This window comes from Taudactylus pleione, unplaced genomic scaffold (assembly GCF_031769625.1).
Source record: "Taudactylus pleione unplaced genomic scaffold, aTauple2 ptg000497l, whole genome shotgun sequence".
NCBI lineage: Eukaryota > Metazoa > Chordata > Amphibia > Anura > Myobatrachidae > Taudactylus > Taudactylus pleione.
The window spans coordinates 84636-200621 of record NW_028284899.1 but is presented as its reverse complement, the minus strand read 5'-3'; the positions used below and the strand labels follow the sequence as shown (position 1 = coordinate 200621).

Sequence of the window (115986 nt, the reverse complement as noted above, 5' to 3'; positions counted from 1 at the left end):
CAGTCATTGGCATTGACATACAGTCAGGTCCATAAATATTGGGACATTGACAGAGTTTTCATATTTTGGCCTCTATTCACCACCACAATGGATTTGAAATGAAATAAACAAGATGTGCTTTAACTGCAGACTTTCAGTTTTAATTTGAGGGTAATTACATCCAAATCAGGTGAACGGTGTAGGAATTACAACGGTTTCTATATGTGCCTCCCACTTTTTAAGGGGCCAAAAGTAATGGGACTATCAACTCAAAAGCTATTTCATGGACAGGTGTGGGCTATTCCCTTGTTATTTCATTATCAATTAAGCAGGTAAAAGGTCTGGAGTTGATTCTAGGTGTGACATTTGCATTTGGAATCAGTTTCTGTTGACTCTCAATATGAGATCCAAAGAGCTGTCACTATCAGTGAAGCAAGCCATCATTAGGCTGAAAAATCAAAACAAACCCATCAGAGAGAGAGCAAAAACATTAGGTGTGGCCAAATCAACTGTTTGGAACATTCTTAAAAAGAAAGAATGCATCGGAGAGCTCAGCAACACCAAAGGACCCGGAAGACCACGGAAAACAACTGTGGTGGATGACAGAAGAATTATTTCCCTGGTGAAGAAAAACCCCTTCACAACAGTTTGTCAAATCAAGAACACTCTCCAGGAGGTAGGTGTATATGTGTCAAAGTCAACAATCAAGAGAAGACTTCACAAGAGTGAATATAGAGGGTTCACCACAAGATGTAAACCATTGGTTCACCACAAAAACAGGAAGACCAGATTAGAGTTTGCAAAACAACATCTAAAAAAGCCATTACAGTTCTGGAACAACATCCTATGGACAGATGAGACAAAGATCAACTTGTACCAGAGTGATGGGAAGAGAAGAGTATGGAGAAGGAAAGGAACTGCTCATGATCCAAAACATACCACCTCATCAGTGAAGCATGGTGGTGGTAGTGTCATGGCATGGGCATGTATGGCTGCCAATGGAACTGGTTCCCTTGTATTTATTGATGATGTGACTGCTGACAAAAGCAGCAGAATGAATTCTGAAGTGTTTCGGGCAATATTATATGCTCATATTCAGTCAAATGCTTCAGAACTCATTGGACGGCGCTTTACAGTGCAGATGGACAATGACCCGAAGCATACTGCAAAAGCAACCAAAGAGTTTTTTAAGGCTAATATGTGGAATGTTATGCAATGGCCAAGTCAGTCCCCTGACCTGAATCCGATTGAGCATGCATTTCACTTGATGAAGACAAAACTGAAGGGAAAATGCCCCAAGAACACGCAGGAACTGAAGACATTTGCAGTAGAGGCCTGGCAGAGCATCACCAGGGATGAAACCCAGCGTCTGGTGATGTCTATGCGTTCCAGACTTCAGGCTGTAATTGCCTGTAAAGGTTTTGCAACAAAGTATTAAAAAGTGAAAGTTAGATTTAGGATTGTTTAGTTTGTTGTCCCATTACTTTTGGCCCCTTAAAAAGTGGGAGGCACATATAGAAACCGTTGTAATTCCTACACCATTCACATGATTTGGATGTAATTACCCTCAAATGAAAACTGAAAGTCTGCAGTTAAAGCACATCTTGTTTCTTTCATTTCAAAGCCATTGTGGTGGTGAATAGAGGCCAAAATATGAAAATTCTGTCAATGTCCCAATATTTATGGACCTGACTGTACCTGATGAGGTTTGCTTTAATGTATTGGAGAGGGTACAAAGGGAAATCACTTCTCCCCCTCCCCAAACCTTCATGTGCTGCTTGTGTTGGTTCAGCAGTCATCAGGTGACCCTCCTGTGTGCTGCTTGTGTTGGTTCAGCAGTCATCAGGTGACCATCCTGTGTGCTGCTTGCGTTGGTTCAGCAGTCATCAGGTGACCCTCCTGTGTGCTGCTTGCGTTGGTTCAGCAGTCATCAGGTGACCCTCCTGTGTGCTGCTTGTGTTGGTTCAGCAGTCATCAGGTGACTCTCCTGTGTGCTGCTTGTGTTGGTACAGCAGTCATCAGGTGACCCTCCTGTGTGCTGCTTGTGTTGGTTCAGCAGTCATCAGGTGACCCTCCTGTGTGCTGCTTGTGTTGGTACAGCAGTCATCAGGTGACCCTCCTGTGTGCTGCTTGTGTTGGTACAGCAGTCATCAGGTGACCCTCCTGTGTGCTGCTTGTGTTGGTACAGCAGTCATCAGGTGACCCTCCTGTGTGCTGCTTGTGTTGGTACAGCAGTCATCAGGTGACCCTCCTGTGTGCTGCTTGTGTTGGTTTTGCAGTCATCAGGTGACCGTGTGCTGCTTGTGTTGGTACAGCAGTCATCAGGTGACCCTCCTGTGTGCTGCTTGTGTTGGTTCAGCAGTCATCAGGTGACCGTGTGCTGCTTGTGTTGGTACAGCAGTCATCAGGTGACCCTCCTGTGTGCTGCTTGCGTTGGTACAGCAGTCATCAGGTGACCCTCCTGTGTGCTGCTTGCGTTGGTTCAGCAGTCATCAGGTGATCCTCCTGTGTGCTGCTTGCGTTGGGTCAGCAGTCATCAGGTGACCCTCCTGTGTGCTGCTTGTGTTGGTTCAGCAGTCATCAGGTGACCCTCCTGTGTGCTGCTTGTGTTGGTTCAGCAGGCATCAGGTGACCCTCCTGTGTGCTGCTTGCGTTGGTTCAGCAGTCATCAGGTGACCCTCCTGTGTGCTGCTTGTGTTGGTACAGCAGTCATCAGGTGATCCTCCTGTGTGCTGCTTGCGTTGGTTCAGCAGTCATCAGGTGACAGTGTGCTGCTTGTGTTGGTTCAGCAGTCATCAGGTGACCCTCCTGTGTGCTGCTTGTGTTGGTTCAGCAGTCATCAGGTGACCCTCCTGTGTGCTGCTTGTGTTGGTTCAGCAGTCATCAGGTGACCCTCCTGTGTGCTGCTTGCGTTGGTTCAGCAGTCATCAGGTGACCCTCCTGTGTGCTGCTTGCGTTGGTTCAGCAGTCATCAGGTGACCATCCTGTGTGCTGCTTGCGTTGGTTCAGCAGTCATCAGGTGACCCTCCTGTGTGCTGCTTGCGTTGGTTCAGCAGTCATCAGGTGACCCTCCTGTGTGCTGCTTGTCTTGGTACAGCAGTCATCAGGTGACCCTCCTGTGTGCTGCTTGCGTTGGTTCAGCAGTCATCAGGTGACCCTCCTGTGTGCTGCTTGTCTTGGTACAGCAGTCATCAGGTGACCCTCCTGTGTGCTGCTTGCGTTGGTACAGCAGTCATCAGGTGACCTGACTTGTCTTATTTGGATTTGTCCGAAAGTCCAGCTCTTCCAAAAGAGTGCCGAGACCTTTACCAAAGCGTTTCATCCTTAGTATAGCAGAGAATATTACAAACTTCAGGAAAATACTTACAGCAGGCAGACTGAGCAAATTGTTACTTGAAAAAGGGAACTGATGCATTTGAAGGAAAATCTGTTGAAAATCATCACTTTCCCCCTATTTATTGTCTGATTGCGCTTCCCGACTTCTCATGATGTTATAGCCTTTATATAAGTGACTTGTACCTACAGCCATGGCCAAAAGCTTGGAGAATGACACAAGTGTTGGTTTTCACAAAGTTTGCTGCTTCAGTGTTTAGACCTGTTTGTCAGATGTTACTATGGTATACTGAAGTAATATTACATGTATTTCATAAGTTTTAAAGGCTTTTATTGACAACTACATTAAGTTTATGCAAAGAGTCAATATTTGCAGTGTTGACCCCTTATTTTTCAAGACCTCTGCAATTCGCCCTGGCATGCTGTCACTCAACTTCTGGGCCACATACTGGCTGATGGCCGCCCATTTGTGCCTAAGATCCGCATAAAGTAGGGCTTCAGGGCTGATCGCGAGTGTCGGGAGCAACTTATCTGCAGCCCACCTGGCACTTAGCACGGGAGAAGACACGTAACGTGGCTAATCCAATGCATTAGGGTGCGGGAAAGTGGCCATCGCGACAAGCGCTCGGCTGGTCCTATAAACAATTGAATTTGCTCCCGGCAACTTTACATTCAAACTAATTTTCTCAAACAATTTAATCGCCCGCATTAGGATCAGGGCCGGCTCTAGGCATGTTCCACCTGAGCGGCCGCACAAGGGCACCACTTACAGTGGGCGTCTATTTTTGCCGCTATTTTTCCCGGCCGGCCTGTCGCTGTCACTGACTGGCTGTGTGCTGTCATGCCGGGCTGCCCACCCACCCCGCTACTGCGTTTTCGCTTTAGACGCAGTTCACATCACTGCTGCGTCTTTGGGATATACGCCAATACAGCAGGAGCCGTCTGGGGAGTAAAGACCGCCTCCTGACAGCATTGCAGAGTGCTGCATCTGAACCACAGATCATCTGCGAGACCATCTGCCATCTGAGTAACCCTGAAGTTACTGAGATTGGCCAGTAAGTCTGTGTTGGAAGACTCAGAAAATGTCACCGCCCCAAACTGGCTCAGCAATGACACAGGAACTGCCCTGCACATACGCAGGTGTCCCGCCATCAGGGATGTATGTAAACCATCTCTATAAGGCCCTTAGATCATTAGAGTACTGTATGAAGTCAGTGCCATCTTTTCACATTACTGAATTGATATTTCATTTGAACTGTTGCAGGGAAAAAAAATATATATTTGTTTTTAAAGGTGAAAACAGCATATATAAGCAATCTAATTTGGATTTTTATATGTAAAATGCTGTTTTAACTACACTGTCTAAACCAGTGGTTCTCAAACTGGGTGCAGCAGGGCACTTAAAGTGGTGCCACGAGTTGGTGGTCCAGGACCAAATAGAAACTATTCATGGTCAATGTGATGGGCTAAACCAGTGCTGGTGGCTGACGATCATAAAACATGTGTACAAACAGAAGGGGAACCCTGATCACCACATAACTGAACCAATTGACTTAATATACTGTAATAATTTTCTCTGAATTTATCAATAAGAAAGCTTTTGGCCTAGGAGTTGCCGTGAAAAAAATGGCATCTACTCTAGGTCGTCGTCATTCAAGTAGGTTTGAGAACCACTGATCTAGACACTATCCTCCAGGGCCGTAACTAGGGTAGTGCTACCAGTGCCATGGCACAGGGCAGGGGGGCACTGTTTGGGCCTGTCAATTTTCCTGTTTATTATCATTCTCTCTTGTAGCTTCCTCTTATTTCATCCCCAGCATCTCCTGACCTCCCCTATCTCTTCCCTGGCCCTTCCCCCATGAGGACATGGCCCTCTTTCGGAAGCATTATCTTCTCTCACTATTTTTAAAAAGATGGGGGTGGGGGCGTCACCAATGCTCTCTCTGGCACAGGGCACCAAAAAGTCTAGTTACGGCTCTGCTATCCTCTCATATATATGACACGTATATTCTATGATCATTATATTATATTGTCTACAAATAGAGTAATGTGACTTTTGCATTTTCCTATTCACACTGTTGAGCCACATGATTAAGCTATTACTATGCTTTCTCTACTCTCTTGCTGTGGGAGAGTATACGGAATGGTTACACCTGGTGCATATGCCAGTGTTGTATATCTTGACGAATCATGCACTGAATCTGACTGAACTGTCTATGCAAACCCATGTTTTGAAATGACTTGTGTCTAGGTGGCACCAACCTAGGTAAAGTACAGTATGTGGTTGCTTACTTGTTGCTGCAAATGATGATCCACGGGCCATGTTCCCTGTAGTTGATCCTCGTCAATACAGTCAATGTGTTTGTGTGTGTTTGTATATATAATCTCATACTCATTGGCATACACTAATAAACATTTACATGCTTACACACACTTAGAAAAAAAACTACGCACATTCAGAATAAGAAACGCTCAGACCGTTCTCTACATTGCTTTTTTGCCTGCTTTAAATAATAATTTTACCCAGATCAATAACCCCTGATAATAAACACGGGAGACAATCACTTAAAGAACATCTTTATAACAGTATCAAAAAATTTACAATGTGCACAATAAAAGCCAAGAGATAAGTACAGTTCTGTCTTAGTGCACAATTGCGACATCTTATAAAGCAAAATATTTTGGGGGAAATAAAAATAAAAAAGAATTTAAAAAAAATAAAATTCTGAATTTCTGAACATTGAAATTGTAACGAGAAATTAGATATATTGAGATGGAATTTTTTTCATCAAACACATCCAGAAATCTCTAAAAAGCTTATTACAGATCTATGGCTTCATACTGTGCGGAGATGTTGGCATTACTTTCTGCCAAAAGTCAATTTAGATTTACAAAAAAAAAAGGCTTTTTCACTTAAATGAAGGCTTTGCCCAGTCGTTATGTGATAACATTTTCTTACATAACAGATATTACTAAGCTATAACCTATATCATGTCTGTCCTTCGTTGATGCCCAAGATCCTGTCGTACTCCCTGCACCTATGGATGATCACCCTGAGCTATTTAGTGAATGCAGCTGAACCGTAAATAGGGCATACATGGGCATAGCATGTCCTAATGTGTTACATCCAGATTCCGCATGGCACCTTCTCTATAGAAATCACTGAATCCTACTTGATGCCATCTCAGTTCAGAATAAAGCTGCCGTGGTTTCAGGGATAGCACCTACGTTCGACTCCTTACTTTAATTAGATAACGTTTCTGATTGGTCTCCTCACTATTTCAAAACTTGAAATCGGTATGTAAAAGCACCTCTCTGGATTTGGCACATACATCAGAATATGATAACAGTCTGACTGAAGTAGAATACAAAAATAAGCATTCGTGAAAACTGTCGCAGATCAAAACGCGTTATTTGTATCTCCGTAAATACAAATATTTAACTATGAAAACAGTAGAGATATATATTGGGATGAGAGTGGCACTTTACCACTGATTAGTAATCCTTAAGCGATCGAGTCCCATCGTGCAGCCATTTTGTGTGGTGCGGACCTCTGTGCAGTCGTCGTTGCTAGTTACGCCTTCTCCTCAAATGGCGTATGCACACCACAGGCTGAAATATGGCACAAAAAGCAAAGGTCACTGAGTAAGCATAACAATGCACACGTTATTGTCCAAAGGTGAGAAGGGAAAAGCAGGCAGACAGACATTTAGTGAAAACAATATGACAGAATATAAGAGCTCTCTGACCACAGGCTCAGGCTGTGGTAAAACGTTTGTGTAAGGCCTAAAAAGTTTACATATTACTAAACCTTTTCTATATCCATTTATATAAAGCACAGGTTCTCAAACTCTGTCCTCAGGACCCCAAACAGTGCATGTTTTCCAGGTTTCCTCATAGAAACACAAGTGAAATAAATATGTCCACCTGTGGCTCTTTTAAAATGTGTCAGTGAGTAATGAATACACCTGTGCACCTGCCAGGAGACCTGGAAAATGTGACCTGTGTGTGGGGTCCTGAGGACTGAGTTTGAGAACCACTGTTATAAAGTAATGTTAGATTTAATGGCCCTTGTAAATCTAGTTAAATATTGTATTTAAATTTTAAACACAATTATTATAATATGATCTGCCTAAGCCCATAAATCAGTCGCCTTTTTCTCATATCCTTGGGCCACCTAATAGGTTCTTTCTTTTCCTCTCTCAGTGTGGGGACAATTCAATTGGTCTTGATGTCTATAGGTTGTTTGCGTTCAGGCTGCTCCCCCCGGGAACTCAAGCCCACCAACATTGCAGGATAAGATGCCCACCAACATTGCAGGATAAGATGAGTCTGCCAGGAATGTCCCGTGTGGATTTACTCTGAAGCTCTCAGTTCCTGCCTGTCCATCCCTCATTGTGCTTACACCACCACTGAGCTATAAGCTCCTTGTATAACAAAGCACTGCTCATCCGCCAAGCACTCACTTGCACTGGTATTGGGGATCTGCACTGTGGGCCGTCAGTATCTCTCTTATGTTTTCTGGAGGCGCTAGTCCCAAATCCTGTGCCCTCTGCCATCGCTGCAATCGGGTGATACCTGAGGGCAAAGCAAAAGTTCCAAAGTTCAAACAAGGAGCATTTCTCGGTTTAAATAGATTTTAAACTGAAACATTAAAACTACTTGCTAAAAACAACTAGAATAGTCTAGCGGTAATACAAAGTACTCAATGTCAGACAAGTTGGCTCGTAAAATGAAGACCTCCATTGCATACAACAGTTTTGCCACTCTATAAATAATTGGTTCTCTGCATATTGACTATGGGGGGGGGGCAATTAAATTAGTGACTATGGCTGCAAGGTGCCGGAGCTACCTGCCAGGGGTGTGCATGGAGGAGGAGCCAGGGCGGAGCTAGAGAGCTCCCGCATGGTAATGAGGTTCTTACCATGTGCCACGTGTGTTACTCTCCACTATTTCATGCACCAAAATCAATGTTTTGCTTTATATGTAATAACTAAAAAACAAAGCAGTGAGCTCTATATTACATTGGTAAATAAGAGTCCTACCTTTCTACTTGCTACATACCTTTTCTATCATAGCCCGAGTCTTTATTATATTATTATACCTCACCTGTACATGGTCCAAAACGCCAGTCCAGGTCAAACTGAATAAGTTCCTGTAAGGCAGATGGTTCTGGGGGTGGAGCGTCTGCATGACAGGAGACATACATTAATAGACAAAGGTAGGATACACTACTTGCTCACACTCACTAAGGAAAGAGTCCTATTGTAATTCGTCAATACAGGTAAGTAACAACAAATTTTGGATGGAGATGTGTAATTGCATTTACTTAACGTTTGCAGTTGTTCCTGCTTTAGGCCCCAGTTCATGTCTGGAAGAGAGCCTTAATAAACTAATAATGGTATATTTCAACTAAACCTTGGTGGCTGGATTTGTTTTGGCTAGGTGTTGGATGGTGCACAATTCCCCCCTTATAAAGCTGGCCACACATCTAAACATTATCTGTCCAACCAGCCAACTAGTTGATTGGTTGGAATGAAAATCTGGTAAGGAATACAATCAGCAATTTGCTCCCAAACGCTGGAAAATGGACCAAAACTGTTAGAACAAATAGTTTAGATCAAACATTTAACAAACTTGTCTGACCGACCATTTTCATCTGTTTTCTGGCATTTAGGAGCAAATTGCTGATCATCAGTTACTCCCATACATTACCAGATTCTCATTCCAACCAATCATCTAGTTGGCTGGTTGGATGTAAGTTGGTCTAGTGTGTGGCAGGCTTAAGGGGTCTATTTACTAAGCCTTGGATGGGGATAAAGTGAACGGCGATAAAGTACCAGCTAATCAGCTTCTGTCATGTCACAGGCTGTGTTTAAAAAATTACAGGACCTGGTTAGCTGGTACTTTATCTCGTTCCAAGGCTTAGTAAATAGACCCCTAAAAGACCGTTATACCTATTGCAAATGTTGCCCATGAATGTCCCCCGAATACATTTCTCGCCCTAAAGCAGATGGTCACTCAATTTATATGCGAAGACAAGAAACCAAGGGGTAAATTTACTAAAGTGAGAGTTTTTAGAAGTGAGTTTTAAAAGTGATGTTGCCCATAGCAACCAATCAAATTCTACTTAACATTTAACTAGCACCTTCTAGAGGATAATAGCTAGAATCTGATTGGTTGCTATGTGCCACACCACTTTTAAAACTCACTTCTAAAAACTCTCACATTAGTAAATTTGCCCCCAAGAGTTAGAGCCCTCAGTGTTCAGCGCTGGCGGATAGGTCCCTGATTTCAAAAAACATTACTATGCTGGCCCAGAGCATGTAATGGCACTTTCCCTGACCTGACATCTCTCTCCTTGGGTAAGACTGCCTCTATTGTTTGGTCCCATTCCGGTTGGCTTCCTCAGACCCGCTGTCACCTGTTATTGTCCTATCTCTTCCATTTTGTAAGGGACTCTATTACTTTGGTTTTGCTCCCTCTCGATTAAAGCAAAGTCTAAAGAGATCCTCCTGTCCCCCTCCTCTCTTTCTCTCCCCTTTTTTATTCTTTCTTTTTAATCCCTAATAGAACTAACATTGTTACTATCCTCAGCGTAGGAATCTCTGTTAGGTTATTGCTGATGTCTGGAATAGAACCTCTGGATCACTAGCCAAATCATGCAACGCCTTGGACTTTGCATTACCTGCCTCCCATGCGGCTCAAAAATAATAAAGAACAAATAAAACCTTTTCTTTTACAACTTACTCCATGTAGCTGGCAGCAAAATTGTGACAAAATCGCTATGATGCCTCCTGACTGGCTCATTACTTTACATAGGTGCAGAATGGACCACAAAACATGGTGCTACATCAAGGCTTGTTACATAAGGATCTACTCATTCACCTTTTCAGTGATGCCTGGGCAATAAGGTTTTCAACGTACCAAAAGACAGTACTGTGATGTTATTTACCTAGGGCACAGGTTCTAAAACTCTGGCCCTGATTCAGAGCCGGACGCTCTGACAGCGCTCGCTCTGAATAAGGGCCGTACCTCTGAATTTAAGACCACCCACCCACAGCTATAGCGAGCGGCCAAAATGATGGTCGCGATGGTCAAGACCATCGCGACCTTTGGGCTTGCGACGAGACCCTTGCGGTAGGGTCTCGTTGCCGCAAGCCCTGGAGTGCTTTCGGCTCTATCAGAGCCAAGAGCATCCCACTGACATCACTTGTGATGTCAGTGGGGCCGGCCCCAGACGGTAGGCGTTCCCATGGGAACGCCTCAGTCTGGGCAGCCACGCCCCCGGCACGCCCATCAAAGGGGGCGTGCTGTCACTCACCATCGACAGCACGCCTCCTTTGGTGCGAGACCCATAACGACGGCTTGGCCGCCTCCGTCGTGCGCATGCGCACTTGGCCAACATCGACCCGCTAGCGAGCGCTCAGCGCTCGCGAGGGGGGCTGAATTAGGCCCTCTGTCCTCAGGACAACAAACAGTGCATGTTTTCCATGTCCCCCACAGAAACACAAGTGAAATAATTAGTTCCACCTGTGGATCTTTTAAAATGTGTCAGTAAGTTATGCGGGCCATACACGGGGCGATTTGAAAATGTACAACACCTCAGTACTTTTTCAAATTCAGCCCGATGCATCGCATGCTGCTGTGAATGGTAAACGATGCATCTTACAAGATGCTTCAGTTACCTATTTAACAGCATGATGGATCGCAGATCTTATGGTATTTTCGTAAGATCTACGATGCCGCTGTATGACGGCGGGGACGCGCATCACCGTCGTACAGCATGCCAAACCACATACGATGTGCACAATTGACCGTTACAATCGATCGAAACCGTGCACATCGGCTAAAAAAAATCTTACCGTGTATGGCCGGCCTAATGACTACACCTGTTGGGTGACCAGTAAAATGTGACCTGAGGGCCGAGTTTGAGAACCACTGACCTAGAGCAAACAGGGCTACCTATTATTTTTACCATGACGGTTGATACCATTCAAGATCAGGTGAAGTAACTAGTGGGATCCCAACAAGCTGCAACATTCTGGGGACATGGGAGACAGACCATGGCACCATCATGGGCTGTCCTTTAAGGCCGGTACACACTAGACGATGTCTAGTGTGTATCGACCTCATAAGCGACATACCCAGCGGGGGTGCCGGCATCGGCAAGTGCATAGACACTTGCCGATGCCTGCAACGATATGGCATCGTGCTAGCGACATCCTCAGATCTTTCTGCATGTACATAAAATTTGAGGATGCGACGGACGACCGGCGGGAGTGCGCATCGGGATCACGATAGTGGGTGCACAATACACATTACACGATTTGAATTTGTCATTCCGATGCGTCGGAATCTGTCAAATCATTCAAAATATTGTCTAGAGTGTCCCCAGCACAAAACTACAGGAGTGATGACAGAGGAGTAACTGCTCAGCACACACACACACACAGGGGGACAGAGGAGTGACTGCTCAGTACACACACACACACACACATGTCATACAGAGGGACAGAGGAGTGACTGCTCAGCAGACACACACACACAGGGGGACAGAGGAGTGACTGCTCAGTACACACACACACACGGGGTACAGAGGAGTGACTGCTCAGTACACACACACACATGGGGATAGAGGAGTGACTGCTCAGTACACACACACACACAGGGGGGACAGAGGAGTGACTGCTCAGTACACACACACACACAGGGGGGACAGAGGAGTGACTGCTCAGTACACACACACAGGGGGACAGAGGAGTGACTGCTCAGTACACACACACACAGGGGGACAGAGGAGTGACTGCTCAGTACACACACAGGGGGACAGAGAAGTGACTGCTCAGTACACACACAGGGGGACAGAGGAGTGACTGCTCAGTACAAACACACACAGAGGGACAGAGGAGTGACTGCTCAGTACAAACACACACAGAGGGACAGAGGAGTGACTGCTCAGTACACACACACGGGGACAGAGGAGTGACTGCTCAGTACACACACAGAGGGACAGAGGAGTGACTGCTCAGTACAAACACACAGGGGGACAGAGGAGTGACTGCTCAGTACAAACACACACAGAGGGACAGAGGAGTGACTGCTCAGCACACACACACGGGGACAGGAGTGACTGCTCAGAACACACATACACACAGGGGGACAGAGGAGTGACTCCTCAGCACATGCACACACGGGGACAGAGGAGTGACTGCTCAGTAGACACACACAGGGGGGACAGAGGAGTAACTGCTCAGTACACACACATATACACACAGGGGGACAGAGGAGTGACTGCTCAGTACACACACACACACGGGGACAGAGGAGTGACTGCTCAGTACACACACACGGGGACAGAGGAGTGACTGCTCAGTACACACACACGGGGACAGAGGAGTGACTGCTCAGTACACACACACGGGGACAGGAGTGACTGCTCAGTACACACACAGGGGGGACAGAGGAGTGACTGCTCAGTACACACACAGACACGGGGGACAGAGGAGTGACAGCTCAGTACACTCACACACACATACGGGGACAGAGGAGGGACTGCTCAGTACACACACACACACAGGGGGACAGAGGAGTGACTGCTCAGTACAAACACACACAGGGGGACAGAGGAGTGACTGCTCAGTACACACAGGGGGACAGAAGAGTGACTGCTCAGTGTACACACACACGGGGACAGAGAAGTGACTGCTCAGTACACACACACACACTGGGACAGAGGAGTGACTGCTCAGCACACACACAAGGGGGACAGGAGTGACTGCTCAGTACAAACACACACAGGGGGACAGAGGAGTGACTGCTCAGTACACACGGGGACAGAAGAGTGACTGCTCAGTACACACACACACGGGGACAGAGAAGTGACTGCTCAGTACACACACACACACTGGGACAGAGGAGTGACTGCTCAGCACACACACAAGGGGGACAGGAGTGACTGCTCAGTATACACACACACACGGGTATAGAGGAGTGACTGCTCAGTAGACACACACACACACACGGGGACAGAGGAGTGACTGCTCAGTACACACACACGGGGACAGAGGAGTGAATGCTCAGTACACACACACAGGGGGACAGGACTGACTGTTCAGTGCGCACACACACAGGGGGACAGAGGAGTGACTGCTCAGTACACACACACACACAGGGGGGACAGAGGAGTGACTGCTCAGTACACACACAGGGGGACAGAGAAGTGACTGCTCAGTACACACACAGGGGGACAGAGGAGTGACTGCTCAGTACAAACACACACAGAGGGACAGAGGAGTGACTGCTCAGTACAAACACACACAGAGGGACAGAGGAGTGACTGCTCAGTACACACACACGGGGACAGAGGAGTGACTGCTCAGTACACACACAGAGGGACAGAGGAGTGACTGCTCAGTACAAACACACAGGGGGACAGAGGAGTGACTGCTCAGTACAAACACACACAGAGGGACAGAGGAGTGACTGCTCAGCACACACACACGGGGACAGGAGTGACTGCTCAGAACACACATACACACAGGGGGACAGAGGAGTGACTCCTCAGCACATGCACACACGGGGACAGAGGAGTGACTGCTCAGTAGACACACACAGGGGGGACAGAGGAGTAACTGCTCAGTACACACACATATACACACAGGGGGACAGAGGAGTGACTGCTCAGTACACACACACACACGGGGACAGAGGAGTGACTGCTCAGTACACACACACGGGGACAGAGGAGTGACTGCTCAGTACACACACACGGGGACAGAGGAGTGACTGCTCAGTACACACACACGGGGACAGGAGTGACTGCTCAGTACACACACAGGGGGGACAGAGGAGTGACTGCTCAGTACACACACAGACACGGGGGACAGAGGAGTGACAGCTCAGTACACTCACACACACATACGGGGACAGAGGAGGGACTGCTCAGTACACACACACACACAGGGGGACAGAGGAGTGACTGCTCAGTACAAACACACACAGGGGGACAGAGGAGTGACTGCTCAGTACACACAGGGGGACAGAAGAGTGACTGCTCAGTACACACACACACGGGGACAGAGAAGTGACTGCTCAGTACACACACACACACTGGGACAGAGGAGTGACTGCTCAGCACACACACAAGGGGGACAGGAGTGACTGCTCAGTACAAACACACACAGGGGGACAGAGGAGTGACTGCTCAGTACACACGGGGACAGAAGAGTGACTGCTCAGTACACACACACACGGGGACAGAGAAGTGACTGCTCAGTACACACACACACACTGGGACAGAGGAGTGACTGCTCAGCACACACACAAGGGGGACAGGAGTGACTGCTCAGTATACACACACACACGGGTATAGAGGAGTGACTGCTCAGTAGACACACACACACACACGGGGACAGAGGAGTGACTGCTCAGTACACACACACGGGGACAGAGGAGTGAATGCTCAGTACACACACACAGGGGGACAGGACTGACTGTTCAGTGCGCACACACACAGGGGGACAGAGGAGTGACTGCTCAGTACACACACACACACAGGGGGGACAGAGGAGTGACTGCTCAGTACACACACAGGGGGACAGAGAAGTGACTGCTCAGTACACACACAGGGGGACAGAGGAGTGACTGCTCAGTACAAACACACACAGAGGGACAGAGGAGTGACTGCTCAGTACACACACACGGGGACAGAGGAGTGACTGCTCAGTACACACACAGAGGGACAGAGGAGTGACTGCTCAGTACAAACACACAGGGGGACAGAGGAGTGACTGCTCAGTACAAACACACACAGAGGGACAGAGGAGTGACTGCTCAGCACACACACACGGGGACAGGAGTGACTGCTCAGAACACACATACACACAGGGGGACAGAGGAGTGACTCCTCAGCACATGCACACACGGGGACAGAGGAGTGACTGCTCAGTAGACACACACAGGGGGGACAGAGGAGTAACTGCTCAGTACACACACATATACACACAGGGGGACAGAGGAGTGACTGCTCAGTACACACACACACACGGGGACAGAGGAGTGACTGCTCAGTACACACACACGGGGACAGAGGAGTGACTGCTCAGTACACACACACGGGGACAGAGGAGTGACTGCTCAGTACACACACACGGGGACAGGAGTGACTGCTCAGTACACACACAGGGGGGACAGAGGAGTGACTGCTCAGTACACACACAGACACGGGGGACAGAGGAGTGACAGCTCAGTACACTCACACACACATACGGGGACAGAGGAGGGACTGCTCAGTACACACACACACACACACAGGGGGACAGAGGAGTGACTGCTCAGTACAAACACACACAGGGGGACAGAGGAGTGACTGCTCAGTACACACAGGGGGACAGAGGAGTGACTGCTCAGTACAAACACACACAGGGGGACAGAGGAGTGACTGCTCAGTACACACACGGGGACAGAGAAGTGACTGCTCAGTACACACACACACACTGGGACAGAGGAGTGACTGCTCAGCACACACACAAGGGGGACAGGAGTGACTGCTCAGTACAAACACACACAGGGGGACAGAGGAGTGACTGCTCAGTACACACGGGGACAGAAGAGTGACTGCTCAGTACACACACACACGGGGACAGAGAAGTGACTGCTCAGTACACACACACACACTGGGACAGAGGAGTGACTGCTCAGCACACACACAAGGGGGACAGGAGTGACTGCTCAGTATACACACACACACGGGTATAGAGGAGTGACTGCTCAGTAGACACACACACACACACGGGGACAGAGGAGTGACTGCTCAGTACACACACACGGGGACAGAGGAGTGAATGCTCAGTACACACACACAGGGGGACAGGACTGACTGTTCAGTGCGCACACACACAGGGGGACAGAGGAGTGACTGCTCAGTACACACACACACACACACACACACACACACACATACGGGGACAGAGGAGGGACTGCTCAGTACACACACACACAGGGGGGACAGAGGAGTGACTGCTCAGTACACACACACACACGGGGGACAGAGGAGTGACTGCTCAGTACACACACACAGGGGGACAGAGGAGTGACTGCTCAGTACACACACACACAGGGGGACAGAGGAGTGACTGCTCAGTACACACACACACACAGGGGGACAGAGGAGAGACTGCTCAGTACACACACACACAGGGGGACAGAGGAGTGACTGCTCAGTACACACACACAGGGGGACAGAAGAGTGACTGCTCAGTACACACACAGGGGGACAGAGAAGTGACTGCTCAGTACACACACACACAGGGGGACAGAGGAGTGACTGCTCAGTACAAACACACACAGAGGGACAGAGGAGTGACTGCTCAGCACACACACACACACGGGGACAGGAGTGACTGCTCAGTACACAGATACACACAGGGGGACAGAGGAGTGACTCCTCAGCACATGCACACATGGGGACAGAGGAGTGACTGCTCAGAAGACACACACAGGGGGGGACAGAGGAGTGACTGCTCAGTACACACACATATACACACAGGGGGACAGAGGAGTGACTGCTCAGTACACACACACAGGGGGACAGGAGTGACTGTTCATTGCGCACACACACAGGGGGACAGAGGAGTGACTGCTCAGTACACACACTCACACAGGGGGGACAGAGGAGTGACTGCTCAGTGCACACACACACACACAGGGGACAGAGGAGGGACTGCTCAGTCCACACACACCCACACAGGGGGGACAGAGGAGTGACTGCTCAGTGCACACGCACACAGGGGGGGACAGAGGAGTGACTGCTTAGTACACACACACACACAGGGGACAGAGGAGTGACTGCTCAGTACACACACACAGGGGGACAGAGGAGTGACTGCTCAGTACACACACACACAGGGGGACAGAGGAGTGACTGCTCAGTACACACACACAGGGGGACAGAGGAGTGACTGCTCAGTGCACACACACACACACACAGGTGGACAGAGGAGTGACTGCTCAGTGCGCACACACACACAGGGGGGACAGAGGAGTGACTGCTCAGTGCGCACACACACACACAGGGGGGACAGAGGAGTGACTGCTCAGTACACACACACACACGGGGACAGAGGAGTGACTGCTCAGTACACACACACAGGGGGACAGGAGTGACTGCTCAGTACACACACACAGGGGGACAGAGGAGTGACTGCTCAGTACACACACACGGGGACAGAGGAGTGACTGCTCAGTACACACACACACACAGGGCGACAGAGGAGTGACTGCTCAGTGCACACACACAGGGGGGACAGAGGAGTGACTGCTCAGTACACACACACACATACACACACTGGGACAGAGGAGTGACTGCTCAGTACACACACACAGGGGGAGAGGAGTGACTGCTCAGTACACACACACAGGGGGACAGAGGAGTGACTGCTCAGTACACACACACAGGGGGACAGAAGAGTGACTGCTCAGTATACACACACACAGGGGGACAGAGGAGTGACTGCTCAGTACACACACACACACACACACACACACACAGGGGGACAGAGGAGTGACTGCTCAGTACACACACAGGTGGACAGAGGAGTAACTGCTCAGTACACACACACACAGGGGGACAGAGGAGTGACTGCTCAGTACACACACACACACTGGGGGACAGAGGAGTGACTGCTCAGTGCACACACACACACACAGGGGGGACAGAGGAGTGACTGCTCAGTACACACACACAGGGGGATAGAGGAGTGACTGCTCAGTGCACACACACACACAGGGGGGACAGAGGAGTGACTGCTCAGTGCACACACACACGGGGACAGGAGTGACTGCTCAGTACACACACAGGGGGACAGGAGTGACTGCTCAGTGCAAACACACACAGGGGGACAGAGGAGTGACTGCTCAGTACACACACACAGGGGGACAGAGGAGTGACTGCTCAGTACACACACACACAGGGGGAGAGAGGAGTGACTGCTCAGTACACACACACAGGGGGACAGAGGAGTGACTGCTCAGTACACACACACAGGGGGACAGAAGAGTGACTGCTCAGTATACACACACACGGGGGGACAGAGGAGTGACTGCTCAGTGCACACACACACACAGGGGGACAGAGGAGTGACTGCTCAGTGCGCACACACACACGGGGGACAGTGGAGTGACTGCTCAGTGCGCACACACACACAGGGGGGACAGAGGAGTGACTGCTCAGTACACACACACACACGGGGACAGAGGAGTGACTGCTCAGTGCAAACACACACACGAGGGACAGAGGAGTGACTGCTCAGTACACACACACAGGGGGACAGAGGAGTGACTGCTCAGTGCACACACACACACACAGGGGGACAGAGGAGTGACTGCTCAGTACACACACACAGGGGGACAGAGGAGTGACTGCTCAGTACACACACACAGGGGGACAGAGGAGTGACTCTGTCCCCGTGTGTGTGTGCTCATTACACACACACAGGGGGGACAGAGGAGTGACTGCTCAGTACACACACATACACACAGGGGGCCAGAGGAGTGACTGCTCAGTACACACACACACACGGGGACAGAGGAGTGACTGCTCAGTACACACACACAGGGGGACAGATCAGTGACTGCTCAGTACACACACACACAGGGGGACAGAGGAGTGACTGCTCAGTACACACACACGGGGACAGAGGAGTGACTGCTCAGTACACACACACACACAGGGCGACAGAGGAGTGACTGCTCAGTGCACACACACACACAGGGGGGACAGAGGAGTGACTGCTCAGTACACACACACACATACACACACTGGGACAGAGGAGTGACTGCTCAGTACACACACACACAGGGGGAGAGAGGAGTGACTGCTCAGTACACACACACAGGGGGACAGAGGAGTGACTGCTCAGTACACACACACAGGGGGACAGAAGAGTGACTGCTCAGTATACACACACACAGGGGGACAGAGGAGTGACTGCTCAGTACACACACACACACACACACACACAGGGGGACAGAGGAGTGACTGCTCAGTACACACACACAGGTGGACAGAGGAGTAACTGCTCAGTACACACACACACAGGGGGACAGAGGAGTGACTGCTCAGTACACACACACACACAGGGGGACAGAGGAGTGACTGCTCAGTGCACACACACACACAGGGGGGACAGAGGAGTGACTGCTCAGTACACACACACAGGGGGATAGAGGAGTGACTGCTCAGTGCACACACACACAGGGGGGGCAGAGGAGTGACTGCTCAGTACACACACACACGGGGACAGAAGTGACTGCTCAGTACACACACAAGGGGACAGGAGTGACTGCTCAGTGCAAACACACACAGGGGGACAGAGGAGTGACTGCTCAGTACACACACACACAGGGGGACAGAGGAGTGACTGCTCAGTACACACACACACAGGGGGACAGAGGAGTGACTGCTCAGTGCAAACACACACACGGGGGACAGAGGAGTGACTGCTCAGTACACACACACAGGGGGACAGAGGAGTGACTGCTCAGTGCACACACACACACACAGGGGGACAGAGGAGTGACTGCTCAGTACACACACACAGGGGGACAGAGGAGTGACTGCTCAGTACACACACACAGGGGGACAGAGGAGTGACTCTGTCCCCGTGTGTGTGTGCTCATTACACACACACAGGGGGACAGAGGAGTGACTGCTCAGTACACACACACACACAGGGGGACAGAGGAGTAACTGCTCAGTACACATACACACAGGGGGACAGAGGAGTGACTGCTCAGTATACACACACACAGGGGGACAGAGGAGTGACTGCTCAGTACACACACACACACACACACACACAGGGGGACAGAGGAGTGACTGCTCAGTGCGCACACACACACAGGGGGGACAGAGGAGTGACTGCTCAGTACACACACACACAGGGGGACAGAGGAGTGACTGCTCAGTACACACACACACACAGGGGGACAGAGGAGAGACTGCTCAGTACACACACACACGGGGGGACAGAGGAGTGACTGCTCAGTACACACACACAGGGGGACAGAAGAGTGACTGCTCAGTACACACACACACAGGGGGACAGAGAAGTGACTGCTCAGTACACACACACACAGGGGGACAGAGGAGTGACTGCTCAGTACAAACACACACAGAGGGACAGAGGAGTGACTGCTCAGCACACACACACACACACACGGGGACAGGAGTGACTGCTCAGTACACAGATACACACAGGGGGACAGAGGAGTGACTCCTCAGCACATGCACACACGGGGACAGAGGAGTGACTGCTCAGAAGACACACACAGGGGGGGACAGAGGAGTGACTGCTCAGTACACACACATATACACACAGGGGGACAGAGGAGTGACTGCTAAGTACACACACACACGGGGACAGAGGAGTGACTGCTCAGTACACACACACAGGGGGACAGGAGTGACTGTTCATTGCGCACACACACAGGGGGACAGAGGAGTGACTGCTCAGTGCACACACACACACACAGGGGACAGAGGAGGGACTGCTCAGTGCACACACACACACACAGGGGACAGAGGAGGGACTGCTCAGTCCACACACACCCACACAGGGGGGACAGAGGAGTGACTGCTCAGTGCACACGCACACAGGGGGGGACAGAGGAGTGACTGCTTAGTACACACACACACACAGGGGACAGAGGAGTGACTGCTCAGTACACACACACAGGGGGACAGCGGAGTGACTGCTCAGTAAACACACACACAGGGGGACAGAGGAGTGACTGCTCAGTACACACACACACAGGGGGAGAGAGGAGTGACTGCTCAGTACACACACACAGGGGGACAGAGGAGTGACTGCTCAGTACACACACACAGGGGGACAGAAGAGTGACTGCTCAGTATACACACACAGAGGGGGACAGAGGAGTGACTGCTCAGTGCACACACACACACACACACAGGGGGACAGAGGAGTGACTGCTCAGTGCGCACACACACACAGGGGGGACAGAGGAGTGACTGCTCAGTGCGCACACACACAAACAGGGGGGACAGAGGAGTGACTGCTCAGTACACACACACACACGGGGACAGAGGAGTGACTGCTCAGTACACACACACAGGGGGACAGGAGTGACTGCTCAGTACACACACACAGGGGGACAGAGGAGTGACTGCTCAGTACACACACACGGGGACAGAGGAGTGACTGCTCAGTACACACACACACACAGGGCGACAGAGGAGTGACTGCTCAGTGCACACACACACACAGGGGGGACAGAGGAGTGACTGCTCAGTACACACACACACATACACACACTGGGACAGAGGAGTGACTGCTCAGTACACACACACACAGGGGGAGAGAGGAGTGACTGCTCAGTACACACACACAGGGGGACAGAGGAGTGACTGCTCAGTACACACACACAGGGGGACAGAAGAGTGACTGCTCAGTATACACACACACAGGGGGACAGAGGAGCGACTGCTCAGTACACACACACACACACACACACACACACGGGGACAGAGGAGTGACTGCTCAGTACACACACAGGTGGACAGAGGAGTAACTGCTCAGTACACACACACACAGGGGGACAGAGGAGTGACTGCTCAGTACACACACACACACTGGGGGACAGAGGAGTGACTGCTCAGTACACACACACACACACACAGGGGGGACAGAGGAGTGACTGCTCAGTACACACACACACGGGGACAGGAGTGACTGCTCAGTACACACACAGGGGGACAGGAGTGACTGCTCACTGCAAACACACACAGGGGGACAGAGGAGTGACTGCTCAGTGCAAACACACACAGGGGGACAGAGGAGTGACTGCTCAGTACACACACACACAGGGGGAGAGAGGAGTGACTGCTCAGTACACACACACAGGGGGACAGAGGAGTGACTGCTCAGTACACACAGGGGGACAGAAGAGTGACTGCTCAGTATACACACACACGGGGGGACAGAGGAGTGACTGCTCAGTGCACACACACACACACACACAGGGGGACAGAGGAGTGACTGCTCAGTGCGCACACACACACAGGGGGGACAGAGGAGTGACTGCTCAGTGCGCACACACACACAGGGGGGACAGAGGAGTGACTGCTCAGTACACACACACACACGGGGACAGAGGAGTGACTGCTCAGTGCAAACACACACACGAGGGACAGAGGAGTGACTGCTCAGTACACACACACAGGGGGACAGAGGAGTGACTGCTCAGTGCACACACACACACACAGGGGGACAGAGGAGTGACTGCTCAGTACACACACACAGGGGGACAGAGGAGTGACTGCTCAGTACACACACACAGGGGGACAGAGGAGTGACTCTGTCACCGTGTGTGTGTGCTCATTACACACACACAGGGGGGACAGAGGAGTGACTGCTCAGTACACACACATACACACAGGGGGCCAGAGGAGTGACTGCTCAGTACACACACATACACACAGGGGGCCAGAGGAGTGACTGCTCAGTACACACACACACATGGGGGACAGAGGAGTGACTGCTCAGTACACACACACAGGGGGACAGATCAGTGACTGCTCAGTACACACACACACAGGGGGACAGAGGAGTGACTGCTCAGTACACACACACGGGGACAGAGGAGTGACTGCTCAGTACACACACACACACAGGGCGACAGAGGAGTGACTACTCAGTACACACACACACATACACACACTGGGACAGAGGAGTGACTGCTCAGTACACACACACACAGGGGGAGAGAGGAGTGACTGCTCAGTACACACACACAGGGGGACAGAGGAGTGACTGCTCAGTACACACACACAGGGGGACAGAAGAGTGACTGCTCAGTATACACACACACAGGGGGACAGAGGAGTGACTGCTCAGTACACACACACACACACACACACAGGGGGACAGAGGAGTGACTGCTCAGTACACACACACAGGTGGACAGAGGAGTAACTGCTCAGTACACACACACACAGGGGGACAGAGGAGTGACTGCTCAGTACACACATACACACAGGGGGACAGAGGAGTGACTGCTCAGTACACACACACACACAGGGGGACAGAGGAGTGACTGCTCAGTGCACACACACACACAGGGGGACAGAGGAGTGACTGCTCAGTGCACACACACACACACACAGGGGGGGACAGAGGAGTGACTGCTCAGTACACACACACAGGGGGATAGAGGAGTGACTGCTCAGTGCACACACACACACACAGGGGGGACAGAGGAGTGACTGCTCAGTATACACACACACGGGGACAGGAGTGACTGCTCAGTACACACACAAGGGGACAGGAGTGACTGCTCAGTGCAAACACACACAGGGGGACAGAGGAGTGACTGCTCAGTGCAAACACACACACGGGGGACAGAGGAGTGACTGCTCAGTGCAAACACACACACGGGGGACAGAGGAGTGACTGCTCAGTACACACACACAGGGGGACAGAGGAGTGACTGCTCAGTGCACACACACACACACAGGGGGACAGAGGAGTGACTGCTCAGTACACACACACAGGGGGACAGAGGAGTGACTGCTCAGTACACACACACAGGGGGACAGAGGAGTGACTCTGTCCCCGTGTGTGTGTGCTCATTACACACACACAGGGGGGACAGAGGAGTGACTGCTCAGTACACACACATACACACAGGGGGCCAGAGGAGTGACTGCTCAGTACACACACCCAGGGACAGAGGAGTGACTGCTTAGTACACACACATACACACAGGGGGCCAGAGGAGTGACTGCTCAGTACACACACACACACACTGGGACAGAGGAGTGACTGCTCAGGACACACACACATAGGGGGGCCAGAGGAGTGACTGCTCAGTACACACACAAACACGGGGACAGAGGAGTGACTGCTCAGTACACACACACACACACGGGGACAGGAGTGACTGCTCAGTACACACACAAAGGTGGACAGAGGAGTGACTGCTCAGTACACACACGGGGACAGAGGAGTGACTGCTCAGCACACACACACGTCCTGCAGAGGGACAGAGGAGTGACTGCTCAGTGCACACACATACACACAGGGGGACAGAGGAGTGACAGCTCAGTACACACACACACGGGGACAGAGGAGTGACTGCTCAGTACACACACACACGGGGACAGAGGAGTGACTGCTCAGTACACACACACGGGGACAGAGGAGTGACTGCTCAGTACACACACACAGGGGGACAGAGGAGTGACTGCTCAGTACACACACACACACACACACGGGGGACAGAGGAGTGACTGCTCAGTACATACACACACAGGGGGGACAGAGGAGTGACTGCTCAGTACACTCACACACACACATATGGGGATAGAGGAGGGACTGCTCAGTACACACACACACAGGGGGACAGAGGAGGGACTGCTCAGTACAAACACACACGGGGACAGAGGAGTGACTGCTCAGTACACACACACAGGGGGACAGAGGAGTGACTGCTCAGTGCACACACACACACACACACAGGCGACAGAGGAGGGACTGCTCAGTGCACACACACCCACACAGGGGGGACAGAGGAGTGACTGCTCAGAGCACACGCACACAGGGTGGTCAGAGGAGTGACTGCTCAGTACACACACACACACACACGGGGGACAGAGGAGTGACTGCTCAGTACACACACACAGGGGGACAGATCAGTGACTGCTCAGTACACACACACACAGGGGGACAGAGGAGTGACTGCTCAGTACACACACACGGGGACAGAGGAGTGACTGCTCAGTACACACACACACACAGGGCGACAGAGGAGTGACTGCTCAGTGCACACACACACACAGGGGGGATAGAGGAGTGACTGCTCAGTACACACACACACATACACACACTGGGACAGAGGAGTGACTGCTCAGTACACACACACACAGGGGGAGAGAGGAGTGACTGCTCAGTACACACACACAGGGGGAAAGAGGAGTGACTGCTCAGTACACACACACAGGGGGACAGAGGAGTGACTGCTCTGTGCACACACACACGGGGGACAGAGGAGTGACTGCTCAGTACACACACACACACACACACACGGGGGACAGAGGAGTGACTGATCAGTACACACACACACAGGGGGACAGAGGAGTGACTGCTCAGTACACACACACAGGTGGACAGAGGAGTAACTGCTCAGTACACACACACACAGGGGGACAGAGGAGTGACTGCTCAGTATACACACACACAGGGGGACAGAGGAGTGACTGCTCAGTACACACACACACACACACACACAGGGGGACAGAGGAGTGACTGCTCAGTGCGCACACTCACACAGGGGGGACAGAGGAGTGACTGCTCAGTACACACACACGGGGGACAGAGGAGTGACTGCTCAGTACACACACACGGGGACAGAGGAGTGACTGCTCAGTACACACACACAGGGGGACAGGAGTGACTGCTCAGTACACACACACAGGGGGACAGAGGAGTGACTGCTCAGTACACACACACAGGGGGACAGAGGAGTGACTGCTCAGTGCACACACACACACAGGGGGGACAGAGGAGTGACTGCTCAGTACACACACACACACACACACACACACAGGGACAGGAGTGACTGCTCAGTACACACACAGGGGGACAGAGGAGTGACTGCTCAGTACACACACACAGGTGGACAGAGGAGTAACTGCTCAGTGCACACAAACACACAGGGGGGACAGAGGAGTGACTGCTCAGTGCACACACACACGGGGGACAGAGGAGTGACTGCTCAGTACACACACACACACACACACACACACACAATGGGGACAGAGGAGTGACTCCTCAGTACACACACACACGGGGACAGGAGTGACTGCTCAGTACACACACAGGGGGACAGGAGTGACTGCTCAGTGCACACACACACAGGGGGACAGAGGAGTGACTGCTCAGTACACACACACAGGGGGACAGAGGAGTGACTGCTCAGTACACACACACACACAGGGGGACAGAGGAGTGACTGCTCAGTGCAAACACACACACGGGGGACAGAGGAGTGACTGCTCAGTACACACACACAGGGGGACAGAGGAGTGACTGCTCAGTGCACACACACACACACAGGGGGACAGAGGAGTGACTGCTCAGTACACACACACAGGGGGACAGAGGAGTGACTGCTCAGTACACACACACAGGGGGACAGAGGAGTGACTCTGTCCCCGTGTGTGTGTGCTCATTACACACACACAGGGGGGACAGAGGAGTGACTGGTCAGTACACACACATACACACAGTGGCCAGAGGAGTGACTGCTCAGTACACACACACACACTGGGACAGAGTGACTGCTCAGTACACACACACAGGGACAGAGGAGTGACTGCTTAGTACACACACATACACACAGGGGGCCAGAGGAGTGACTGCTCAGTACACACACACACACTGGGACAGAGGAGTGACTGCTCAGCACACACACACATAGGGGAGCCAGAGGAGTGACTGCTCAGTACACACACAAACACGGGGACAGAGGAGTGACTGCTCAGCACACACACACACAGGGGGGACAGAGGAGTGACTGCTCAGTACACACACACACACACGGGGACAGGAGTGACTGCTCAGTACACACACAAAGGTGGACAGAGGAGTGACTGCTCAGTACACACACACACACATGGGGACAGAGGAGTGACTGCTCAGCACACACACACGTCCTGCAGAGGGACAGAGGAGTGACTGCTCAGTGCACACACATACACACAGGGGGACAGAGGAGTGACTGCTCAGTACACACACACACACACACACACGGGGACAGAGGAGTGACTGCTCAGTACACACACACACAGGGACAGAGGAGTGACTGCTCAGTACACACACACGGGGACAGAGGAGTGACTGCTCAGTACACACACACAGGGGGACAGAGGAGTGACTGCTCAGTACACACACACACACACACACACACACACACAAACACGGGGGACAGAGGAGTGACTGCTCAGTACATACACACACAGGGGGGACAGAGGAGTGACTGCTCAGTACACTCACACACACACATATGGGGATAGAGGAGGGACTGCTCAGTACACACACACACAGGGGGACAGAGGAGGGACTGCTCAGTACAAACACACACAGGGGGACAGAGGAGTGACTGCTCAGTACACACACACACACAGGGGGACAGAGGAGTGACTGCTCAGTGCACACACACACACACACACACACAGGCGACAGAGGAGGGACTGCTCAGTGCACACACACCCACACAGGGGGGACAGAGGAGTGACTGCTCAGAGCACACGCACACAGGGTGGTCAGAGGAGTGACTGCTCAGTACACACACACACACACACGGGGACAGGAGTGACTGCTCAGTACACACACACAGGGGGACAGATCAGTGACTTCTCAGTACACACACACACAGGGGGACAGAGGAGTGACTGCTCAGTACACACACACGGGGACAGAGGAGTGACTGCTCAGTACACACACACACACAGGGCGACAGAGGAGTGACTGCTCAGTGCACACACACACACACAGGGGGGACAGAGGAGTGACTGCTCAGTACATACACACACTGGGACAGAGGAGTGACTGCTCAGCACACACACACACAAGGGGGACAGGAGTGACTGCTCAGTATACACACACACAGGTATAGAGGAGTGACTGCTCAGTAGACACACACACACAGGGGGACAGAGGAGTGACTGTTCAGTACACACACACACAGGGGGACAGAGGAGTGACTGCTCAGTACACACACACACAGGGGGGACAGAGGAGTGACTGCTCAGTACACTCACACACACATATATGGGGATAGAGGAGGGACTGCTCAGTACACACACACACAGGGGGACAGAGGAGGGACTGCTCAGTACAAACACACACAGGGGGACAGAGGAGTGACTGCTCAGTACACACACACAGGGGGACAGAGGAGTGACTGCTCAGTGCGCACACACACACACACACACACACACAGGCGACAGAGGAGGGACTGCTCAGTGCACACACACCCACACAGGGGGGACAGAGGAGTGACTGCTCAGAGCACACGCACACAGGGTGGTCAGAGGAGTGACTGCTCAGTACACACACACACACGGGGGACAGAGGAGTGACTGCTCAGTACACACACACAGGGGGACAGATCAGTGACTTCTCAGTACACACACACACAGGGGGACAGAGGAGTGACTGCTCAGTACACACACACGGGGACAGAGGAGTGACTGCTCAGTACACACACACACACAGGGCGACAGAGGAGTGACTGCTCAGTGCACACACACACACAGGGGGGACAGAGGAGTGACTGCTCAGTACATACACACACTGGGACAGAGGAGTGACTGCTCAGCACACACACACACACACAAGGGGGACAGGAGTGACTGCTCAGTATACACACACACACACAGGTATAGAGGAGTGACTGCTCAGTAGACACACACACACACGGGGACAGAGGAGTGACTGTTCAGTACACACACACACAGGGGGACAGAGTAGTGACTGCTCAGTACACACACACACAGGGGGACAGAGGAGTGACTGCTCAGTACAAACACACAGGGGGACAGAGGAGTGACTGCTTAGTACACACACACACGGGGACAGAGGAGTGACTGCTCAGCACACACACAGGGACAGGAGTGACTGCTCAGTACACACATACACACAGGGGGAGAGAGGAGTGACTGCTCAGTAGACACACACAGGGGGGACAGAGGAGTGACTGCTCAGTACACACACATACACACAGGGGGACAGAGGAGTGACTGCTCAGTACACACATACACACAGGGGGACAGAGGAGTGACTGCTCAGTGCACACACACACACGGGGGGACAGAGGAGTCACTGCTCAGTACACACACACACGGGGACAGAGGAGTGACTGCGCAGTACACACACACACGGGGACAGAGGAGTGACTGCTTAGTACACACACATACACACAGGGGTACAGAGGAGTGACTGCTCAGCACACACACACGTACGTCATACAGAGGGACAGAGGATTGACTGCTCAGGGCACATACACACACACACACAGGGGGAACAGAGGAGTGACTGCTCAGCACACACACACACAGGGGGGACAGAGGAGTGACTGCTCAGTACACACACACACACACGGGGACAGGAGTGACTGCTCAGTACACACACAAAGGTGGACAGAGGAGTGACTGCTCAGTACACACACACACACATGGGGACAGAGGAGTGACTGCTCAGCACACACACACGTCCTGCAGAGGGACAGAGGAGTGACTGCTCAGTACACACATACACACAGGGGGACAGAGGAGTGACTGCTCAGTAGACACACACAGGGGGGACAGAGGAGTGACTGCTCAGTACACACACATACACACAGGGGGACAAAGGAGTGACTGCTCAGTACACACACACACGGGGACAGAGGAGTGACTGCTCAGCACACACACACACATGTACGTCATACAGAGGGACAGAGGAGTGACTGCTCAGTGCACATACACACACACACACACACACACAGGGGGAACAGAGGAGTGACTGCTCAGCACACACGGGGACAGAGGAGTGACTGCTCAGTACACACACACACACACGGGGACAGAGGAGTGACTGCTTAGTACACACACATGGGGACAGAGGAGTGACTGCTTAGTACACACACACAGGGGGACAGGAGTGACTGCTCAGTACACACACATACACACAGGGGGGATAAAGGAGTGCCTGCTCAGCATACACACACACACAGGGGGGACAGAGGAGTGACTGCTCAGCACACACACACAGGGACAGAGGAGTGAATGCTCAGTACACAAACACACAGGGGGACAGAGAAGTGACTGCTCAGTACACACACACACAGGGGGACAGAGGAGTGACTGCTCAGTACAAACACACAGGGGGACAGAGGAGTGACTGCTTAGTACACACACACACACGGGGACAGAGGAGTGACTGCTCAGCACACACACAGGGACAGGAGTGACTGCTCAGTACACACATACACACGGGGGGACAGAGGAGTGACTGCTCAGTACACACACACTCAGGGGGGACAGAGGAGTGACTGCTCAGTACACACAAACACTGGGACAGAGGAGTGACTGCTCAGTACACAAACACACGGGGACAGAGGAGTGACTGCTCAGTACACACACACGGGGGACAGAGGAGTGACTGCTCAGTACACACACACAGGGGGGACAGAGGAGTGACTGCTCAGTACACACACATACACACAGGCGGCCAGAGGAGTGACTGCTCAACACACGCACACACGGGGACAGAGGAGTGACTGCTCAGTACACACACACAGGGACAGAGGAGTGACTGCTTAGTACACACACATACACACAGGGGGCCAGAGGAGTGACTGCTCAGTACACACACACACACTGGGACAGAGGAGTGACTGCTCAGCACACACACACATAGGGGGGCCAGAGGAGTGACTGCTCAGTACACTCACTCACGGGGACAGAGGAGTGACTGCTCAGCACACACACACACACAGGGGGGACAGAGTGACTGCTCAGTACACACACACACGGGGACAGGAGTGACTGCTCAGTACACACACACACACAGGTGGACAGAGGAGTGACTGTTCAGTACACACACACGGGGACAGAGGAGTGACTGCTCAGTACACACACACACACAGGGCGACAGAGGAGTGACTGCTCCGTGCACACACACACATAGGGGGGACAGAGGAGTGACTGCTCATTACACACACACGTCCTGCAGAGGGACAGAGGAGTGACTGCTCAGTGCACACACATACACACAGGGGGACAGAGGAGTGACTGCTCAGTACACACACACGGGGACAGAGGAGTGACTGCTCAGTACACACACACATGGGAACAGAGGAGTGACTGCTCAGTACACACACACACAGGGGGGACAGAGGAGTGACTGCTCAGTACACACACACACAGGGGGACAGAGGAGTGACTGCTCAGTACAAACACACACGGGGGGACAGAGGAGTGACTGCTCAGTACACACACACACATAGGGGGACAGAGGAGTGACTGCTCAGTGCACACACACACACGGGGGACAGAGGAGTGACTGCTCAGTACACAGACACACAGGGGGACAGAGGAGTGACTGCTCAGCACACACACACGTCCTGCAGAGGGACAGAGGAGTGACTGCTCAGTGCACACACATACACACAGGGGGACAGAGGAGTGACTGCTCAGTACACACACGGGGACAGAGGAGTGACTGCTCAGTACACACACACACACACAGGGGGGACAGAGGAGTGACTGCTCAGTACACACACACACATACGGGGACAGAGGAGGGTCTGCTCAGTACACACACACACATACACACACGGGGACAGAGGAGTGACTGCTCAGTACACACACACACGGGGACAGAGGAGTGACTGCTCAGTACACACACACACGGGGACAGAGGAGTGACTGCTCAGTACACACACACACGGGAACAGAGGAGTGACTGCTCAGTACACTCACACGGGGACAGAGGAGTGACTGCTCAGTACACACACGCACACAGGGGGACAAGAGTGACTGTTCAGTGCGCGCACACACGGGGACAGAGGAGTGACTGCTCAGTACACACACAGGGGGGACAGTGGAGTGACTGCTCAGTACACACACACACACATACGGGGACAGCGGAGGGATTGCTCAGTACACACACACAAAGGGGGACAGAGGAGTGACTGCTCAGTACACACACACACACATAGGGGGACAGAGGAGTGACAGCTCAGTGCACACACACACACACACAGGGGACAGAGGAGGGACTGCTCAGTGCACACACACCCACACAGGGGGGACAGAGGAGTGACTGCTCAGTGCACACGCACACAGGGGGGACAGAGGAGTGACTGCTCAGTACACACACACGGGGGACAGAGGAGTGACTGCTCAGTACACACAAACAGGGGGACAGAGGAGTGACTGCTCAGTACACACACACACAGGGGGACAGAGGAGTGACTGCTCAGTACACACACACAGGGGGACAGAGGAGGGACTGCTCAGTACACAAACACAGGGGGACAGAAGAGTGACTGCTCAGTACACACACACACAGGGGGACAGAGGAGTGACTGCTCAGTACACACACACACACATACACACATTGGGACAGAGGAGTGACTGCTCAGCACACACACACACAAGGGGGACAGGAGTGACTGCTCAGTAGACACACACACACAGGGGGACAGAGGAGTGACTGCTCAGTACACACACACAGGGGGACAGAGGAGTGACTGCTCAGTACACACACACACACACACAGGGGGACAGAGGAGTGACTGCTCAGTACACACACACACGGGGACAGAGGAGTGACTGCTCAGCACACACACACACACACACGGGGACAGGAGTGACTGCTCAGTACACACATACACACAGGGGGACAGAGGAGTGACTGCTCAGTAGACACACACAGGGGGGACAGAGGAGTGACTGCTCAGTGCACACACACACACGGGGGGACAGAGGAGTCACTGCTCAGTACACACACACACGGGTACAGAGGAGTGACTGCTTAGTACACACACACACACGGGGGACAGAGGAGTGACTGCTCAGTACACACACACAGGGGGACAGAGGAGTGACTGCTCAGTACACACACACACAGGGGGACAGAGGAGTGACTGCGCAGTACACACACACGGGGACAGAGGAGTGACTGCTCAGTACACACACACAGGGGGACAGGAGTGACTGTTCAGTGCGCACACACACAGGGGGACAGAGGAGTGACTGCTCAGTACACACACACACAGGGGGGACAGAGGAGTGACTGCTCAGTACACACACACACAGGGGGGACAGAGGAGTGACTGCGCAGTACACTCACACACACACGGGTATAGAGGAGTGACTGCTCAGTAGACACACACACACACACGGGGACAGAGGAGTGACTGCTCAGTACACACACACACAGGGGGATAGAGGAGTGACTGCTCAGTACACACACACACAGGGGGACAGAGGAGTGACTGCTCAGTACAAACACACAGGGGGACAGAGGAGTGACTGCTCAGTACACACACACACGGGGACAGAGGAGTGACTGCTCAGCACACACACACACACGGGGACAAGAGTGACTGCTCAGTACACACATACACACAGGGGGACAGAGGAGTGACTGCTCAGTAGACACACACAGGGGGGACAGAGGAGTGACTGCTCAGTACACACACATACACACAGGGGGACAGAGGAGTGACAGCTCAGTACACACACACACGGGGACAGAGGAGTGACTGCTCAGTGCACACACACACACGGGGGGACAGAGGAGTAACTGCTCAGTACACACACACACGGGGACAGAGGAGTGACTGCGCAGTACACACACACACGGGGACAGAGGAGTGACTGCTTAGTACATACACATACACACAGGGGTACAGAGGAGTGACTGCTCAGCACACACACACAGGGGGGACAGAGGAGTGACTGCTCAGTACACACACACACACACACACACAGGCGGCCAGAGGAGTGACTGCTCAACACACGCACACACGGGGACAGAGGAGTGACTGCTCAGTACACACACACAGGGACAGAGGAGTGACTGCTTAGTACACACACATACACACAGGGGGCCAGAGGAGTGACTGCTCAGTACACACACACACACTGGGACAGAGGAGTGACTGCTCAGCACACACACACATAGGGGGGCCAGAGGAGTGACTGCTCAGTACACTCACTCACGGGGACAGAGGAGTGACTGCTCAGCACACACACACAGGGGGGACAGAGTGACTGCTCAGTGCACACACACACGGGGACAGGAGTGACTGCTCAGTACACACACACACACAGGTGGACAGAGGAGTGACTGTTCAGTACACACACACGGGGACAGAGGAGTGACTGCTCAGTACACACACACACACAGGGCGACAGAGGAGTGACTGCTCCGTGCACACACACACATAGGGGGGACAGAGGAGTGACTGCTCAGTACACACACACGTCCTGCAGAGGGACAGAGGAGTGACTGCTCAGTGCACACACATACACACAGGGGGACAGAGGAGTGACTGCTCAGTACACACACACGGGGACAGAGGAGTGACTGCTCAGTACACACACACATGGGAACAGAGGAGTGACTGCTCAGTACACACACACACACACGGGGGGACAGAGGAGTGACTGCTCAGTACACACACACACAGGGGGACAGAGGAGTGACTGCTCAGTACAAACACACACAGGGGGACAGAGGAGTGACTGCTCAGTACACACACACACATAGGGGGACAGAGGAGTGACTGCTCAGTGCACACACACACACAGGGGGGACAGAGGAGTGACTGCTCAGTACACACACACACAGGGGGACAGAGGAGTGACTGCTCAGCACACACACACGTCCTGCAGAGGGACAGAGGAGTGACTGCTCAGTGCACACACATACACACAGGGGGACAGAGGAGTGACTGCTCAGTACACACACATACACACACGGGGACAGAGGAGTGACTGCTCAGTACACACACACACACACAGGGGGGACAGAGGAGTGACTGCTCAGTACACACACACACATACGGGGACAGAGGAGGGTCTGCTCAGTACACACACACACATACACACACGGGGACAGAGGAGTGACTGCTCAGTACACACACACACGGGGACAGAGGAGTGACTGCTCAGTACACACACACACGGGAACAGAGGAGTGACTGCTCAGTACACTCACACGGGGACAGAGGAGTGACTGCTCAGTACACACACGCACACAGGGGGACAAGAGTGACTGTTCAGTGCGCGCACACACGGGGACAGAGGAGTGACTGCTCAGTACACACACAGGGGGGACAGTGGAGTGACTGCTCAGTACACACACACACACACATACGGGGACAGCGGAGGGATTGCTCAGTACACACACACAAAGGGGGACAGAGGAGTGACTGCTCAGTACACACACACACACATAGGGGGACAGAGGAGTGACAGCTCAGTGCACACACACACACACACACACAGGGGACAGAGGAGGGACTGCTCAGTGCACACACACCCACACAGGGGGGACAGAGGAGTGACTGCTCAGTGCACACGCATACAGGGGGGACAGAGGAGTGACTGCTCAGTACACACACACGGGGGACAGAGGAGTGACTGCTCAGTACACACAAACAGGGGGACAGAGGAGTGACTGCTCAGTACACACACACACAGGGGGACAGAGGAGTGACTGCTCAGTACACACACACAGGGGGACAGAGGAGGGACTGCTCAGTACACACACACAGGGGGACAGAAGAGTGACTGCTCAGTACACACACACACAGGGGGACAGAGGAGTGACTGCTCAGTACACACACATACACACACTGGGACAGAGGAGTGACTGCTCAGCACACACACACACAAGGGGGACAGGAGTGACTGCTCAGTATACACACACACGGGTATAGAGGAGTGACTGCTCAGTAGACACACACACACAGGGGGACAGAGGAGTGACTGCTCAGTACACACACACAGGGGGACAGAGGAGTGACTGCTCAGTACACACACACACACACACAGGGGGACAGAGGAGTGACTGCTCAGTACACACACACACGGGGACAGAGGAGTGACTGCTCAGCACACACACACACACACACGGGGACAGGAGTGACTGCTCAGTACACACATACACACAGGGGGACAGAGGAGTGACTGCTCAGTAGACACACACAGGGGGGACAGAGGAGTGACTGCTCAGTGCACACACACACACGGGGGGACAGAGGAGTCACTGCTCAGTACACACACACACGGGTACAGAGGAGTGACTGCTTAGTACACACACACACACGGGGGACAGAGGAGTGACTGCTCAGTACACACACACAGGGGGACAGAGGAGTGACTGCTCAGTACACACACACACAGGGGGACAGAGGAGTGACTGCGCAGTACACACACACGGGGACAGAGGAGTGACTGCTCAGTACACACACACAGGGGGACAGGAGTGACTGTTCAGTGCGCACACACACAGGGGGACAGAGGAGTGACTGCTCAGTACACACACACACAGGGGGGACAGAGGAGTGACTGCTCAGTACACACACACACAGGGGGGACAGAGGAGTGACTGCGCAGTACACTCACACACACACGGGTATAGAGGAGTGACTGCTCAGTAGACACACACACACACGGGGACAGAGGAGTGACTGCTCAGTACACACACACACAGGGGGATAGAGGAGTGACTGCTCAGTACACACACACACAGGGGGACAGAGGAGTGACTGCTCAGTACAAACACACAGGGGGACAGAGGAGTGACTGCTCAGTACACACACACACGGGGACAGAGGAGTGACTGCTCAGCACACACACACACACGGGGACAAGAGTGACTGCTCAGTACACACATACACACAGGGGGACAGAGGAGTGACTGCTCAGTAGACACACACAGGGGGGACAGAGGAGTGACTGCTCAGTACACACACACACGGGGACAGAGGAGTGACTGCTCAGTGCACACACACACACGGGGGGACAGAGGAGTCACTGCTCAGTACACACACACACGGGGACAGAGGAGTGACTGCGCAGTACACACACACGGGGACAGAGGAGTGACTGCTTAGTACACACACATACACACAGGGGTACAGAGGAGTGACTGCTCAGCACACACACACACGTACGTCATACAGAGGGACAGAGGAGTGACTGCTCAGTGCACATACACACACACACACACACACAGGGGGAACAGAGGAGTGACTGCTCAGCACACACACACACACGGGGACAGGAGTGACTGCTCAGTAGACACACACACAGGGGGACAGAGGAGTGACTGCTCAGTAGACACACACACAGGGGGACAGAGGAGTGACTGCTCAGTAGACACACACACAGGGGGACAGAGGAGTGACTGCTCAGTAGACACACACAGGGGGGACAGAGGAGTGACTGCTCAGTACACACACATACACACAGGGGGACAAAGGAGTGACTGCTCAGTACACACACACACGGGGACAGAGGAGTGACTGCTCAGTGCACACAAACACACGGGGGGACAGAGGAGTCACTGCGCCGTACACACACACGGGGACAGAGGAGTGACAGCTCAGCACACACACACACATGTACGTCATACAGAGGGACAGAGGAGTGACTGCTCAGTGCACATACACACACACACACAGGGGGAACAGAGGAGTGACTGCTCAGCACACACGGGGACAGAGGACTGACTGCTCAGTACACACACACACACGGGGACAGAGGAGTGACTGCTTAGTACACACACATGGGGACAGAGGAGTGACTGCTTAGTACACACACACAGGGGGACAGGAGTGACTGCTCAGTACACACACATACACACAGGGGGGATATAGGAGTGCCTGCTCAGCATACACACTCACACAGGGGGGACAGAGGAGTGACTGCTCAGCACACACACACAGGGACAGAGGAGTGAATGCTCAGTACACACACACACAGGGGGACAGAGAAGTGACTGCTCAGTACACACACACACACTCAGGGGGGACAGAGGAGTGACTGCTCAGTACACACAAACACTGGGACAGAAGAGTGACTGCTCAGTACACAAACACACGGGGACAGAGGAGTGACTGCTCAGTACACACACACGGGGGACAGAGGAGTGACTGCTCAGTACACACACACAGGGGGGACAGAGGAGTGACTGCTCAGTACACACACATACACACAGGGGGCCAGAGGAGTGACTGCTCAGCACACGCACACACAGGGGGGACAGAGGAGTGACAGCTCAGCACACACACACGTCCTGCAGAGGGACAGAGGAGTGACTGCTCAGTGCACACACATACACACAGGGGGACAGAGGAGTGACTGCTCAGTACACACACACACACACACGGGGACAGAGGAGTGACTGCTCAGTACACACACACACGGGAACAGAGGAGTGACTGCTCAGTACACTCACACGGGGACAGAGGAGTGACTGCTCAGTACACACACACACACACAGGGGGGACAGAGGAGTGACTGCTCAGTACACACACACAGGGGGGACAGAGGAGTGACTGCTCAGTACACACATACATACACACAGGGGGCCAGAGGAGTGACTGCTCTGCACACGCACACACTGGGACAGAGGAGTGACTGCTCAGTACACACACACAGGGACAGAGGAGTGACTGCTTAGTACACACACATACACACAGGGGGCCAGAGGAGTGACTGCTCAGTACACACACACACACGGGGACAGAGGAGTGACTGCTTAGTACACACACATGGGGACAGAGGAGTGACTGCTTAGTACACACACACAGGGGGACAAGAGTGACTGCTCAGTACACACAGGGGGGATATAGGAGTGCCTGCTCAGCACACACACACAGGGACAGAGGAGTGAATGCTCAGTACACACACACACAAGGGGACAGAGAAGTGACTGCTCAGTACACACACACACACTCAGGGGGGACAGAGGAGTGACTGCTCAGTACACACAAACACTGGGACAGAGGAGTGACTGCTCAGTACACAAACACACGGGGACAGAGGAGTGACTGCTCAGTACACACACACGGGGGACAGAGGAGTGACTGCTCAGTACACACACACAGGGGGGACAGAGGAGTGACTGCTCAGTACACACACATACACACAGGGGGCCAGAGGAGTGACTGCTCAGCACACGCACACACAGGGGGGACAGAGGAGTGACTGCTCAGTACACACACACACACGGGGACAGAGGAGTGACTGCTCAGTACACACACACACGGGAACAGAGGAGTGACTGCTCAGTACACTCACACGGGGACAGAGGAGTGACTGCTCAGTACACACACACACACACAGGGGGGACAGAGGAGTGACTGCTCCGTACACACACACAGGGGGGACAGAGGAGTGACTGCTCAGTACACACATACATACACACAGGGGGCCAGAGGAGTGACTGCTCTGCACACGCACACACTGGGACAGAGGAGTGACTGCTCAGTACACACACACAGGGACAGAGGAGTGACTGCTTAGTACACACACATACACACAGGGGGCCAGAGGAGTGACTGCTCAGTACACACACTGGGACAGAGGAGTGACTGCTCAGCACACACACACATAGGGGGGCCAGAGGAGTGACTGCTCAGTACACACACTCACGGGGACAGAGGAGTGACTGCTCAGCACACACACACAGGGGGGACAGAGGAGTGACTGCTCAGTACACACACACACACGGGGACAGGAGTGACTGCTCAGTACACACACACACACAGGTGGACACAGGAGTGACTGCTCAGTACACATACACAGGGACAGAGGAGTGACTGCTCAGTACACACACACACAGGGCGACAGAGGAGTGACTGCTCAGTGCACACACACACACAGGGGGGACAGAGGAGTGACTGCTCAGTACACACACACACAGGGGGGACAGAGGAGTGACTGCTCAGCACACACACACGTCCTGCAGAGGGACAGAGGAGTGACTGCTCAGTGCACACACATACACACAGGGGGACAGAGGAGTGACTGCTCAGTACACACACACACACACACGGGGACAGAGGAGTGACTGCTCAGTACACACACACGGGAACAGAGGAGTGACTGCTCAGTACACTCACACGGGGACAGAGGAGTGACTGCTCAGTACACACACACACACACACAGGGGGGACAGAGGAGTGACTGCTGAGTACACACACACACAGTGGGGACAGAGGAGTGACTGCTCAGCACACACACACGTCCTGCAGAGGGACAGAGGAGTGACTGCTCAGTGCACAAACATACACACAGGGGGACAGAGGAGTGACTGCTCAGTACACACACACACACACACACGGGGACAGAGGAGTGACTGCTCAGTACACACACACAGGGGGGACAGAGGAGTGACTGCTCAGTACACACATACATACACACAGGGGGCCAGAGGAGTGACTGCTCTGCACACGCACACACTGGGACAGAGGAGTGACTGCTCAGTACACACACACAGGGACAGAGGAGTGACTGCTTAGTATACACACAGGGGGCCAGAGGAGTGACTGCTCAGTACACACACACACAGGGGGGAGAGAGGAGTGACTGCTCAGCACACACACACGTCCTGCAGAGGGACAGAGGAGTGACTGCTCAGTGCACACACATACACACAGGGGGACAGAGGAGTGACTGCTCAGTACACACACACACACACAAACGGGGACAGAGGAGTGACTGCTCAGTACACACACACACGGGAACAGAGGAGTGACTGCTCAGTACACTCACACGGGGACAGAGGAGTGACTGCTCAGTACACACACACACACACACACAGGGGGGACAGAGGAGTGACTGCTCAGTACACACACACAGGGGGGACAGAGGAGTGACTGCTCAGTACACACATACATACACACAGGGGGCCAGAGGAGTGACTGCTCTGCACATGCACACACTGGGACAGAGGAGTGACTGCTCAGTACACACACACAGGGACAGAGGAGTGACTGCTTAGTACACACACATACACACAGGGGGCCAGAGGAGTGACTGCTCAGTACACACACACACACTGGGACAGAGGAGTGACTGCTCAGCACACACACACATAGGGGGGCCAGAGGAGTGACTGCTCAGTACACACACTCACGGGGACAGAGGAGTGACTGCTCAGCACACACACACAGGGGGGACAGAGGAGTGACTGCTCAGTACACACACACACACGGGGACAGGAGTGACTGCTCATTACACACACACACACAGGTGGACACAGGAGTGACTGTTCAGTACACACACACGGGGACAGAGGAGTGACTGCTCAGTACACACACACACACAGGGCGACAGAGGAGTGACTGCTCAGTGCACACACACACACAGGGGGGACAGAGGAGTGACTGCTCAGTACACACACACACACACATACGGGGACAGAGGAGGGACTGCTCAGTACACACACACACAGGGGGACAGAGGAGTGACTGCTCAGTACAAACACACACAGGGGGGACAGAGGAGTGACTGCTCAGTACACACACACAGGGGGATAGAGGAGTGACTGCTCAGTGCACACACACACACAGGGGGGACAGAGGAGTGACTGCTCAGTATACACACACACGGGGACAGGAGTGACTGCTCAGTACACACACACAGGGGGACAGGAGTGACTGTTCAGTGCGCACACACACAGGGGGACAGAGGAGTGACTGCTCAGTACACACACACACACACACACACACAGGGGGACAGAGGAGTGACTGCTCAGTACAAACACACACAGGGGGACAGAGGAGTGACTGCTCAGTACACACACACATATAGGGGGACAGAGGAGTGACTGCTCAGTGCACACACACACACACACAGGGGGGACAGAGGAGTGACTGCTCAGTACACACACACACAGGGGGACAGAGGAGTGACTGCTCAGCACACACACACGTCCTGCAGAGGGACAGAGGAGTGACTGCTCAGTGCACACACATACACACAGGGGGACAGAGGAGCGACTGCTCAGTACACACACATACACACACGGGGACAGAGGAGTGACTGCTCAGTACACACACACACGGGAACAGAAGAGTGACTGCTCAGTACACTCACACGGGGACAGAAGAGTGACTGCTCAGTACACACACACAGGGGGACAGGAGTGACTGTTCAGTGCGCACACACACAGGGGGACAGAGGAGTGACTGCTCAGTACACACACACACACACACACACAGGGGGGACAGAGGAGTGACAGCTCAGTACACACACACACAGGGGGGACAGAGGAGTGACAGCTCAGTACACTCACACACACACATACGGGGACAGAGGAGGGACTGCTCAGTACAAACACACACAGGGGGACAGAGGAGTGACTGCTCAGTACACACACAGGGGGACAGAGGAGTGACTGCTCAGTACACACACACACAGGGGGGACAGAGGAGTGACTGCTCAGTGCACACACACACACACACAGGGGGGACAGAGGAGTGACTGCTCAGTGCACACGCACACAGGGGGGACAGAGGAGTGACTGCTCAGTACACACACACGGGGGACAGAGGAGTGACTGCTCAGTACACACAAACAGGGGGACAGAGGAGTGACTGCTCAGTACACACACACACAGGGGGACAGAGGAGTGACTGCTCAGTACACACACACAGGGGGACAGAGGAGGGACTGCTCAGTACACAAACACAGGGGGACAGAAGAGTGACTGCTCAGTACACACACACACAGGGGGACAGAGGAGTGACTGCTCAGTACACACACACACACATACACACACTGGGACAGAGGAGTGACTGCTCAGCACACACACACACAAGGGGGACAGGAGTGACTGCTCAGTAGACACACACACACAGGGGGACAGAGGAGTGACTGCTCAGTACACACACACAGGGGGACAGAGGAGTGACTGCTCAGTACACACACACACACACACACAGGGGGACAGAGGAGTGACTGCTCAGTACACACACACACGGGGACAGAGGAGTGACTGCTCAGCACACACACACACACACACGGGGACAGGAGTGACTGCTCAGTACACACATACACACAGGGGGACAGAGGAGTGACTGCTCAGTAGACACACACAGGGGGGACAGAGGAGTGACTGCTCAGTGCACACACACACACGGGGGGACAGAGGAGTCACTGCTCAGTACACACACACACGGGTACAGAGGAGTGACTGCTTAGTACACACACACACACGGGGGACAGAGGAGTGACTGCTCAGTACACACACACAGGGGGACAGAGGAGTGACTGCTCAGTACACACACACACAGGGGGACAGAGGAGTGACTGCGCAGTACACACACACGGGGACAGAGGAGTGACTGCTCAGTACACACACACAGGGGGACAGGAGTGACTGTTCAGTGCGCACACACACAGGGGGACAGAGGAGTGACTGCTCAGTACACACACACACAGGGGGGACAGAGGAGTGACTGCTCAGTACACACACACACAGGGGGGACAGAGGAGTGACTGCGCAGTACACTCACACACACACGGGTATAGAGGAGTGACTGCTCAGTAGACACACACACACACACGGGGACAGAGGAGTGACTGCTCAGTACACACACACACAGGGGGATAGAGGAGTGACTGCTCAGTACACACACACACAGGGGGACAGAGGAGTGACTGCTCAGTACAAACACACAGGGGGACAGAGGAGTGACTGCTCAGTACACACACACACGGGGACAGAGGAGTGACTGCTCAGCACACACACACACACGGGGACAAGAGTGACTGCTCAGTACACACATACACACAGGGGGACAGAGGAGTGACTGCTCAGTAGACACACACAGGGGGGACAGAGGAGTGACTGCTCAGTACACACACATACACACAGGGGGACAGAGGAGTGACAGCTCAGTACACACACACACGGGGACAGAGGAGTGACTGCTCAGTGCACACACACACACGGGGGGACAGAGGAGTCACTGCTCAGTACACACACACACGGGGACAGAGGAGTGACTGCGCAGTACACACACACACGGGGACAGAGGAGTGACTGCTTAGTACACACACATACACACAGGGGTACAGAGGAGTGACTGCTCAGCACACACACACAGGGGGGACAGAGGAGTGACTGCTCAGTACACACACATACACACAGGCGGCCAGAGGAGTGACTGCTCAACACACGCACACACGGGGACAGAGGAGTGACTGCTCAGTACACACACACAGGGACAGAGGAGTGACTGCTTAGTACACACACATACACACAGGGGGCCAGAGGAGTGACTGCTCAGTACACACACACACACTGGGACAGAGGAGTGACTGCTCAGCACACACACACATAGGGGGGCCAGAGGAGTGACTGCTCAGTACACTCACTCACGGGGACAGAGGAGTGACTGCTCAGCACACACACACACACAGGGGGGACAGAGTGACTGCTCAGTACACACACACACGGGGACAGGAGTGACTGCTCAGTACACACACACACACAGGTGGACAGAGGAGTGACTGTTCAGTACACACACACGGGGACAGAGGAGTGACTGCTCAGTACACACACACACACAGGGCGACAGAGGAGTGACTGCTCCGTGCACACACACACATAGGGGGGACAGAGGAGTGACTGCTCAGTACACACACACGTCCTGCAGAGGGACAGAGGAGTGACTGCTCAGTGCACACACATACACACAGGGGGACAGAGGAGTGACTGCTCAGTACACACACACGGGGACAGAGGAGTGACTGCTCAGTACACACACACATGGGAACAGAGGAGTGACTGCTCAGTACACACACACACACACACGGGGGGACAGAGGAGTGACTGCTCAGTACACACACACACAGGGGGACAGAGGAGTGACTGCTCAGTACAAACACACACAGGGGGACAGAGGAGTGACTGCTCAGTACACACACACACATAGGGGGACAGAGGAGTGACTGCTCAGTGCACACACACACACAGGGGGGACAGAGGAGTGACTGCTCAGTACACACACACACAGGGGGACAGAGGAGTGACTGCTCAGCACACACACACGTCCTGCAGAGGGACAGAGGAGTGACTGCTCAGTGCACACACATACACACAGGGGGACAGAGGAGTGACTGCTCAGTACACACACATACACACACGGGGACAGAGGAGTGACTGCTCAGTACACACACACACACACAGGGGGGACAGAGGAGTGACTGCTCAGTACACACACACACATACGGGGACAGAGGAGGGTCTGCTCAGTACACACACACACATACACACACGGGGACAGAGGAGTGACTGCTCAGTACACACACACACGGGGACAGAGGAGTGACTGCTCAGTACACACACACACGGGAACAGAGGAGTGACTGCTCAGTACACTCACACGGGGACAGAGGAGTGACTGCTCAGTACACACACGCACACAGGGGGACAAGAGTGACTGTTCAGTGCGCGCACACACGGGGACAGAGGAGTGACTGCTCAGTACACACACAGGGGGGACAGTGGAGTGACTGCTCAGTACACACACACACACACATACGGGGACAGCGGAGGGATTGCTCAGTACACACACACAAAGGGGGACAGAGGAGTGACTGCTCAGTACACACACACACACATAGGGGGACAGAGGAGTGACAGCTCAGTGCACACACACACACACACAGGGGACAGAGGAGGGACTGCTCAGTGCACACACACCCACACAGGGGGGACAGAGGAGTGACTGCTCAGTGCACACGCACACAGGGGGGACAGAGGAGTGACTGCTCAGTACACACACACGGGGGACAGAGGAGTGACTGCTCAGTACACACAAACAGGGGGACAGAGGAGTGACTGCTCAGTACACACACACACAGGGGGACAGAGGAGTGACTGCTCAGTACACACACACAGGGGGACAGAGGAGGGACTGCTCAGTACACACACACAGGGGGACAGAAGAGTGACTGCTCAGTACACACACACACAGGGGGACAGAGGAGTGACTGCTCAGTACACACACACACACACATACACACACTGGGACAGAGGAGTGACTGCTCAGCACACACACACACAAGGGGGACAGGAGTGACTGCTCAGTATACACACACACACACGGGTATAGAGGAGTGACTGCTCAGTAGACACACACACACAGGGGGACAGAGGAGTGACTGCTCAGTACACACACACAGGGGGACAGAGGAGTGACTGCTCAGTACACACACACACACACAGGGGGACAGAGGAGTGACTGCTCAGTACACACACACACGGGGACAGAGGAGTGACTGCTCAGCACACACACACACACACACGGGGACAGGAGTGACTGCTCAGTACACACATACACACAGGGGGACAGAGGAGTGACTGCTCAGTAGACACACACAGGGGGGACAGAGGAGTGACTGCTCAGTGCACACACACACACGGGGGGACAGAGGAGTCACTGCTCAGTACACACACACACGGGTACAGAGGAGTGACTGCTTAGTACACACACACACACGGGGGACAGAGGAGTGACTGCTCAGTACACACACACAGGGGGACAGAGGAGTGACTGCTCAGTACACACACACACAGGGGGACAGAGGAGTGACTGCGCAGTACACACACACGGGGACAGAGGAGTGACTGCTCAGTACACACACACAGGGGGACAGGAGTGACTGTTCAGTGCGCACACACACAGGGGGACAGAGGAGTGACTGCTCAGTACACACACACACAGGGGGGACAGAGGAGTGACTGCTCAGTACACACACACACAGGGGGGACAGAGGAGTGACTGCGCAGTACACTCACACACACACGGGTATAGAGGAGTGACTGCTCAGTAGACACACACACACACGGGGACAGAGGAGTGACTGCTCAGTACACACACACACAGGGGGATAGAGGAGTGACTGCTCAGTACACACACACACAGGGGGACAGAGGAGTGACTGCTCAGTACAAACACACAGGGGGACAGAGGAGTGACTGCTCAGTACACACACACACGGGGACAGAGGAGTGACTGCTCAGCACACACACACACACGGGGACAAGAGTGACTGCTCAGTACACACATACACACAGGGGGACAGAGGAGTGACTGCTCAGTAGACACACACAGGGGGGACAGAGGAGTGACTGCTCAGTACACACACACACGGGGACAGAGGAGTGACTGCTCAGTGCACACACACACACGGGGGGACAGAGGAGTCACTGCTCAGTACACACACACACGGGGACAGAGGAGTGACTGCGCAGTACACACACACACGGGGACAGAGGAGTGACTGCTTAGTACACACACATACACACAGGGGTACAGAGGAGTGACTGCTCAGCACACACACACACGTACGTCATACAGAGGGACAGAGGAGTGACTGCTCAGTGCACATACACACACACACACACACAGGGGGAACAGAGGAGTGACTGCTCAGCACACACACACACACGGGGACAGGAGTGACTGCTCAGTACACACACACACAGGGGGACAGAGGAGTGACTGCTCAGTAGACACACACACAGGGGGACAGAGGAGTGACTGCTCAGTAGACACACACACAGGGGGACAGAGGAGTGACTGCTCAGTAGACACACACAGGGGGGACAGAGGAGTGACTGCTCAGTACACACACATACACACAGGGGGACAAAGGAGTGACTGCTCAGTACACACACACACGGGGACAGAGGAGTGACTGCTCAGTGCACACAAACACACGGGGGGACAGAGGAGTCACTGCGCCGTACACACACACGGGGACAGAGGAGTGACAGCTCAGCACACACACACACATGTACGTCATACAGAGGGACAGAGGAGTGACTGCTCAGTGCACATACACACACACACACAGGGGGAACAGAGGAGTGACTGCTCAGCACACACGGGGACAGAGGACTGACTGCTCAGTACACACACACACACGGGGACAGAGGAGTGACTGCTTAGTACACACACATGGGGACAGAGGAGTGACTGCTTAGTACACACACACAGGGGGACAGGAGTGACTGCTCAGTACACACACATACACACAGGGGGGATATAGGAGTGCCTGCTCAGCATACACACTCACACAGGGGGGACAGAGGAGTGACTGCTCAGCACACACACACAGGGACAGAGGAGTGAATGCTCAGTACACACACACACAGGGGGACAGAGAAGTGACTGCTCAGTACACACACACACACTCAGGGGGGACAGAGGAGTGACTGCTCAGTACACACAAACACTGGGACAGAAGAGTGACTGCTCAGTACACAAACACACGGGGACAGAGGAGTGACTGCTCAGTACACACACACGGGGGACAGAGGAGTGACTGCTCAGTACACACACACAGGGGGGACAGAGGAGTGACTGCTCAGTACACACACATACACACAGGGGGCCAGAGGAGTGACTGCTCAGCACACGCACACACAGGGGGGACAGAGGAGTGACAGCTCAGCACACACACACGTCCTGCAGAGGGACAGAGGAGTGACTGCTCAGTGCACACACATACACACAGGGGGACAGAGGAGTGACTGCTCAGTACACACACACACACACATGGGGACAGAGGAGTGACTGCTCAGTACACACACACACGGGAACAGAGGAGTGACTGCTCAGTACACTCACACGGGGACAGAGGAGTGACTGCTCAGTACACACACACACACACAGGGGGGACAGAGGAGTGACTGCTCAGTACACACACACAGGGGGGACAGAGGAGTGACTGCTCAGTACACACATACATACACACAGGGGGCCAGAGGAGTGACTGCTCTGCACACGCACACACTGGGACAGAGGAGTGACTGCTCAGTACACACACACAGGGACAGAGGAGTGACTGCTTAGTACACACACATACACACAGGGGGCCAGAGGAGTGACTGCTCAGTACACACACACACACGGGGACAGAGGAGTGACTGCTTAGTACACACACATGGGGACAGAGGAGTGACTGCTTAGTACACACACACAGGGGGACAAGAGTGACTGCTCAGTACACACAGGGGGGATATAGGAGTGCCTGCTCAGCACACACACACAGGGACAGAGGAGTGAATGCTCAGTACACACACACACAAGGGGACAGAGAAGTGACTGCTCAGTACACACACACACACTCAGGGGGGACAGAGGAGTGACTGCTCAGTACACAAACACACGGGGACAGAGGAGTGACTGCTCAGTACACACACACGGGGGACAGAGGAGTGACTGCTCAGTACACACACACAGGGGGGACAGAGGAGTGACTGCTCAGTACACACACATACACACAGGGGGCCAGAGGAGTGACTGCTCAGCACATGCACACACAGGGGGGACAGAGGAGTGACTGCTCAGTACACACACACACACGGGGACAGAGGAGTGACTGCTCAGTACACACACACACGGGAACAGAGGAGTGACTGCTCAGTACACTCACACGGGGACAGAGGAGTGACTGCTCAGTACACACACACACACACAGGGGGGACAGAGGAGTGACTGCTCCGTACACACACACAGGGGGGACAGAGGAGTGACTGCTCAGTACACACATACATACACACAGGGGGCCAGAGGAGTGACTGCTCTGCACACGCACACACTGGGACAGAGGAGTGACTGCTCAGTACACACACACAGGGACAGAGGAGTGACTGCTTAGTACACACACATACACACAGGGGGCCAGAGGAGTGACTGCTCAGTACACACACTGGGACAGAGGAGTGACTGCTCAGCACACACACACATAGGGGGGCCAGAGGAGTGACTGCTCAGTACACACACTCACGGGGACAGAGGAGTGACTGCTCAGCACACACACACAGGGGGGACAGAGGAGTGACTGCTCAGTACACACACACACACGGGGACAGGAGTGACTGCTCAGTACACACACACACACAGGTGGACACAGGAGTGACTGCTCAGTACACATACACAGGGACAGAGGAGTGACTGCTCAGTACACACACACACAGGGCGACAGAGGAGTGACTGCTCAGTGCACACACACACACAGGGGGGACAGAGGAGTGACTGCTCAGTACACACACACACAGGGGGGACAGAGGAGTGACTGCTCAGCACACACACACGTCCTGCAGAGGGACAGAGGAGTGACTGCTCAGTGCACACACATACACACAGGGGGACAGAGGAGTGACTGCTCAGTACACACACACACACGGGGACAGAGGAGTGACTGCTCAGTACACACACACGGGAACAGAGGAGTGACTGCTCAGTACACTCACACGGGGACAGAGGAGTGACTGCTCAGTACACACACACACACACACACACACAGGGGGGACAGAGGAGTGACTGCTGAGTACACACACACACAGTGGGGACAGAGGAGTGACTGCTCAGCACACACACACGTCCTGCAGAGGGACAGAGGAGTGACTGCTCAGTGCACAAACATACACACAGGGGGACAGAGGAGTGACTGCTCAGTACACACACACACACACACACGGGGACAGAGGAGTGACTGCTCAGTACACACACACAGGGGGGACAGAGGAGTGACTGCTCAGTACACACATACATACACACAGGGGGCCAGAGGAGTGACTGCTCTGCACACGCACACACTGGGACAGAGGAGTGACTGCTCAGTACACACACACAGGGACAGAGGAGTGACTGCTTAGTATACACACAGGGGGCCAGAGGAGTGACTGCTCAGTACACACACACACAGGGGGGAGAGAGGAGTGACTGCTCAGCACACACACACGTCCTGCAGAGGGACAGAGGAGTGACTGCTCAGTGCACACACATACACACAGGGGGACAGAGGAGTGACTGCTCAGTACACACACACACACACAAACGGGGACAGAGGAGTGACTGCTCAGTACACACACACACGGGAACAGAGGAGTGACTGCTCAGTACACTCACACGGGGACAGAGGAGTGACTGCTCAGTACACACACACACACAGGGGGGACAGAGGAGTGACTGCTCAGTACACACACACAGGGGGGACAGAGGAGTGACTGCTCAGTACACACATACATACACACAGGGGGCCAGAGGAGTGACTGCTCTGCACACGCACACACTGGGACAGAGGAGTGACTGCTCAGTACACACACACAGGGACAGAGGAGTGACTGCTTAGTACACACACATACACACAGGGGGCCAGAGGAGTGACTGCTCAGTACACACACACACACTGGGACAGAGGAGTGACTGCTCAGCACACACACACATAGGGGGGCCAGAGGAGTGACTGCTCAGTACACACACTCACGGGGACAGAGGAGTGACTGCTCAGCACACACACACAGGGGGGACAGAGGAGTGACTGCTCAGTACACACACACACACGGGGACAGGAGTGACTGCTCATTACACACACACACACAGGTGGACACAGGAGTGACTGTTCAGTACACACACACGGGGACAGAGGAGTGACTGCTCAGTACACACACACACACAGGGCGACAGAGGAGTGACTGCTCAGTGCACACACACACACAGGGGGGACAGAGGAGTGACTGCTCAGTACACACACACACACACATACGGGGACAGAGGAGGGACTGCTCAGTACACACACACACAGGGGGACAGAGGAGTGACTGCTCAGTACAAACACACACAGGGGGGACAGAGGAGTGACTGCTCAGTACACACACACAGGGGGATAGAGGAGTGACTGCTCAGTGCACACACACACACAGGGGGGACAGAGGAGTGACTGCTCAGTATACACACACACGGGGACAGGAGTGACTGCTCAGTACACACACACAGGGGGACAGGAGTGACTGTTCAGTGCGCACACACACAGGGGGACAGAGGAGTGACTGCTCAGTACACACACACACACACACACAGGGGGACAGAGGAGTGACTGCTCAGTACAAACACACACAGGGGGACAGAGGAGTGACTGCTCAGTACACACACACATATAGGGGGACAGAGGAGTGACTGCTCAGTGCACACACACACACACACAGGGGGGACAGAGGAGTGACTGCTCAGTACACACACACACAGGGGGACAGAGGAGTGACTGCTCAGCACACACACACGTCCTGCAGAGGGACAGAGGAGTGACTGCTCAGTGCACACACATACACACAGGGGGACAGAGGAGCGACTGCTCAGTACACACACATACACACACGGGGACAGAGGAGTGACTGCTCAGTACACACACACACGGGAACAGAAGAGTGACTGCTCAGTACACTCACACGGGGACAGAAGAGTGACTGCTCAGTACACACACACAGGGGGACAGGAGTGACTGTTCAGTGCGCACACACACAGGGGGACAGAGGAGTGACTGCTCAGTACACACACACACACACACACACAGGGGGGACAGAGGAGTGACAGCTCAGTACACACACACACAGGGGGGACAGAGGAGTGACAGCTCAGTACACTCACACACACACATACGGGGACAGAGGAGGGACTGCTCAGTACAAACACACACAGGGGGACAGAGGAGTGACTGCTCAGTACACACACAGGGGGACAGAGGAGTGACTGCTCAGTACACACACACACAGGGGGGACAGAGGAGTGACTGCCCAGTGCACACACACACACACACAGGGGGGACAGAGGAGTGACTGCTCAGTGCACACGCACACAGGGGGGACAGAGGAGTGACTGCTTAGTACACACACACACACGGGGGACAGAGGAGTGACTGCTCAGTACACACACACAGGGGGACAGAGGAGTGACTGCTCAGTACACACACACACAGGGGGACAGAGGAGTGACTGCTCAGTTCACACGCACAGGGGGACAGAGGAGTGACTGCTCAGTACACACACACAGGGGGACAGAAGAGTGACTGCTCAGTACACACACACACAGGGGGACAGAGGAGTGACTGCTCAGTACACACACACAGGGGGACAGAAGAGTGACTGCTCAGTACACACACACACGGGAACAGAGGAGTGACTGCTCAGTACACTCACACGGGGACAGAGGAGTGACTGCTCAGTACTCACACACACACAGGGGGGACAGAGGAGTGACTGCTCAGTACACACACACACAGTGGGGACAGAGGAGTGACTGCTCAGCACACACACACGTCCTGCAGAGGGACAGAGGAGTGACTGCTCAGTGCACAAACATACACACAGGGGGACAGAGGAGTGACTGCTCAGTACACACACACACACATACGGGGACAGAGGAGTGACTGCTCAGTACACACACACACGGGAACAGAGGAGTGACTGCTCAGTACACTCACACGGGGACAGAGGAGTGACTGCTCAGTACACACACACACACAAGGGGGACAGAGGAGTGACTGCTCAGTACACACACACAGGGGGGACAGAGGAGTGACTGCTCAGTACACACATACATACACACAGGGGGCCAGAGGAGTGACTGCTCTGCACACGCACACACTGGGACAGAGGAGTGACTGCTCAGTACAAACACACAGGGACAGAGGAGTGACTGCTTAGTACACACACATACACACAGGGGGCCAGAGGAGTGACTGCTCAGTACACACACACACAGGGGGGACAGAGGAGTGACTGCTCAGCACACACACACGTCCTGCAGAGGGACAGAGGAGTGACTGCTCAGTGCACACACATACACACAGGGGGACAGAGGAGTGACTGCTCAGTACACACACACACACACACGGGGACAGAGGAGTGACTGCTCAGTACACACACACACGGGAACAGAGGAGTGACTGCTCAGTACACTCACACGGGGACAGAGGAGTGACTGCTCAGTACACACACACACACAGGGGGGACAGAGGAGTGACTGCTCAGTACACACACACACACACATACGGGGACAGAGGAGGGACTGCTCAGTACACACACACACAGGGGGACAGAGGAGTGACTGCTCAGTACAAACACACACAGGGGGGACTGAGGAGTGACTGCTCAGTACACACACACAGGGGGATAGAGGAGTGACTGCTCAGTGCACACACACACACAGGGGGGACAGAGGAGTGACTGCTCAGTATACACACACACGGGGACAGGAGTGACTGCTCAGTACACACACACAGGGGGACAGGAGTGACTGTTCAGTGCGCACACACACAGGGGGACAGAGGAGTGACTGCTCAGTACACACACACACACACACACACAGGGGGACAGAGGAGTGACTGCTCAGTACAAACACACACAGGGGGACAGAGGAGTGACTGCTCAGTACACACACACATATAGGGGGACAGAGGAGTGACTGCTCAGTGCACACACACACACACACAGGGGGGACAGAGGAGTGACTGCTCAGTACACACACACACAGGGGGACAGAGGAGTGACTGCTCAGCACACACACACGTCCTGCAGAGGGACAGAGGAGTGACTGCTCAGTGCACACACATACACACAGGGGGACAGAGGAGCGACTGCTCAGTACACACACATACACACACGGGGACAGAGGAGTGACTGCTCAGTACACACACACACGGGAACAGAAGAGTGACTGCTCAGTACACTCACACGGGGACAGAGGAGTGACTGCTCAGTACACACACACAGGGGGAGAGGAGTGACTGTTCAGTGCGCACACACACAGGGGGACAGAGGAGTGACTGCTCAGTACACACACACACACACACAGGGGGGACAGAGGAGTGACAGCTCAGTACACACACACACAGGGGGGACAGAGGAGTGACAGCTCAGTACACTCACACACACACATACGGGGACAGAGGAGGGACTGCTCAGTACAAACACACACAGGGGGACAGAGGAGTGACTGCTCAGTACACACACAGGGGGACAGAGGAGTGACTGCTCAGTACACACACACACAGGGGGGACAGAGGAGTGACTGCTCAGTGCACACACACACACACACAGGAGGGACAGAGGAGTGACTGCTCAGTGCACACGCACACAGGGGGGACAGAGGAGTGACTGCTTAGTACACACACACACGGGGGACAGAGGAGTGACTGCTCAGTACACACACACAGGGGGACAGAGGAGTGACTGCTCAGTACACACACAGGGGGACAGAGGAGTGACTGCTCAGTTCACACGCACAGGGGGACAGAGGAGTGACTGCTCAGTACACACACACAGGGGGACAGAAGAGTGACTGCTCAGTACACACACACACAGGGGGACAGAGGAGTGACTGCTCAGTACACACACACAGGGGGACAGAAGAGTGACTGCTCAGTACACACACACACGGGAACAGAGGAGTGACTGCTCAGTACACTCACACGGGGACAGAGGAGTGACTGCTCAGTACTCACACACACACAGGGGGGACAGAGGAGTGACTGCTCAGTACACACACACACAGTGGGGACAGAGGAGTGACTGCTCAGCACACACACACGTCCTGCAGAGGGACAGAGGAGTGACTGCTCAGTGCACAAACATACACACAGGGGGACAGAGGAGTGACTGCTCAGTACACACACACACACATACGGGGACAGAGGAGTGACTGCTCAGTACACACACACACGGGAACAGAGGAGTGACTGCTCAGTACACTCACACGGGGACAGAGGAGTGACTGCTCAGTACACACACACACACAAGGGGGACAGAGGAGTGACTGCTCAGTACACACACACAGGGGGGACAGAGGAGTGACTGCTCAGTACACACATACATACACACAGGGGGCCAGAGGAGTGACTGCTCTGCACACGCACACACTGGGACAGAGGAGTGACTGCTCAGTACACACACACAGGGACAGAGGAGTGACTGCTTAGTACACACACATACACACAGGGGGCCACAGGAGTGACTGCTCAGTACACACACACACAGGGGGGACAGAGGAGTGACTGCTCAGCACACACACACGTCCTGCAGAGGGACAGAGGAGTGACTGCTCAGTGCACACACATACACACAGGGGGACAGAGGAGTGACTGCTCAGTACACACACACACACACACACGGGGACAGAGGAGTGACTGCTCAGTACACACACACACGGGAACAGAGGAGTGACTGCTCAGTACACTCACACGGGGACAGAGGAGTGACTGCTCAGTACACACACACACACACACAGGGGGGACAGAGGAGTGACTGCTCAGTACACACACACAGGGGGGACAGAGGAGTGACTGCTCAGTACACACATACATACACACAGGGGGCCAGAGGAGTGACTGCTCTGCACACGCACACACTGGGACAGAGGAGTGACTGCTCAGTACACACACACAGGGACAGAGGAGTGACTGCTTAGTACACACACATACACACAGGGGGCCAGAGGAGTGACTGCTCAGTACACACACACACACTGGGACAGAGGAGTGACTGCTCAGCACACACACACATAGGGGGGCCAGAGGAGTGACTGCTCAGTACAGACACTCACGGGGACAGAGGAGTGACTGCTCAGCACACACACACAGGGGGGACAGAGGAGTGACTGCTCAGTACACACACACACACGGGGACAGGAGTGACTGCTCAGTACACACACACACACAGGTGGACACAGGAGTGACTGCTCAGTACACACACACGGGGACAGAGGAGTGACTGCTCAGTACACACACACACACAGGGCGACAGAGGAGTGACTGCTCAGTGCACACACACACACAGGGGGGACAGAGGAGTGACTGCTCAGTACACACACACACAGGGGGGACAGAGGAGTGACTGCTCAGCACACACACACGTCCTGCAGAGGGACAGAGGAGTGACTGCTCAGTGCACACACATACACACAGGGGGACAGAGGAGTGACTGCTCAGTACACACACACACACGGGGACAGAGGAGTGACTGCTCAGTACACACACACACGGGGACAGAGGAGTGACTGCTCAGTACACTCACACGGGGACAGAGGAGTGACTGCTCAGTACACACACACACACACAGGGGGGACAGAGGAGTGACTGCTCAGTACACACACACACACACACATACGGGGACAGAGGAGGGACTGCTCAGTACACACACACACAGGGGGACAGAGGAGTGACTGCTCAGTACAAACACACACAGGGGGACAGAGGAGTGACTGTTCAGTGCGCACACACACGGGGACAGAGGAGTGACTGCTCAGTACACACACACACACAGGGGGGACAGAGGAGTGACTGCTCAGTACACACACACACAGGGGGGACAGAGGAGTGACAGCTCAGTACACTCACACACACACATACGGGGACAGAGGAGGGACTGCTCAGTACAAACACACACAGGGGGACAGAGGAGTGACTGCTCAGTACACACACAGGGGGACAGAGGAGTGACTGCTCAGTACACACACACACAGGGGGGACAGAGGAGTGACTGCTCAGTGCACACACACACACACACAGGGGGGACAGAGGAGTGACTGCTCAGTGCACACGCACACAGGGGGGACAGAGGAGTGACTGCTTAGTACATACACACACACGGGGGACAGAGGAGTGACTGCTCAGTACACACACACAGGGGGACAGAGGAGTGACTGCTCAGTACACACACACACGGGGACAGAGGAGTGACTGCTCAGTTCACACGCACAGGGGGACAGAGGAGTGACTGCTCAGTTCACACGCACAGGGGGACAGAGGAGTGACTGCTCAGTACACACACACAGGGGGACAGAAGAGTGACTGCTCAGTACACACACACACAGGGGGACAGAGGAGTGACTGCTCAGTACACACACAGGGGGACAGAAGAGTGACTGCTCAGTACACACACACACGGGAACAGAGGAGTGACTGCTCAGTACACTCACACGGGGACAGAGGAGTGACTGCTCAGTACACACACACACACAGGGGGGACAGAGGAGTGACTGCTCAGTACACACACACACAGTGGGGACAGAGGAGTGACTGCTCAGCACACACACACGTCCTGCAGAGGGACAGAGGAGTGACTGCTCAGTGCACAAACATACACACAGGGGGACAGAGGAGTGACTGCTCAGTACACACACACACACATACGGGGACAGAGGAGTGACTGCTCAGTACACACACACACGGGAACAGAGGAGTGACTGCTCAGTACACTCACACGGGGACAGAGGAGTGACTGCTCAGTACACACACACACACAGGGGGGACAGAGGAGTGACTGCTCAGTACACACACACAGGGGGGACAGAGGAGTGACTGCTCAGTACACACATACATACACACAGGGGGCCAGAGGAGTGACTGCTCTGCACACGCACACACTGGGACAGAGGAGTGACTGCTCAGTACACACACACAGGGACAGAGGAGTGACTGCTTAGTACACACACATACACACAGGGGGCCAGAGGAGTGACTGCTCAGTACACACACACACAGGGGGGACAGAGGAGTGACTGCTCAGCACACACACACGTCCTGCAGAGGGACAGAGGAGTGACTGCTCAGTGCACACACATACACACAGGGGGACAGAGGAGTGACTGCTCAGTACACACACACACGGGGACAGAGGAGTGACTGCTCAGTACACACACACGGGAACAGAGGAGTGACTGCTCAGTACACTCACACGGGGACAGAGGAGTGACTGCTCAGTACACACACACACACACACACAGGGGGGACAGAGGAGTGACTGCTCAGTACACACACACAGGGGGGACAGAGGAGTGACTGCACAGTACACACATACATACACACAGGGGGCCAGAGGAGTGACTGCTCTGCACACGCACACACTGGGACAGAGGAGTGACTGCTCAGTACACACACACAGGGACAGAGGAGTGACTGCTTAGTACACACACATACACACAGGGGGCCAGAGGAGTGACTGCTCAGTACACACACACACACTGGGACAGAGGAGAGACTGCTCAGCACACATACACATAGGGGGGCCAGAGGAGTGACTGCTCAGTACACACACTCACGGGGACAGAGGAGTGCCTGCTCAGCACACACACACAGGGGGGACAGAGGAGTGACTGCTCAGTACACACACACACACGGGGACAGGAGTGACTGCTCAGTACACACACACACACAGGTGGACACAGGAGTGACTGCTCAGTACACACACACGGGGACAGAGGAGTGACTGCTCAGTACACACACACACAGAGGGCGACAGAGGAGTGACTGCTCAGTGCACACACACACACACACACACACAGGGGGGACAGAGGAGTGACTGCTCAGTACACACACACACACACATACGGGGACAGAGGAGGGACTGCTCAGTACACACACACACAGGGGGACAGAGGAGTGACTGCTCAGTACAAACACACACAGGGGGACAGAGGAGTGACTGCTCAGTACACACACACATATAGGGGGACAGAGGAGTGACTGCTCAGTGCACACACACACACACACAGGGGGGACAGAGGAGTGACTGCTCAGTACACACACACACAGGGGGACAGAGGAGTGACTGCTCAGCACACACACACGTCCTGCAGAGGGACAGAGGAGTGACTGCTCAGTGCACACACATAAACACAGGGGGACAGAGGAGCGACTGCTCAGTACACACACATACACACACGGGGACAGAGGAGTGACTGCTCAGTACACACACACACGGGAACAGAGGAGTGACTGCTCAGTACACTCACACGGGGACAGAGGAGTGACTGCTCAGTACACACACACAGGGGGACAGGAGTGACTATTCAGTGCGCACACACACAGGGGGACAGAGGAGTGACTGCTCAGTACACACACACACACACACAGGGGGGACAGAGGAGTGACTGCTCAGTACACACACACACAGGGGGGACAGAGGAGTGACAGCTCAGTACACTCACACACACACATAAGGGGACAGAGGAGGGACTGCTCAGTACAAACACACACAGGGGGACAGAGGAGTGACTGCTCAGTACACACACACACAGGGGGGACAGAGGAGTGACTGCTCAGTGCACACACACACACACAGGGGGGACAGAGGAGTGACTGCTCAGTACACACACACATATAGGGGGACAGAGGAGTGACTGCTCAGTGCACACACACACACACACAGGGGGGACAGAGGAGTGACTGCTCAGTACACACACACACAGGGGGACAGAGGAGTGACTGCTCAGCACACACACACGTCCTGCAGAGGGACAGAGGAGTGACTGCTCAGTGCACACACATAAACACAGGGGGACAGAGGAGCGACTGCTCAGTACACACACATACACACACGGGGACAGAGGAGTGACTGCTCAGTACACACACACACGGGAACAGAGGAGTGACTGCTCAGTACACTCACACGGGGACAGAGGAGTGACTGCTCAGTACACACACACAGGGGGACAGGAGTGACTGTTCAGTGCGCACACACACAGGGGGGACAGAGGAGTGACTGCTCAGTACACACACACACACACAGGGGGGACAGAGGAGTGACTGCTCACACACACACACAGGGGGGACAGAGGAGTGACAGCTCAGTACACTCACACACACACATAAGGGGACAGAGGAGGGACTGCTCAGTACAAACACACACAGGGGGACAGAGGAGTGACTGCTCAGTACACACACAGGGGGACAGAGGAGTGACTGCTCAGTACACACACACACAGGGGGGACAGAGGAGTGACTGCTCAGTGCACACACACACACACAGGGGGGACAGAGGAGTGACTGCTCAGTGCACACGCACACAGGGGGGACAGAGGAGTGACTGCTTAGTACACACACACACACGGGGGACAGAGGAGTGACTGCTCAGTACACACACACAGGGGGACAAGGAGTGACTGCTCAGTACACACACACACAGGGGGACAGAGGAGTGACTGCTCAGTTCACACGCACAGGGGGACAGAGGAGTGACTGCTCAGTACACACACACCGGGGGACAGAAGAGTGACTGCTCAGTACACACACACACACAGGGGGACAGAGGAGTGACTGCTCAGTACACACATACATACACACAGGGGGCAAAAGGAGTGACTGCTCAGCACACGCACACACTGGGACAGAGGAGTGACTGCTCATTACACACACACAGGGGGGACAGAGGAGTGACTGCTCAGTACACACACATACACACAGGGGGCCAGAGGATTGACTGCTCAGTACACACACACACACACTGGGACAGAGGAGTGACTGCTCAGTACACACACACAGGGACAGAGGAGTGACTGCTTAGTACAAACACATACACACAGGGGGCCAGAGGAGTGACTGCTCAGTACACACACACACACTGGGACAGAGGAGTGACTGCTCAGCACAAACACACATAGGGGGGCCAGAGGAGTGACTGCTCAGTACACACACAAACACGGGGACAGAGGAGTGACTGCTCAGCACACACACACACAGGGGGGACAGAGGAGTGACTGCTCAGTACACACACACACACGGGGACAGGAGTGACTGCTCAGTACACACACAAAGGTGGACAGAGGAGTGACTGCTCAGTACACACACACATGGGGACAGAGGAGTGACTGCTCAGCACACACACACGTCCTGCAGAGGGACAGAGGAGTGACTGCTCAGTACACACACACACACACAGGGGGACAGAGGAGTGACTGCTCTGTACACACACACACGGGAACAGAGGAGTGACTGCTCAGTACACACACACGGGGACAGAGGAGTGACTGCTCAGTACACACACACAGGGGGACAGAGGAGTGACTGCTCAGTACACACACACACACAGGGGGGACAGAGGAGTGACTGCTCAGTACATACACACACAGGGGGGACAGAGGAGTGACTGCTCAGTACACTCACACACACACATATGGGGATAGAGGAGGGACTGCTCAGTACACACACACACAGGGGGACAGAGGAGGGACTGCTCAGTACAAACACACACAGGGGGACAGAGGAGTGACTGCTCAGTACACACACAGGGGGACAGAGGAGTGACTGCTCAGTGCACACACACACACACACACACAGGCGACAGAGGAGGGACTGCTCAGTGCACACACACCCACACAGGGGGGACAGAGGAGTGACTGCTCAGTGCACACGCACACACACACAGACAGGCGACAGAGGAGGGACTGCTCAGTGCACACACACCCACACAGGGGGGACAGAAGAGTGACTGCTCAGTGCACACGCACACAGGGTGGTCAGAGGAGTGACTGCTCAGTACACACACACACACGGGGGACAGAGGAGTGACTGCTCAGTACACACACAGAGGGGTACAGATCAGTGACTGCTCAGTACACACACACACAGGGGGACAGAGGAGTGAATTCTCAGTACACACACACAGGGGGACAGAGGAGTGACTGCTCAGTACACACACACGGGGACAGAGGAGTGACTGCTCAGTACACACACACACAGGGCGACAGAGGAGTGACTGCTCAGTGCACACACACACACAGGTGGGACAGAGGAGAGACTGCTCAGTACACACACACACATACACACACTGGGACAGAGGAGTGACTGCTCAGCACACACACACACACAAGGGGGACAGGAGTGACTGCTCAGTATACACACACACACGGGTATAGAGGAGTGACTGCTCAGTAGACACACACACACGGGGACAGAGGAGTGACTGCTCAGTACACACACACACAGGGGGACAGAGGAGTGACTGCTCAGTACACACACACACAGGGGGACAGAGGAGTGACTGCTCAGTACAAACACACAGGGGGACAGAGGAGTGACTGCTCAGTACACACACACAAGGGGACAGAGGAGTGACTGCTCAGTACACACATACACACAGGGGGACAGAGGAGTGACTGCTCAGTAGACACACACAGGGGGGACAGAGGAGTGACTGCTCAGTACACACACCTACACACAGGGGGACAGAGGAGTGACTGCTCAGTACACACACACACGGGGACAGAGGAGTGACTGCTCAGTGCACACACACACACGGGAGGGCCAGAGGAGTCACTGCTCAGTACACACACACACGGGGACAGAGTGACTGCGCAGTACACACACACACGGGGACAGAGGAGTGACTGCTTAGTACACACACATACACACAGGGGTACAGAGGAGTGACTGCTCAGCACACACACACACACACACACACACGTACGTCATACAGAGGGACAGAGGAGTGACTGCTCAGTGCACATACACACACACACAGGGGGAACAGAGGAGTGACTGCTCAGCACACACACACACACGGGGACAGGAGTGACTGCTCAGTACACACACACACACAGGGGGACAGAGGAGTGACTGCTCAGTAGACACACACAGGGGGGACAGAGGAGTGACTGCTCAGTACACACACATACACACAGGGGGACAAAGGAGTGACTGCTCAGTACACACACACACGGGGACAGAGGAGTGACTGCTCAGTGCACACACACACACGGGGACAGAGGAGTGACTGCTCAGTGCACACACACACACGGGGGGACAGAGGAGTCACTGCGCAGTACACACACACGGGGACAGAGGAGTGACAGCTCAGCACACACACACACATGTACGTCATACAGAGGGATAGAGGAGTGACTGCTCAGTGCACATACACACACACACACACACACACACAGGGGGAACAGAGGAGTGACTGCTCAGCACACACGGGGACAGAGGAGTGACTGCTCAGTACACACACACACGGGGACAGAGGAGTGACTGCTTAGTACACACACATGGGGACAGAGGAGTGACTGCTTAGTACACACACACAGGGGGACAAGAGTGACTGCTCAGTACACACACATACACACAGGGGGGATATAGGAGTGCCTGCTCAGCATACACACACACACAGGGGGGACAGAGGAGTGACTGCTCAGCACACACACACAGGGACAGAGGAGTGAATGCTCAGTACACACACACACAGGGGGACAGAGAAGTGACTGCTCAGTACACACACACACACTCAGGGGGGACAGAGGAGTGACTGCTCAGTACACACAAACACTGGGACAGAGGAGTGACTGCTCAGTACACAAACACACGGGGACAGAGGAGTGACTGCTCAGTACACACACACGGGAGACAGAGGAATGACTGCTCAGTACACACACACAGGGGGGACAGAGGAGTGACTGCTCAGTACACACACATACACACAGGGGGCCAGAGGAGTGACTGCTCAGCACACGCACACACAGGGGGGACAGAGGAGTGACTGCTCAGCACACACACACGTCCTGCAGAGGGACAGAGGAGTGACTGCTCAGTGCACACACATACACACAGGGGGACAGAGGAGTGACTGCTCAGTACACACACACAGGGGGGACAGAGGAGTGACTGCTCAGTACACACACATACACACAGGGGGAGAAAGGAGTGACTGCTCAGTACACACACACACACGGGGACAGAGGAGTGACTGCTCAGTACACACACACACGGGAACAGAGGAGTGACTGCTCAGTACACTCACACGGGGACAGAGGAGTGACTTCTCAGTACACACACACACACACAGGGGGGGACAGAGGAGTGACTGCTCCGTACACACACACAGGGGGGACAGAGGAGTGACTGCTCAGTACACACATACATACACACAGGGGGCCAGAGGAGTGACTGCTCTGCACACGCACACACTGGGACAGAGGAGTGACTGCTCAGTACACACACACAGGGACAGAGGAATGACTGCTTAGTACACACACATACACACAGGGGGCCAGAGGAGTGACTGCTCAGTACACACACACACACTGGGACAGAGGAGTGACTGCTCAGCACACACACACATAGGGGGGCCAGAGGAGTGACTGCTCAGTACACACACTCACGGGGACAGAGGAGTGACTGCTCAGCACACACACACAGGGGGGACAGAGGAGTGACTGCTCAGTACACACACACACACACGGGGACAGGAGTGACTGCTCAGTACACACACACACACAGGTGGACACAGGAGTGACTGCTCAGTACACATACACAGGGACAGAGGAGTGACTGCTCAGTACACACACACACACAGGGCGACAGAGGAGTGACTGCTCAGTGCACACACACACACAGGGGGGACAGAGGAGTGACTGCTCAGTACACACACACACAGGGGGGACAGAGGAGTGACTGCTCAGCACACACACACACGTCCTGCAGAGGGACAGAGGAGTGACTGCTCAGTGCACACACATACACACAGGGGGACAGAGGAGTGACTGCTCAGTACACACACACACACACACACACGGGGACAGAGGAGTGACTGCTCAGTACACACACACACGGGAACAGAGGAGTGACTGCTCAGTACACTCACACGGGGACAGAGGAGTGACTGCTCAGTACACACACACACACAGGGGGGACAGAGGAGTGACTGCTCAGTACACACACACAGTGGGGACAGAGGAGTGACTGCTCAGCACACACACACGTCCTGCAGAGGGACAGAGGAGTGACTGCTCAGTGCACAAACATACACACAGGGGGACAGAGGAGTGACTGCTCAGTACACACACACACACACATACGGGGACAGAGGAGTGACTGCTCAGTACACACACACACTGGAACAGAGGAGTGACTGCTCAGTACACTCACACGGGGACAGAGGAGTGACTGCTCACTACACACACACACACACACAGGGGGGACAGAGGAGTGACTGCTCAGTACACACACACAGGGGGGACAGAGGAGTGACTGCTCAGTACACACATACATACACACAGGGGGCCAGAGGAGTGACTGCTCTGCACACGCACACACTGGGACAGAGGAGTGACTGCTCAGTACACACACACAGGGACAGAGGAGTGACTGCTTAGTACACACACATACACACAGGGGGCCAGAGGAGTGACTGCTCAGTACACACACACACACTGGGACAGAGGAGTGACTGCTCAGCACACACACACATAGGGGGGCCAGAGGAGTGACTGCTCAGTACACACACTCATGGGGACAGAGGAGTGACTGCTCAGCACACACACACAGGGGGGACAGAGGAGTGACTGCTCAGTACACACACAAACACGGGGACAGGAGTGACTGCTCAGTACACACACACACACAGGTGGACACAGGAGTGACTGCTCAGTACACACACACGGGGACAGAGGAGTGACTGCTCAGTACACACACACACACAGGGCGACAGAGGAGTGACTGCTCAGTGCACACACACACACAGGGGGGACAGAGGAGTGACTGCTCAGTACACACACACACAGGGGGGACAGAGGAGTGACTGCTCAGCACACACACAGGTCCTGCAGAGGGACAGAGGAGTGACTGCTCAGTGCACACACATACACACAGGGGGACAGAGGAGTGACTGCTCAGAACACACACACACACACACGGGGACAGAGGAGTGACTGCTCAGTACACACACACACAGGAACAGAGGAGTGACTGCTCAGTACACTCACACGGGGACAGAGGAGTGACTGCTCAGTACACACACACACACACAGGGGGGACAGAGGAGTGACTGCTCAGTACACACACACAGGGGGGACAGAGGAGTGACTGCTCAGTACACACACACACACACATACGGGGACAGAGGAGGGACTGCTCAGTACACACACACACAGGGGGACAGAGGAGTGACTGCTCAGTACACACACACATATAGGGGGACAGAGGAGTGACTGCTCAGTGCACACACACACACACACAGGGGGGACAGAGGAGTGACTGCTCAGTACACACACACACAGGGGGACAGAGGAGTGACTGCTCAGCACACACACACGTCCTGCAGAGGGACAGAGGAGTGACTGCTCAGTGCACACACATACACACAGGGGGACAGAGGAGTGACTGCTCAGTACACACACACATACGGGGACAGAGGAGTGACTGCTCAGTACACACACACACTGGAACAGAGGAGTGACTGCTCAGTACACTCACACGGGGACAGAGGAGTGACTGCTCACTACACACACACACACACACACAGGGGGGACAGAGGAGTGACTGCTCAGTACACACACACAGGGGGGACAGAGGAGTGACTGCTCAGTACACACATACATACACACAGGGGGCCAGAGGAGTGACTGCTCTGCACACGCACACACTGGGACAGAGGAGTGACTGCTCAGTACACACACACAGGGACAGAGGAGTGACTGCTTAGTACACACACATACACACAGGGGGCCAGAGGAGTGACTGCTCAGTACACACACACACACTGGGACAGAGGAGTGACTGCTCAGCACACACACACATAGGGGGGCCAGAGGAGTGACTGCTCAGTACACACACTCACGGGGACAGAGGAGTGACTGCTCAGCACACACACACAGGGGGGACAGAGGAGTGACTGCTCAGTACACACACAAACACGGGGACAGGAGTGACTGCTCAGTACACACACACACACAGGTGGACACAGGAGTGACTGCTCAGTACACACACACGGGGACAGGAGTGACTGCTCAGTACACACACACACACAGGGCGACAGAGGAGTGACTGCTCAGTGCACACACACACACAGGGGGGACAGAGGAGTGACTGCTCAGTACACACACACACAGGGGGGACAGAGGAGTGACTGCTCAGCACACACACAGGTCCTGCAGAGGGACAGAGGAGTGACTGCTCAGTGCACACACATACACACAGGGGGACAGAGGAGTGACTGCTCAGAACACACACACACACGGGGACAGAGGAGTGACTGCTCAGTACACACACACACAGGAACAGAGGAGTGACTGCTCAGTACACTCACACGGGGACAGAGGAGTGACTGCTCAGTACACACACACACACACACAGGGGGGACAGAGGAGTGACTGCTCAGTACACACACACACACACATACGGGGACAGAGGAGGGACTGCTCAGTACACACACACACAGGGGGACAGAGGAGTGACTGCTCAGTACACACACACATATAGGGGGACAGAGGAGTGACTGCTCAGTGCACACACACACACACACAGGGGGGACAGAGGAGTGACTGCTCAGTACACACACACACAGGGGGACAGAGGAGTGACTGCTCAGCACACACACACGTCCTGCAGAGGGACAGAGGAGTGACTGCTCAGTGCACACACATACACACAGGGGGACAGAGGAGTGACTGCTCAGTACACACACATACACACACGGGGACAGAGGAGTGACTGCTCAGTACACACACACACGGGAACAGAGGAGTGACTGCTCAGTACACTCACACGGGGACAGAGCAGTGACTGCTCAGTACACACACACACAGGGGGACAGGAGTGACTGTTCAGTGCGCGCACACACAGGGGGACAGAGGAGTGACTGTTCAGTACACAGGGGGGACAGAGGAGTGACTGCTCAGTACACACACACACACATACGGGGACAGAGGAGGGACTGCTCAGTACACACACACACAGGGGGACAGAGGAGTGACTGCTCAGTACAAACACACACAGGGGGACAGAAGAGTGACTGCTCAGTGCACACACACACACACACACGGGACAGAGGTGGGACTGCTCAGTGCACACACACCCACACAGGGGGGACAGAGGAGTGACTGCTCAGTGCACACGCACACAGGGGGGACAGAGGAGTGACTGCTCAGTACACACACACGGGGGACAGAGGAGTGACTGCTCAGTACACACAAACAGGGGGACAGAGGAGTGACTGCTCAGTACACACACACACGGGGACAGAGGAGTGACTGCTCAGTACACACACACAGGGGGACAGAGGAGTGACTGCTCAGTACACACACACAGGGGGACAGAAGAGTGACTGCTCAGTACACACACACACAGGGGGACAGAGGAGTGACTGCTCAGTACATACACACACTGGGACAGAGGAGTGACTGCTCAGCACACACACACACAAGGGGGACAGGAGTGACTGCTCAGTAGACACACACACACGGGGACAGAGGAGTGACTGCTCAGTACACACACACAGGGGGACAGAGGAGTGACTGCTCAGTACACACACATACACACAGGGGGACAAAGGAGTGACTGCTCAGTACACACACACACGGGGACAGAGGAGTGACTGCTCAGTGCACACACACACACAGGGGACAGAGGAGGGACTGCTCAGTGCACACACACCCACACAGGGGGGACAGAGGAGTAACTTCTCAGTGCACACGCACACAGGGGGGACAGAGGAGTGACTGCTCAGTACACACGCACACACGGGGGACAGAGGAGTAACTGGTCAGTACACACACACAGGGGGACAGAGGAGTGACTGCTCAGTACACACACACACAGGGGGACAGAGGAGTGACTGCTCAGTACACACACACACACGGGGACAGAGGAGTGACTGCTCAGTACACACACACACACGGGGACAGAGGAGTGACTGCTCAGTGCACACACACACTGCTCAGTGCACACACACACACGGGGGGACAGAGGAGTCACTGCTCAGTACACACACACACACACGGGGACAGAGGAGTGACTGCTCAGTGCACACACACACACAGGGGGGACAGAGGAGTGACTGCTCAGTACACACACACACACGGGGACAGAGGAGTGACTGCTCAGTACACACACACAGGGGGACAGGAGTGACTGCTCAGTACACACACACAGGGGGACAGGAGTGACTGCTCAGTACACACACAGGGGGACAGAGGAGTGACTGCTCAGTACGCAAACGCACACAAACACACACGGGGACAGGAGTGACTGCTCAGTACACACACACACAGGGGGACAGAGGAGTGACTGCTTAGTGCACACACACACACAGGGGGGACAGAGGAGTGACTGCTCAGTACACACACACACAGGGGGACAGAGGAGTGACTGCTCAGTACAAACACACACGGGTACAGAGGAGTGACTGCTCAGTACACACACACACAGGGGTACAGAGGAGTGACTGCTCAGTGCGCGCACACACACACACACAGGGCGGACAGAGGAGTGACTGCTCAGTACACACACGGGGACAGAGGAGTGACTGCTCAGTGCACACACATGCACATGGGGGACAGAGGAGTGACTGCTCAGTGCACACACATGCACATGGGGGACAGAGGAGTGACTGCTCAGTGCACACACACACACACGGGGGACAGAGGAGTGACTGCTCAGTACACACACACAGGGGGGACAGAGGAGTGACTGCTCAGTACACACACACAGGCGGACAGAGGAGTGACTGCTCAGTACACACACACACAGGTGGACAGAGGAGTGACTGCTCAGTACACACACACACAGGGGGACAGAGAAGTGACTGCTCAGTGCACACACACACACAGGGGGGACAGAGGAGTGACTGCTCAGTACACACACACAGGGGGACAGAGGAGTGACTGCTCAGTACACACACACACGGGGACAGGAGTGACTGCTCAGTACACACACACAGGGGGACAGGAGTGACTGCTCAGTGCACACACACACACAGGGGGGACAGAGGAGTGTCTGCTCAGTACACACACACAGGGGGGACAGAGTAGTGACTGCTCAGTACACACACACAGGGGGACAGGAGTGACTGCTCAGTACACACACACAGGGGGACAGGAGTGACTGCTCAGTGCACACACACACAGGGGGACAGAGGAGTGACTGCTCACTGCACACACACACAGGGGGACAGAGGAGTGACTGCTCAGTACACACACACAGGGGGACAGAGGAGTGACTGCTCACTGCACACACACACACAGGGGGGACAGAGGAGTGACTGCTCAGTACACACACACAGGGGGACAGAGGAGTGACTGCTCAGTGCACACACACAGGGGGAGAGAGGAGTGACTCTGTCCCCGTGTGTGTGTGCTCAGTACACACACACACACGGGGACAGAGGAGTGACTGCTTAGTACACACACATACACACAGGGGTACAGAGGAGTGACTGCTCAGCACACACACACACACACGTACGTCATACAGAGGGACAGAGGAGTGACTGCTCAGTGCACATACACACACACACAGGGGGAACAGAGGAGTGACTGCTCAGCACACACACATGGGGACAGAGGAGTGACTGCTCAGTACACACACACACACGGGGATAGAGGAGTGACTGCTTAGTACACACACATGGGGACAGAGGAGTGACTGCTTAGTACACACACACAGGGGGACAGGAGTGACTGCTCAGTACACACACACACACGGGGATAGAGGAGTGACTGCTTAGTACACACACATGGGGACAGAGGAGTGACTGCTTAGTACACACACACAGGGGGACAGGAGTGACTGCTCAGTACACACACATACACACATGGGGGATATAGGAGTGCCTGCTCAGCATACACACACACAGGGGGGACAGAGGAGTGACTGCTCAGCACACACACACACACTCAGGGGGGACAGAGGAGTGACTGCTCAGTACACACAAACACACTCAGGGGGGACAGAGGAGTGACTGCTCAGTACACACACACTCAGGGGGGACAGAGGAGTGACTGCTCAGTACACACAAACACACTCAGGGGGGACAGAGGAGTGACTGCTCAGTACACACAAACACTGGGACAGAGGAGTGACTGCTCAGTACACAAACACACGGGGACAGAGGAGTGACTGCTCAGCACACGCACACATGGGGACAGAGGAGTGACTGCTCAGTACACACACAGGGGGGACAGAGGAGTGACTGCTCAGTACACACACATACACACAGGGGGCCAGAGGAGTGACTGCTCAGCACACGCACACACGGGGACAGAGGAGTGACTGCTCAGTACACACACACAGGGGGGACAGAGGAGTGACTGCTCAATACACACATACATACACACAGGGGGCCAGAGGAGTGACTGCTCAGCACACACACACGTCCTGCAGAGGGACAGAGGAGTGACTGCTCAGTGCACACACACACACACAGGGGGACAGAGGAGTGACTGCTCAGTACACACACACACGGGGACAGAGGAGTGACTGCTCAGTACACACACACACGGGGACAGAGGAGTGACTGCTCAGTACACACACACACGGGGACAGAGGAGTGACTGCTCAGTACACACACATACACACACTGGGACAGAGGAGTGACTGCTCAGTACACACACACGGGGACAGAGGAGTGACTGCTCAGCACACACACACACACAGGGGGATAGAGGAGTGACTGCTCAGTACACACACACACAGGGGGACAGAGGAGTGATTGCTCAGTACACACACACAGGGGGACAGAGGAGTGACTGCTCAGGGCACACACACACACACGTCCTGCAGAGGGACAGAGGAGTGACTCTGTCCCCGTGTGTGTGTGCTCAGTACACACACACAGGGACAGAGGAGTGACTGCTCAGCACACGCACACACACGTACGTCATACAGAGGGACAGAGGAGTGACTGCTCAGTGCACATACACACACTGGGACAGAGGAGTGACTGCTCAGTCCATATACACACACACACAGGGGGGACAGAGGAGTGACTGCTCAGTACACACACGGGGACAGAGGAGTGACTGCTCAGAACACACACACGGGGACAGAGGAGTGACTGCTCAGAACACACACACGGGGACAGAGGAGTGACTGCTTAGTACACACACACACACACACGGGGGACAGAGGAGTGACTGCTCAGCACACTCACACGGGGGACAGAGGAGTGACTGCTCAGCACACACGCACACACACACACACGGACAGAGGAGTGACTGCTCAGTACACACACACACAGGGACAGAGGAGTGACTGCTCAGTACACACACACAGGGGGACAGAGGAGTGACTGCTCAGCACACACACACACACACACACACACACACACACACACACACACACACACACACACACACACACACACACACACACAGGGACAGAGGAGTGACTGCTCAGTACACACACACACGGGGACAGAGGAGTGACTGCTCAGCACACACACACACACACACACACAGGGACAGAGGAGTGACTGCTCAGTACACACACACACGGGGACAGAGGAGTGACTGCTCAGTACACACACACACACACACACACAGGTCATACTGTACAACTATCACTATAAATTACCCTCGGTCTCATGCTCAGTGTTCTCTCTCTTTACAGTGTTTCTTTTCCTGCCCACATTGGTTATCTCTTCCTTCTTCCCCTTAGCCAGGCTGTTCCTTTCCCTTCCATGTCTCACCACCAGCAGGTTGTCTGTCAGCCGACGCTCTCTGTCCATGCTCAGTCAGAGGCAGAGCTGTGTGAGCCTCTCTGCTGTCACAGTCTCTTTCCCTGTTTAACTTTGCCGAGTCCGACCCCCGGCCCTTATTATTATCTGATGTCACTACTTGTCATGCAACCGATTCTAGTTCTATAAACAAACTGCGACACCTAGTGGATTAACAGGGGAAGTGCACGCTGCTAAGTCTGGTTATGCAATGTACATGACTGGACATGTTTTATGTGCTGTGTGTTTTTAAATAGTCATTTACTTTTCTTGGTTATTATAATTAGTGCCAAATGAGACGAAGATAGTAAAACAAATAAAATGCCTTTCCATTATTCGCTCATGGTTATTGTCAACCATTTAGAGAGCACCTAGACGTTTCATATTCAAAGAGGGAGGGATGTATGATGTACAAAAGAAAAAGGCAGTAAATAATTTGAATTTGAAAAACACTGTTTTCGGAGGTTTGTGTCTCAATACTTTTCGTCACATAATTGCCTACTGTACAATTCCGGAGGCCCCTATAATCTATTTGGCGCTCCCAGCTGCCACATCACCCCCCCACAACGCACACACACATGGGGAGGGGGGGGGGGGGTTAGGGGTAACGTGATTCACTGTGAATTGCATCATTATGGTCCTGCCCCCTGGTTCACAATGCCGGTAATCTCAGCATTGTGTCGCGGAGGCAGGGCCACGATGATGCAATTGCGCAGGTACGTTCCCAATACAGCATTGAGTCATACATGCCTACCCTCTCGGAAGTCGCTGCAGGCTCCCGATATTTCAGGTAACCCCTGCACCCCCGGAAGGGTAGGCACTTCTGCTCACTCCTTAGTGAAGTGGGCAGAATATTACCGGGGATCGGCTGGTCTTAATGACGCAATTCTATGAGAATCACATAATTTAGCCCCGTCCTTTTTTAATATCCGACGTTCGCGTTGAATTCCCACAAGGGGCAGGGCTTAATGATGCCCCCAACTCCGCCCACCTTCTTCTCCTCCCCAGGCTTCTCCCAGGGAGGAGAATTTATAAGTTGGCAAGTATGCATTGAGTCCTCTGCCCATGCCGTCCCACTATGCCGACATGGAGGGGGCAGCCAGAATGTCTGCAAGTATGCATATGGATCAAACAAGGTCAACACAGCAGCAGTCCCCATAGGATTCTATGGGGCTGCAATTCTACAGCATACATCAAGCTCAGGGAAGCGTAACTTTCCTGGAAAAAGAACACCCGGGATGATCCAAAAGATGCCTCTCCGCGTGCCGATGCCGATAGCGGCATATGCGCATTTGGACTCCTTATTCCTAAACTTGGAAGTCTCTTCATTATTATTGGAAGAGCTATCCTGGCGGCTAAGTCATTCTTGATATCGGCAATAAAAAAATGGCGATATATGGGTGGAATGTATTGCAATCTACTTGTGATAATTGATACATGCCACCCAGACTGAAAGCAGTATTTTTAATTTGTTTCTACTTATTTGTATGTTTTTTTTTTTTTATTATTATAATTTAATTTGATTATTTTTATTAGAATATCCCCCAGTAGGACAGAATAGACCTTGGGGTACAATATAGTTATATTTTCGTATTATATTATATTATATACCAGCTCCCAGTACAGAAGAAACCAAATCATTTCTTTACTATTTGGACTAGTATTGATCCTCTCAGATCTCTCCCTCTCTCTCTCTCTCCCCCACCTTTCCACTATTCCTAGGTGCTATATTTTTTGACAGACATTAATGGGTTAATGAATCACTCGGGAAGAAGTTGACTTGGCATTCTGGGAATTGTAGTTGTACAAAAGCTGGACATATGGCCAGCGCTACAATTAAGTGAACCTAGGCAGCTGCTAAGTGCGCCATGGTTAAGGGGGTACCTAAAATAATGTCATTCCTATACTGTACTTTTTTTAATGTTTCTTCCAGATCCCACAAAAGGAGTCGGCCGCTGGCATGAAAAAGACATATGTCCATGAGATTCTTATATGTGAAGCTGCTGGCTTCTCTCCCTCCATGAGGTAAATTTACTAAGATAGGAGTTCTATTAAGAAGTGATGTTGCCCATAGCAACCAATCAGATTCCAGGTATTATCTTCTAGAAGGTGCTAGATAAATGGGAAGTAGAATCTGATTGGTTGCTATGGGCAACATCACTTCTTAAATAGAACTCCCATCTTAGTAAATTTACCCCCATGTCTCTGGTACATTGGGACTGAGGCGCTTGGTTATATTGTCACACTCCCAGTCTGTGGATCATAATATGCCCCTCTGCTTAGAGGAATAGATTTACCATTATACTGCTGGGCTAAGGTGGATCTGATACGTTATCGCCATCTACAGACATTAAACGCTTATATCCATTGTGATTGCACAAATCATTGCCCGTGTTTATTCTGTGGTCCCCTAATTGGGTAATAAATGTTGTTTTATATACGTTAATTCTGAGATACCCATTTATTCATGTAAGGGAATTTGAGCGCAGATAATTACAATCTATTGTCCTTAAAAGTTCATCTTTATTTCTGTGCAGCCAGGTGACATATTTCCCTTATTTGTGGATTTAATTTAGGGCTAATGATTACGCTGCGCCAGTGGTAATTTTTTGTTCCAGGGTTTGCATCTGCTCTGGCTGACTAACACACATTGGGGATCGGTAGGAATGACCGCCGTGCATCAAATCCCGACGCCAGAAGACCGGCAGCAGTGAAGATCCGATAGGTAAGTAATCTAACTACCTAACCCTCTCTCCCTCCTAACCCTCCCTTAGGGATGCCTAACCCTAACCTCCGCCCCCTAGTGCATAACCCTAACCACCCTGTAAGGAAAACAACCAGCTTAATATTGTGTCGCTATATAAATAAATGAAATTATAATTATGACTGACACATTTAATAAAAAAAATAAAAAAAATTAGGATACTTATGCCAAGTACACACTTAACGATGTGTACCCAGCACGATGTCGTCCGCGGCGGGTCCCTGCATTGGGTGTCGGCATCGACAAGTGCATACATGCTTGCTGATGCCGGCAGTGACTGAACGACGGCAAGGGCCGTGCTGCATTTGTCAGCATGGCTCCCACCGACGTTATCGCATGCAGGTCCAAAGGGCGATGTCGCTGATGACGTGCGGGAGTGTGTATCACCGGTGACATAGCGGGTACACACTGACCAGCTTTACTCCTCTCCAGGCCGTAAAGAAGGTGGTGCGGCCAGTGCCGATGCGTATGGTTTCTCATGGCTACTTATATGAAATGTAAGTAAAATATATAAGGGGTGAGGGGGTGATTGGCATAAAATGTATAAGGGGGTGATGGGTATAGAATATATAAAGGGAGTGATAGCCATGGACTATATAAGGGGAGTAGTGGGCATAGAATATATAAGGGGAGAGATGGACATATAGCATATAAGGGAGTAATAGCCATGGAATATATAAGGGGATGATTGACATAAAATATATAAGGGGAGTGAGGGGCATACTTGCCTACCCTCTCGGAAGTCGTGGGAGGCTCCCGATTTTTCGAGTAACCCCCCCGCACCCCGGAAGGGTAGGCACTTCTCCCACATTCTGCCCACTTCCTAGTGAAGTAGGCAGAATGGGGAGAATATTATAATTGTATCGGCAAGTTGCAAATTGGGGGAGGGGCCTAATGGCACAATTATGAGAAACGCATAATTAGTCCCACCCCCTCTTATAAATATCCGGAGGTCGCAGGTAATTCCCGTGAGAGTGGGCGGGGCTTGACGCACCCCGGCCACCCCCGCTACCAACTCCGGCCACTGCTTCTCCTACCCAGGCTTCTTCTGGAGAGGAGAAATCTAAAGTCGGCAACCCTGTATATAAGGGAGTTATAGCCATGGAATATGTAAAGGGGTGATGGGCATAGAACATGGATCGGCAACCTCAGGCCCGGGGGACATATAAGGCCCCCGGAATCATTTGGTCTGGCCCTCAGAGCTTTTTTCTGCTAGCCTCATCTGGCTAGCAGAGTGTCTGGAATGGCACCCTACAGCCAGAATCTATGCAGCAGTGCCGCCTGGAGTGCCCTTAGGACGCCTCAGACGGTCACATCGCTGTCCTTAGAGCTCCCCGGAGCATCTTGAGGATGCTCCGGGCATTGCTGTAATCACTGACTATTGTGGCCCCGCCTCCATATGAGGTCACACGGAGGGGGCGTGGTCTTTACAGGGCCCGCGAATAATGTTATATATATCAAAGTGGCCTTTGGCAGAAAAAAGGTTCCCCACCCCTGGCATAGAATATATGAGTGATGGGCATGGAATATATAAGGGGAGTGAGAGACATGCAGCATATATGTGGTGGGTGAGATGGTGGGCATAAAATAAATTATATGAAGGTGTGATGGGCGTATTACACAGAAACATTGGTTAAGCGTCTATAATGCTATGTATGTGGAAAATTGTGGTTATAATATCAAAATAGGGTAGGTTGGAATCTGTTGCCCTTTCTCACCCAGGGCACCAAAATGTATCACAGCTTCTATTCATCCGTAGTATTTTCTATTGCTAAAGGTTCCTGCATCTATCTTACACCAGGTAAGACTTCTGTGATTTGTGTTCCCTAAAATTATTTTTTTAAAATAGCAAATTGGATGCAACTGGGCCAATAAATGATCCTGAAAAAAAATAATTGTAATAATAAAGAAATATAATAAAGAAAAGGCTGATCTTTTATATCCGTTCCTGTGCCACAGACTTGGCAGCCTGCTCCTAACGCAGGATTTCCAGAGGGGGGTTTCCAAATGCTTAATTTTAGAGCGTGTGTAGACTGTCAATGGAGAGGGCAGAATTAGTACTTATCCAGCTTTAATAAGCGTCATACAAAGTGTGTTAATTCCAGCATATACAGGACCAGTGATCACAGTAAGCCATTAGATGCGGCTATAGGGCCATCCTGCCTGAGCTGAATGTATGTATTTTAGATGTGGGCACCATTCCAGACTATTGGAGCAAGTCCGGGAGCCTGGAGGAGCAGCAGAAGAACCTAGCACTGCCCTGGACATACATGTACATATTGGGCTCTATAGCAGTGCATCTCTAACAGTGCATGTTTTCCAGATCTTCTAGTTGGTGCACAGGTTATTTATTACTGGCTGATACATGTTAAAAGATCCACAGGTGGTGCTAATTATTTCATTTGTGATACTGAGAAGAACATGTAGCACTAGTAACAATGTATTATATTACTATTTCTAGTGTGGTCATGGTGCATACTTGCCGACAATCAGCTCCAGCCTTCCGGGAGGGAGCTGATTGTCGGCTAACAGCGGGGGGTGGGGGCGGAGCCGGGGGCGGGCCAGCCAGTTGGTGGTACATTGGGGGTGGAGCCAGGGGCGGAGCTGCACGATCGCGTCATCGTGGCTCCGCCCCTCTTCACAATGCCGTTATTTAATATTGTTTTAAGCTTTTAGAAAAAGTAGAATTTTTCTCTTTAATATAATAATTAAGAATAGTAGTTCTGAATAATGGGCACCTCTTGACAGGGGCTAGTTTAATATGGTAAGAATAAATCGTATGGGGGGGGAATCCCACTGACCACGCATCCCCCCTGGATTTGCACCGGGCTGAGGGGCTCACAGCGCTCGCCTCCCAGGCGCACAGCACCACAATGGGATTTTTCCCCCTGAAGGGGGTGTGGCCACGACTCCCGTGTTTAGGCCACCCCCCTTCATCCAGGCCGGCTCTCTACACCCCTGGCGATATGTCGTTCAGTGAACAACACCTCACATAGTGCATATGCGGGTGTGTATAAACGATATGTCCCGAACGACATTGTTCACAAATATATCAGGTCGGCCAGGCTTGCCTACCCTCCCGATTTGGCCGGGAGCCTCCCGATTTTCGGGTTCCGCTCCCGGCCCCCCGGAAAGGCAGGCAAGCCTCCCGAAAGTGTCTGACCCTCCCCACCTCCCTCCCTGAAAAACACAGAAATCCCCGCAGCGGGGGGCCCGGTGACGCGATTCGCGCAGAATCGCGTCATCGTGGCCCCGCCCCCTGCTTCACAATGCTGAAAATCACGGCATTGTGAAGAGGGGGCGGAGTCACGATGACGCGATCGTGCGGCCACGCCTCGGCTCCGCCCCCAGTATGAGACAAAATGGCCGCCCCGCCCCATGCTCCACCCCCAATGGCTGGCCCCGCCCCCCGCTAATAGCCGACAATCAGCTCCCTCCCGGAAGGCTGGAGCTGATTGTCGGCAAGTATGAGGTCGGCCCTGAAGCTCAGCCAAAGTCACATCTACTGTACTTGTGTGTACAGGAGACCCACGACTGCCTGAACACTGGCTGCAGCAACTGCCGACAATGGCATGACAACTGGGTGAGCAAATTTAAATGCCCGTCCAGTTGTGATGTCTTTCCAGACATCAAGCGGCCCATTGGTAAGTGTGTAGGACTGCGGGACTGCCGGTCGGCCACTGGGTCACTTAAACATGTACCCAGCTTGAGGCATCATATTTGATGTAGATGTGGCCTAGAATTAACTAAAATAATAACCACCCCTCCCCTGAATGGTGGTCATGCCCACTTTAATCCTGTGTTTGTCTCTGTATAAATAGATAGATATGCCAGCAGCTTGTTGTTTGATTTATCCCACTGTAGGAGCCATGGTGTGTAGCTGTGTATGGCGGTCACTTGGATGCTTGGTGTATTATATGGCAGTCACTGTAGTCAGGGCCGAAACTAGGATATCTGTCACCCAGTGCAAGGCAGAAATTTTGCGCCCCCTCCCTTCCCGTACCTGGATTTTGTCCTTGCTCCTCCATAAGGCAGTGCCACACACCAGAATGCCCATTACACATTATGCCACACACTGTAATGCCCATTACCAAAGTGCCACTTACATATTTGCCCGACACCATTTTATGCCCCACAGTAAGGCTTCTAATTACTTTAAAATTACCTGCTCGTTGCCATGGTGGTTTATGCTCGTTGCCAGGGGGTTTCATTCTTGTTGTCAGGGGATTTATGCTCATTACCAGGGGTTCCATGCTCGTTGCCAGGGGTTCCATGCTCGTTGCCATGGGGTTACATGCTCGTTGCCAGGGGGTTTCATGCTTGTTGTCAGGCGATTTATGCTCATTACCAGGGGTTCCATGCTCGTTGCCAGGGGTTCCATGCTCATTGCCAGGGGGTTTATGCTCGTTGCCAGGGTTTACATGCTCGTTGCCATGGGTTACATGCTTGTTGCCAGGAGGTTTCATGCTTGTTGTCAGGGGATTTATTCTCCTTACCAGGGGTTCCATGCTCGTTGCCAGGGGTTCCATGCTCATTGCCAGGGGGTTTATGCTCGTTGCCAGGGGTTACATGCTCGTTGCCATGGGGTTACATGCTTGTTGCCAGGAGGTTTCATGCTTGTTGTCAGGGGATTTATTCTCATTACCAGGGGTTCCATGCTCATTGCCAGGGGGTTTATGCTCGTTGCCAGTGGTTACATGCTCGTTGCCATGGGGTTTCATGCTCGTTGCCATGGGGTTTCATGCTCGTTGCCAGGGGGTTTCATACTCGTTGCCAGGGGGTTTCATACTCCTTGCCATGGGGCTTCATGTCCATTTCCAGGGGGTTTATGCTTGTTGCCAGGGGGTTTATGCTCGTTGCCAGGGGATTTCACGGGAGAAGATGCAGCTTTCAGCATCTTCTCCCGGCAGCGCCAGCGTTCCCGGCACTTCCGGGAATGCTGTGTGCATTGCGCTCTGCTAACAGACACTAGAGGTCCAGTAGGACCTCTAGCATATGTCTGCTCCTTGGCGGCGGCCATTTTTGGATGGCCATTTTCAGCAGCGTCCATGCAGACGGCTAGGTCGCATGGAATCTACTGAAAACAGCCATCCAAAAATGGCCACCGCCAAGGAGGAGACATACACTAGAGGTCCAGTAAGGATCTCTAGCATTTGTCTCCTCTTTGGCGGCGGCCATTTTTGGATGGCTGTTTTCTGAATCTGCAGCCCCCAAGCCACCGCGAGCCAGCTTTTTTCACCCCCCACAATCCGGCACCCGGTGCACGTGCACCTCTAGCCCCCCTAGTTGCGGCCCTGCTATAGTGCACTCTGTATTACTGTAAATGGTGGTCACTACAATGCTCTGTGTATTATATGGCAGTCACCGAGACGCTTTCTGCACACCTCCCAACATTTGTCGAGGAGGATTCGGGACTACCGTGTGCCGTAGGCGCGCGCCGAAAAGGTGGTGTGACCTGATGGGAAGGGGCGTGGCCTGATGGCACGCCCCCATTTACATCATTAAGGGGCGTGCCCAGCATCTCCGAATTGCTGGGCTGCCCCCAGGCTTCCCCCCGTACTCGCTCTGCATACCTGCAGTGGTGTATACTTAACCCCCCCCCCCACCGCAGGACCCTGCGGCCCATGGGTGGGACAGCGGGCCCAGTTGGGAGGTATGTTTCTATATTATATGACGGTGACACTAGCAATGCCCTCTAAGGAGTTAGCACGTCCACTGCACATGCCAGACTCCTCGTGTGTACCACACCGGTCATGCCCCCCGCATCACTTGTCACACCGCCACAGTGCTTGTCACATCCCCTGCAACGGAACACAATAGGCCCTTCATAAATTTCAGCTCCAGGCCCATGTGGACATTAATCTAGCTCTGTCCACACTTTAGTAAATATACCCCTTATACTGAAAACATCATTATTGAGTAAGCATGATCCTGCTATATACTTCTACATAATTTAGGCCGTTATTGATTATGCAAACCTAATCCATTATGGTATCTCATGTAACGCTAAAGCTTAATGTTAAAATTAACATATTTTTGAGGTAGTTCATAATGTTTTCACTTCAAATTTTCTTACCCAATTTTTATGTTAAGCACATGAAACCAAGTACAGTAAATGTAAATACAGAGCCGTAATTAGACTTTTTGGTGCCCTGTGCCAGAGAGAGCATTGGCGCCCCCAAAACCCATTTTTTAAATAGGTACATAACATAGTGCAGCTGAAAAAGGGCCATGGCCTCATGGGGAAGGGCCAGGGAGGAGAAAGGGGAGACCAGGAGATGCTGGGGATAAAAGAAGAGGAAGCTACAAGTGAGAATGGTAATAAACCGGAATTGACAGGCACAAACAGCGCCCCCTGCCCTGCGGTGCCCTGTGACACGGCACTGGTCACACTACCCGAGTTACGGCTCTGGTAAATACATTTAGCCTATGCGTATGATATTGTAATTTAAAGGTATAATTTTAATTTTGCAAGTTGTTTCTGTCACTACTATTTCCATTACATGATTACAGTGATTACAATTTAGGATTAAAACTAGTACATAAAACACCACTAAGAATTTAGTATGGTCCTGATACGGGAGGAGGTCCATGGAAAGGGGGGGATGGCAGGGACGGACTGGGGCTCTTAAGTAGCCCTGGCATTATTGTTTGCACGTGCAAAAGGGGCGTGGCCTCACCTTACGGCGGCATGCTTAAAGCTAACTGGAGCGTGCCGCAAGTCACAAGGGCTTGGCCTCGAGGTATGCCCCGTCTTTTATGATCCCGGTCAAGCAGTGTGCCGTTAGACGTAACTGGTTGGCTGGGTTTCAGACCGGACCGGCCCATCAGCCCTTCTGGAATTTGCCAGAAGTGACAGCCAGTCGGCCCTGGGGAGACACCATGAGTTACCGCTGTGGGTGACACCAACCCTAGTGACACCTCTAATTGGTGGTACCAATCTCACCAATGTAAAAATATGACACACATACAATAAGCTGTATTAGAGTACAGAAGTGTTATACTGTACAACATAGCATGAGTTATATAAAAAACAACTTTTAATTCCCTTGATTGCATAGGACCGGGAAATATACAGGTTTTGACAAATTAAGTCAATTTTATTTTTTAATTTCCTGATTTTAATCTTTACTAGCTTTTGCCCACATTGAAATCACTTCTGCCAACAATTTTTTATTTGAGGTGTTCTAGTTGTATTGCTTTGCATAGGGGGCCCTGTCGTGGGAGTGGTCCCCATAACCAGCAGCGCAATACAAACTTGTGAAAGCAGCGCCTTCACCCACCACTCACACCAATGTCACTGTGTGGTAATATGTATTATAGGAGCACGCATCATGTCGCTATAACTCTTACTGCTTCGCTTCTTTACCGAGGCAAAGCGGGAAGAACTTTGATGAGATGTAATAATAATAATAACTTCTAAAGAACAGATGGAGGTAACTGTGCTTAAAAATAGAGGTAAAAGAACCATATTCTATAGAAATAAGCATCACTTTTTGGTTATAATCACAACTTTATTATGACTTGTAGATCATTCAGAGAGAGATAAGTGACCTGAGCCAGATGCTGCAAAGCAGGAGAGAATACCTCCAGCAGGTCACCCTCATGAGAGAGGCAGAGGAAACATCCAGGAGAGAAGCAGAGGAGCTGAGAGAACACCTACAGGAGGAGAAAGCAGAGAGGGGAAGGCTGGCAGCATTACTATCAGATAACAGCAAGAAGATGCAGGTTATGGAGGATGAGCTAACCATCACTAAGGCAGCAACAAAAGGTCACAATAAGCTGATAAAACAGTTTAGCAAATTGGTGGCCAAGCTGAAGAAAAAAGACCAGGACATAGAGGGCCTACAACAGGAGATCACGGTGCTGAAGACACGGATGGATGGCGACGGGGCAGCGAAAGGTGAAGAAAATAATAACTGAATGACCAGGAGAGCCCGGAGCAATGTAGCTTAGGGAACAAACTCTTTCATCTTTTAAAAACAAAAATAAAACTTTTTTTTTTGCAAACTAAACTTATAAGTCTTCTAGTAACAACTTTTTTGAAAAAGATATTTGGGACATGTTTGAACCACAATCATTAGTAAAAATTAAACTTATGAACAATTAGAAATAATTATAAAAACTTAGGGCCTGATTCAGACCCGGACGCTATGCTGCGCTCGCTCACATTGATTGATTTTTTTGCAATCTGCGCATGCGTATAATTCGCAATGCGCATGCGCGAACCAGTCAGTGTGATGGGAAAGTGCTCGCCCATAACCCGCAGTCGGGCCGCTATTTTGAGTGACAGATAGTGCCGTTTGTGGGTGGTAACAGGGGAAGGTGCTTGTGAACGGGGGTGTGGATGTGCGAACGCAGGCGTGCCCGACTGTCAGAACGGCGTTTAGTGGGTGTGCATAATTAGCAAAGTAGCGTCATTACACACGTGACTGGGTTGTATTTTAGCCTGAACTGCGCGCAATGTTGTGTTGGGAAAAAGCTACCACAAGCGCTGTGAGCAGCTCTGATGGCTCTCGATGTTCCCGATTAATCCTACAACTGCCGGAGTTGACGTGTGTTGCGAGTGGCAAAGGGGCGTCTCTATACAGGTGCAAGTGCATACTTAGTGGGTAGCTTTACGTGACGCAGTGCGAGCGCATGATGTAAATATCTGGCCCCTTTTAGCCAGCGAGCGGCCGCAAATAGCATCCGGGTCTGAATCAGGCCCTTAGTTAGCTCAGTCTTACTGAGATCACTCTTGGCTGACATCAAGGCAGCTGCCGAAGCAGGTGGGGTATGAGATGCCCACATGCACTTTACACATATGTACTCGCTACGCTATTGCTTGCCACACTATAACACCATCACTATGCAAACAGGATACATCGCAACTCTAGCTACATGAAACCGCAACTTGCGCACAGTATTTTTAAAAAGTTATAGGAGTTGAAGTCTAGCTGGGGTATGTTACACCCCACCTAGTTCACATAAGATTAATAGAAGGTTCCGTGTCAGTCACATGTCTCACTATTATAGGACAGACCGCTGTATACTTATGTGTTTTTTCGAAATTAAATTACTTATTTTAAATGTGATGGACCTACATTCGGGATTTAGAGCCGCTGGGACACCTATGAGTCTTGTTTCTTTAGCACCCTTAGGTGAGAGGACATCAGGAAGCATGTTTCAATGTTTGTTCCTTGTGTGTCACCCCAAAGCTCTGCTGAATTGTTCACAGTTATTGTGTATTGTGCTTTGGTTCATATAAAAAAAAATGCTCAACAATTGGCACATTAAATATGAGGGGAAAAGGGGACACTAAAGTATGGTATAATGTGAACTAGGGGCACTACAGTGTTATAATCTGAACTGGATGCACTACAGAGTGGTCTACTTTGAATTGGATGCACTACAGTGTGGTATAATGTGAACTAGGGGCACTACAATGTGCTATAATATGAATTGGATTCACTACAGAGTGGCGTAATGTGAACTGGGCACTATCTTGTGGTTTAATGTGAATTGAGGGCACTACAGTGTGGAATGATGTGAACTGAGGGCACTACAGTCTTGTATAATGTGAACTGGGTATAACAGTTTTATAAAACACTGCAATACATGAAGGAAAACATAACACTGCTTTATTACAAATGAAACATAGTTTGCTATTTTATATAAGCCTTATATAATACATATTGCAAAACACACCATTAATTGCCAACATCTAGATACACAGCCATGGCTGAGCAGTGCATAATAGGAAATGAGGACTCCCAGCAGCAGTTGCCTAATGATTACAGAAACTTTCCTATTACATCGCAGTGTTCTCCCCTGAACATTTTTCCAGCCGGGTGGCATCAAGAAGTAGCCGAGTGAGGGCCTTCACAATAATAAAATGTTTTTTAAATTCTGATCTTAATTTAAACTTGAAATAACAATTTATATATTAATTCTCCTCTTCTTCTTAGAGGCCCAGATACAGGCCCCACTTGCTGGCTACACAGAATATATTTATTATACAGCCCTCAGATACAGGCCCCACTTGCTGGCTACACAGAATATATTTATTATACAGCCCTCAGATACAGGCCCCACTTGCAGGCTACACAGAATATATTTTTTATACAGCTCCAGAGATACAGGCCCCACTTGGTGGCTATACAGAATATATTTATTGTACAGCCCTCAGATACAGGACCCACTTGCTGGCTACACAGAATATATTTTTATACAGCTCCACAGATACAGGCCCCACTTGCTGGTAACGATACTGGATCAGAACCTCTATACACACCTTCCTATACCTTCTAATATCCTGCCTATACCTTCTAAGGATGACGCTAATTTGCGTACGCAGTCATACCGTAAATAAAGACTTAGACGTGGAATCTGTGGTTCCAAAGCACAAGTGTTATTCAGGTAAAAGTTCAGACAGTTACACACAATTGATCCATACACAATTTAGGCGCAAAAGGAAATTTATACAGACCCAAGTACAGTATACATACGCAGTGCTTCCGACCCCGGAGATAGGCATCAGCAAGAGACCCCTAGTCATACAGCATTCAGCACGAAGACTAAGAACCAGCGTTCGAGCACACATATTTATACCCCCCCCAGAATAAACAGGACAATAGGGAAGTTTGTTGCTGATGTCATTGGTTCCCAGGGGAGAAGCATCTGTTACAGCACATTTAACAGGCTGGTTCAAATAGACTCTCCCTGCCTCTAACAGCTGGGGATCTTCCTCTTCACGCCCCCTGCAACATTCTAACAGTTGTTCATGAAATATACATTTTGTTGCTTGTAGGCTCTGCGATCCATAACTTGAGTTTGCATGATGTGACCTCCCCACCGATAACACCGGAATACTGTAAAAAGAGTACGCATCAGTACAAAACCAAACACGACTTGTTTAGCATGTATAATACCCTGTATTATACATATATAATATGTAATGTGTGGGTATTCAGGGTTTGATTTAAGGACTCTAGTTAACTTGGGACAGATGCGTGCGCATAAAGCTAATAAAACAGTGGTTTCATACAAAGTCCTATGCATTCGCTAATATGCGACTAGTTAACAGCGCAATTGTGCATATTAATGTGTGTATGAGAAATGGTGCTAATAGTATCATCGCCACATGTACTAAAATTTTAGTTTATCTAAAATGGCGCTTAGGCGGCCATTCGCAAAATGGCGTCTTGCGATCTCATTTCCAAGATGGTGTCTTGCGGCAAGTCGCAAGATGGCGTCGCGGCGATTAAATTTTAAACTGAACTTGTCTCAGCCAATTATTCAGCTTCGATAGTCCACCCTTTGATAGCAAACAACATGCTATCACAATCTGCTATTAGAATTTAATTTAGGCTTACATTTACATATTATTTGGTGTTATTATGGGATGGCACAAGGTGGTTCTTAATCCATCAATAATGTGTCTCTGGGTGGGGACATAAAACTACTATTATACGCACACCGCGGATCTTGGAAGATCATGTGAAAGGTGTGGGAATGCACCAGTCTTATAAAAGCAGTCTTGAAGGGGAATTGAGACTTTACATTATCTGAGGTGTTCTTATAAATAACATTTCAATAATGCATTCTATGCATGTCTAAATATAATACATTAAATAATGGTGTTTCCTAGCTCAGGGTTGTAATGCAGTTCTGTATTTACCTCGGTATTCATACTGGCCACCATCATGATTTCATTCTTTCATTTTACTCTATTTTTACATTTTCCACACTTCAACACAATAGGAATACACCGGACACATATGCCAATTATTATGATGACAATTAGTATAAGGATTAAGAATTTGCCTATGCTGGCGATCACTTCCTGGACCCATTCCCCTAGACCTGAGAACCATTTCACTGGGTTCAGCCATGACACCCATCCTTCTATCTTTTCCCCTACTTCAGCCACTGAAGCATTGTGGTTCTTACGAAATTCCCATTTTAGCTGCAGAATTTCATCCATCTTCCGGTCTATCACCTCCTTAGGGTCGCTGGTATCATTGGTGACATAGGTGCAACATTTTACTCCAAATTGGGTGGCCAATGTTATGCAATACCCTCCAGTAACAGCAGTTAAATAATTCAACACTAGCCTGTGTTGCACCAGTTTTTTCTTGTATGCTTGCAATTCTCTCCCTGTATACCTGAATGTGTCATCGTACATCTCGGTGATATTATCTATCAATTTGGCAAGTTCCTGGATATATCTAAAATTTAATGTACTCCGAGCGATCCTGGTGGGGTCCAATGCGACCAGAACTTGAAAGCCAGTTGTCTCACTGATTAACTAGGTGGCTTTATGTATATCACCAGGTACCATATTTCTTTTTCCTCTGTGTTCATATTGTGTGTGAAGATATGGTGACGGTGTGTTTTTATGTATACCCAGCATTTCAACATGTGTGAGGGTCATAACTTCTGGGTCTACTGTTCCCAGGTAACACAAACCTTCGGAACTCGGGGAGAGCCATTTATACGCTTTTCTTCCACAGATGAAATATACATTATCAGGGAGAACATAAGGAATGGTATGCATCAGTATCATTAAGCACATTTCCCTTGCAAACAATCCTATTTCTGGTTCCTCCATCTGGTACATGCAAGTTTCTGGCTGTATTATTTTAGCACAATAACCATTTGGCATCTTACCAATAATTTCTTTGGTGGAACTCAATGTATACCGATACCTAAAATGTTTCCCACCAGACTTAATGGAGCACAGTACATCATGTTCTATGGACTCATTATCAGCTCTTTGTGAGAAGGTCATCGTCTGATTATTCCCCGTCACTTCCCAACTCCCGGGTTTATTGGGTTGGTTATGTTTAGACACAAAAGTGATCTATCTACTTGGAATTCATGGAGTTTGAAATGAGGTGGTTTGGATGAGAGGAATTTTCCATCCAATGTTTTCCCTTTTTGTAATTCTAAAATTTCCGTGATATTCAGCGGAAATGGCACAACCCTACATTATGCTGTCCCTGTGGCACATGTGAACACACCCAGCAATCAGTTTGATTTAACACTTTGCTTACCATGCTATGATAATCCTCTAGAGGATACCCACCCCAGTACGAATTATATTTAGGTTGGCACCGTTGGATACAGTTCTCATCAACTAGGGACCCACAAAGCTCACAAATACAGGAATCTTCAGACGATAAACCTCCACACCTTCCCCGAGTATCCGGAATGACAGCTCTCTTAACAATAACAGTACTAAGATTGGTCAGACACTCCCCTGATTCCACTCCATCAGCACTGCCATCAGCTCCCGTTTCCTCAATCGGTCCCCCATCACAGACACTGGATATCCCCGGACTGACCAGGATGGTGAACACTCTAAAAGAGAATATGAAAATGAACACAGCAGGCCCGTCCATTGTCACGACAAGACCTGCAAATTTCTCTCAGTTCAGGTATCTCACTACAACCTGTCCAATCCTCCCGGAACAAGCTCGCGATCGACAGGTCCACACTATCAGCTTTGTCTCCGACTTGTTTCTCCACTGGCTGATTGACCTTTTTGCAGTGAGTGGAATGGACTCAGGTATCTCTCTCGGCCACCTTCAAAGATGTAGTACTTGTCAGCAGCACCTGGTACGGACCTTCCCACCGATCAGTCAAACAACCTGAACGCAAGAAATTTCTGATCATTACATATTCTCCTGGTTCAACATCATGACAGTTCGTTCCAGGCATATCATTAGACAACAATTTCAGTTTCTGCTGCTGTTGCTTTAACTGCTTACTCATTGATATAAGATACTTCACAGTTACCTCGTTGTTACCCTTTAGATCTTCCTGTTGACTTATAATCAAATGAGGTTGTCTACCGAACAATATTTCAAATGGGGACAGATTCAGAGGAGGTCTAGGAGTGGTCCTTATGCTATGTAGGACCAAAGGTAACGCTTCTGGCCATCCTAGTCCAGTCTCTGTCATGATTTTACTTAGCTTATTTTTAATAGTCCCGTTCATCCTCTCTGTCTTGGCACTGGATTGCGGTCGGTAGGGGGTGTGAAGTCGGCTATTAATATCCATCAACTTACAGATATTTTTAAAAACATCACCTGTGAAATGGGTACCCCTATCACTCTCGATGATTTTTGGCATACCGTACCTGCATACAAATTCCTGAACTATTTTCTTGGCAGTAAACGCAGCAGTATTAGTGGCCGCTGGGTAGGCCTCAACCCAGCTAGAAAATACGTCTGTTCACACTAATACATACTTAAGGTTCCTGCAGGGTGGTAATTGGATGAAATCAATTTGTATCACCTGGAAAGGTCCATCAGTCGGTGGAATGTGGGACGGTTCGGTAGGGATCGCTTTCCCTATGTTCTTTCTCAAGCAGGTCAGACAGGACATTGCTATCTTCTCTGCTTGTGAAGAAAAACCTGGTGCGCACCAGTATGCCCTCACCAACTTGCACATACCCTGTTTACCCAGATGAGTCAGACCGTGTGCTGCCTCAGCCAGGCTGGGGTAACATGCCTTGGGGGCTACTGGCTTACCATGTCCGTCCCTCCAGAGCCCAGAGGACTCTTCCCCACATCCCTTGGACTTCCAAATTGATTTTTCCTGAATTGAACACAAATTTTGCATCTCAATTAATTTCAGCATATCAATAGTTTGGAATGACATTGTTTCAGTTGGAGAAAACATTTTTAACCCTGCTGCCCATTTTGCAGCTTCATCAGCTCTGTTGTTGCCCAGTGACACCGGGTCATCCTCACATGTGTGGGCTTTGCATTTAATTACTGCCAATGCTTTGGGCAGTTGGATTGCTTCTAAAAGATGTTTTATGTGTTGGGAATGTGCAACTGGTGTGCCTGCTGCTGTCATAAAATTTCTCAGATGCCACAGCGCCCCAAAATCGTGCACCACCCCGAACGCATACCTCGAGTCAGTGTAAATGTTAGCAGATTTGACTGCTGCCAGTTCACATGCTCTAGTCAGTGCTACTAACTCTGCCACCTGGGCTGAGTGAGGAGAACCGAGAGGTTTAGCTTCTATGATGTCTGTGTCATTTACAACAGCATAACCTGTACATAATTCACCTGTGTCTGTTTGTCTATGACAACTCCCATCCGTATAAAAAGTTACATCTACATTCTCTAAAGGTGTGTCATGTATGTCAGGTCTAGCAGTAAAGGTCTGATTCAGATATGTCATACAATCGTGCGTATCATTATGTCTGCTGAACTCACCTCCCGCCAGCAACTCCTCTCCTTCCACCCTTTGTACATCATGTTGTACATATGGTAGGCATGTTGCTGGATTCAGCGTACTGCAACGTTTAACAGTAATATTTGCAGGAGCGATTAGAGCTAGTTCCCATTTGGTGAACCTAGCCGAGGAGACGTGTCTGGTTTGAGCTGAGTTCAACAGAGCAGATACAGCATGGGGAGTGTAGACAATCATATCATGGCCCAATACTACGTCCTCACTTTTACTCACCAATAGAGCGGTAGCTGCTACACTTCTCAAACAGGTGGGGAGTGATCTTGCTACCGTGTCCAATTGGGCACTGAAGTATGCTACGTGCCTACTGGCATCACCAAGTTTTTGTGTAAGGACACCTGCAGCACAACCATCGGCTTCCGTACAATACAAATCAAAAGATTTTTCATAATCAGGTATTCCTAATGCAGGAGCTCTTGTCAGACTATCCTTCAGATTAAGGAAAGCCTGTTCTGATTCCTCTGTGTGTATGACATGATCGGGCTTTGAGGAAGAGACTAATTCCTGTAAAGGTAAGGCCAAAATAGAAAAACCTGGTATCCACATTCTGCAGTATCCACACATTTGTACGAATTTGCTGTTGATTCTGCGGCAGTGTCATGTTTTGTATGGCCTGGATTCTATCTGTTGTAAGGTGTCGTAACCCCTGGGTTAGGCAGTGTCCCAAATATTTTACTCTGGATTGGCACGGCTGTAGTTTGTCCTTAGCCACCTTGTGTCCTGTTTGTGAGAGATGAAGTAACAAAAGTTTAGAATCATTCAAACATGACATAAACGAGTCAGAACATAGCAATAAATCGTCCACATATTGAATTAGAACAGATCCATTGGCAGGTTGAAAAGATTGTAAACAGTCGTGCAATGTCTGGGAGAAGATACTGGGGCTGTCTATGAAACCTTGGGGTAATCGTGTCCATGTGTATTGTAAACCTCTGTATGTAAATGCGAATAGATACTGACAGTCAGGATGGAGAGGCACAGAGAAGAAAGCAGAACAGAGTTCAATGACAGTGAAATGGGTTGCATTTGGTGGGATCTGCATCAAAATGACAGCTGGATTTGGCACTACAGGGAATTGGCTCTCTACTACCTTATTAACACCTCTAAGATCTTGTTCCAGCCTATAACCTCTCCCACCACTCTTCTTTACCGGGAAGATGGGACTGTTGGCTACACTAGCAGTATGGACTAAAATTCCCTCTTGTAATAATCGCTCAATTATTGGAAAAAACCCTAATTCTACCTCCTATTTTAGTGGGTACTGGGGAATTTTTGGAGATTGCCTTCCGTTTTTTTAAATTTACCATTACTGGGCTTACGTTTGCCATTAATCCAGTGTCCTGTCCATCTTAAATCCAAAGGGAATCTGGAATTAGGGACAACATTTCATCTACCTGTGATGGAGTTTCATTTAAAACTGTAGAGTGATACATTATCCTTTGAGGAGTGTCTAACATATCCCGCACCTCGTATACCATTCTCTCTGGGATATTTAAAAATACACCATCAGGGGTGCAATATATAACACATCCCATCTTACATAACAGGTCTCTGCCCAGTAGGTTAGTAGGAGCCGCAGCAGCCAGGAGAAAAGTATGCCTGGTATGCAGTGGCCCAATAGTAACCTCTGTGGACTTTGTTAAAAGATAATGTTCCACTTTACCTGTTACACCCATTGTTGGTACTGTCTCGTTGGTCACCTGCAAATTAACGGGAGATTTTATCACCGACCTGGTCGCCCCTGTGTCTACAAGAAAAGGATATTCAGTACCAGCTACATCAACCATCATGACCGGTTCTTCCCTAGTACTTCCTGTTAACCTGACCATCTGTAGACTACAGGTATGACCTGACCCCTAGCGTTGGCTACCATTCTCCAATAAAGCATTTACGGCTACAATTGGAGCTGGTGCCTGCTGAACATTTGCTGGCCTCTGTGCATATCCCTTATGGGGATATCTAGGTCTTCCCTGATGTGGGATCCCTGCTCCTTTTACTGTACAGTTTCTACTTAAGTGTCCTGTTTGTTTACAGTTAAAACATGTTCGTGTTTCGGGTGAAGACATGTGGTGTTGTGAGGTTTGCGCAGAGGGTAAAGGTGGTGGATATGGGTAAGGATAGGGAGGGTAAGGGTATTGTGGGGAATAAGAAGTTGGTGGATAGCCTGGGAACTGTGGTTGCATCGGGTTAGTGGGATAGAGTTGTGTTTGTTGTTGAGTGGGGTTAGTGAGAGCACATACTTGTTCAGACATGAGTGTATGTGCAAGTGTGTCTGTTGGCTGTGATGTTACCGTCATTCCCTCCAGAGCTCGTATACTGACAGCCATTAGTTTTTCGCTCTGGGCTTCTCTCTTTTTGGAGATGTTTTTATCATGTTCAATGGCGGTTTCTATGAGGGTATCTATTGTGAGTCCCCGCTAGCCAGGTTGTGAGGTCTGAACCCGAGTCTTTAAACTCTCTTTCCGTCCACAAGTACCGTAACTATCATTCCCCTGTGGTGAGTGCTATCTTTAATATCCTCTATCCCAGTGTACTGGGTGATAGCTTGCAGAGCCCGATCGCAATAATCTTCTGCAGTCTCATTCTCTTTCTGCTTAATGGTGAAAATTTTGTTCCAGTTAACTACTACTGGAAAATATATACCTAATTGAGTTACAATGCGGGAAATGTTACCTTGGTTTACTTGGCCTGTTAGGGGAACGTCACCATCCAATACACAATCCGTGATAAATTTTGTCACGTCGGTATTGCGTGGCAGACAGGCCCTTAATACCACACGCCAATCTTTATTAGTGGGTTCATGTGAACTACCCAAATTTCTCAAAAATCTTTGACATTTGACTAATTCCTTTTTGGGATCGGGGAAATCATTTTATGATGGAATTTAGTTCTGCTCTTGTCCAAGGACAATGCATTACTACTTCCCTCGTGGGCACTATACCATTTGCGTCTGCATTTCCGTTTGGAACAGTTATTGTCCGAATGGGATGCAGACCGGCAGCGCTGCTACCTTTTGACCTGATTACCTGGCTGGGGGTTTAGTCTGCTGCTGCTACGTATGGTATGAACAACTTCCTCTACGGGTGCAGAGGGCAGTAACTTGCTGTTACCGATGGAGATGGAGGCACCACTCGTGATTGTGGTGATGCAGCATCTATCATCTGCACAGCATGGGAAATGGCAGACATTACAATAGGCTCATCATCCGTATCATGAACATTTTCTTTGTAGTTGCTTAAGAGAGGGTACAAGTTGCTTGTTACATTTTTATGGGTATTTTTGGTAACTGTACTTGTACCTCCATCCACATAAGGTGGGGGAGGTGAGCGTGAACTGCTGCCAATACTCTTCACGACGCTACCTTACCGCACGTGCGCGCCATTTTGCGGCTCGTCCGTATTGCTATTCAGCGTCGTGGATGTATTTTCTGGCAATGTGCTCACGACGCTAGTTTGCGTCGTTTGCACATTTTTAAGCCACACATCCCCTTCGTGCTGCCACAGTTTTAAACATTCAAAATATTTAACCTTTTTCTCTCGGGAGCGCATCAAACTGATGTGATCCCGGACATTATCTAACACATTTTTATCAAAACTACCAATTCTGGGAAATGGTCTAACACTCTTCCTCGTCATATTAAACCATAAATCACAATACCTTATTGCATAAGTACCGTACTTGGTATGCATGATATGACGGGCCGATCCGATCGGCGCCTCCATTAGCAGCACATCATTGCCTAACATCTCTACTGTTTGCATGGCTCCCATTCTGAGACAACTCCTACGCTTTTCAATAAAGATTTAAACCGGTGAAAGACAATCAAGATACTTTCACTTACCTGTGGACGATTTAAGTCGGCGGCGCCACCACACCTGGATAAGATTTAGTAATGCAACTTCCACACCTGGATAAGATTTGAAAAAGGCAACTTCCACACCCGGATAAGATTTAGTAAGGCAACTTCCACACCTATGAGAGTTTATATGTCGGCTACTCTCACGCACCTCTCTACAACAAAGACAACATGTACACCTGCTACTGTGTATAGAACGGTAAAGCTGCTTACCGAGCGACTAGACTAACCCTTGCACCTAGCCCTTAAGGATCATACGATACCCTTAACTTTGCTCAACAAATATTCACTGTTACACACTTTTTTCCTGCGCAGAAAAATACACGTTAACCCAGATATTGGTAATAGAAATGTAAACCTCAATGGCTTTGTTCAAACACGTGGCAGCACAACCGGAAGTACGTATACACTATTGTGCAACCAGTCGCATTCACAATAATGCGACTACCACACAACCGTATAATGGCTTTTTAACTGCGTAAGCAAAAGTGCGTCTTTGCTATGCGCAAACCTGCGACTTAGCCGCGTACTCAGTACTGCGACACCCCTTTAAACGTAAGGTTCTATCAACAGAGGAAAACAAACGTTTTCCTCTCTTGTCCCTGGATTCTAGTCAGCTTCCTTGATTCACACGGAGACGGATAGCAATCTCTCAGCACAAAGCAGTTGCAGGCAAACCCTGCATGTGGCCACTCCACCCTTTGCTGAAATATTGATAGACGTATGTACCATGTGAGCAGGTAAGTGACTTCACTACGAGCCCCCAACTAACGATACTGGATCAGAACCTCTATACACACCTTCCTATACCTTCTAATATCCTGCCTATACCTTCTAAGGATGACGCTAATTTGCATACGCAGTCATACCGTAAATAAAGACTTAGACGTGGAATCTGTGGTTCCAAAGCAAAAGTGTTATTCAGGTAAAAGTTCAGACAGTTACACACAATTGATCCATACACAATTTAGGCGCAAAAGGAAATTTATACAGACCCAAGTACAGTATACATACGCAGCGCTTCCGGACCCGGAGATAGGCATCAGCAAGAGACCCCTAGTCATACAGCATTCAGCACGAAGACTAAGAACCAGTGTTCGAGCAAACATATTTATACCCCCCCAGAATAAACAGGACAATAGGGAAGTTTGTTGCTGATGTCATTGGTTCCCAGGGGAGAAGCATCTGTTACAGCACATTTAACAGGCTGGTTCAAATAGACTCTCCCTGCCTCTAACAGCTGGGGATCTTCCTCTTCACACCCCCTGCAACATTCTAACAGTTGTTCATGAAATATACATTTTGTTGCTTGTAGGCTCTGCAATCCATAACTTGAGTTTGCATGATGCGACCTCCCCACTGATAACACCGGAATACTGTAAAAAGAGTACGCATCAGTACAAAACCAAACACGACTTGTTTAGCATGTATAATACCTTAGTTATCAAATACCTTTATTTCTCAGCATTTAAACTAACTGAACCAACTTAAATCATACACTTTAAAGCTTATTGAACCTTATGTGTGAATATGTAATGTGTGGGTATTCAGGGTTTGATATAAGGATGCTAGTTAACTTGGGGCAGATACGTGCGCATAAAGCTAATAAAACAGCGGTTTCATACAAAGTCCTATGCATTCGCTAATATGCGACTAGTTAACAGCGCAATTGTGCGTATTAATGTGTGTATGAGAAATGCTGAAAAATGCAATCGCATGGTGCCAATAGTATCATCGCCACATGTACTAAAATGTGAGTTTATCTAAAATGGCGCTTAGGCGGCCATTCGCAAAATGGCATCTTGCGATCTCATTTCCAAGATGGCGTCTTGCGGCCAGTCGCGAGATGGCGTCGCCGCGATTACATTTTAAACTGAACTTGTCTCAGACAATTATTCAGCTTCGACACTGGCTACACAGAATATATTTATTGTACAGCCCTCAGATACAGGCCTCACTTGCTGGCTACACAGAATATATTTTTTATACAGCTCCACAGATACAGGCCCCACTTGCAGGCTACACAGAATATATTTATTATACAGGCCCCACATGCAGGCTACACAGATTATATATTTTTTATACAGCTCCACAGATACAGGCCCCACTTGCTGGCTACACAGAATATATTTATTGTACAGCCCTCAGATACAGGCCCCACTTGCTGGGTACACAGAATATATTTATTATACAGCCCTCAGATACAGGCCCCACTTGCTGGCTACACAGAATATATTTATTATACAGCCCTTAGGTACAGGCCCCACTTGCTGGCTACACAGAATATATTTTTTATACAGCCCTCAGATACAAGCCCCACTTGCAGGCTACACAAAATATATTTTTTATACAGCTCCACAGATACAGGCCCCACTTGCTGGCTACACAGAATATATTTATTGTACAGCCCTCAGATACAGGCCCCACTTGCTGGGTACACAGAATATATTTATTATACAGCCCTCAGATACAGGCCCCACTTGCTGGCTACACAGAATATATATTTTTATACAGCTCCACAGATACAGGCCCCACTTGCAGGCTACACAGAATATATTTATTATACAGCCCTCAGATACAGGCCTCACATGCAGGCTACACAGAATATATTTTTTATACAGCTCCACAGATACAGGCCCCACTTGCTGGCTACACAGAATATATTTATTGTACAGCCCTCAGATACAGGCCCCATTTGCTGGGTACACAGAATATATTTATTATACAGCCCCCAGATACAGGCCCCACTTGCAGGCTACACAGAATATATTTATTATACAGCCCTCAGATACAAGCCCCACTTACAGGCTACACAGAATATATTTTTTATACAGCCCTCAGATACAGGCCCCACATGCAGGCTACACAGAATATATTTTTTATACAGCCCTCAGATACAGGCCCCACTTGCAGGCTACAAAGAATATATTTTTTATACAGCTCCACAGATACAGGCCCCACTTGCTAGGTACACAAAATATATTTTTTATACAGCTCCACAGATACAGGCCCCACTTGCTGGCTACACAGAATATATTTATTGTACAGCCCTCAGATACAGGCCCCACTTGCTGGGTACACAGAATATATTTATTATACAGGCCCCACTTGCTGGCTACACAGAATATATATTTTTATACAGCTCCACAGATACAGGCCCCACTTGCAGGCTACACAGAATATATTTATTATACAGCCCTCACATACAGACCCCACTTGCAGGCTACACAGAATATATTTATTATACAGCCCTCAGATACAGGCCCCACTTGCAGGCTACACAGAATATATTTATTATACAGCCCTCAGATACAGGCCCCGCTTGCAGGCTACACAGAATATATTTATTATACAGCCCTCAGATACAGGCCCCACTTGCAGGCTACACAGAATATATTTATTATACAGCCCTCAGATACAGGCCCCACTTGCTGGCTACACATAATATATTTATTATACAGCCCTCAGATACAGGCCCCACTTGCTGGCTACACAGAATATATTTATTATACAGCCCTCAGGTACAGGCCCCACTTGCAGGCTACACAGAATATATTTATTATACAGCTCAGATACAGGCCCCACTTGCAGGCTACACAGAATATATTTATTCTACAGCCCTCAGATACAGGCCCCACTTGCAGGCTACACAGAATATATTTATTATACAGCTCCACAGATACTGGCCCCACTTGCAGGCTACACAGAATATATTTATTATACAGCCCTCAGGTACAGGCCCCACTTGCAGGCTACACAGAATATATTTATTATACAGCCCTCAGATACAAGCCCCACTTGCTGGCTACACAGAATATATTTATTATACAGCTTCACAGATACTGGCCCCGCATGCAGGCTACACAGAATATATTTATTATACAGCCCTCAGATACAGGCCCCGCTTGCAGGCTACACAGAATATATTTATTATACAGCCCTCACATACAGGCCCCACTTGCAGGCTACACAGAATATATTTATTATACAGTCCTCAGATACAGGCCCCACTTGCAGGCTACACAGAATATATTTATTATACAGCCCTCAGATACAGGCCCCACTTGCAGGCTACACAGAATATATTTATTATACAGCCCTCAGATACAGGCCCCGCTTGCAGGCTACACAGAATATATTTATTATACAGCCCTCAGATACAGGCCCCACTTGCTGGCTACACATAATATATTTATTATACAGCCCTCAGATACAGGCCCCACTTGCTGGCTACACAGAATATATTTATTATACAGCCCTCAGGTACAGGCCCCACTTGCAGGCTACACAGAATATATTTATTATACAGCTCAGATACAGGCCCCACTTGCAGGCTACACAGAATATATTTATTGTACAGCCCTCAGATACAGGCCCCACTTGCAGGCTACACAGAATATATTTATTATACAGCTCAGATACAGGCCCCACTTGCAGGCTACACAGAATATATTTATTATACAGCCCTCAGATACAGGCCCCACTTGCAGGCTACACAGAATATATTTATTATACAGCTCCACAGATACTGGCCCCACTTGCAGGCTACACAGAATATATTTATTATACAGCTCCACAGATACTGGCCCCACTTGCTGGCTACACAGAATATATTTATTATACAGCTCCACAGATACAGGCCCCACTTGCAGGCTACACAGAATATATTTATTATACAGCTCTACAGATACAGGCCCCACTTGCAGGCTACACAGAATATATTTATTATACAGCCCTCAGATACAGGCCCCACTTGCAGGCTACACAGAATATATTTATTATACAGCTCCACAGATACTGGCCCCACTTGCAGGCTACACAGAATATATTTATTATACAGCTCCGCAGATACTGGCCCCACTTGCTGGCTACACAGAATATATTTATTATACAGCTCAGATACAGGCCCCACTTGCAGGCTGCACAGAATATATTTATTATACAGCCCTCAGATACAGGCCCCACTTACAGGCTGCACAGAATATATTTATTATACAGCCCTCAGATACAGGCCCCACTTGCAGGCTACACAGAATATATTTATTATACAGCTCAGATACAGGCCCCACTTGCAGGCTACACAGATTATATTTATTATACAGCCCTCAGATACAGGCCCCACTTGCAGGCTACACAGAATATATTTATTATACAGCTCCACAGATACTGGCCCCACTTGCAGGCTACACAGAATATATTTATTATACAGCCCTCAGATACAGGCCCCACTTGCAGGCTACACAGAATATATTTATTATACAGCCCTTAGGTACAGGCCCCACTTGCTGGCTACACAGAATATATTTTTTATACAGCCCTCAGATACAAGCCCCACTTGCAGGCTACACAAAATATATTTTTTATACAGCTCCACAGATACAGGCCCCACTTGCTGGCTACACAGAATATATTTATTGTACAGCCCTCAGATACAGGCCCCACTTGCTGGGTACACAGAATATATTTATTATACAGCCCTCAGATACAGGCCCCACTTGCTGGCTACACAGAATATATATTTTTATACAGCTCCACAGATACAGGCCCCACTTGCAGGCTACACAGAATATATTTATTATACAGCCCTCAGATACAGGCCTCACATGCAGGCTACACAGAATATATTTTTTATACAGCTCCACAGATACAGGCCCCACTTGCTGGCTACACAGAATATATTTATTGTACAGCCCTCAGATACAGGCCCCATTTGCTGGGTACACAGAATATATTTATTATACAGCCCCCAGATACAGGCCCCACTTGCAGGCTACACAGAATATATTTATTATACAGCCCTCAGATACAAGCCCCACTTACAGGCTACACAGAATATATTTTTTATACAGCCCTCAGATACAGGCCCCACATGCAGGCTACACAGAATATATTTTTTATACAGCCCTCAGATACAGGCCCCACTTGCAGGCTACAAAGAATATATTTTTTATACAGCTCCACAGATACAGGCCCCACTTGCTAGGTACACAAAATATATTTTTTATACAGCTCCACAGATACAGGCCCCACTTGCTGGCTACACAGAATATATTTATTGTACAGCCCTCAGATACAGGCCCCACTTGCTGGGTACACAGAATATATTTATTATACAGCCCTCAGATACAGGCCCCACTTGCTTGCTACACAGAATATATATTTTTATACAGCTCCACAGATACAGGCCCCACTTGCAGGCTACACAGAATATATTTATTATACAGCCCTCATGTACAGGCCCCACTTGCAGGCTACACAGAATATATTTATTATACAGCTCAGATACAGGCCCCACTTGCAGGCTACACAGAATATATTTATTATACAGCCCTCAGATACAGGCCCCACTTGCAGGCTACACACAATATATTTATTATACAGCTCCACAGATACTGGCCCCACTTGCAGGCTACACAGAATATATTTATTATACAGCCCTCAGGTACAGGCCCCACTTGCAGGCTACACAGAATATATTTATTATACAGCCCTCAGATACAAGCCCCACTTGCTGGCTACACAGAATATATTTATTATACAGCTTCACAGATACTGGCCCCGCATGCAGGCTACACAGAATATATTTATTATACAGCCCTCAGATACAGGCCCCGCTTGCAGGCTACACAGAATATATTTATTATACAGCCCTCACATACAGGCCCCACTTGCAGGCTACACAGAATATATTTATTATACAGTCCTCAGATACAGGCCCCACTTGCAGGCTACACAGAATATATTTATTATACAGCCCTCAGATACAGGCCCCACTTGCAGGCTACACAGAATATATTTATTATACAGCCCTCAGATACAGGCCCCGCTTGCAGGCTACACAGAATATATTTATTATACAGCCCTCAGATACAGGCCCCACTTGCTGGCTACACATAATATATTTATTATACAGCCCTCAGATACAGGCCCCACTTGCTGGCTACACAGAATATATTTATTATACAGCCCTCAGGTACAGGCCCCACTTGCAGGCTACACAGAATATATTTATTATACAGCTCAGATACAGGCCCCACTTGCAGGCTACACAGAATATATTTATTGTACAGCCCTCAGATACAGGCCCCACTTGCAGGCTACACAGAATATATTTATTATACAGCTCAGATACAGGCCCCACTTGCAGGCTACACAGAATATATTTATTATACAGCCCTCAGATACAGGCCCCACTTGCAGGCTACACAGAATATATTTATTATACAGCTCCACAGATACTGGCCCCACTTGCAGGCTACACAGAATATATTTATTATACAGCTCCACAGATACTGGCCCCACTTGCTGGCTACACAGAATATATTTATTATACAGCTCCACAGATACAGGCCCCACTTGCAGGCTACACAGAATATATTTATTATACAGCTCTACAGATACAGGCCCCACTTGCAGGCTACACAGAATATATTTATTATACAGCCCTCAGATACAGGCCCCACTTGCAGGCTACACAGAATATATTTATTATACAGCTCCACAGATACTGGCCCCACTTGCAGGCTACACAGAATATATTTATTATACAGCTCCACAGATACTGGCCCCACTTGCAGGCTACACAGAATATATTTATTATACAGCTCCACAGATACTGGCCCCACTTGCTGGCTACACAGAATATATTTATTATACAGCTCAGATACAGGCCCCACTTGCAGGCTGCACAGAATATATTTATTATACAGGCCTCAGATACAGGCCCCACTTACAGGCTGCACAGAATATATTTATTATACAGCCCTCAGATACAGGCCCCACTTGCAGGCTACACAGAATATATTTATTATACAGCTCAGATACAGGCCCCACTTGCAGGCTACACAGATTATATTTATTATACAGCCCTCAGATACAGGCCCCACTTGCAGGCTACACAGAATATATTTATTATACAGCTCCACAGATACTGGCCCCACTTTCAGGCTACACAGAATATATTTATTATACAGCCCTCAGATACAGGCCCCACTTGCAGGCTACACAGAATATATTTATTATACAGCTCCACAGATACTGGCCCCACTTGCAGGCTACACAGAATATATTTATTATACAGCTCCACAGATACTGGCCCCACTTGCAGGCTACACAGAATATATTTATTATACAGCTCCACAGATACTGGCCCCACTTGCAGGCTACACAGAATATATTTATTGTACAGCCCTCAGATACAGGCCCCACTTGCAGGCTACACAGAATATATTTATTATACAGCTCAGATACAGGCCCCACTTACAGGCTACACAGAATATATTTATTATACAGCCCTCAGATACAGGCCCCACTTGCAGGCTACACAGAATATATTTATAATACAGCTCCACAGATACTGGCCCCACTTGCAGGCTACACAGAATATATTTATTATACAGCTCCACAGATACTGGCCCCACTTGCTGGCTACACAGAATATATTTATTATACAGCTCCACAGATACAGGCCCCACTTGCAGGCTACACAGAATATATTTATTATACAGCCCTCAGATACAGGCCCCACTTGCTGGCTACACAGAATATATTTATTATACAGCCCTCAGATACAGGCCCCACTTGCTGGCTACACAGAATATATTTATTATACAGCCCTCAGGTACAGGCCCCACTTGCAGGCTACACAGAATATATTTATTATACAGCTCAGATACAGGCCCCACTTGCAGGCTACACAGAATATATTTATTATACAGCCCTCAGATACAAGCCCCACTTGCAGGCTACACAGAATATATTTATTATACAGCTCCACAGATACTGGCCCCACTTGCAGGCTACACAGAATATATTTATTATACAGCTCCACAGATACTGGACCCACTTGCAGGCTACACAGAATATATTTATTATACATCTCCGCAGATACTGGCCCCACTTGCTGGCTACAGAGAATATATTTATTATACAGCTCAGATACAGGCCCCACTTGCAGGCTGCACAGAATATATTTATTATACAGCCCTCAGATACAGGCCCCACTTGCAGGCTGCACAGAATATATTTATTATACAGCCCTCAGATACAGGCCCCACTTGCAGGCTACACAGAATATATTTATTATACAGCTCAGATACAGGCCCCACTTGCAGGCTACACAGAATATATTTATTATACAGCCCTCAGATACAGGCCCCACTTGCAGGCTACACAGAATATATTTATTATACAGCTCCACAGATACTGGCCCCACTTGCAGGCTACACAGAATATATTTATTATACAGCCCTCAGATACAGGCCCCACTTGAAGGCTACACAGAATATATTTATTATACAGCTCCACAGATACTGGCCCCACTTGCAGGCTACACAGAATATATTTATTATACACCTCCACAGATACTGGCCCCACTTGCTGGCTACACAGAATATATTTATTATACAGCTCCACAGATACAGGCCCCACTTGCAGGCTACACAGAATATATTTATTATACAGCCCTCAGATACAGGCCCCACTTGCTGGCTACACAGAATATATTTATTATACAGCCCTCAGGTACAGGCCCCACTTGCAGGCTACACAGATTATATTTATTATACAGCTCAGATACAGGCCCCACTTGCAGGCTACATAGAATATATTTATTATACAGCCCTCAGGTACAGGCCCCACTTGCAGGCTACACAGAATATATTTATTATACAGCTCAGATACAGGCCCCACTTGCTGGCTACACAGAATATATTTATTATACAGCCCTCAGATACAGGCCCCACTTGCTGGCTACACAGAATATATTTATTATACAGCTCCACAGATACTGGCCCCACTTGCAGGCTACACAGAATATATTTATTATACACCTCCACAGATACTGGCCCCACTTGCTGGCTACACAGAATATATTTATTATACAGCTCCACAGATACAGGCCCCACTTGCAGGCTACACAGAATATATTTATTATACAGCCCTCAGATACAGGCCCCACTTGCTGGCTACACAGAATATATTTATTATACAGCCCTCAGGTACAGGCCCCACTTGCAGGCTACACAGAATATATTTATTATACAGCTCAGATACAGGCCCCACTTGCAGGCTACACAGAATATATTTATTATACAGCCCTCAGGTACAGGCCCCACTTGCAAGCTACACAGAATATATTTATTATACAGCTCAGATACAGGCCCCACTTGCTGGCTACACAGAATATATTTATTATACAGCCCTCAGATACAGGCCCCACTTGCTGGCTACACAGAATATATTTATTATACAGCCCTCAGGTACAGGCCCCACTTGCAGGCTACACAGAATATATTTATTATACAGCTCAGATACAGGCCCCACTTGCAGGCTACACAGAATATATTTATTATACAGCCCTCAGATACAGGCCCCACTTGCAGGCTACACAGAATATATTTATTATACAGCTCCACAGATACTGGCCCCACTTGCAGGCTACACAGAATATATTTATTATACAGCTCCACAGATACTGGCCCCACTTGCAGGCTACACAGAATATATTTATTATACAGCTCCACAGATACTGGCCCCACTTGCTGGCTACACAGAATATATTTATTATACAGCTCAGATACAGGCCCCACTTGCAGGCTACACAGAATATATTTATTATACAGCCCTCAGATACAGGCCCCACTTGCAGGCTACACAGAATATATTTATTATACAGCTCCACAGATACTGGCCCCACTTGCAGGCTACACAGAATATATTTATTATACAGCCCTCAGAACAGGCCCCACTTGCAGGCTACACAGAATATATTTATTATACAGCTCCACAGATACTGGCCCCACTTGCAGGCTACACAGAATATAGTTATTATACAGCTCCACAGATACTGGCCCCACTTGCTGGCTACACAGAATATATTTATTATACAGCTCCACAGATACAGGCCCCACTTGCAGGCTACACAGAATATATTTATTATACAGCCCTCAGATACAGGCCCCACTTGCTGGCTACACAGAATATATTTATTATACAGCCCTCAGGTACAGGCCCCACTTGCAGGCTACACAGAATATATTTATTATATAGCTCAGATACAGGCCCCACTTGCAGGCTACACAGAATATATTTATTATACAGCCCTCAGATACAGGCCCCACTTGCAGGCTACACAGAATATATTTATTATACAGCTCCACAGATACTGGCCCCACTTGCAGGCTACACAGAATATATTTATTATACAGCTCCACAGATACTGGCCCCACTTGCAGGCTACACAGAATATATTTATTATACAGCTCCACAGATACTGGCCCCACTTGCAGGCTACACAGAATATATTTATTGTACAGCCCTCAGATACAGGCCCCACTTGCAGGCTACACAGAATATATTTATTATACAGCTCAGATACTGGCCCCACTTGCAGGCTACACAGAATATATTTATTATACAGCCCTCAGATACAGGCCCCACTTGCAGGCTACACAGAATATATTTATTATACAGCTCCACAGATACTGGCCCCACTTGCAGGCTACACAGAATATATTTATTATACAGCTCCACAGATACTGGCCCCACTTGCTGGCCACACAGAATATATTTATCATACAGCTCTACAGATACAGGCCCAACTTGCAGGCTACACAGAATATATTTATTATACAGCTCTACAGATACAGGCCCCACTTGCAGGCTACACAGAATATATTTATTATACAGCCCTCAGATACAGGCCCCACTTGCAGGCTACACAGAATATATTTATTATACAGCTCCACAGATACTGGCCCCACTTGCAGGCTACACAGAATATATTTATTATACAGCTCCACAGATACTGGCCCCACTTGCAGGCTACACATAATATATTTATTATACAGCTCCACAGATACTGGCCCCACTTGCTAGCTACACAGAATATATTTATTATACAGCTCAGATACAGGCCCCACTTGCAGGCTGCACAGAATATATTTATTATACAGCCCTCAGATACAGGCCCCACTTGCAGGCTGCACAGAATATATTTATTATACAGCCCTCAGATACAGGCCCCACTTGCAGGCTACACAGAATATATTTATTATACAGCTCAGATACAGGCCCCACTTGCAGGCTACACAGAATATATTTATTATACAGCCCTCAGATACAGGCCCCACTTGCAGGCTACACAGAATATATTTATTATACAGCTCCACAGATACTGGCCCCACTTGCAGGCTACACAGAATATATTTATTATACAGCCCTCAGATACAGGCCCCACTTGCAGGCTACACAGAATATATTTATTATACAGCTCCACAGATACTAGCCCCACTTGCAGGCTACACAGAATATATTTATTATACAGCTCCACAGATACTGGCCCTACTTGCTGGCTACACAGAATATATTTATTATACAGCTCCACAGATACAGGCCCCACTTGCAGGCTACACAGAATATATTTATTATACAGCCCTCAGATACAGGCCCCACTTGCTGGCTACACAGAATATATTTATTATACAGCCCTCAGGTACAGGCCCCACTTGCAGGCTACACAGAATATATTTATTATACAGCTCAGATACACGCCCCACTTGCAGGCTACACAGAATATATTTATTATACAGCCCTCAGATACAGGCCCCACTTGCAAGCTACACAGAATATATTTATTATACAGCTCCACAGATACTGGCCCCACTTGCAGGCTACACAGAATATATTTATTATACAGCTCCACAGATACTGGCCCCACTTGCAGGCTACACAGAATATATTTATTATACAGCTCCACAGATACTGGACCCACTTGCAGGCTACACAGAATATATTTATTGTACAGCCCTCAGATACAGGCCCCACTTGCAGGCTACACAGAATATATTTATTATACAGCTCAGATACAGGCCCCACTTGCAGGCTACACAGAATATATTTATTATACAGCTCAGATACAGGCCCCACTTGCAGGCTACACAGAATATATTTATTATACAGCTCAGATACAGGCTCCACTTGCAGGCTAAACAGAATATATTTATTATACAGCCCTCAGATACAGGCCCCACTTGCAGGCTACACAGAATATATTTATTATACAGCTCCACAGATACTGGCCCCACTTGCAGGCTACACAGAATATATTTATTATACAGCTCCAAAGATACTGGCCCCACTTGCTGGCTACACAGAATATATTTATTATTCAGCTCCACAGATACAGGCCCCACTTGCAGGCTACACAGAATATATTTATTATACAGCTCTACAGATACAGGCCCCACTTGCAGGCTACACAGAATATATTTATTATACAGCCCTCAGATACAGGCCCCACTTGCAGGCTACACAGAATATATTTATTATACAGCTCCACAGATACTGGCCCCACTTGCAGGCTACACAGAATATATTTATTATACAGCTCCACAGATACTGGCCCCACTTGCAGGCTACACATAATATATTTATTATACAGCTCCACAGATACTGGCCCCACTTGCTGGCTACACAGAATATATTTATTATACAGCTCAGATACAGGCCCCACTTGCAGGCTGCACAGAATATATTTATTATACAGCCCTCAGATACAGGCCCCACTTGCAGGCTGCACAGAATATATTTATTATACAGCCCTCAGATACAGGCCCCACTTGCAGGCTACACAGAATATATTTATTATACAGCTCAGATACAGGCCCCACTTGCAGGCTACACAGAATATATTTATTATACAGCCCTCAGATACAGGCCCCACTTGCAGGCTACACAGAATTTATTTATTATACAGCTCCCAGATACTGGCCCCACTTGCAGGCTACACAGAATATATTTATTATACAGCCCTCAGATACCGGCCCCACTTGCAGGCTACACAGAATATATTTATTATACAGCTCCACAGATACTGGCCCCACTTGCAGGCTACACAGAATATATTTATTATACAGCTCCACAGATACTGGCCCCACTTGCTGGCTACACAGAATATATTTATTATACAGCTCCACAGATACAGGCCCCACTTGCAGGCTACACAGAATATATTTATTATACAGCCCTCAGATACAGGCCCCACTTGCTGTGCTGGCTACACAGAATATATTTATTATACAGCCCTCAGGTACAGGCCCCACTTGCAGGCTACACAGAATATATTTATTATACAGCTCAGATACAGGCTCCACTTGCAGGCTAAACAGAATATATTTATTATACAGCCCTCAGATACAGGCCCCACTTGCAGGCTACACAGAATATATTTATTATACAGCTCCACAGATACAGGCCCCACTTGCAGGCTACACAGAATATATTTATTATACAGCTCCACAGATACTGGCCCCACTTGCAGGCTACACAGAATATATTTATTATACAGCTCCACAGATACTGGCCCCACTTGCTGGCTACACAGAATATATTTATTATACAGCTCCACAGATACAGGCCCCACTTGCAGGCTACACAGAATATATTTATTATACAGCCCTCAGATACAGGCCCCCCATTCTGTGCTGGCTACACAGAATATATTTATTATACAGCCCTCAGGTACAGGCCCCACTTGCAGGCTACACAGAATATATTTATTATACAGCTCAGATACAGGCTCCACTTGCAGGCTAAACAGAATATATTTATTATACAGCCCTCAGATACAGGCCCCACTTGCAGGCTACACAGAATATATTTATTATACAGCTCCACAGATACAGGCCCCACTTGCAGGCTACACAGAATATATTTATTATACAGCCCTCAGATACAGGCCCCACTTGCAGGCTACACAGAATATATTTATTATACAGCTCCACAGATACTGGACCCACTTGCAGGCTACACAGAATATATTTATTATACAGCTCCACAGATACTGGCCCCACTTGCTGGCTACACAGAATATATTTATTATACAGCTACACAGATACAGGCCCCACTTGCAGGCTACACAGAATATATTTATTATACAGCTCTACAGATACTGGCCCCACTTGCAGGCTACACAGAATATATTTATTATACAGCTCCACAGATATAGGCCCCACTTGCAGGCTACACAGAATATATTTATTATACAGCCCTCAGATACAGGCCCCACTTGCTGGCTACACAGAATATATTTATTATACAGCCCTCAGGTACAGGCCCCACTTGCAGGCTACACAGAATATATTTATTATACAGCTCAGATACAGGCCCCACTTGCAGGCTACACAGAATATATTTATTATACAGCCCTCAGATACAGGCCCCACTTGCTGGCTACACAGAATATATTTATTATACAGCCCTCAGATACAGGCCCCACTTGCTGGCTACACAGAATATATTTATTATACAGCCCTCAGGTACAGGCCCCACTTGCAGGCTACACAGAATATATTTATTATACAGCTCAGATACAGGCCCCACATGCAGGCTACACAGAATATATTTATTATACAGCCCTCAGATACAGGCCCCACTTGCAGGCTACACAGAATATATTTATTATACAGCTCTCCAGATACTGGCCCCACTTGCAGGCTACACAGAATATATTTATTATACAGCTCCACAGATACTGGCCCCACTTGCAGGCTACACAGAATATATTTATTATACATCTCCACAGATACTGGCCCCACTTGCTGGCTACACAGAATATATTTATTATACAGCTCAGATACAGGCCCCACTTGCAGGCTGCACAGAATATATTTATTATACAGCCCTCAGATACAGGCCCCACTTGCAGGCTGCACAGAATATATTTATTATACAGCCCTCAGATACAGGCCCCACTTGCAGGCTACACAGAATATATTTATTATACAGCTCAGATACAGGTCCCACTTGCAGGCTACACAGAATATATTTATTATACAGCCCTCAGATACAGGCCCCACTTGCAGGCTACACAGAATATATTTATTATACAGCTCCACAGATACTGGCCCCACTTGCAGGCTACACAGAATATATTTATTATACAGCCCTCAGATACAGGCCCCACTTGCAGGCTACACAGAATATATTTATTATACAGCTCCACAGATACTGGCCCCACTTGCAGGCTACTCAGAATATATTTATTATACAGCTCCACAGATACTGGCCCCACTTGCTGGCTACACAGAATATATTTATTATACAGCTCCACAGATACAGGCCCCACTTGCAGGCTACACAGAATATATTTATTATACAGCCCTCAGATACAGGCCCCACTTGCTGGCTACACAGAATATATTTATTATACAGCCCTCAGGTACAGGCCCCACTTGCAGGCTACACAGAATATATTTATTATACAGCTCAGATACAGGCCCCACTTGCAGGCTACACAGAATATATTTATTATACAGCCCTCAGGTACAGGCCCCACTTGCAGGCTACACAGAATATATTTATTATACAGCTCAGATACAGGCCCCACTTGCAGGCTACACAGAATATATTTATTATACAGACCTCAGATACAGGCCCCACTTGCAGGCTACACAGAATATATTTATTATACAGCTCCACAGATACTGGCCCCACTTGCTGGCTACACAGAATATATTTATTATACAGCTCCACAGATACTGGCCCCACTTGCAGGCTACACAGAATATATTTATTATACAGCTCCACAGATACTGGCCCCACTTGCTGGCTACACAGAATATATTTATTATACAGCTCCACAGATACAGGCCCCACTTGCAGGCTACACAGAATATATTTATTATACATCCCTCAGATACAGGCCCCACTTGCTGGCTACACAGAATATATTTATTATTCAGCCCTCAGGTACAGGCCCCACTTGCAGGCTACACAGAATATATTTATTATACAGCTCAGATACAGGCCCCACTTGCAGGCTACACAGAATATATTTATTATACAGCCCTCAGATACAGGCCCCACTTGCAGGCTACACAGAATATATTTATTATACAGCTCCACAGATACTGGCCCCACTTGCAGGCTATACAGAATATATTTATTATACAGCTCCACAGATACTGGCCCCACTTGCAGGCTACACAGAATATATTTATTATACAGCTCCACAGATACTGGCCCCACTTGCTGGCTACACAGAATATATTTATTATACAGCTCAGATACAGGCCCCACTTGCAGGCTGCACAGAATATATTTATTATACAGCCCTCAGATACTGGCCCCACTTGCAGGCTGCACAGAATATATTTATTATACAGCCCTCAGATACAGGCCCCACTTGCAGGCTACACAGAATATATTTATTATACAGCTCAGATACAGGCCCCACTTGCAGGCTACACAGAATATATTTATTATACAGCCCTCAGATACAGGCCCCACTTGCAGGCTACACAGAATATATTTATTATACAGCTCCACAGATACTGGCCCCACTTGCAGGCTACACAGAATATATTTATTATACAGCCCTCAGATACAGGCCCCACTTGCAGGCTACACAGAATATATTTATTATACAGCTCCACAGATACTGGCCCCACTGGCAGGCTACACAGAATATATTTAATATACAGCTCCACAGATACTGGCCCCACTTGCTGGCTACACAGAATATATTTATTATACAGCTCCACAGATACAGGCCCCACTTGCAGGCTACACAGAATATATTTATTATACAGCACTCAGATACAGGCCCCACTTGCTGGCTACACAGAATATATTTATTATACAGCCCTCAGGTACAGGCCCCACTTGCAGGCTACACAGAATATATTTATTATACAGCTCAGATACAGGCCCCACTTGCAGGCTACACAGAATATATTTATTATACAGCTCCACAGATACTGGCCCCACTTGCAGGCTACACAGAATATATTTATTATACAGCTCCACAGATACAGGCCCCACTTGCTGGCTACACAGAATATATTTATTATACAGCTCCACAGATACAGGCCCCACTTGCAGGCTACACAGAATATATTTATTATACAGCTCTACAGATACAGGCCCCACTTGCAGGCTACACAGAATATATTTATTATACAGCCCTCAGATACAGGCCCCACTTGCAGGCTGCACAAAATATATTTATTATACAGCTCCACAGATACTGGCCCCACTTGCAGGCTACACAGAATATATTTATTATACAGCTCCACAGATACTGGCCCCACTTGCAGGCTACACATAATATATTTATTATACAGCTCCACAGATACTGGCCCCACTTGCTGGCTACACAGAATATATTTATTATACAGCTCAGATACAGGCCCCACTTGCAGGCTGCACAGAATATATTTATTATACAGCCCTCAGATACAGGCCCCACTTGCAGGCTGCACAGAATATATTTATTATACAGCCCTCAGATACAGGCCCCACTTGCAGGCTACACAGAATATATTTATTATACAGCTCAGATACAGGCCCCACTTGCAGGCTACACAGAATATATTTATTATACAGCCCTCAGATACAGGCCCCACTTGCAGGCTACACAGAATATATTTATTATACAGCTCCACAGATACTGGCCCCACTTGCAGGCTACACAGAATATATTTATTATACAGCCCTCAGATACAGGCCCCACTTGCAGGCTACACAGAATATATTTATTATACAGCTCCACAGATACTGGCCCCACTTGCAGGCTACACAGAATATATTTATTATACAGCTCCACAGATACTGGCCCCACTTGCTGGCTACACAGAATATATTTATTATACAGCTCCACAGATACTGGCCCCACTTGCTGGCTACACAGAATATATTTATTATACAGCTCCACAGATACAGGCCCCACTTGCAGGCTACACAGAATATATTTATTATACAGCCCTCAGATACAGGCCCCACTTGCTGGCTACACAGAATATATTTATTATACAGCCCTCAGATACAGGCCCCACTTGCTGGCTACACAGAATATATTTATTATACAGCCCTCAGGTACAGGCCCCACTTGCAGGCTACACAGAATATATTTATTATACAGCTCAGATACAGGCCCCACTTGCAGGCTACACAGAATATATTTATTATACAGCCCTCAGATACAAGCCCCACTTGCAGTCTACACAGAATATATTTATTATACAGCTCCACAGATACTGGCCCCACTTGCAGGCTACACAGAATATATTTATTATACAGCTCCACAGATACTGGACCCACTTGCAGGCTACACAGAATATATTTATTATACATCTCCGCAGATACTGGCCCCACTTGCTGGCTACAGAGAATATATTTATTATACAGCTCAGATACAGGCCCCACTTGCAGGCTGCACAGAATATATTTATTATACAGCCCTCAGATACAGGCCCCACTTGCAGGCTGCACAGAATATATTTATTATACAGCCCTCAGATACAGGCCCCACTTGCAGGCTACACAGAATATATTTATTATACAGCTCAGATACAGGCCCCACTTGCAGGCTACACAGAATATATTTATTATACAGCCCTCAGATACAGGCCCCACTTGCAGGCTACACAGAATATATTTATTATACAGCTCCACAGATACTGGCCCCACTTGCAGGCTACACAGAATATATTTATTATACAGCCCTCAGATACAGGCCCCAATTGAAGGCTACACAGAATATATTTATTATACAGCTCCACAGATACTGGCCCCACTTGCAGGCTACACAGAATATATTTATTATACACCTCCACAGATACTGGCCCCACTTGCTGGCTACACAGAATATATTTATTATACAGCTCCACAGATACAGGCCCCACTTGCAGGCTACACAGAATATATTTATTATACAGCCCTCAGATACAGGCCCCACTTGCTGGCTACACAGAATATATTTATTATACAGCCCTCAGGTACAGGCCCCACTTGCAGGCTACACAGATTATATTTATTATACAGCTCAGATACAGGCCCCACTTGCAGGCTACATAGAATATATTTATTATACAGCCCTCAGGTACAGGCCCCACTTGCAGGCTACACAGAATATATTTATTATACAGCTCAGATACAGGCCCCACTTGCTGGCTACACAGAATATATTTATTATACAGCCCTCAGATACAGGCCCCACTTGCTGGCTACACAGAATATATTTATTATACAGCTCCACAGATACTGGCCCCACTTGCAGGCTACACAGAATATATTTATTATACACCTCCACAGATACTGGCCCCACTTGCTGGCTACACAGAATATATTTATTATACAGCTCCACAGATACAGGCCCCACTTGCAGGCTACACAGAATATATTTATTATACAGCCCTCAGATACAGGCCCCACTTGCTGGCTACACAGAATATATTTATTATACAGCCCTCAGGTACAGGCCCCACTTGCAGGCTACACAGAATATATTTATTATACAGCTCAGATACAGGCCCCACTTGCAGGCTACACAGAATATATTTATTATACAGCCCTCAGGTACAGGCCCCACTTGCAGGCTACACAGAATATATTTATTATACAGCTCAGATACAGGCCCCACTTGCTGGCTACACAGAATATATTTATTATACAGCCCTCAGATACAGGCCCCACTTGCTGGCTACACAGAATATATTTATTATACAGCCCTCAGGTACAGGCCCCACTTGCAGGCTACACAGAATATATTTATTATACAGCTCAGATACAGGCCCCACTTGCAGGCTACACAGAATATATTTATTATACAGCCCTCAGATACAGGCCCCACTTGCAGGCTACACAGAATATATTTATTATACAGCTCCACAGATACTGGCCCCACTTGCAGGCTACACAGAATATATTTATTATACAGCTCCACAGATACTGGCCCCACTTGCAGGCTACACAGAATATATTTATTATACAGCTCCACAGATACTGGCCCCACTTGCTGGCTACACAGAATATATTTATTATACAGCTCAGATACAGGCCCCACTTGCAGGCTACACAGAATATATTTATTATACAGCCCTCAGATACAGGCCCCACTTGCAGGCTACACAGAATATATTTATTATACAGCTCCACAGATACTGGCCCCACTTGCAGGCTACACAGAATATATTTATTATACAGCCCTCAGAACAGGCCCCACTTGCAGGCTACACAGAATATATTTATTATACAGCTCCACAGATACTGGCCCCACTTGCAGGCTACACAGAATATATTTATTATACAGCTCCACAGATACTGGCCCCACTTGCTGGCTACACAGAATATATTTATTATACAGC

General features: G+C 50.4%; 1 protein-coding gene across 1 annotated transcript; it reads right to left on the bottom strand.

Moving 5' to 3' along the window:
- Positions 1-5877: 5877 nt before the first annotated feature.
- Positions 5878-73089, bottom strand: POLD4 (DNA polymerase delta 4, accessory subunit). The gene is made up of 4 exons (XM_088449812.1): positions 72827-73089; positions 8422-8499; positions 7779-7890; positions 5878-6924 (listed from the first exon to the last, which is right to left on the bottom strand). The coding sequence occupies exons 1-4, from the start codon at positions 72978-72980 to the stop codon at positions 6900-6902; spliced, it is 369 nt and encodes a 122-aa protein (XP_088305938.1). The 5' UTR covers positions 72981-73089; the 3' UTR covers positions 5878-6899.
- Between the last annotated feature and the right edge of the window lie 42897 nt (positions 73090-115986).

Excerpts from the sequence above, each read along its gene's own strand:
- POLD4 (XM_088449812.1), bottom strand. The coding sequence starts at position 72,980 with ATGGACAGAGAGCGTCGGCTGACAGACAACCTGCTGGTGGTGAGACAT. Across the intron at positions 7,891-8,421 it reads GCGTTTTGGACCATGTACAG|GTATCACCCGATTGCAGCGA; the intron begins GTGAGGTATAAT and ends CTTTGCCCTCAG. Across the intron at positions 6,925-7,778 it reads GATCCCCAATACCAGTGCAA|CCTGTGGTGTGCATACGCCA; the intron begins GTGAGTGCTTGG and ends GCCATATTTCAG.